At 53.6% G+C, this 138689-nt stretch overlaps 3 protein-coding genes across 5 annotated transcripts in view; 1 reads left to right on the top strand and 2 right to left on the bottom strand.

Moving 5' to 3' along the window:
* Positions 1-17583: 17583 nt before the first annotated feature.
* Positions 17584-27472, bottom strand: LOC128797798 (TBC1 domain family member 24-like). 2 transcript variants are annotated; one of them, XM_053960696.1, is made up of 7 exons: positions 27364-27472; positions 25375-26413; positions 24722-24880; positions 24303-24366; positions 23956-24051; positions 23496-23772; positions 22216-22484 (listed from the first exon to the last, which is right to left on the bottom strand). In XM_053960696.1, the coding sequence occupies exons 1-7, from the start codon at positions 27464-27466 to the stop codon at positions 22339-22341; spliced, it is 1884 nt and encodes a 627-aa protein (XP_053816671.1). In that variant the 5' UTR covers positions 27467-27472; the 3' UTR covers positions 22216-22338. The 2 variants fall into 2 exon arrangements, with proteins under 2 accessions (XP_053816670.1, XP_053816671.1); XM_053960695.1 differs by lacking the exons at positions 22216-22484; positions 27364-27472 and adding an exon at positions 17584-18535 and having other exon boundaries at positions 25375-26633.
* Positions 27473-30842: 3370 nt separating this feature from the next.
* STX8 (syntaxin 8) lies at positions 30843-122641 on the top strand. Of its 2 annotated transcripts, XM_053960509.1 has the most exons (8): positions 30848-30962; positions 32348-32447; positions 37422-37516; positions 40082-40192; positions 46910-47034; positions 48298-48390; positions 89096-89197; positions 121430-122641. In XM_053960509.1, exons 1-8 carry the CDS (start codon positions 30946-30948, stop codon positions 121495-121497), a joined length of 711 nt encoding a protein of 236 aa, XP_053816484.1. In that variant the 5' UTR covers positions 30848-30945; the 3' UTR covers positions 121498-122641. The 2 variants fall into 2 exon arrangements, with proteins under 2 accessions (XP_053816485.1, XP_053816484.1); XM_053960510.1 differs by lacking the exons at positions 89096-89197; positions 121430-122641 and adding an exon at positions 48717-48924 and having other exon boundaries at positions 30843-30962.
* A 7054-nt stretch (positions 122642-129695) lies between these two features.
* Positions 129696-138689, bottom strand: part of NTN1 (netrin 1) — an 82100-nt gene continuing 73106 nt past the window's right edge. Inside the window, exons 5-6 of the mRNA XM_053960500.1 lie at positions 136280-136354; positions 129696-130061 (exon numbers count right to left, since the gene is read on the bottom strand). Coding sequence (XP_053816475.1) covers positions 129733-130061; positions 136280-136354 — 404 coding nt within the window. The 3' untranslated portion in view covers positions 129696-129732. The remainder of the gene's footprint in view (positions 130062-136279; positions 136355-138689) is intronic.

Here is a 138689-nt window from a genome sequence, read left to right as displayed (position 1 = left end):
AGCAACAACCAGAGACAAATCACCATCCCACATGGGTCCCGTCCATTCTGGGCATCCCTGCGTGGGGAACAAAGTGCAAGGAGTCTCCCAGCCCAGCGCTGCTTGAGCAGTGAGTGGCGGGCTCTGCTCCCCCCATCTCCCCCCAGGCAGGGCGTGCAGGTGCCCCACGCTCAGGGGGCTCCTGCCGTGCCACCCTGGCTGTGCCCTCACCCTGAGGCCCTGCAGTGACCCGGGGCAGGGGCTGGCACTGCGGGGTCACACGCCGTCCCCGTGCCCGGGGCTGCGCTCCCAGAGCCTCGAGAAGGAGCTCGGCGTTTCCTAAACCTGCCCCTGCCTCCCTCCCAGGCTGAGCAGGGCTGCCTGACTGGTTTCTATCCAGCTCGGCTGGTTTGGTGTTGCCTCGCTGCTTGCTGGCGAGACAACTGTATTTTCTGGTTCTGCTGGCAGCAGCTTTCATGTGGGACGAGCTGCTCTGCTCCCCTGAGCTGCAGCCTGCGACTGGGGGAGCTCCCTGCACACACAGCTCTGTGCTGGTGCCACCAGGCAGGGCCAGGACCTTCTCACCAGGGGCATGCCCTGGGGATGTCCCAGCCCCGTTGTCCCCTGCGTGGCAGCCCTGGAAGGCCTCGGTGGCTCAGCTCTGCTCTGCTGCCCCTGGCCGCACGTGGGATGCTGACCCAAAGGGCAGCAGAGCTCCTCAGGATGGCCAAAACCTGTCTGTCCTAATGCCAGGAAGGCAGAGAATGGGCTCATCCCTGAGAAGAGAGCTCTGTCAGCCCTGGAGGTGCCCAGGATGTCACACGGTGTCACACACCCAGTGCCTGCTCTGGGTGTGAGGGGGTGATGGGTCAAGGCTGGACTTGGTGATCTCAGAGGTCTCTTCCATCCTAACGATTAAGTGATTCTGTGATCACCCCAAAGCTGGAAAAGCTGCTGGAGGGTTTGGGTTTAAGGAGGCTCCTTTCTTGACCCAGGGCATGTGCAACAAAGCCAGGAGTTGGATGCAGATCTCCTAAACCTCTTTGAAGTCTCCTCCACCAGGCCTGGCTTCTTCTGCCATGTCAAGGGTCAGTGACAGAGGTGAGGGCAAAGAACCAAACCCAAGTGTCCCAGCTCCTCCTCCCCTGTGTTTGTTTCCACCAGGCTGACTCTCCACAAATAAAGGATTAATTGAGGCTGTTACAGTTAACTTGAAAGGGCCCTGCAGCATGAATTCGGGATCCTAAACACAACCAGTTTCAGGTCAGTAATTAGTGCACTTCACTCGTTGCAGGTGCACCCTGGGAGCTCTGAAACAAGTACAGGATCAGCAAGAAAAATATCTGGAAGCAATGGCAGTGATTTCAGAGAGCTCTCTGCCTTGAACACCAATTGGATTGCCTCATTAGGGCTGCTCCGTTACTGGAAAGCCTTTGGGCATTGGGGCAAAATCCTGACATTTCACCTCCAGCCTACAGAGTGAGGGCCCCCCAAATTCCTATATTGCAGGCGTGGCTGGACCCCTTCCAGTGTGAGCATGGACAGGTCACTTCAGCCTCCTGGGGTTCATTTTCTCTGGTCAGCAGAGGAGTTTCTGTGCTGGAGGGTGACGGGTGTCTGCACAGAGCTGGGGGAAGGGTGAAGGGATAAAACCCCTCTGCAGGGCTCTGGCTCTGCCCCTGCCTCAGGGCAGCCACCACAGAGCTGGGAGCTCTTGGGCATTGCTGGGCCAGCACCCAGCACGGGGCAGGAGGAACAGGATAAATCCCAGATCCCGCTGAACCCCCCCACGGGCAAACCCTGCTGCTTTGTCCGAGCTTGTTGAGTTTAATTCACCAAGAAGGAGCCGACTCCTTTCTTCCGGGAGCTGAAACTCTTCCTGAACAGAGTCCTTGTGGGAGGTGATGGGCCTTCCTGGGGTTCCTGGGCAGTGGGTGGCCTTTGTGCAGAGCTGGGGGCTGGAGGCTGTGCCAGGATGAGATTAGCAACCCTTGGGCTGCGAAAGGGAGCTCCTGCAAGCGGTCTTGTGGCTGGGGTTTGCACAGTGCTGTCCTTGTCCCTCTGCTCTCAGCCCCCTCTCACCTCTCCAGCATCCTGCTCAGCTCAGCCCTGAGATGGGCGCTGGGGTTTTGGGAACTTTGCTATCCCAGCCCAGCATCCTGTGCTGCTGCTGTGACAGCGGCTCGGGCTGCAGGGCTGGAAACAAAACCAAAGGCAACCGAGCAAATCACCCATGATGGAAACCATGTGCCTGGGTGGGCAGCTGGTGCAAGAAGGGCAGAAAGGGGAGGGTCTGGCAGCAGCCCCTGTGATGCCAGCAGGGCTGGGTGTCCCAGTGTGGCAGCTCAGTGCCACAGCAGCGAGCTCAGCCTGCCCACGAAGGGCATCTCCTCCCCAGGAGCCACGAGACAAGGTCAGAGCTGCCAAGGAACAGGGGAGGGGGCACCACAGAGGGGCCACAGAGACCTCCTGGGCCAGCCTGTGGCAGCTGGGACCCCCTTTTTATTCTCCAGTGGCAATTTCCCCATGGACACTTCCCTTGTGCTCTCCTGCACAGGGCAGCAAACGCCCCAGGAACCAGTGGTCAGTGAGAGCCAGGACAGTGATAGCCATGGCCTGGCTGAGCAAACCCCCCAGGAGCCAGCGGTCAGTGATAGCCAGGACAGTGATAGCCATGGCCTGGCTGAGCAAACCCCCAGGAACCAGTGGTCAGTGAGAGCCAGGACAGTGATAGCCATGGCCTGGCTGAGCAAACCCCCCAGGAGCCAGTGGTCAGTGAGAGCCAGGACAGTGATAGCCATGGCCTGGCTGAGCAAACCCCCCAGGAGCTGGTGGTCAGTGATAGCCAGGACAGTGATAGCCATGGCCTGGCTGAGCAAATGCCCCAGGAGCCAGTGGTCAGTGAGAGCCAGGACAGTGATAGCCATGGCCTGGCTGAGCAAATGCCTCAGGAGCCAGTGGTCAGTGAGAGCCAGGACAGTGATAGCCATGGCCTGGCTGAGCAAACCCCCCAGGAACCAGTGGCCAGTGAGAGCCAGGACAGTGATAGCCATGGCCTGGCTGAGCAAACCCCCCAGGAACCAGTGGCCAGTGAGAGCCAGGACAGTGCCCAAAGGTCCTCCTTGCCCCCTCGACACAGCCTGTGCTGGAGCATGGAAATCTCCGGGGAAGGAGAAACCAGCGTGAATGTTTCATGTCTTTATTCACAGAGAGCCAACATCAGTGAAACCTGCTTGACAAACTGCCCCCTGAGGACTGCAGAAATACCTTTTCCATCTGCAAATGGGCTGTTAATAGCAGAAGATTTAGAGGCTCCAAAAGCATTTGATAAAAGTGTGTGGGAGCAAAGTCCAGAGCCTGAGCTAATACTGCTCTGCTGGATCAGGAACACTGGTCTGGGCTCTGGCAGGATGCAGAGAGTGCCAGAGCTACTGCTGGGGAGGCTCAGGGAGCTGCTGCCTCTGTAGCTGGGGCTCTTTACACCCACTGGGGGCTTGTCTAAAGCTCGGTGATTCATAACACAAAAATATGGTCGAGAGGATAGACAGCGTTGCTTCAGTGCTGGAAAATCTAAGATAAAGGCCAGAAATATTTTAAACTGAACTCCAGCAAGTCCAGAGATAGGGAAGGACATTAGGGCTTCTTGCATGTGCCAAAAATAGAGCACATCAAGGAAAACAGCCCGGAACAATGGTGCAGGAAAAGCTTATCTCCAGGAGCAGAGTCGTACAGGTTTCTTTATAGTGCCTGAAAAAAAAAAAAAAAATAACAAAACAGAACGATGGCCTTGTTCTAGATCCTGATTCTCAGCTTTCCCAAACGGCCCTCCCAGATCAGGTATTTTGATGGACTTTGAGGATGCAAAGCACTGGGGGTGGAGGTGGCTCACCTGGCCGGGCAGGGCTGGCCCACACGTCAGTGCTGCTGAAGCTCAGTGGGGAACAGAGGGATTGCAGGGTATAATCTTCATTGCCACAGCTCCACAAACGGGAGCAAGCTGAGGATCAGCCCTGGGGCCGGTGCAGGCAGCTCCCAGCTGCTGGGGAGGTGCCAGAGCTGGTGCCAGGGGCAGGGGGAGCTGTGTGAGCATCAGCAAGGGCAAAGCAAGGTGCTGGTCCAATCTCAGGCCTGCCACAGCTTCCTGAGAAATCTCTGGTCACTTCTACCTGCAGACTGAGATGTCCCTGCAGGACAGGGCAGCACCTGTCCCCTTGCTCACTTCTCTGGGAAAATCACCAAAGCCCTTCTGCAAAGCTGAGAGGACGGGAGCAGCAGGTCAGCTTTCATCCAGGAAGGCACGAACAGGACCTGGGGGATGTTTGGGTAGGAGGGGTGGGATGGACAGCAGTGGGACCGGGGCATGGGCTGGGATGCACAGGGAGCTGCTGGCTGCCGTGGGACGGGGTGGCGTGGATGGAGCTGCTGGATGCCAGGAGGGCTGGTGGCCTGGAGGGGACAGGAGGGTCCCTGGGCACTCCCTGGCAGCCCAGGGGCTGTGGCTGCAGTGCACAGGCCCTGAGCAGGGCAGGGGGAGCTCCCTGGCAGCCCCCCTGGGCAGGACGTGGCTGTGCCATCACTTCTGTCTGTCAGAGCAGGCAGAGGAGGGAGGGACAGGCAGGCACTGCCAGGGGACACTGCCAGGGGACACTGCCCAGCTCCACCCCCAGCCAGGCGCCACTGCAGGGTACCCACAGCCCTGGGCAAGCTGGGATGTGCAGGAGCAGATCCAGGGCCCCGTGCTGACCTTGCTGGGCACAGCAGGGCCCAGCAGGCTCTGTCCTGTCCAGTGCTGGCCAGCGCTGCAGGCTGGAACCTGCCTGGCCTTCAACTGCTCCAGCCCAGCCAGGTGAGGGACAGCTCTCCCTTCCAGCCCCAGGTCCATGGGTGTAAAATCTTCCATGGGTGTAAAATCTTCCATGGGTGTACAAAGCTCCATGGATGTACAAATCTTCCATGGGTGTACAAATCTTCCATGGGTGTACAAAGCTACATGGGTATACACATTTTAAATGAGTGTACAAATCTTCCATGAGTGTACAAGGCTTCCAGCTGCTGACAGACACAGCCCCTCACAGGCATGTGAGGACCATGGGGAAGCACCATGGGGACACTGTGAGGTGTCCCTGTGGGCACAGTTGGTGGCACTGGCACTGGAGCTGTGTGTGGCACAGTTGGTGGCACTGGGGCTGTGTGTGGCACAGTTTGTGGCACTGGGGCTGTGTGTGGCACACAGTTGCTGTCACTGGGGCTGTGTGTGGCACACAGTTGGTGTCACTGGGGCTGTGTGTGGCACACAGTTTGTGGCACTGGGGCTGTGTGTGGCACACAATTGGTGTCACTGGGGCTGTGTGTGGCACACAGTTTGTGGCACTGGGGCTGTGTGTGGCACACAGTTGGTGGCACTGGGGCTGTGTGTGGCACAGTTGGTGTCACTGGGGCTGTGTGTGGCACAGTTTGTGGCACTGGGGCTGTGTGTGGCACACAGTTGCTGTCACTGGCACGGGGGCTGTGTGTGGCACACAGTTTGTGGCACTGGGGCTGTGTGTGGCACACAGTTGGTGGCACTGGGGCTGTGTGTGGCACACAGTTGGTGGCACTGGCACTGGGGCTGTGTGTGGCACAGTTTGTGACACTGGGGCTGTGTGTGGCACACAGTTGGTGTCACTGGCACTGGGGCTGTGTGTGGCACACAGTTTGTGGCACTGGGGCTGTGTGTGGCACACAGTTGGTGTCACTGGCACTGGGGCTGTGTGTGGCACACAGTTGGTGGCACTGGGGCTGTGTGTGGCACACAGTTGGTGGCACTGGGGCTGTGTGTGGCACACAGTTGGTGGCACTGGCACTGGGGCTGTGTGTGGCACACAGTTGGTGGCACTGGGGCTGTGTGTGGCACACAGTTGGTGGCACTGGGGCTGTGTGTGGCACAGTTTGTGGCACTGGGGCTGTGTGTGACACACAGTTGGTGGCACTGGGGCTGTGTGTGGCACACAGTTGGTGGCACTGGGGCTGTGTGTGGCACACAGTTGCTGTCACTGGCACTGGGGCTGTGGCCCAGCCTCATCCCCAGTGGTTCCAGCTGTGAAAAGCAGGTGAGCAGCACTGACAGCAATGAGCCATGGAGTGCCCAGGTGTGCTGAGCCACCAGCCCAGGGCACAGAGGGCACACAGGTGCAGTGCATGGACAGCAGGGGTGTGAAAGGCTGGGTAAAGAACAGCAGGGGCAGATGCTTGCAGCCTTCTGGAGAGGTGTGGTGTCACTGTGTGGGGGTGAAGCTTTCTGAATTGCATGGTGCCACTCTGGGTATTGTGGCTGTCTCAGCTGTGCCATGTGCTGTGACACCCCTGGGCACCAGGGCTGGAGGGACCAGCTCAGGATTTGCTCCCTAGGCTGGGGTGATGCCCGGGAGGCACCTGCTGCAATCAGGACACCACAAAAACCCTGGTGAGTGCACTATGGTGAGGGTTGTGTAACTATTTTGATTAACTTCACCTTGAATCTACACGAAGGGGAGATTTTTATCACATTTACTGACAAAACAGCTTTTTTTTTTTTTTTTTTTTCTGGGAGGGAGGAGGAGGATGAGTAAGTGCTAGAGTAGAATTCCTACAGTGATCTCACAGCTGATGAAAGCAGCCAGATAGGAGCTGCTGCTGCCCGGAGCAAGGGGACAGCCACCCCCAGAGCGTGGAGGACTCACAGTTCCTGGTGATGGGACGTGTTTGGTGCTGCTGTCTGGCTGACATAGGAGCACAGTGCAGCTCCAGGGGCAGCTCTGGGAGCGTGCCCGGCCCTGTGGGCAGCTCCAGGCCCTGGCTGGCTCCTCCAGCAGCTCACAGGGTTCATTTGAAGGCTCCGGGGTTGTGTGTTGGCTGGCAGGGTGTCCCTGGCATTGGGACAGCCTGGGAATGACCCTGGCTCCTCTGCCCCCCAGAGCCAGGGCACAGGACGGGCTCTCCCTGCCAGAATTCCCCAGGGAGCTCCAGCAGGTGCCCAAAAGGCTGCAGAAGGCCGTGGCTAGTGAATATGGGGTGGGTGTTTCATGGCAGGGGACTCTGGAGGAGGCTGGGAACAGGGAACAGCTCCGGAGCTGAGGCATCACCAGGCCTGGCTCAGTGCCGGGTGTGCAGCAGGCAGAACTGCAAAGCTCCACAGCTCGTCTGCATCCCCAGGGATGGCCAAACCCTGCCAGGGGGGTTCGGGGTGGCCTCACCCCGCAGCCATCCCAAACCCTGCCAGGGGAGGATGGGCTGGGACGCAGGGGCATGGCAGAACCTGAGGTGCCACCAGCATTTTCTGTACCTTTGCTGCTGCACTGCCATAAATATCCTGTATAAATTGTGTTTGTCAGGGATTTACATTAACGGGTGCTGGGATGTGTGGGGTTTTGTATCTGCCCACCCCAGTGCCCCCTACAAAAGCAGGGCACCTCCTGTGGCCCTGCCCCTGTTACCAAACACCTGACGTTCACCTTGGTTTCCTCTGGCAGAGCCCAGCACGGCCAGGGCCAGCTGTGGGACTTTGTGTCCCAATTTGAGTCTCCTCTGTGCTTTAAACATTGGTGAATGCTGTGCAGGAAAGATCTCAGTGTGCCTTTGGCTCCGAATGGAAGAATGGATTTAATGAAAAGACGGTTCAGGGCGTGGAAAGGTGTTGGGGCAAAAAATAGAAAACATTTGGTAAGTCCCCCAAAAGCAGAAGTTAAACCATTTTTCCCAAAGAGTTTTCTTAAGGGGAAGTTTGCTTGCAGCTCAATCCAACAAAAACAAGGAGGCACCTTCTGGTGCATTTTCTGTGCGTTGTGTCACTGGAGGAGTGTGAGAGAGACACGGGTGCAGTGTGGGGAGCTGCTGGCACTCTCAGGGGCTGGCTGTCCTGAGAGCTGGACTCTGGGGACAATTCTGGCCTTTCCCTCTGCTGGAAGAGAAGGTGCCCTCCACCCTGGGGGTGCAGGGCTTCCAGCCTCGCCAGCACTGGGACATTTCTGGGAAAAGTCCTGCTCCTTTCACCTTTGGGGTGTGAGGCTTTGGGGTGCGTTGGCTGTGCAGCCCCGGGACGTGGTTTGGGGTGAAAGGTGTCCCAGGGCGAGGCCAGCGCGGGGCAGAAGGGCTGGAATGTCCCCGCAGTGCCCCGGGCACAGCCCCACGCTGTCCCCAGTTGTTGCACAAGCCCTGCTCGTCAGCAGATGGCCGAGATAAGGGCAGGGACTGCTGGCAGGGAGCCCTGGGGACCTGTCACGGCCGGGACTGCTTCTCCTGCCTGCCTGGGAGTCCCAAAATCCCACAGGGCTGCGGCGAGGGAACGGGGAGCTGTGCCAAAGCAGTCGGGGATGGGCGCTGCCCCACCTGCAGCCTTGGCACGGGAGGGACAAAATGAGATTTCCAGCCAGCCCTAGCCATGAGGGACCTCTTCAGCTCCCTAAAAAGTGGCAAGGTGGGGGTCGGGCTCCTGGCCCAGGCAGCCAGCAACAGGCCAAGGGGAAATGGTTGCACCAGGGGAGGGCCAGGTTGGGTTTTAGGAAACATTTATTTCCTAAAAGAGTGGTCAAGCACTGGATGAAGCTCCTCACGGCAGTGCTGGAGTCACCATCCCTGGGAATGTTCAAAAACCAGGTGGGTGTGGGTTAGTGGCTTGGTGGGGTCAGTCAAAGGCTGAACCTCACCTTGGAGGTCTTTTCCCACTTTCTCGATTCTGTGATTCCAAACAGACCTGAGGTGTTGGGTCCTCCCTGCCCAACCTGCTGTGCTCCTCAGGCCCTTTTTGTCCTCTGGGGTCCAGCCCTTGACGTGTCCCTGGGCTGGGCTGTGCTAACAGGGTCACTTCATGCAGAGAACTTGGATTTCCATCAACGACAGACCAGAAACAGCTGGCACAGCTCTCTCACCAGTGCCCCAATTTACTGCAGGGTAAATTTTTGCTGCAGGGTCAGCCAGCCCCACTGGGGGATGCCCTGGGAGAGGGGTGGGGGCAGGGAGGGACCCCTCCATCCCCGTCCTGTGCTCAGCACAGCTGTCCCCACAGTCAGAAGCCCCTCGTGCTCACAGAGAGGGAACCTCTCCATCTTCCACCCAGGTTCAGGAGCTCTGAGCAAGGCCTGCAGCTGGATGGGGCTTCCTGGACTGCCCAGAGGCCTCAGGTACCCTGTTCCCACTGTTCCCATTAAAATGAGTAATTCCCAGCTATCCTAGAGGTCAGGACTGGAGTCACAGGGGTGCTTTGGAAAGGCTGGGACCCCTCACCAGTTCTGGCCCAGGTATTTTCTCAGAATTAATGACTTCTAGGGCTGTTTCCTCTCTGCCATGTTGTGTCTGCCTCCAGCCTGCAGCGCCCCAAGAGCGAGGAGCTCCCCATCATTTCGGAGCCAAAGTCAGTGCAGTGCAGGAATTGCTGCATGTTTGACCTTGGCTCCGGGGCCCAAAGCCCTGTTGGCAGGACCCGTGCTGATTGTCACCCGTGGGAGCCCCCCACCCTCACCTCGGGGCTCCCTGCTCCCAGCCTGGGACAGGTGATGTGCTCTGGGGGGTGCAGACCAGCACCCCGGGAGCGTGCAGACAAATCCAGGCTCAGCTGTGCTCCAGCCCTCTGCCTGCACCCCCTCAGAGCCTGCCTGCTCCCCCCAGTTCTGCTGCACAGCAATTCCCAGATTCCAGCCCCGCTCCCCGAGCGTCCCTCGCTCTGTCCCGTGGCTGCCCCTGCACCCCCCAAGGAAAGAATGCAGCTTTGCAAAAGCAAGGCGGGAACAAAGCAGAAAAAGAGCAGTTTGGTATTATTTTCTTTTCTGGGCCATTTTGAATTAATTAAGGAATGTGATCTAAACTATAAATACCCTCCTTCACGTATGATTTATGGCCTGTTTGTTCTGGGTTGGTATGTGCTTAATCTCTAATTGTGAGCCCACCATCTGTTTTTATTGATCCGCTTGCCAGGAGAGTTATTGCTCTCCTTGGCCTTATATGGGAAAATGAGGTATGGGAGAGGGAGCCAGGGCCAGGGCTGCCCTGACGTCAGCCTTGGAGCTCGCTCGGGGCTCTGCTTCCCAACTTCGCTCCAGCCTCGTGCTCCTGCCAGGCTCCCTCCCCGTGTGAAACTGCAGCTCGGGGTCCCCCAGAGCCCCGTTATGTGCACAGCCCCCCATCCCACCCCATCCCACCCCATCCCATCCCATCCCACCCCATCCCATCCCAGCCCCTCACTGCCCAGGGTTTGCTCTTCAGGGCAAAGCGTGGTGAGGAGAAGGGGCTGGCGTGGCTGTGGTGGTTTTGGCTGTGCATCAGCATTCTGCCAGCCCAGCCTGAGTGCTTTCAAAGGTGGGAGCGTCTCCATGAGAAAACAGGATTTATTCATGCGACCCGGAGGGCTCGGGTGTGTTGTTGAGTGGAGAGATAACAGAGCCCAGCCCGTGTGCTCCGCATGGCCAGAGCAGGGAGGGGAGGACAAGAGCTCCCAGGAACATTTGGAGGCTTAAAGGAACGTTTTGAGGCTTAAAGGAAGGCCGTGGATTTGAAGGAAGAAGTGCCATTTATCTGGGAAACAGAGAAAGGCACTGACAGTGCCACGGGGAGCTGCCCCCAAAGGGACGGGGGTCTCTGTCCCCTCCACCCCCCGGTCCCAGCGGGGCCAGGTGATGATGCCTCTGCCTCCCAGACCCGGCTGGGCTGTGGTGGGATGGGTGAGGGGTGGGATGAGGCTCCCTGGGGCACTGCAGGCACCCAGAGCTGCCGTGGCACAGCTGGTGGGGACATGGCAACGCCCAGGACCCCCTGCCCGGGGTCTGCGGGGACATCCAGGAGATTCGGGGGCAGGATGGGCACCATCCCTCCCCATCCCCGGGCTCGTGTGGGTGAGACCCTTCCCCCCACCCCGGGAACCCCCAGGGATGGGGGTCACACCGAGCCCCTGGCTCTGCCTTTGTGTATCCACCACAAAATGCCTCAAACGCATTTGCAGTCAGGAAGGAGCTGCTGTAATTTGCTCAGTCTCCCACATCCTCCCCTGGTTATTATTTTAAGTCATTTCCCTGATTTCAGGGCCTGGTCTGGAGATCCCCATTCCCAGACTGACTGATGCCTGTGATGACAGAATTTCTGCTGTTGGGCAAATTAATTTCCCATGGGATTGTGGCCTAATATATAAATATAAAACTGACACATTTTTACGGGGTTGAAAGGAAAATAGCTCCAGCTCGCATGAGATAAGGCTCGCAGGAGATAAGGCAGCAGCTGGAGTGTGAATTGCAGTGAGGATCCCACTTTTCCCACAGATCCCTGGTGATGTTTGCTGGCCCGGCTGTGCAAGCCCTTGATAAGTGTTCATGCAATCTTTGGTTGTGCTTCATCTCGCCCTCGGCTGCCTTCTCCTGGGCACAGCACACGGCTGGAGGGTGGGAACAGGGCTTTATGAACAAACATTCACCCAGGCTTCCCCAGGAAAAATACCTTTTGTTACCCATACATTGAGAATTATCTGTAAATTAAGATGATAAATACTTTTTGTTTTTTTAATAGCATTGGTTAATATACCATTAAATTACCAGCTTCTGTAGCATGGCTGAAGATCCAACTTGTGGTGACCATGTTTCTCCCCTCAGTTCCTTCTGTCACTGTTGAACTGTTGAGGCCTCTCAAGGAGCATAAGGAAAGAGAAGCTTGTGGATCTTTTCTCCAAGACTCAGTGTTACAATAGGAGAGAAGAAGCAGGAACAGTGGAGTTTATTTTCTGCTGAATTTCTGTACTGTTAATACAACCACTTGCAGGAACTGGATCTGTTATTGAGGATAGTCCAATGTATGGTGTTATAGTGAATATCGAGAGAAAGGGGCTGTTCAAAAGGAATGAGTGGTTCCTTCTGATCTCCAAAATTACACTTATCAGAATAGATGAGTGATGTAAATGAAAAATCCTTATCTAGTTCTGTTGTTTGTGCTTGGATTCACAGAATTCTGTGAATTCACGGAGTTCCGTGTCCTTGGATTTGAGGGATCTGCCTGGAGCCCTGGTGGAGCTGGGAGATGAAGGAGGGGCAGCCCCAGCCCTGCAGCCTCCCTGCCTGGAGGAGGGCAGAGAGCCCCTTCCCCCAGCGAGGGGAAGGACAGACAGCCGAGGTGGTGCTGGACGGAGGGGATGGGGATCTCCTGTGCCCTCCCCAGGAGGGAGCCACGGTGAAGGCAGCTGGGCAGGGGGGTTTCTGTGGCTCTGGGCAGGGCTGTGCTCGGGAGTGGGAGCTGCCCTGAGCCAGCGCTGCGTCCCTTCCTGCAGGAGCAGATCCCGGGCCGGGGGTGGCTCCGTGCCCCGGGGACCAGGCTGGATTTGGAGGTTGATCTCAGAGCCCTGGGGCCGTTTGCTCACGCAGCAGAAATGAGGGTGTTTGGTGCTGACCTCAGCCCTTATAAATAACCCAGCCGGGGCCAAGCAGGCACCCAAGACAATTTGTCCCTCTCCTCTCTTCCCAGCTCCCTCGCTGCCCTGGGAATGTCCCCTCGTCCCCAGGATGATTAAATCCTGAAGAATGTGCTGGGAGCTCTGCAGGACCAAGGCTGGGGCACACACAGAGTGTGGGGGGCTGGAATGAGCAGGAGGATTTACCTGCACTCTGGAACCCAGGCATGGCCGGGGCTCTTGGCCTGTTCCTGTGTCCTGGCAGAGCCATCCCATCCCATCCATCCATGGATGGAATGTGCTGGGGAGTGGTGCCGTGGGCAAGCAGCTCCTGAAAAGCAGCTCTGAGCAGAAAATGCCAGACCTGGAAGGATTTGTGCTTTTCCAGAGCAGCCTGCCTGCCAAGCACGAGCAATCCTTAGAAAGAGCTCTGGGGTGGATTGGAAAATCTACCCCGTTTGGAGTGGGTTTGAGCACTTCAATCCCTCTTTAATGATACTGCCCAGGAAATGACAAAGCTTTGGGAAAACAGCCGGATTGGATTCTGCCTTGGGACATCTCAAATTGTTGCACACATTTTTTTTTCGTGCAGCTCAGCAAAACCCTACAACATCCTGCCACAGCTTTCCTTGTTTCCCTGACAATTCTGGCACAAGAATTGGACACTGCAGCAGATTCCAAGGCTCAGTTCCACCCAGGTTTGCCCTGTGCTGGAGGGGTCTGGTTTGGATCACTCTGCCTTCAAGTTTATGGGTGACAGCTCCGTGGGGATTTTGGAAAGGAGCTCCCCTGACACTTGGTGTTTTCTCCTCTGCTGCCCCTGCAGTGGTTCTCCGTGGGTGGACGCTGCCAGGGATGTTGCAGTGGGAAGAGATTTGCCTAAATCCCACAGGCACGTGCAGTGGCACTGCCCAGGGAATGCCTGGCAGGAATTGCTGGGTGCCCAATTCCTGGGGATGGTTCCACAGGGACCATCCCAGCTGTGAGCTCAGGGCAGGGAACTCTGAGAGCTGAGCAGACTGCATTGGGAAAAGGAAAAAAAGAAAACATTGGTGTTCTTCCAGCGGTTAATGAGTAAATATTAAGCTGTTTAGAGGTTTTGTTACAGATGTTTATGGGGTTATAGCTTTTAAAACAGAACATTGAGAGCCTTTGTGCTGCATCCAGGTCATTCACAAGAGGAGGTTACACTTGAAAAAAATCCACATTAGATTTAATAGTGTTTGCTTGAGGCCACAGCAAGAAGGGAGACCCAGGGAGAGAATCAGAGGCTTCTCTAGAAATCTCTTTGGTCCAACCTACAAACAGTGAAATGCCGGCTTTGGGCTCGTGCAGGGCTTTTGGACAGCAAATCTTGCAGGCACAGGCCAGGGCTGGCACCTGGGCAGTGCCACTGCAGCACAGGGCAGGGCAGGGCAGGGGCTGAGCCCACCCCGGGGGAAAGGATCTGACTCTGAGCAGTGGCAGCTGCCCCCGGGGGATGTCCTGGGGCCGGGGTGGGACAGGAATAAACCATTTTTGACATTTCAATGTCTCAGCTGAGGTTGGTAGGAAATGTTGCAGCCCTGAGCAGGGCGAGATGAGCCAAATATCAGCTCCAGCATGCTCTGAAGCTGCCCTGGAGCCTGCAGGGGGATTTAGGTGAACCACAGAGAGCACCGGGGCTGTGTGGGCTCGGGAATTCCCTGGAAGCACGGAATGTTGTGGCTGGGTGCTCCCAGGAAGGAGGAATGTCACTTGCAGCCTGGCATCCCCTGCAGTCCCAGAGCACTGCAGCTCCCTGGGGGGATCAGGTGCTCCTCATGGCCCTGGCAGAGCCAGCGGGGTGGGGACAGGGGGGATGTGTCTGCAGGGCTCCCTGGGCAGGCAGCAGAGCCCCGTGTCCCCCACAGCTCCAGGGTAAGGCTGCTCTTCCTTCCAGCACCACGGCCCAGCCGGGTGTCACAGGGAGCTGCCAGCAGGGCACAGCCCCAGGACAGCGTGGGGTGTCCAGGGCAGCTGATCCACTGTGGGCACAGGTTGTGGCACTGGCACGGGGCTGTGTGTGGCACACAGTTGGTGGCACTGGGGCTGTGTGTGGCACACAGTTGGTGTCACTGGCACTGGGGCTGTGTGTGGCACACAGTTGGTGGCACTGGCACTGGGGCTGTGTGTGGCACACAGTTGGTGGCACTGGCACTGGGGCTGTGTGTGGCACACAGTTGGTGGCACTGGGGCTGTGTGTGACACAGTTGGTGGCACTGGGGCTGTGTGTGGCACACAGTTGGTGGCACTGGGGCTGTGTGTGGCACACAGTTGGTGGCACTGGGGCTGTGTGTGGCACAGTTGGTGGCACTGGGGCTGTGTGTGGCACACAGTTGGTGGCACTGGGGCTGTGTGTGGCACAGTTGGTGGCACTGGGGCTGTGTGTGGCACACAGTTGGTGGCACTGGGGCTGTGTGTGGCACAGTTGGTGGCACTGGGGCTGTGTGTGGCACACAGTTTGTGGCACTGGGGCTGTGTGTGACACACAGTTGGTGGCACTGGGGCTGTGTGTGGCACACAGTTGGTGGCACTGGCACTGGGGCTGTGTGTGGCACACAGTTGCTGTCACTGGCACTGGGGCTGTGGCCCAGCCTCATCCCCAGTGGTTCCAGCTGTGAAAAGCAGGTGAGCAGCACTGACAGCAATGAGCCATGGAGTGCCCAGGTGTGCTGAGCCACCAGCCCAGGGCACAGAGGGCACACAGGTGCAGTGCACGGACAGCAGGGGTGTGAAAGGCTGGGTAAAGAACAGCAGGGGCAGATGCTTGCAGCCTTCTGGAGAGGTGTGGTGTCACTGTGTGGGGGTGAAGCTTTCTGAATTGCATGGTGCCACTCTGTATTGTGGCTGTCTCAGCTGTGCCATGTGCTGTGACAATCCAGCTCAGCCCCAGAGCAGCTGGGGTGGGCAGGGTCCTGCTCCCAGCCAGCCCAGCCCATCCCAGCCTCACTGCCCCTCCCTGGGGTGTCACAGCACCAGGTCCTGCAGGGCTGGGGCAGGATTTGAGTGCTGCCCCTCTGCAGCAGAGCCAGGGAGCTGCTGCACATCCCCACACCTGGCTGCAGCTCCAGCATGCTTCCCTTGCTCTTTCCCTGTGGGTTTCACCCAGAAATGCTGCCATGCTTTGTCCCACCCGCCCATCACCTGAGAGAAAACCACTGTCATTCCTTGTCCCCGACAATCAGTGGTGCAGCAGCAGAGCTTTGGCCTCGGGAGCCTTCAGTGGGCTTAGAAACCTGTGTGCAGAAAACTGGAGGCACAAATGTGGGAATTCCTCCCTGGGAAGCAGGTGGGAAGGGGCTGCCAGTTCCTATCAGCCATGAGCTGTCAGGGGCATGAGCAGCAGGTACTGATTTCCTCCAGGAGCTCCAGACATCAGCCTGAGTGAAGCAGCTCATTAAGAGCGGCTAATTGCTGCAGTCATTTGTGAAATGAATTTTTCAAGGTTAATTTAGTTTAGCACTGAGAGGCCTCCATTTAGCTCTGGAGAGGGTGAACTGCATGTGCCACACATCCCTCCCTCCCTCCCTCCTCCATGGACAGAGCATCCAGGATGGGGAGCTCAGATCTGGGGCAGCCTCAGGGGTGGCTGAGAGGGGGTGCCCTGAGCTGTGATGGGGAAGCCCGGGGCATGCAAACACTGGTCCCAGCACGGCCAGGTGAGCAGCAGGCCAGCTTGGCCTGTGCTTGATGCAGACATCAGCCTTGCTGTGGCTGGAGCTGAGCAATGCCTTCGAAAGCTCTTTGAACCATTGAGGGATACTGGGAAAGCAGAGCCTGAAATGAGATGAGTTCAGTGACGCTTTGCTGTTCACCTCCCTGATCCCATTCCCCCTTTGCCATGGGGTTTCCACAAGCAAACCTCCCTGTCTGATGGACTCCCACATGGCTTTAAGGACAGAGGGACAGCCTGTGGGGGCAGAAGGGACATTTGCTGCAGCTGGGCTGGTGCCTGGTGTGCAATCATTTTCTGCTCCTTGCAGAATAAAGTCCAAGGAAGAAACAAGTGCAAAGCTTTTTGTGGTGCATCATTTCAGGTCCAGAGGGCTGTTCCAGCCTTTGCTGTCTTGCTGTGGCCTAAAGCAGCCTGGGCAGGGGTTTTAGTGCTGTGGGACAGCAGCCATGGGGTCTCTGCCCACACAGGAGCAGTGGGGACCTCTGTCCATCTCTCTGCTCCCTGTGCATCATCACCCACATCCTCCATGGAAGGAACCAGCAGAGCCCAGACTTGCCCAGAGCTGGTGGAGCAGAGCTGATGGAGCAGAGCTGGTGGGGCAGAGCTGGTGGGGCTGGGGAGGAGCTGGTGGAGCAGAGCTGGTGGGGCTGGAGAGGAGCTGGTGGAGCAGAGCTGGTGGAGCAGAGCTGGTGGAGCAGAGCTGGTGGGGCTGGGGAGGAGCTGGTGGAGCAGAGCTGGTGGAGCAGAGCTGGTGGAGCAGAGCTGGTGGGGCTGGGGAGGAGCTGATGGAGCAGAGCTGGTGGAGCAGAGCTGGTGGAGCAGAGCTGGTGGGGCTGGAGCGGTGCTGGTGGAGCAGAGCTGGTGGAGCAGAGCTGATGGAGCAGAGCTGGTGGAGCAGAGCTGGTGGAGCAGAGCTGGTGGAGCAGAGCTGGTGGGGCTGGGGAGGAGCTGGTGGAGCAGAGCTGGTGGGGATGGAGAGGAGCTGGTGGAGCAGAGCTGGTGGGGCTGGAGAGGAGCTGATGGAGTAGAGCTGGTGGAGTAGAGCTGGTGGAGCAGAGCTGGTGGAGCAGAGCTGGTGGAGCAGAGCTGGTGGAGCAGAGCTGGTGGGGCTGCTCGTGTCCCACCTGAGCACGGCCCGCCTGGGGGAAATGGGCTGTTTAATGGACACATCCTGTGTTTGCAGAGCACCCGCCAGCTGGGACCATGCAGATGTTTCCTGTCTCCCTGGATCTGCTGAGAGCCTTTTCCCAGCTGGAAGCAGTTCCCGCACTCGGCTCCGTCTCGGGGGTGGCACAGAGCCGAGCTCGGGCACGGGACGTGCCTGGGCAGTGCCCAGCCCGGCCAGCCCCGGCTGTGGCCAGCAGGGAGGCAGCTCCAGGGAGGCAAGCCCAGCTCCAAGGGCAGCGCCGGGAGCCTGCCCCGTGAGCGGTGCCAGCTCTCCCGAGAGCCCCGAGCAGGACGTGGGCTCTGCAGGCGGGCAGGAAGACCCCACGTGTGAGCAGGATGGAGGATGTGGCTCTGTTGACCGTCCTCCCTTGTTGAGTCTCTGGCTTTTCCTCCTCTGGACCCCTGGAGCTGAGTCTTGCCACATCCTCTGGCTGGAGACTGCGCTTGGGAAGCAGATAAAGGCAGGTTCACCCCCTTTTCTGCTGGGGCAGAGCGCAGCTGGGGCAGCCCTCACAGGCAGCTTTTGCTTTCCAAAGCTGCTGCACTCCAGAGTGTAATATGTAAAATATGCTATAAAATAATTCGTGCTAAATGAAATTAAAAACCACAGCTTCTTGTGTACTGAAACCAGTGTCGGGAAACAAGCAGGCTAAATGATAGAAATCCAAAACGTCAAAAAGACACTGTCTCCAGAAATGTGTATTTCAAGGCACTTCTCATCTGACAAGACCCCAGCTGGAGACATTTTTTAATAGGCATCATCAGAAGCTTATCCCGGAGATTTTCACCTGACAGGATTCCAGCAATTTTCCACCGGTTCCAGGAGAAGCACAATAATATGTTAAAGAAGACCCCCTTCCAAAGCCTGAGAGACTGCATAAAAATGGACCCCTTACAACTGACCCTCAGAGACCCACGGGGATTTTGGTGCCACAGAGGCCAAGTCCTAAATCTCCCCGACAATGATGGCCTGGCTCAGAGTTGAATCGCTTGTGGCTTTCTTTTTTTTAAATTTATACTTTGATAATTTAATAAATTCCTGTAATTATTACATCAGAGCATTCATTTATAACAAGAGGGACGGCTGGAGCCAACCTCCCTCTCCTCCCTGCACAGCTTTTGGGGCTCCACGGCTGAGCTGAGCTGAGCTGAGGGGCGGTTAGCTCCGAGTTTTCCTGCCGAGCTGCAGTGAGCCCTGTCCTGACCCTCTGGTTTCCCTCCCCAACCTCTGGAGTGCCCAGGGAATGACCACGGCCTCACCTGGGCTCACCTGAGCGCTTCTCCTGCTGCACCGAGCCCGGAGCAAATGTTTCCATGCCCTGGGGAAGGATGCCACCCTCAGTGAGGATTTCTACCTGCGCTGCTCCCCATGAACGTCACTCCCTTCTCCCAGCATGGAGCTGCCTTCCCGACTGGCTCTGCACGGAGCAGGGATGCTCCCTGTCGGAGCAGCCAGGCCAGGCTGCCCGGGCACGGGGACAGCTGCGCTGGCACCGCTGCCACCTCACGCAGCCCCTCCGCTCCTCTTTGCCTGCTCTCTCCAGCCCCCAGGGGGGAGGCACGGGGGGTGCTCGGGGACAGCTTTGAAACATAAACTTTAAGAGATTAAGAGATTTTAGAGGAGCTAAGATTTTAGTTAGAGATAAGCTTTACTAGAGTTAACTAAAATAAAAAGATTCTGTAAGTAGGCCTTGATGAAGTTAACAGTTAGTAGTTAATTAATAATTGATTGCTTGTCAGCACAATGTTTAGTTAGCTGGGTTTATAATGAAGAATATAGAAACTGACAAACAGCTTTTAGGAACATGAGACAATTGTGGGCCTCCTCTGTTCTGAAACCAATTGAAGACAGGGAATGGGAGTTCTACCAAGGTTCATTTGTCATATTTGCATTGAAAAGGTAGAAAGGTCAGAATGAGGAAGACTTCATTTACTTCCTCACTTTGGGACCCCTCCCCATGAAAGGCACCACCGACCCATTTCAAGGAACAAACTACACATGCTTAATAGCTTTTGAAATGATTAGCATAGGAAGCGAGGAATGGGATGTACCAAATTATGAATATGTATTTGTATTTTGGGTATTCAATTCTGGTGTGGATAAAAGGACTCTGTAATCATTGGAAAGGTGCAGTGTGCATTTGGGAGCTGTCCCGCACGCTGCCCGGCGCCGCAATAAACATACACTTTCTAACTTTAAACTGTCAGAGAGTTTTTGTCCGTCACAGCTGGATATCAGTGCTAGATCAATATCCACATTTTTTTAATAAATCAGCTTCAAGCCGTGATTGAGCTCAGGGGAGCTCCTTGTCCTTGCAGGGCACGCAGGACCCTGGACAGGGAAGCAGAAGCACAGACTGCTCTGTCCCGCGGTGACACAACCGCCGGGACCCTTCCTGCTGAGCGGCTCCGCGACAGCTCTGGAGCGTCTGCAGCTGTGGAGCCGCAAACTCCGCTTGGATGCTGCACGGAGGGGGCAGGAATTCTGCCCCAGACCCTTCCTTTTCCTACCAAGCCGTGGGGCAGCCTCGGTGACCTGCAGCCCTCCCTGCCTGCCACCCACCCCCGGAGCAGCACTCCTGGCACTGGGAGCAGAGCCCCTCACGCTGCCCCAGGGCTGGCACAACCACGGCGGGCCTGGAGGATTCCCAAACGCCTCGAAACCACAAGAGGCGGAAAACCCGCGGGAATTGCAGCCAGAACGGGACAATTCCGCCGCTGTTCCTGGAAATGCCACGTCAGAGGCCGAGCACTCGGCACCCACCTGCATTTCCCAGCCTGGGCCTGCAATCCATCCCAGCTTGGAACGGGAGCTGTGCAGAACAGGGCTCTGGGAGAGCACTGCTGACGCACTCCTGACAAAACCGGGCTGCGCTTCCCGGCAAAGGCCACGGGGAGCAAAGAGGAGAGCAGGAACGGAGACAAAAGCACAAGCGGAGCACTTCGGCCTGGCAGCCGGAGTGCCGTGCTGGGACAATCCTCTGATTTACTGCAAGAGTTCTGGCAGATGAGGAAAGAAGGGAGCAGAGTTTCTAAGAAGTGACAGCTCCCCGAGTCTTGTCCTTTCTTCCCTGGCCAGCTTTGCAATGCTGCTTGAGACATTCAGCGGGTTTGGGGGGCTTTGTGCTGGATTGCTGGGCCCTGGTATGTGGCAAGCACATTTCTCTCTCTCTCAAGATTTTTTATTGAGGTGCACAGAGAGAAATGTGCTTGCCACACTGGTGCCCATCCCTGCCCCTCAGCCTGGGAATAGGGCTCTGCCAAGCTCCTTGCAGTGCCTCTCACTCCTCAGGAGAGCCTTCCTCCCACCGAGGGGACCAGTAGGCACAGCTGAGCCACGGTGTGAGCCACGAGCTCTGCTCCTGCCCCGCCAGGGGCCATCCCCATGTTCAGGCTGGACTCTGGTGCCCTGGCCAGCAGGAGCCCTGGGAGCAGCTCTGCTGCACGGGCAGTGGGAGGGAGCAGCGCCCAGCCCAGGGCTCCCGCAGCTGCGGGTGGTGCTCCTGGGTCCGAGCCTGCCCCTCCTGCCAGGTCTGCACAGGCTTTTCCAGCCCAGCTGCTGCTGGGGGTTTCCATGGTTTTCCCGGGAAGCCCACGCTGGGCTGTGTCAGAGCAGCAGCTGTAGGGAAACCCGAGTGGGAATTGGTGGCCGGCAGGGAATTCCCACGAGGGGCCTTGGGAAGGGTCTGAGTGCCCTCGGCCCCAGGGCAGTGCCCGTCCCCTCTCTCTGGGCAAACCTGCCTCTCTTTCTCCCCACGCCTGGGGATGCCATCACCTCCTCACGGCTCGGGATGCCAGGCGAGGAGCTGGAGGCTTTCCCCCTCCCCTGCGCCCTGCAGGGCGTGGGTGAGCCTTGTTTGGGTGGGAAGCAGAGATGCCACATTAAAAGCCGAGCTCTTCACGCAATTCCAGCCTCAAGTGCCCGGAGCTGGCGGGTCGGGGAGCTCCTGTCCCCAGGGCCGTGTCCTGCTGCCACTCGGCTGCCGCTGGGACACGGGCAGGGCTGGCCCGGCCCCTTCTGGGTGTGCAGCGCCAGCTCCCGCCCCGAGCCCAGCGATTCCTGTCGGCATTTCTTTAAGCAGGAACTGGGGCTCCTACAGCTCCCTGCTCATCAGAACTTGGCACTGTTTACACATTTTAACAAACAAGGACATCAGCCTCCACTAAATTGCCGATCACATCGCTTTGTTAACGTTTACTTTTTATTAACTGGCATCCCAGCCCTGTTTGCTGGGTGTATCCTGATCAGTCACCGGAGCAGCTCTCCCCTCCTTTGGAGCCAGGTCGGCTCCATTTGAGTGGGTGGTCAATGAGTCGGTGGTCGCACTTCCCACTGCTGGAATTCCCTTCCCCTGGGCATTTCTCATTCCTGCTGATTCCCCTCCTGGTGGCTCTGGCCCAGATACCCCATTCCTGGTGTGCTTGGATACCTTGTGGAGGTCCTGAGCCATTCCTGGTGTGCCTGGGTACCCTGTGGAGGCCCTGAGCCATTCCTGGTGTGCCCGTGCCCTGCCCCGTGGGAGCTCTGCCATCGCTGCTCCTGCTGTGCCCTCCTGCCAGCGCTGGCACAGCCCCAGGGCAGCCACAGCTCCCGCCCCGAGTGGCTGCAGGGCTGGGATGGGTGGGACGTGACCCCACCTGGGAAAGTGTGTTTGGGGTGGGAGAGGTTATCCTGCTGCAGCCAGAGGGTTCCCTGTGGCCTCCAACCCTCCTGTGTCTGACAGAGCGACACCAAACTTGCCCATTCCACGTTAAAATGGCCCATCCTGGTGGTCCCAGCCCAGGGCCACCAAACCTCCCCATTCCACGTTAAAATGGCCCATCCTGGTGGTCCAATTGAGGAATCTCCTCCGTGTCCAGCCCTGCAGCCCCACGCCAGCCCTGGACTGGGGACAGAGCAAAGGGCTCAGCCCCAAACGTGGGGTCCCCCCGGAGCTGTGGCTGCACCCACAAACTGCAGGCAGGGCTTTGCCATCTGCTCTGCTCTGATCTGGCCACGGAGGGGACCATGGAGAGCAGAGCCGTCACACAGGTGGCCACAGCCCGGCCGGGGGTGGCCAGCGCGGGGAGGGGTCCCCGTGCCCGTGCCCGCGGGGGGCACACGGGGGTGTCCCCGCGGGAACTACGCGTTTTGGAAGCCCCACACTTCCAAGAGCTGCACCTGGAAGTTCTCCTGGCAGAGCGGGGGGTTGTCGAAGGTCTCGCAGTGCTCCGTGCGTCCCCGGAGCAGGCTGGCGTCCAGGGACAGCGCTTGGCCTCCCCCTCCACCTGCGAGAGCGAGCGCAGGCTCGGCCCCGCTCCCCCGGGCCCGGCGGGGCCGCGCCCGCCCCTCGCTCTCGGTCCCCGGCCCCGCTCCCGGCGCTGGAAGGGGCTCGGGCTGTTCCGGGGGGCTCCCGACCCACCGCGGCTCCTGTGCCGAACCCCCGGCCCCGGGGGCACCGAGATCCCGCCCAGGCCGAGCCTGACCCCCGGCCGATGCCACGCTCGGCTCCGGCCGCCCCGCACGGAGCCAGGGAAGGCTGGGAAGGGGCGCTCCAGCCCCGGGGAGCGAAGCCCGCCAGGGTTTGGGCTGCGGGGCTCCCCTTGGGGCTCTCGGGAGGAGCCCCCGGGCTGGGGAAGGGGAGCTGCCCTGGCCTGCCCGGACTTGAACCCCATATCCCCAACCGGAGCTGCGGGGAGCCGACAGGGATCCCCCCTTATCAATACAGACCCCTTTTACTGATATCGATCCCCCTCATCGATAGCGATCCCCCCTTATCAAAATAGACCCCTTTTACTGATATCGATCCCCCTTATCGATAGCGATCCCCCCTTATCAATACAGACCCCTTTTACTTATCGATATCGGTCCCCCTTATCAATATAGACCCCTTTTACTGATATCGATCCTCCTTACTGATAGGGATCTCCCCTTATCAATATAGACCCCTTTTACTGATATCGATCCCCCTCATCGATAGCGATCCCCCCTTATCAGTATAGACCCCTTTTACTGATACTGATCCCCCTTATCGATATCGGTCCCCTTATCAATATAGACCCCTTTTATTGATATCGGTCCCCCTTACTGATAGGGATCTCCCCTTATCAAAATAGACCCCTTTTACTGATATCGATCCCCCCCTATCAAAATAGACCCCTTTTACTGATATCCACCCCTTTTACTGATATCTACCCCTTTTACTGATATCCACCCCTTTTACTGATATCGACCCCTTTTACTGATATCCACCCCTTTTACTGATATCCACCCCCCTTGCCGATGCCGCCCCCCCTTACCGATAACGATCCCGTCCCGGGAGCCGGACATGAACATGGAGGCGCTTTTGGAGGGCAGGAGGAAGTGCCTGATGGCCAGGAACGGGGACAGGCGGCCTCTCCTCTGCGGCGAGGGCACGGCCAGGTGGCTGGGGCTGGAGCTGCGGCTGTCCCGGGAGGAGCCGAGCAGGGATTCGGGAGCGGGGGAAGGCGAGCGCTGCCGGGAGCGCGGCACGGCCTTGGCCAGCTCCGGCTTCTGGATGAGCACCCACTCGTACCTCTCTGCCTCGGGGCGCACCTGGGCAGCGGGACACACCTGGTGAGCCCCGGGGCACCGCGCCACCCTGGGAAGGTGCTGCTGCTGCTGCCCGGGGGCTGGGGCCAGGGGCTGCTCCAGGTCTGGGCCTGGGGCAGGGAAGGGACAGGGTGTCCTGGCAGGACAGCAACGAGGGGACAGACCCAGACACAAACCGGGACTTACAGTGAACACAAAGCACTCTCCCGTCCCAAAAAAGCCCGATGTGGCTCCGCTCTTCTTCCTCTCGGCCCAGTCGGAGGAGAGAAACGCCCCGCACACCTTGGGAGAGAGCACAGGGAGCTCAGGGGATGGATCAGTCTCACTCGTGGCCTCTCTCCCCCTCACTCTCCTCCTGTTTCCCGGCTCAGGTGTGTCCTGGTGGCCAGAGGTGCAGTTTGTTCTGTCCTGGGAGCTGGGACAGACCCGGGGTGGGGCAGGACAGGGACCACACGGCCCGTGGGTGCTCCAAGAAGTGCCCGTGGGGTCACCCAGCCTGTCCCCTTCCCCAGCCCTGCCTGGGAAACGCTCACCTCCCCCTCGGTGGTTTTGATGAGCAGCACCGTGGGTTCGTAGCCTTCACAGCACCTGTAGAACCTGCAGAGATGGACAAGGGGTGGGCTCGGGGGGAGCTGGAGCCCTGGGCAGGGCGTGCTGCCTGTCCCTGGCTCACAGCGTGCCTGGCACGGTGTGGCACACAGGGACATCCCTGCCTGGCACACCCACAGGGCTCCCTGTGCCCCGGGCGGTGCCCAGGGGTTGGTGGCCATCTGGGCCAGCCTCTGCCCTCTCCCCTAAGCCACGCTCAGGAGCCCGAATCGAGCCCAGGAGGGTCCCCAGCAGCCCCAGAGGTGGCCCAGGTCACTCGTGCTGCTCCTTTCTCCAGCAGCAAGCCCTGCCCGGGTTTCCCCTCGCCCGAGCCGCCCGGCCCCGGGGGCAGGTGAGGCCTCACCTCTGCAGGCTGCAGCCGTCCTCGGAGGTGGAGAAGAGCAGCAGCGGGGGGAAGAGCGAGAAGCGCTCGGGGATCCAGGACCAGACGAGGCGCATCTCCTGCGCCGTGACCGTGCTGGAGCTGAACTTCTGCATGTCCACGGCCAGGTGGAAGGACGGCCTGCCAGGGGAGGGACATCAGGCCGGGCTGGGGCCCCTCTGCTTCTCGGGGCACAGCCCCTGCAGCAGGTTCTGTCCTGCCCTTTGCACGTGAGCTCTCTGCCAACATCCCCAGCTCTGCTGTGCCGTGTCCCCTGACAGGGAACCCCAGCTCTGGCTGTGCCCTGTCCCCTGACAGGGAACCCCAGCTCTGGCTGTGCCCTGTCCCCTGACAGAGAACCCCAGCTCTGCTGTGCCCTGTCCCCTGACAGGGACCCCAAGCTCTGGCTGTGCCCTGTCCCCTGACAGGGAACCCCAGCTCTGCTGTGCCGTGTCCCCTGACAGAGAACCCCAGCTCTGCTGTGCCGTGTCCCCTGGCAGGGTCCCCCAGGGGCTGCGAGGGCCCAGCACAGCCACAGCTGCGGGAGGTTCCTGCAGCTCCCGCGGGGGTTCTCCACAGGAACTCACATTTTGGCAGCTCAGCCCCAGAGCTGGGGAGCGCGGAGCTCTCCTCACCTTCTCTGCACCACGGTGATGCCCCTCTCCACCAAGGCCTTCCTGTTGGCCATGTGGAGCAGCCAGATCTCCTTGCGGGAGAAGAGCCGGATGCCGAAGGCTCTCTCCAGGAGTTTGTCCGCAGTGACGTGCTGGGCGATGTTCCTCACGAAAGCCTGCAGCTCCGCCTTGACGTCGGAGCCCTGCAGCCCGGCCGGGGCCGCCGAGAGCCCGAACTGCTTCAGCAGGGCCAGGGCGATGCGGTACAGCACCTTCTGGCCCTCCAGCAGGAACACGTCCAGCACGCGCACGGCGTAGCCGAAGGGCAGCCCGGGGAAGAGCCACGACAGCCACTCCGAGTAGACCTCGAGCACGTTGTCGGCGGCGCCGGCCACGAGCTTGTGAGCCGCCGGGCAGTGCTTGCTGGCCAGGTCCCCGAAGGTCATGCAGGAGGCCTGGTGGGCCAGGAAGGACTGGTCGATGTAGGCGGCGTGGGGCGCGTTGCTGGCGATGAGGCGCGAGAGGCTCTCGAAGCACTGCGCCTCGTCCTCGCTGTAGTGCAGCAGCAGCGCCGCCAGCGCCGGCAGCAGGGGGCTGTGCGTGATGTCGGGGAACAGGGCGCCCACGCAGATGAGGATCTTCTTCAGGGCCGTGACCCCGTGCGGGCTGAGGCAGTAGGTGGGCACGGGGCAGCCCTCCAGGAACTCGGGCAGAGGGTGGGAGCTGACGCTGGGCTTGCCGAAGAGCCGGCCGGCCACGTCCCGGTACACGAGCGCGTCGGGGGTGACGAGGCGGCAGGAGACCCGCTGGATGAGCCGGGGGTAGAGCCGGGCCCGGCCCGCGTGGCTCCGGGCCCAGCAGCCTTCCCTCGCCAGCCTCTTCAGCTCCTTCGGGGGCCTGCCCAGCACGTCCCGCGGGATCTGCGCCGGGCCCTGCGGCTCCGGCATCTTGTCCCAGTCCACGAAGTGCCCGCAGCCCCGGCACGAGGAGGTGTCGATGTCCCAGCTGTCAGCCTCCTCGGACGTGACCACGATGGTGACCGGGGACGAGCCGAGCACCTCTGCGGGACAAAGAGCTTTTATTGAACGCCTTTCACCGCCCCACCCTGGCTCAGGGCGCTCCGGAGTCTCACAGCCACGTCCTGGATTTCTTTGCTCTCCCCTGCGGAGGGAAGCGTTTCGGGCTTTGCCCTCTCCCGCTCCCATCAGCTCCGGGCCCCGAGAAGTGTGAGGCCGGGTCCCAGCTGGGTGTCGGGGCTGCTTCTCACACCGCGAGGGGCTTTTCACCCCTCCCAAAGCTCCCAGCCCCGAGGCAGGGCTCGGGCAGCCCCAGCCCGGCGCTGGGAAGAGCAGAGTCCGAGCTCCGCCTAGAGAGACGGGAGCGGCATTTCCCCGGGGCCGCGAGAGCTCGAGCCCCGCCTGGGTGAGCTCTGCTGGGCAGAGCTAGCGGCCAGGATAACGCCAATTAGCGCGCTCATTAACTCTCGGATGTTGTGTCGTGCCCCTGCTCAGCTGCTGGGCGGTCAGGGATGGATTCGCACTGAGCCGAGGGGACGCGGGGGGCAGCACGTGGTGGCACATCGGCACAGCCGGGCCGGCTCCGGCTCTCGCTCTCCGGCTCAGTTTGGCGCTTGCCCAAGGCCAGCAGGAGCAGCGGGTCGGGCTCAGTCTGCTCCGGGGCAGGAGCTGCTGGAGCCGGAGCCGCTCGGGCCGACTCCTGTCCCGGACACAGCCTGACCCCAGCGCAGTCACGGGGGCTCCTGGCCACAGAAAGCAGGCTGAGACACCGCCGGCGGTGGATCGGGGGCCGTTTGCAGCCCAAATTCTCCTCGTCCTCTCTCAGGGCGCTGCCCTGCCCGGGTACCGAGGAGCATCAGCCCGAGCGCCGCCGGTGCCCGGCCCCGGGTGCTGAACGGAGGCCCCGGCTCTGCCCGCCCCGGGACGAGCCGCGGGGCTCGGGGCAGGCATTGGGCGGTGCCGCAGCCCCTCTGCTCCCGCCCGGCGCACTCACCTCGCCCGGTGCCCGTGTCCTCGCCCGCGGCCGGCTCGGCCATGGGGAAGGCGGCGGCCGCGGCCCCGGGGCAGCGGGGCGGGCTGAGCCCCACCTGCAGCATGTGCCAGCTCGGCCACCCCTGCGGGTCCCCTCTGGCCCCGCACCTGCCCGCGCTTTTAAGGTGCGGGCCGGCCCGCGGCCCCGGCGTTTATTTGGGGTAAACACAGCGAGGGGTGGAGCAGCTCCGCGCCCGCATCGCCCCTTCCTGCCCCAACTCCGCGCCGGGCCCGGCCGGGGGCTGTAAACACCCCGTGCGCCGAGATAGCATCAAACGGCAACAGGAGCAGTGAATGAATCCTTTCTTTTCCCGAGGATCACCTTCGTGCTCCCGCTCAGGCTGCGGCTGCTGCGGGCCCGGCCGCGGGGCTCGGGCGGGCCCGGTGTGCCCCGGGCAGTGGTGGGCACCGATCGATTTCAGCCTCAGCCCGCGCTGCGGAGCCGCAGAACGAGCGCTGTGCTCACGGACGGAAGAGCTGAGCCGGAGGAAAAGCGGCCTCCGGCAGCTGGGAGAGGCTCCCAGGACAGCGCCCCGCTCCCACAGCGCTGCCAGAACTCTCAGCCCGGGCTGCGCTTAGCGGGCGCTTTTATAGGCATCCCAACCTTTTAAAGGATGTTTATTTGCCTTTAAAATCGGATCGTTTCTGGTGTGATGAGAGCAGCTGCAGGTCGTTCCTGACCTGCCTTCCTGCCTGCGAAATATGAAAAATGTAGAGGCCGCGGGGCCCGGGCTGAGCAGCGCAGCCGAAGGCCATGAATGTTTGATGGACGCGGCTGCGGGAGCATCTCCGGGTGTGCGGAGAGCCCGGCCAGGGGACAGAGCCCACCCCGGGGGCTGCCGGGGCCAGCGGGGGGCTCAGAGCCCCCCAGGGCACTGCTGGCCCTGGGCGCTCCTGGGCAGGAGCGGGACGTGCCCCCAGCCCTGCCCGGCCTGCGGGACAGCAGACGGGAACTGAGGGTGCCCGGGGGGCTCATTCCCGGGGGGCATCGCTGGGAGCAGAGCGGGGATCAGCCCCGGAATGTGGGAGCACAGGGGGGATCAGTTTTGGGAATGGGGGAGCAGAGCGGAGATCAGCCCCGGAATGGGGGAGCACAGGGGGGATCAGTTCTGGGAATGGGGGAGCAGAGCGGGGATCAGCCCCGGGAATGGGGGAGCAGAGCAGGGATCAGTTCTGGGAATGGGGGAGCAGAGCGGGGATCAGTTCTGGGAATGGGGGAGCAGAGCAGGGATCAGTTCTGGGAATGGGGGAGCAGAGCAGGGATCAGTTCGGGGAATGGGGGAGCAGAGCAGGGATCAGTTCTGGGAATGGGGGAGCAGAGCAGGGATCAGCCCCGGGAATGGGGGAGCAGAGTGGGGATCAGTTCTGGGAATGGGGGAGCAGAGCAGGGATCAGCCCCAGGAATGGGGGAGCAGAGCGGGGATCAGTTCTGGGAATGGGGGAGCAGAGCAGGGATCAGCCCCGGGAATGGGGGAGCAGAGCAGGGATCAGTTCTGGGAATGGGGGAGCAGAGCAGGGATCAGTTTTGGGAATGGGGGAGCAGAGCAGGGATCAGCCCCAGGAATGGGGGAGCAGAGCGGGGATCAGTTCTGGGAATGGGGGAGCAGAGCAGGGATCAGCCCCGGGAATGGGGGAGCAGAGCAGGGATCAGTTCTGGGAATGGGGGAGCAGAGCAGGGATCAGTTCTGGGAATGGGGGAGCAGAGTGGGGATCAGTTCTGGGAATGGGGGAGCAGAGCAGGGATCAGCCCCGGGAATGGGGGAGCAGAGCAGGGATCAGTTCTGGGAATGGGGGAGCAGAGCAGGGATCAGTTCTGGGAATGGGGGAGCAGAGCGGGGATCAGTTCTGGGAATGGGGGAGCAGAACCGGGATCAGCCCCGGAATGGGAACGTGCTGAGGAGATGCGCTCGTGCTCGCTATCGATATCGTTATCGCTGTTGTTTTGATTGTCCTTATCGCTGCCGTCATCGCTGCCGTTATCAGCGCGGCCCCCGCGTCACGAGGGCGACAGAGCCTGGCTGGCAGCGCCCCGAAGCCGCTCCTCGGGTTTGTGCCCGATTGGCGTCACCGATCGCCTCCAAAAGCAAAGGGAGAGGCGGGAAGGGCTCGGAGCGAGGGGCTGCGGGAGCCCAAAGAGCGGCAGTGCCAGCACCGCCGGTGTCACCGGCACCGGGGCACGGCGACATCACCGCCCACGGGCAGGGACAGCGCTGGGGACTGGGAGAAGGGAGCCGGCTCGGCGCTGGGTTTATGTGGCAGCAGGGAGGCGTGGGGACAGCTCTGGCTCTGTGCTGTGCACATCTGCACACATCTGCACACATCTGCACACCTCTGCACACATCTGCACACATCTGCACACCTCTGCACACATCTGCACCTGAACACCTCTGCACCGTGAGCTGCAAACCTCTGTGCCCCTGTAAACCCCGAACAGCTGTGTGAAAAACGCCAATCGCTTGGGTTTTAAAAAATTTTTAAAGTTTAATAATAATAAAAGGGTTATAAAAATAGTAATACAATTAGAGCAATAAAAATTGTGAGTCAGGACAATTACAAGACAATAAAAAGCAAAGAGTTACGGACGTCCGGATGCTCTCGGGCACTTAAGCCACGACAAGCACGCCTTGTGAACAAAGGAATCACCTTAAAAGCAACAGCCTGTTGCATATACAAAACACGTCATGATTATGCATATATTTTATTTAAAACAAGAAATTCCTCTGGTACTTGTCAAAAAGTTTCTGTTAATCCCCAGGCGCCTTCGAGTCTTAGTTAGGCTTGAAGAAGTTAATTTCTATTGATAAGGAAAGCCATAAATTCCTCTCCTCTGGAAGATTTAGGGGTTTCTGTAATTGTTATCCTTGTGCGAAGAATTCCTTGATTATCCCAAATCTTTCTTGAGCTAGTTAAAAAACATCTTACATTGTATAGTTCCTATTTTAACATTGTGTTATAACCTAAAAATACGTTCAACACACCACTTGAGAGAACTAATACAGCACAACTTTCCAACATTACACGTATAATATTCATTGTAACTATTGCGTAAAGCCAATCATAAAATATGCATTTTTCACACTTACATAGTACACATCTTACATGTATCGTTTCTATTTTAACATTGTGTTATAACCTAAAAATACGTTCAACACACCACTTGAGAGAACTAATACAGCACAACTTTCCAACATTACACGTATAATAGTCATTGTAACTACTGCGTAAAGCCAATCGTAAAATACGCATTTTTCACAACCTGCATCTGTCCCCAGCGCCCGGCCCTGCCCTCCGCCCCTGCCCCGCACGGCAGAGCCGCCGCGCCATCGGCCCCGGGCCCGCACCGCGGTACCTCTCTCCCCATCCCTCCCCTCTCCCCATCCCTCCCCTCTCTCCTCATCTCTCCATCTCTCCCCTCTCTCCATCCCTCTCTCCTCTCTCCCACTTCCCTCTCCCATTTCCCCTTCCCCTCCGTCCCCTCCCGGCGCCTGCGCGCGGCGCGTCCGGGCGGATCCGGCGGAAGCGCCGGGAAGGTTCCGGGGCCGCGATGGCTCCGGACCCCTGGTGAGCGCCGGGCGGGCCGGGCCGGGGGCTGCGGGCCGGGCCGGGGGCTGCGGGCCGGGAGCGGGCCGGGAGCGGGCCGGGAGCGGCCCTGCCGGGGCTGCGGAGCCTCCGGGGCCCGGCACGGGCGGGAGCGGGGCCGGGCGCTGCGGGGCGGGGGGGTGGCGTGCCTTCCCAAAGCCCATCCCGGTTTGTGTGTGTGTTTGGGGTGCTGTGCATCCCTTCCCGGGGCCCTTTCCCAAAATCCATCCCGGTGTGTGTGTGTGTGTTTGGGGTGCTGTGCATCCCTTCCCGGGGCCCTTTCCCAAAATCCATCCCGGTGTGTGTGTGTGTGTTTGGGGTGCTGTGCATCCCTTCCCGGGGCCCTTTCCCAAAATCCATCCCGGTGTGTGTGTGTGTGTTTGGGGTGCTGTGCATCCCTTCCCGGGGCCCTTTCCCAAAATCCATCCCGGTGTGTGTCTGTGTGTGTGTGTTTGGGGTGCTGTGCATCCCTTCCCGGGGCTTTTCCCAAAATCCATCCCGGTGTCTCTGTGTGTGTTTGGGGTGCTGTGCATCCCCTTCCCGGGGCTTTTCCCAAAATCCATCCCGGTGTGTGTGTTTGGGGTGCTGTGCATCCCCTTCCCGGGGCCCTTTCCCAAAATCCATCCCGGTGTGTGTGTGTGTGTGTGTGTTTGGGGTGCTGTGCATCCCTTCCCGGGGCCCTTTCCCAAAATCCATCCCGGTGTGTGTCTGTGTGTGTGTGTTTGGGGTGCTGTGCATCCCTTCCCGGGGCTTTTCCCAAAATCCATCCCGGTGTCTCTGTGTGTGTTTGGGGTGCTGTGCATCCCCTTCCCGGGGCTTTTCCCAAAATCCATCCCGGTGTGTGTGTTTGGGGTGCTGTGCATCCCCTTCCCGGGGCCCTTTCCCAAAATCCATCCCGGTGTGTGTGTGTGTGTGTGTGTTTGGGGTGCTGTGCATCCCTTCCCGGGGCCCTTTCCCAAAATCCATCCCGGTGTGTGTGTGTGTGTGTGTGTGTGTTTGGGGTGCTGTGCATCCCTTCCCGGGGCCCTTTCCCCAAAATCCATCCTGGTGTCTCTGTGTGTGTTTGGGGTGCTGTGCATCCCTTCCCGGGGCCCTTTCCCAAAGCCCATCCCAGGCTTTGGGGGTGTTGTGCCTTCCCCTCTCGAGGCTTCTACCGGCGGGTCCCATCAGATCCCAGTCGATCCCAAGCCGATCCCATCCCATCCCAGTCGATCCCATGAGATCCCAGCGCATCCCATCAGATCCCATCCCGTCCCATCAGATCCCATCCCGTCCCAGCCGATCCCGTGAGGTCCCAGCCGTTCCTGACGGCTCCCAGCCCATCCCGGTCGATCCCAGCCCCGGGCTCAGCCGCTCCGTCCCCGCAGGCTGCCGCTGCTCGCCGCCGCTCGCCAGCTCGCCCAGGACATCGCCGAGAAGCTGCAGGAGCGGAGCCGCTGCCAGCGGAGCGGGGAGAGCTCGGCCAAGGTAACCCGGGACCGGCGGGGCTGGGGCTGCGCTTGGTGTGCGGAGGGCGGAATTCCCGGGGTGTGGGGCCGAATTCCCGGGATATAGGGCGGAATTCCCGGGATATGGAGCGGAGTTCCCGGGATGCGGGGAGGAATTCCTGGGATATGGGGCGGAATTCCCGGGATATGGGGCGGAATTCCCGAGATATGGAGCGGAATTCCCGGGGTGCGGGGAGGAATTCCTGGGATATGGGGCCGAATTCCCGGGGTGCGGGGAGAAATTCCCAGGATATGGGGCGGAGTTCCCTGGATATGGGGCGGAATTCCCGGGATATGGGGCGGAATTCCCGGGATATGGAGCGGAATTCCCAAGATATGGGGCGGAATTCCCGGGGTGTGGGGCGGAATTCCCGGGATATGGGGCGGAGTTTCTGGTATATGGGGCGGAATTCCCAGGATATGGGGCGGAGTTCCCGGGATATGGAGTGGAATTCCTGGGGTGTGGGGCGGAGTTCCCGGGATATCGGGCGGAGTTCCCGGGATATGGGGCAGAATTCCCGGGATATGGGGCAGAATTCCCGGTTTGCGGGGTGGGGGGAGGAGCGGATCGGGGCCGGGGCTGTGTCGCTGCCGCTGCCGGCGCCCGCAGGGGAGGGCTGTGCTCCAGCGCCAGTGCCCGTCCCGTAAGGGGAACGAGAAGGGAATTTGGGAATGCCCAGCGGCTCCGCAGCGGCACAGAGGTTCGGGTTCAGCGGCCGTGAGTCTCTGCTGCTTCAGGGAGGAGCTGTGGCCATGCTGGGCACGCCCCGCTGCCCGCTCCGGGCTGTCCCTGCCGGGATGGGGCTGTCCCAGAGGCTCAGGGATGTTGGGATGTTGGGATGGAGCTGTCCCAGAGGCTCAGGGATGCTGGGATGGAGCTGTCCCAGAGGCTCTGGGATGATGGGATGGAGCTGTCCCAGAGGCTCTGGGATGTTTGGATGGAGCTGTCCCAGAGGCTCAGGGATGTTTGGATGGAGCTGTCCCAGAGGCTCAGGGATGTTGGGATGTTGGGATGGAGCTGTCCCAGAGGCTCAGGGATGATGGGATGCTGGGATGGAGCTGTCCCAGAGGCTCAGGGATGTTTGGATGGAGCTGTCCCAGAGGCTCAGGGATGTTTGGATGGAGCTGTCCCAGAGGCTCAGGGATGTTGGGATGTTGGGATGGAGCTGTCCCAGAGGCTCAGGGATGATGGGATGCTGGGATGGAGCTGTCCCAGAGGCTCAGGGATGTTTGGATGGAGCTGTCCCAGAGGCTCAGGGATGTTGGGATGTTGGGATGGAGCTGTCCCAGAGGCTCAGGGATGATGGGATGCTGGGATGGAGCTGTCCCAGAGGCTCAGGGATGTTTGGATGGAGCTGTCCCAGAGGCTCAGGGATGTTTGGATGGAGCTGTCCCAGAGGCTCAGGGATGTTGGGATGTTGGGATGGAGCTGTCCCAGAGGCTCAGGGATGATGGGATGCTGGGATGGAGCTGTCCCAGAGGCTCAGGGATGTTTGGATGGAGCTGTCCCAGAGGCTCAGGGATGTTGGGATGTTGGGATGGAGCTGTCCCAGAGGCTCAGGGATGATGGGATGCTGGGATGGAGCTGTCCCAGAGGCTCAGGGATGTTTGGATGGAGCTGTCCCAGAGGCTCAGGGATGATGGGATGCTGGGATGGAGCTGTCCCAGAGGCTCAGGGATGCTGGGATGGAGCTGTCCCAGAGGCTCTGGGATGCTGGGATGGAGCTGTCCCAGAGGCTCAGGGATGTTGGGATGGAGCTGTCCCAGAGGCTCAGGGATGCTGGGATGGAGCTGTCCCAGAGGCTCAGGGATGCTGGGATGGAGCTGTCCCAGAGGCTCAGGGATGCTGGGATGGAGCTGTCCCAGAGGCTCAGGGATGCTCAGCAGCTGCTCTGTGCCCTCTCTCTGTGAACAGGGAGCAGATGTTCCTCCCCCAGGGCTGGCTCCTGCCTTTTGCAGTGCCTGCAGATCAGAGGGAATCGGAATCTTGCAGCCTCGTTTTAGCTGCATTTCTAACAGAATACAAGCCCAGAGTTAAGCAGGAATGAGAAGCAGCAGTTGGAGCTTACCCAGGAATGTTGTGTCCTCCATGTTTTCACACTTCCCGTGTAATAAATAAAATAAAGTTAAGGTTTTCAGGAGGCTGCTTTCCCTGGGGATCCCAGCCTCGCCCTTTCCTGCAGGAGCAGCTTTGAGTCCTTACCTGCTCCCTTGGCTGTGTTCAGATGAAAATTGCTCTAAGCCCTTGAGTTGGTCCTTTATAAGAATTGGCATAATTAAAAATGCAGTGCTTTTCCCCCCCTCTCTATATCAGGGCTGTAATGCAGTGCCTGATCACTGGATCTGCTGGGCCACTCGCTTTGCTGAGAGGTGTTCAAATCAAATGTCATTTTTGAAATGTTTCCTTGGAAGAAATTCTGAGGAAGAGTGTGTAGGCTGTGCACAATAATCAGTGCTGCTGAATGGCTGCCTCACTTCAGCAGGAGTTGAGAAGGGGTCTCAGAAACGCCAAATAAGTGGGATTTGGGAGGGAGCAGTATTTTCTCTGGCTTTGGAGTGTTTGGAGGTGCAGGTTACATTCCTGCTTTCAGGATGGTGAAGTATCAGAATTGCACAGATACACCTCAACAGCACAAGACCAGTAAAAAGCTTGCTGCTCAGTCTGTCTGTATTTATAGAGGGCAAAGTTCTCTCCTGCCATCAGTGCCACCTCTGAGGAGCCCAAACCCCGGGGAAACGTGGGGTTGGTGCTGTTTGGAGCCTTTCTGGGGCTGGAACTCTCCGGGGTTGTGTTTATGGAAACATTGCACGGGTGACTGACTTCTCCATAAAGTCATTTGTCCCCTGCCCTGTGTTTTCCAGCTTCCTTTAATCCATTAACAGGTAGAGAGGAATATTTGGCAGGGTTTGATTCTACTCTAAACAAGGTTCCAACAAGGAGAGAGGTGTTTTCATAACAGAAACGCCTGTTGAGAAACCCACGGCTGAGCAGTCGCGTGTCCTGCGCCTCCTGAGTGCTGTAATGCAGGAAAATGTCTTTGTGCAGTACTGGCCTTTTAGGGAGAACGTAAACAGGGTTTTATTTTTGTAGTATTTTGCAATTAGCACAGCTGACAAACTTCTTGCTTGTTGCTGAGCCAAAAATAGAGCACAAAATCTAAAATGGAAAAATAAACTGTGAGGAAAGATTTTAATCCAGCACTTACCATCCGTGAACTCTGCTCTATTAAGCTATTAATAAAATTTCCTTTCCTTTTCCTTTTCTTTTCCCTTTTCCCTTTTCCCTTTTCCCTTTTCCCTTTTCCCTTTTCCCTTTTCCCTTTTCCCTTTTCCCTTTTCCCTTTTCCCTTTTCCCTTTCCCTTTTCCCTTTTCCCTTTTCCCTTTTCCCTTTTCCCTTTTCCCTTTTCCCTTTTCCCTTTTCCCTTTTCCCTTTTCCCTTTCCCTTTCCCTTTTCCTTTTCCTTTTCCTTTCCTTTCCTTTCCTTTCCTTTCCTTTCCTTTCCTTTCCTTTCCTTTCCTTTCCTTTCCTTTCCTTTCCTTTCCTTTCCTTTCCTTTCCTTTCCTTTCCTTTCCTTTCCTTTCCTTTCCTTTCCTTTCCTTTCCTTTCCTTTCCTTTTTTCTTCCTTAGTTTTCTGTACAGGAGGGGAAATCTGTTCTCTCACTGCAGTTTCTGGCCAGGTGGCTGCATTTGGTGACTTTTTTGGCCCTGTCACCTTTGTGCTCTGTTGCTGTTCTGGGTCAGTCAAATGCAGCGTTCTCCACCCGGAGCTGAGAACAAACGAAATTAATTACCTTTAATTACCCGATTGCAGAGCTGGAGGCCAGCAGAGGCTTCAGCACTCCCAGGATCTCTGATCCCCGTGCTGGTTTGGGTCTGCTGCCGTTGGGTGCTTTGGTGCAGAGGTGGATTTTGGCTGCCTCAGCCTGGGTGCACCTGCTCTCTGCTGGGTCTGGGGGTGTTTGAGGGCCAAGCCCTGAGAGGTTCAGTCTCCCGAGGCTCTCCTGCTCCAGCCTGAGCACGCAGGCAGGCTCTGGCAGCACTGCCCCTGCTGCTGCCTCTGGGTCTCCAGGAGAGCAGAGTGAGAGCAGATTTTCCTCTCTGCTCCCAGTTCCCCCGCGGAGCAGCTGGGGTTGCTGCCCCTTGTAAGCCACGGCTTGTAAACAAGAGGCACTGCAAGTCTTAATTAGGACGACTTGCATTGTTAATTGCAGTTAGAGTGGGTTTTTCTGCATAACTGGAAACTAAAAGAAATAACATCTGAGGAGGAAAAGCTCAGAGGGTAATGTGAGTTTGAGTTGGGAAGGGGTGGGGGGGAAGCAGGAGGGTTCCTGCAAGCCTGGGGTTTGCTTGCAGCAGGGAAGAATGACTGAATTACATTTTTACTGGGAACAGACACGTCTGGGGCTTGGGCAGGTCAGTGGTGAGAAAGGACTGGGAGTGCTGGGTGCTGCTGAGAAGGGAAATGGAGCAATCTGGATTTCTTTGGGCTCTGAAGTTTCAAATCTGGAGCAGTTCTGTGCAGGGAATGTGTGAACCTGTAGCAACCTTTGCTCTGATCCTGGTAGCTGGGAAAGAAACCCAGTGGCAAAAGAAGCTGGCGCCTGTATTTTTATTGAAGATCAGAGGAAAGAGCTGGAAATTTATCTGGAAAATATTAAAACGTGCTGAAATGTTTTGCCCATATAAAGAAGTGTTTTTATAAAGACTTGAAAGACAGCTTTCCATATTCATCAGCACTAATGCCTCAGAGCTGTGTTTGTGAAACCATTGCATTGTTTTGTAAGCAGTGCCTCCTGCCTCTGAACAGGCTCTCTGGGGCTGCAGTGGAGCCCTTCACACCTGTGCAAAAGTTGAATATATATATATATATATATATATATATATGCAATGTTTATATGAAATGTCATGCAAATCTGACAGAGCAGGCCAGTGACAACCTCTGTGTTCCCCCAGGTCAACGTGGCCATCAGGTCCTCGCTGCAGAGCCTCAGGGAGAAGATTGAGCAGCTGAGGGAGCAGCTGCTGCGGGCGGTGTCCACACGGCAGATGTATCCAATGAAACCTGCAGGGAAAGTCCAAACCCCACGATTCCAATCAAGATTTGTAGGGACGGTATGTTTGTTACAGCGCTGGGCTCATGTGGGGATCATCCCCTTCAAAGGACACGCGTGCCCCTGAGGACTCCTGATCCTTTTTTATTACCCTTAACTAATTTACATATGCATAGAATTTCGCAATAAGTTCATGCATATTCATTCTGCTGATTTTGCATTACAGTTAGATTACACTTGTAGCCAGTTTTTTGTCAGAAAGTACAGAAAGAACTCCTGAGTCACTCTGCCCTGTCTGTTTCAGGGTCCAAGGAGTCTCTCTCACCTCTTATCTCTTCAGCTGGGAAATTCACATTCTTTCTCCTCAGCTGGAGCAGTTTCACTAGTGCTGCAGTTACCAGACTAAACAGCATATTTTACTTATGCTAGCAAGCTCAAAGCAGCACATTTCACCCAAACCCAAATGGATTTCTACCCTGTGAAATCTTCACTCTGTCTCACTGTGAACAGCAGCCCTGCCCCTCTGGGCTGTGGGGCACGCTGCAAAACGTGCTGTCACCCTGCTCTGGGTGTTCCCCTCAGTCCCTCTGCAGGACACTTGCTCACCAGACCTTTCTCTGTGCTGCTGGCTGTTCTTTTCAGGGGGTGCTGGCTCTGGCCACCTCTGTGTCACCATCCTTGCCAGGAGGGGCTGAGAGGAGCTGAGCGAGGTGTCTGAGGCACCTCGGAGCTGCCCTGTGCTGGCCAGGCAAGGTCACTGAACTGGCCAGGTGGATTTTCTCTTGGCATTTTCTCTTGGCCAGGCCTTGCTAAAAGGAAGGAGGAGGCTTTGTTCAGGCTGGCTTTGACTGACTTAAGAAATAACAGCCCTGCAGCTGCAGATTGGTCAAAATGCTGCAGAATACACCTTGGGAAGAAATCAGAGATTTTCTGCTCGGAGTGTTACCCCATGGCTAGACTGGGAGATGCTGGAAGAGTCAGGTTAAGGAGTCACGGGGATGCCCATCTCCCTGAAGGTCCCCAGGAGCAGTCTGGTTTGAGGTTTGAGTGTTTCCTTTCAGCCTAGCACAGCAGGAACCCCTCCTGAGCCCTGAGCCTGCGTGCTGTGCTGGTGGCCAGCGCTGGAGCTGCCCTGCCCAGTGGGTGCCTGGGCAGGCAGATGCTGCTGCTGTGGCAGAAAACACACACAAACCAGTTCAGCCAGTGCTGAACCCACTCAGCAGTGCCTGGGAGAGAGTTAAAGCCCTTAGGGTGTCACCAAGGTTAATTTGGAACAGCCCCCCCTGTGGAAGCCAGAGCTCTCCAGAGGCACTGGGTGAAGTTTTCCTCTGCTCACCAGTGGCTCTCGGGTGCTCTGCTCAGGAATTGCAAGTGGAGACACAAGCTCAAAGGAGAATTTAGGTTTTTCTGTGATCACTTGGCTGGGAGCTGCTCCCCTGGTCGGTGTGAGGAGCCTCCAGTGAAGTGAGATGAGAAATACCCTGCTGATTTTAAAGGCTCTCTCCTGCTTGGCTGCCCTGCTGGTGACTGTAATTTGGAGCTCTGTGAAGAAACCTCATCCTTCCCTGAGCTTAACCTGTGCACTGCTGTTACACTGTCAGTGTTAGAGAGCAACAAATAAACAAAAATGACTTTGCTTGGCTTTTGGAGGGGAAATTATATTCTTACTGCAAATTTGGCAGTAAATGTCCTTCCAGTTCTCTAATTACTTTAGATGATGACATAAAGATCATTCTGTGGCCACTGAATGAAACCTTTTGTTTCACGTCTGTAAAGATCAGAAACACATCTAGAAAACAGCAGGTTTCATTCAGAAAAATGTGACCAATCCTCTTAGATCTTGGAGCCTTTTCTTTGAGTTAAAATTGTTAATTCTGATGATCAGGAAGTCTGATTTATTTTAAGAATGTATAACAGTATTGTTTTATATTATTTAATATATTTTAAATATATATAAATATTATATATTAATTTTTATTTATTATATAAATATATAAATATATATGAATATATTATATATTAAAATGTTATATATTTTAAATATATATAAATATTATATATTAATTTATATATATTATATAAATATAAATTATTTATATATAATATATAAATATGTATATATTTATATATATACATATACACATTTATATATATACATATACACATTTATATATATACATATACATATATAATATGTATATGTATATAATATATTACATATGACTATATTATATATTAAAATGTTATATATTTTATATTATATAAATATTATATATTTATATATTATACAAATATATAAAATGTATTATCTAGAAATATATTAAAATGTTATGTATTTTATATTATATAAATATTTAAATAGAATATGTTATATTTAAATGGTATATATAAATTTTTATATATTAAATAGATATAAATATAGGTGAATATAAAAAAATATATATGTATTAAATATATATAAATATTAAAATATTAAATATTTTATATATATATTAAGAATGTATTATTTTATACAATGTAATGAAAGCTTTCTGAGCTTGGTCCTTAACCCAGAGCCATCAGCACACAGCTGGAGGGGGACAGGAGGCAGAATTTGGTGGACGAGCTCCTGACACGGCACAGACAGCTGGAGGCATCCTACAGGAATGAAGGCCCCGAGGCAGACGTGAGCAGGTATGGCACTGTCCCCTGAATGCCAAGGGGTCTGGGCTGGGGTACCTCTGAGGGGAGCACCGAGCTCATCCCCCCCTGCACCTACCAAAGGGAGGGGCACGTGCTTGGGACTGATGTGGTTTTGTCAGTGACAGCACGTTCCTGCTGCCTGCACAGGCTGGACAGAGGTAAAGGAATAAAGCAGGGATTTATGAAAAGGCCTCAAAGGACACACCTTGGGCAGCACAAGAGCCCAGCCAGGGCTGCACCCAGGATGGACTCAGAGTCACGAGTTCTCACACTTTTATGAGTTCTGCTCCATTTCCACACTGGGGTTCACTGCCCAATTCCAGCTCCAGGTGATGCAGTCCCACCCTCCCAGGTTGCTCTCCTCCATTCCCTGCTGTTTGCACTTTTTGGGGCTGGAGCTGCAGCCATGTCCTTGGTTGTGGGGCTGGGAAAGGATTGTTGTGTGTGCCTGAGCTGTGAGGAGAGCTGGCTGACACTTCATGTGGAGTTCAGAGTTATTTCCCAGTGCAGTGCAGAGCCTGGGAAATCTGAAAGCTCAAACTGAAGGCATCACCTGTGCATGGTGCCTTTTGGGCACTGGTTTTGGTGACACTCAGGGTTCAGCTGATGGTTTTCTGCATCCCTGTGTGTATTTATGTTTGCTGAGGGTCTCTTCAGTGAGGTGAGAAGGGAAGGGGTTGGATCAGTGCTTGTGTTCTCTGGTGTGTTTGTTACGCCTGTGCTGCCCAGAGCAGCTGGGGCTGCCCCTGGATCCCTGGAATGTCCAAGGCCAGGCTGGACAGGGCTGGGAGCAGCCTGGGGCAGTGGGAGGTGTCCCTGCCATGGCAGGGGTGGCACTGGATGATCTTTAAGGTCCCTTCCAGCCCAGCCCATTCTGTGACATGTGATTGTGGTTTGTTTGTCATCCTTACATATCCAGACATCAGAGCAGCACCTGCTGCAGGTGATAAACCTCCAGAGGGGGCTGGAACCCAAACAGTTGTTCCAGGTTTGGATTCTCCAGAGCTCAGTGCAGCTCCTGTTGTTGGGTTGGCTCTTAAATCTATCCCTGAGTCACCCAAAAGAGTGAGCAGGCAAAATATGTGGGACTGTGGTGTGGGAGAGCTCTTGTGTGAGCAGTCCCTGAGCTGCTGTGGCCTTTGTGGCCATCCCTGCCGTGGCCTTTGTGGCCATCCCTGCTGGCAGGGCAGTGTTGGCAAGATTCTGCTTCAGGGATTCAGCCTTGGGTTGCCCCAGCCAGAAGGTGTCGAGGGAAACAGGAGGAAAATACCAAAATCCCTTGATAATTTGAGACCCCATTAGAAACTATCAGGGAATCCAGTATTTTCCAGCAGAAGATAACATCACAGAGAGTGTTTATTTGCTGGTGTTGCAAGGCTTGATGTTTCACAGTTCTCTTTTAACTTCTTTTATTAAAAATGGATAAAACTATGCCAAATATTCCATCTGGTGAACTCCCACCCCTTGCAATTGTCCCTGTGGGTCTGGTTTTCAGGGGCGCAGGCAGACACAGCTCAGGGCCTGAAGCTTGTGCCTGGAAATCCAACTTTGCTCTCCTGCCTGAGCCTGGGCTGTGTGTGGGTCTGTGGGGAAGGGGCTTGGAAAGAGCTTGGAGGGATCTTGGAAGGAACCTGGGGGGATCTTAGAAGGAATTTGGAAGGACTTTGGAGGGGGCTCGGAAGGATCTCAGAAGATTCCTGGCGGGATCCTGGCAGGAGCTGGCGTCAGGCACGGAGCCCCCAGGCTCTGTAGGGCTCAGCTGCCGTTCCCAGCCCGGGGTCCCTCTGAAATCCTCGCAGACCCTGGCCCAGCTTTGGGATTCCGGGGGTGGCAGAGCCCCCCTGGAATGTGCCTGGAGCTGACACTCAGCTTTCCCCTGCATTAGAACAATCAGCACCTGGGGTTTGATGGGGCTGAGCAGTGACACTTGCCTGGCTTGTGCTGCTTTTCCATATCTAATCCAGGCCTGAAGTGACAGCCCACGGTGCCCAGGCCCTGCTCTTGGCAGCAGCCCTTCCTTTCATTAACCTTCCTGCACCGCTGATCACATATTTATTGTCCAGGGCCTGGGGCTGGGAGGTTTGCCCTGGAATTAAGCTGCTTCACGTCTGGTCACCGCTCAGGGAGTTTCACATCCTGTGAAAGCTGCTCTGAAGCTGTTTCTGGCCTGCAGGGCTGTGCTTTAATGCTCTCAGGGCTGATGCCAAGTGACAACTGCTGCAGGACGCTCCGTGGCTGGGGACAGCCTTCCTGCCCCTTCCAGCCCTAATGAAGGTGCCACTGGAATTCTGCAGGGAAAGGCTGGGCTGTGTGCGAGCCTCCCCTCGAGCAGGGCCAGTTCCATTTCCTTTAATGGGCTTTTTGTGACAATTCCAGTGTCTTCTGCCCCTTTTTCTCCTTGGGAGAATCCGTGCAGGTTGTTAGAGCAGGGGCTGGAATGGGGTGGAATTGCCAGGGTTTCACTCCATCCCAAAGGCAGGGCTGGGGAGAGCAGCCAGGAGCGGTGACTTCCTGGGTGTCACATGTCAAACTTCTGGAGTATTTAAACATTTGTGGAGCCACGGGAATGGGATTATTCCCACTCCTGTCTGACCAGGTCTCAGGCTGGAAAAGTCCATGTCAGTCACCAGAGGATCAATAAATGACCTGCCCTTCCTTGGTGCCTCTTGGGATTCCCCAAAAACAGAGACAACTTCTGGTGCCTGTGGGACACAAAGCACCTTCAGGAAGAGGCACCCCGGGTACATTTTGGAAGAGCCTATATTAATTTTTCTCTTCAGTGTGGGTCACCATCTTTCCTGGTTGAACCCTTTCCTGACAGATGGAAGGGCTTTCAGCCTGGATCCAAACAGGAATTTTGCCTAATGCCAAACAGGCTTCAGCCCATCAGTGCCCAGCTTCAGGTGCCAAACGCCTTTGGGAATCTGGCTGTTGTTTGTGGGGGGCAAATAAGAAAAGAAGGAAATGAGATCAAACAAGAGTTGTTCAGGTGCCTCTGAAAGCCCCTCCTGGTGTCCTTCCTCCCTCCCAGTTCTGCTGGAGCCTCCTGGCTGCAGCTGCAGCATCCTGAGCTGGGATGGGGATGGGAAGAGAGGGAATTGTCCATCCAGGAGAACACCTGAGTCCCAGGATCAGATCTAGGGCTGGGCTGGGGCTCTCCAGGGTTCAAGGGCCTTTGGCTGTGTGGTCAGGGTTGGCCAACACCCTCCTCAGTGCAGCTCCCAGTCCCTGAAGCAGTGGGAGCAGAGACCCCAGCCACAGGGAAATGGTGTCAGGAGCAACATGGGATTTCCTGGAACAGGGGAACAGCAGCTCTTGTGCTGCTGGGGCTGGAAATCCTCTGCCAGCTGCAGGGAGTGCTGGAGGCTTCCCATCAGGAGAGGTTCTTGTGAGGAGATCTCCACCTGGGGTGGTGCCTGGAGGGGACTTGGAAGTGCCTGTACTCGTGTGACCTTTCAGGGGTTTTTGGAGAGATAGAGAGGGTTCCTATTTTGTGTGTTAAAATTATATTTGTTTCATTTATTAGGTTGGAGCTTCCTAAAGATACAGAGTGAGCACTGTAAGTGAGAGAATGCCCCAGTCCTGCAGCTGCCCTGTGGAGAGTGACCTGGGAAGCCAGGCTGGGGTGCCCTGGGTGCTTCAAAGAGCCCCTCTGTAGTTCAGGGAATGTTCAAGTGATCATCCACCCAATTGTCATATGACCCAGGTTTTGTTTAAGACTCAGTCTTGCTGATCACTCTTGTAAAGCCCTAAGCCTTGATGTGTGGCCTTGGCCTAAAGTAAGTGCTGGTTGAGTAATCTAAGTTGCTTGGGAGGTGTTCTAAGAATTATCAGTGAAACAATAAGACAAGCCCTCCCTTGTTAGGCAGTGACAGAGCTCCCTGATTTTAAACCCCATCACCTTTTATGCTCGGGGACATTGCTGAGCCTTGTAATTAGTTAAATCTGCTCCCATCATCAAAAGCCATCCCCACACTCCAGTGCCCTGTGAGGCTCCCAAGGTTTGCCTGATTAACTTGGCGGAGGCCGTGGGTGGCTAATTGGATAAGCTTTAATCTTCACACCAGCCGGGCGAGGCGGGCAGGAGCAGAGGCAGGGGGAAGGCAGTTACCAAACATGTCACAAAGATTAATTAGTCTAACGAGCAGACCACTTGTCACGACCCAGCCTCCAAGAAGGGGGCAGAGCACTGGTGGGAGGGAGAGGGACACAACCGCAAATTATTTCAGATTTGCTTGCCCTGGCTGTTTCTTACCAGGAAGTTGTGCTCGTTTTAGCAAGCAGAGAGCTTTATGTTCCCTTTGCTTTAGTTAAACAGCTCTGGCAGATGCTGTTGCCCTGGGTTTTGTGTCCTCCTAATTGAAGTGAATTGGGTGAGCTGCAGTGCTGTTTCCATCTTTAGCAGTGTAATGCTTCTGTCCTGTTCACAAACCTGGTGCTGGCTGTGGGACTGGGAGATAAAAGAGCATTTTTAATCCCCAGAGCAGGGAGGGAGGCTGGCTGCTGTGGAAAACTGCACTCCAGGTGTGTGTCAGCTCGTCTAATCAAGCCTGATTGCCAGCCATAAATACATGGAAATTTAATGGAGGTGCAGGGCTGGAATGCAGAAGAATCCCAGCTCCTCTCTGGTGCTGCCCTTGGCACCCAGCAGGGCTGGCTCTGCTTTGGAGCTCAGCATCACTGGGGTGCCTGGGGGAGATGGTGAGATTTATAGAAACTGCTTTAGAGCCACTTTCATTAAAAAAAGAGTCTTTCTATTATTTCTTTCTATTATATTTTTCCTATTATTTTTCCTATATTAATTTTTCTATTCTTTTTCTATTCTTTTTCTATTAATTTTCTAATATTTTTCTATTAATTTTTCCTATTATTTTTTCTATTCTATTGTTTTTCCTAAATTTTTCATATTTTTTCTAATTTTTCTATTATTTTTTCTATTAATTATTTTTTTCTATTATTTTTCTATTTCTTGTATTTTTTCCATTTTTTCTATTATTTTTCTATTAATTTTCTATTATTTTTCTTTTTTTCTATTTTTTTTTCTTTTTTTTTCTATTCTTTTTTTCCATTCTTTTTTTCCATTCTTTTTTTCCATTCTTTTTTTCCATTCTTTTTTTCCATTCTTTTTTTCCATTCTTTTTTTCCATTCTTTGTCTATTGTTTTTCTATTATTTTTTCTATTATTTTTTCTATTATTTTTTCTATTATTTTTTCTATTATTTTTTCTATTATTCTTTTTTTTCCATTCTTTTTTTTTCCATTCTTTTTTTTTTTCCATTCTTTTTTTTTTCCATTCTTTTTTTTTTCCATTCTTTTTTTTTTCCATTCTTTTTTTTTTCCATTCTTTTTTTTTCTTTTTTTTTTTTTTCCCTATTCATTTTTTCCTGCTTTTCATTCTGACTTGGCCGTGAGCTGGCGCGCAGTGCCCGCGCTCCCGTGGCCGCGGAGAGGAGCTGCAGGCTCTGCTCGGGGCTGCTTTTCCAGCACTGCTGCTCCATCCCACGGCCAGGAGATGTCCCCAGCTGCCCGCGGCTCCTCAGGAGCTGCGCCCGGGCTCGGGCTCTGCTGGGACACCCCGCGGTGCCCGCAGCGCCCCGAGCCCTCCTGCCCCGCTCTCCTTGTGCACAGTGGCCTCCTGCCCCGGGGCTTTGGCCACCGAGGGATGGCCAGCGATGTGGGCAGCATCAGAGCATCTCCTGGACAGCAGCTCCACTAAAAACTCAATTCAAAACAACTGCGACGTTCTAATTTAGGTCTTGGTGGGACTAAAATCAGTGAGAACTTGAACCCTCTCTGGTTTTGGGTTGTTTGGGGAAGAGCAGGGAGAAGGTAACATGGGAATGAAATCCAGAGTTTAAAGCAGAAAGCAAAAGCTCCAACTTGTGAACATCTGTGGGGGAAGCAGCCTTAGCATGCCTCCCCCCAAAGCTGAGCTGGAGTTTTGGGTTCAGGGGACTCTCAGCCTCTTGTGAGGTTTGTCTTGTAGGAGAAACCAGTGAAGAGCTGGAAGGCAGAAACCAGAAATCTGGTATTGAGGAAATATTTCAGTGGGGCTTCATTTTACTGCTTGGATTTATGTGCTCTGGACATGGAAATCTTGTTTTCTGTGGTCACCAGGGAAGTGTCTGTAATGTGAACAATCTCAAGTCATAACTCTTTGGAAAGAAAACCCATTATTTAATTACTCTTTCATTTGGGAGTGTGTGTTCCTGGCTTCTCGTTCGGGTTGATGCCAGACTAGGAAATGCAGGAAGGGAGCTGTGTCCATCTACAGTTCTTAAAACTCAGGAATGTTCCTGGTCAGGTTTGGTCAGGATTGCAGGGAATTAAATCTCATCTGATTTGCATCTCTGTTAACAAGTGGATCCTTTTACTGTTTGAGGCTGTAGCAGTGTTTTTATGAGCTTGTGCTTTGATCGTGTGGCAAATCCAGGAATAATGTGTATTCCCAGGAATGCTGTGTGTTCCTCATGCAAACAACACTTTATATGGGTATTTTATACAACCTGTTTATCCCTGTAAGGTGAATTCTGTCCTTCCTTGTCCCTTCCAGCCTGTGAGATGATTTGTTCTTGGGCTCTGCTCTTGGCTGGTTCCTCCTGGGGTCGCACAGAGCCCCAGGGAGTGCTCAGCCCTGGCTGCTGCTGTGTGCCAGGGCCAGAGCACACGGCCAGGGCGGTGGCAGTCGCTCACTGGGGCTCTTTTCAGATCCAGCCTCATGGCAGGAGGGGCCAAACGAGGCGTCACCAACCCCTGGCTCTTGGAGGAACCGGAGGAGACCAGAGGACTCGGCTTCGATGAGCTCAGGCAGCAGCAGAGAAGGATCATTGAAGGTACAAGAGCCTTTCTGGTTGTTTTGAGCATCTCTGGGACTCTGAGAGGAGCTTTTCTTTGAACCTCAATACCCCAACCTGTGCTGAAGTGTTATTCTTTACAGATGTCAAGCACAGCAGCTCCAGGCAGCTGCTTTCTGTACCTGCAGGAGCGGCATTGTTCTTACCTGGATGCAACTTCTTAAATGAAATTGTGGATTTTTTTTTTTTTTTTTCCTTGGTTTTGCCCATATTCATGGTTTTGATGTGCAGTGTGCTCACATAACTGCACTGAGTGCAGGGGTCCTGCTGGGTGCATTTAAGGTCTAGCTGAACTGGGACGAGGTAAGAATTAACTCATCCAAAAAGGGTGCTCGGATTTTGGCCCTCTGCACCCGTCAGGAGTCTCTGACTTCGGCAGTGCTGGGAAGGCTCAGCCTGAGGAGGTCAGGTGGTCGATGAGGTCATTTCCAGGCAATTCCAGTACTGGAAGTGATGCAATGAAATCAGTCTCCAGAAAAAGCCTGCTTCACCCTGCCTGGGAACAACTCGTGTGCAGCCCAGGAGAGTGTCCGGACGGTCCAGGAGGGACCTCAGCTGCGCTTTTAATTACACTGTAGGTAATTAAATGAGGCTGTTGAAGTGGAGGGCGTCCTGGCCATCACTGCTGTGCCCTGGGCACTGACCCTCTGCAGCTCCTCCTGTGCCCCCCTGGCAGCTGTGGGCAGGGAGAGCTGCCCATTGTGGCTGCAGGGCCCAGGGGATGTGGTTCTTCACCCAGGAGCTCTGGGAGCACACCACACTGTCACTGCCCCCGTCCCCTCAGCTCTCCCCCACCCTCTGTGTCCTCTCGCAGCTTTGAAAATCTCCCTGAATTCTTTGGTGTTTGCATCACCTGTTTTCTTTTATTCATGTTAAAAGTTGCTTGGAAAATTTAAAAAGGCTAATCTGGAGCTCGCTGTGTGTGCCAGAAAATCCCCTGCATTTATGATTGAGTAACAGCTAAATGTTAAATTCTTGGATTTTTTTTTTTTTTTTTTTTTTGGATCCTCAGCAAAATGACCCAGCCAGAGCTGAGAAATTATTTACCCATCATTCACATTATTTCAAGAGTACTGTTGCCATAAGGATTAATTTTCATGTTGTGTTCATGTGTTTTTCTTAATACATTTTAGCCCTTTAAGCACAGAGTAGATTTTTTTTTTTCCTTCACTTCTACCTATTTTATGTAGCCTGGCATTTCAGCAACTTCTTGAAGTAATTTAATATATTTTCCTGGTGCAGAACAAGATGCTGGACTGGATGCTCTTTCTTCAATCATATCTAGGCAAAAACAAATGGGGCAGGAAATTGGGAATGAGCTGGATGAGCAGAACGGTAAGGACAAGATTTTGCCTGACTTTTCTTTAAGACTGGGATTTGTTTTTTCCTCTCCTCACACAACTGCTCCTTCTGCCCACAGAGCAAGCAGCTGACACTGCAGGTTTGTGTTCAAGCAATGCAGATTCTGCCCATTCATCACCTGGTTTTATTGTGCCTCTCTCCATTCCCTGTGGGCTGCGTCCCTGTAGAGCACTTGGGATGTTTCCCCCAGCCTGACTTTTGAACAAAGGGATTGGTGATTGCTGCTCCAAAGCACAGAATTCACTCTGTTCTCCATCTTCTGCCTTCTTCCCTTTTATGACAGTTTTTATGTGTTGCAGGGCTTCACTTGAGCATTCTCACTCTGTGCCTTTCCTGATGAACTGAATGGAAAAGTCTTGAGCCAGCGATTAAAGGAGAAGCATTGCATTGTGTGCTGCAAGTGATTGGGTTTGGGAGGCTTTGTGGCAGTGAGTGGAGCTCAGATGAAGTGTAATAGTGACCCAGGAGAGCTCCTAGCTCCTTTCAGAGAGGCCAGTGGAATTGCTCTCCTGCAGTAATAAATAAATCTGCTTTGTTACTCACCTCATAGTGCCCGTGGCATGAGCTGGCCCTGGCAGAGCAGATCCTCCAGTGCTCCTGACTTTTCCATCTGGAATAGGCCAGTGAGAGCCCTGGGCTTCTCCCCCTGGCAGAGTCTGCACCCCTGTGCTTCACCCCTGGGCAGGGCAGTGCCCTTTGCCTCGCTGACAACCTCTGCAGGATCAGTCTGTGTCTCACAAACGGGACAGACCCTGCCTGGGTGCAGATTTGGGATTTGTTATCTGTCTGTATCATACAAGCAAAAAGCAAGAGAGAGAGAAACAACAACATCCATGCAAACACAGGTCAGAGGCAGGATGGCAGCCCATGCAAAGCCTTTTCCTACATATTCTCTGAACCAACAGCATAAAAGAAAAGGTGTAAAGTCATTATACTCTAACCAATAAGGAAAGGAGCCACGTGGGTTTAACATTAACAAAAGGACTTCTGTGAACCTCAAACAACACACAATAATTCATTATTTAAGATTGAAACTTTTTCTGTCTTTGCAAAGCATATATCTAGGACTTTTCACATCTTGAACTATCAGTAAGTTCTTGTTCTTTCTTGTTCCTTATGATAAATATAAATGTATTCACTTGGGTCTTAGCTTCCCATGAGAAGGTTTTGACATTTCCCAGCTTTTCTTAGCTTTATGTCTGCTTTCTGGGGCCTTATTGCACTTTCTGAAGTGTTTTACCTTTTTATATTCCTACAACAACTCTGAGACCTGACCCTGAGACCAGCTTCTTCCCGGGGTGGGATCTTCCCTTTGCCTCTCTATGTGGGTTTGCTCGGAGTGAGGGGTTCCCAAATCCCCATCAGTGCCAGGAGGTGCTGCAGGGAGCTCTGTTCTGCAGCCCAGGGAAGCAGGAGGATGGATTCCTCCTGTTTGCCACGGCTAGACCCAGGAGGGATGGGAAATGCCTAGGATATGTCTTTGTTTATTAATCTTAGGGTTGTTAAGGAAGGGTTTGTGCAGCTGGGAGAGACTATGCTTAGTGCTCTTGTCATATTTGGATCCTCTGCCTCATGTGAGGAAAGACATTTTCAATCAGAGGTCTCCTCTCATAGGTTTCTTTATTAATCGTTGCTTTAAAAGTCATATTAATTGCTTTTTTTTTTTTTTTTTTTGCTCTAAATAGGAAACAGGTGGGAAGCATGACTCTCTGTGAAACTTTGGTTTCTCTTCAGGAAAACACACAATCTGTGTCCCATTTCTCTGTTGGGGGTTGGGGATGGTTCCCCAAATTCTTATGTTTTTGGGACCCTGAAAGTTCTGTGTTTCGTGCCACTGCGTTTTTGCCAGACTTCTGGCAACGAGACCTTGCAATATCTGTGAAATGGAGTGTATTTAACCCTTCTTTTTACAAATACTGCAGAGAGTGCTGCTGTTGTTTGCCTTGCAGACAGTTACAAAGCCTTGAGCAGACTGCTGTGTGTTCGTGGGGGCTCTGCCTTGAGCTAGAGGCAGCTGTTCCCCCAGAGAGGGGAGCTGTGCTGGGTGCTGGGAGCAGGGAGTGCTGAGCACTGTGTGCTGCTCAGAGCCCCTGTCCCAGCACAGAGCTGCCAGCCGTGCTGGAAGTGTCCTCGGGAGGAGCCCAAGCTGTCCAGAGGAGCTGGGAAACAGCCTGACTGCCCAGATGTGGGGGCAGATCACTCAGCACTTGGCTCCATCCCTGCCAGGCAAGTGGAACTCCCGTGTTTCCGCTGGCTTGATGCAACCCCCCTTTTTTTTTTTTGGGCTTTTTTGGCAGATATGGGGGGGATAAGGTCAGGCATTTTGTTGCCACTGGCACCCTGGAAAAGCTGAAGCCCTTAGCAATATTTTCCAGGGGCTGTTTTCCCTGTGCACATCTTACTTCATGCCCTGTGCTTAACCATGAGCAGACTTTGCTCAGGCTCTCTGCCAAGCTCGTGTCACTGCTGCTCGCTCAGGTTGATGAGGATAACTGCCCTGTAATTTCCCCTTCCCTGGAATCCCTTTCCTTCCTGGTGCTGAGTGATAATGGCATCGTCTGGATTGTGGGGAGGCAGGGGAAGTTCATCTTCATTAAGTGCTGCTTCAACATTTCTCTTTCCTCCAGTCAGACTTTCCATCAAAGAGCCCCTTTCTGTGGGAAGCTTCACTTCCACTTCCCTGGCTGCTGGGGATGTTCCCACCTTCTGCCGCTCAGGAGGTGCCTGGAGCTTGTCCCGCTGTTAAAATAAAACCTGGCTTAATTCAGAAGTAGCTGATAATGTGCATTAATGGATGAGGCTTTAGGGAGCCGGGGACTGGTTTTCCAGACTCGGTTCCTCAGGTCTGCTCTTTCCATTCCAAGGAGCTCCAGCTCTCCGGAGGTGTTTGCACTTCCCAGCTCTCCGAGGTGGCCAGGGGCCTTTTCCCCCGAGTGCCAGCTGGTGTAGCTGTGCGTTTGCAGATGCACCAGGACCAGGGATTAATTGTGCAGAGCTTGCTCCTCACATGCAAATTCCTTTGTATTTGTTAAATGGCTGCAAAGCGATTAAACCGGCCTTGGGGAGGGAGGTGTCTGCTGGGCTGAGGGGCTGGAGCTGTGTCCCAGGGCATCCCTGGGGTCTGCTGGCAGCTGTGCCCGTGGGAAGGTCCTGTCCATGGACCCAGGTGCCACCAGGTGCCACCAGCCTGGCTGGGTGGCTTTGCACCCATCTCTGTCCTGGAAGAGCCCGTTCCCCCCAGGGCACAGCTGGGATGGCCGTGGCTGAGCCCCATCCTTGGCTCCCACTGTGCAGCAGCCAGGATTTAGTGGGGGCCTCACGTGGTTCTGTACTCAGGTTTTCACTGTAGCCCCGTCCTGCAATTTTATGGCTCTGCTTAAAGCTTTGCAAACCTCCCGAGCCGGGCATTTTGCACCGATGAGCAAAGTAGAAGCAGGGTACCAGGAGACATTGTTTTTTTTCCAGCCTCAGGAGTCTGCTAGCAGTGGGGATTAGCAGAAGAATTTTCCCATCATTAGCTCCAAATTTGGCCCCAGAAAACTTTCTGTAATCCTTTCATCTGTTCCATGAAAAAAAATAAAAAAGAAAGAAAATAGTGTAAATGGCCTCTGGCCCTGGTGATGAGGCAATCTAATCTAGTGCAATAATTGTGGAAGAATGCTTTCAGAAATTGTGAATGCTGTTTGTTTTACCCTTATAGAGATGTTGTTTTCTCATTGTGACATGCTTGCATGAGAATGGAGTACTCTGGGGTGGATGGTAAATATTGGGAGCTTGCAAAACTCGCCCTCTTTGGCATTTTTCCCTGTCAGTGTCATTTCTTTGCTCTGTTGAGGAGGGGTTCTGTTGCTTCCGGCTCCTCTGAACTTTAGAGCAGAGCATAAATAAGTTCACGAACAGATAAGCTGCAAAATCAGCCCCTTTATGTCCTTTTCCTGGTTAGGAGAGTGCTGCACCCAGTCAGGATGTTCTTCACCAGAACGGGTCGTTTCAAGCCAACCATCTCTCGTACTAATCCTTTAATTATGTGGTTATGTAAGGGTTCTGAATTTCCTGTCAAAATCAAGTTTCTGAAAGCCAGCAGAAATGGTGGCAGTATGTTTTTGTTTGCAATGGCTTTGCAAAGCAAGGTTGCAGTGTCACCTCTGGTCACAGTGGGTGGCAGGAGATCCTGCAGGGGGACTGGGCTCAGCCTGGCCCTGGTGTGAGAATTTTGTTACCCTGACGCTGCCACCAAGGTGCTTGAGGCTGGAGCCCTGCTCTGGCTGCTCTGTACACACCTAGAGAAAGGGAAAGGGGAAGGAAGCATTCAGGAAAGGGAGAGGAAACATCCCTGGTGCTGCAAAGACTTATTGGAAATCATTCTTTGCAGGATTCCCCTCTCCCAGGGCAGTGCTCAGCTCCTGCTGCAGCCAGCCCAGCCAGTAAAGGGCTTCTCCTAAAGGTTATTTACGTGGCCACTGCAAAATCCAGAGGTGGCTTCACATTTCTGTTTATTAAGAGCATTTTTGCTGTAGTACAAACTGATTAGCACTGTGTATGGGCTGTGCTTGAGTTATGAGCCTCAGAGCAGTGGGCTGGGGATGCATTGCATCATTGTTAGGATTAGCCTGTAAATCAGAAATGATTAAAGATTGAATTTTTAGAGATGTTCATCATCTTGTCTAAACAATATCTGCTTTCATCCTATGGAGTCCCAGCCCTGCCTGCTGTGACCCCCTTGGAGATGGCTCCAGTCCTGCTTGGTGGGCTCTGGAGGTGTTCAGCATTCCCTGGGAAAGGCTGAGCACCAGCAGGTTCAGCTTGGCTACAAACCTCCATGGAGGAGCATATGTTTTTAATATTCAGATTTAAAATAACCATCCCTAGCCCGAGTGACCTCAGACCATGCAGATAGATTTTAATTTTGCTTCCTGAGCTTATTGTATGGAATAGAATCAACTTCAGTGTTACTGGGGCACGGCTCTGTCTTTATTGCACATTGTTTAAGTGGATTTAACCCTTCCTGGGGGAAAAATTAACTTTGCTTTTTTGTCTTGCGTGGTCTGAGTAGTGCAATACTTAGGCTGGGTGTGAGCACTGAGAAGCTGGGAAGTGGCAAACCTGAGCTGACACGCCACTTCTTGGGTGTATTTTTAGTCCTAAAACACTTGCACTCTGCTTTCTGCAGGTCTTGCCTCATTTTTTTGCACGGGGCTTGAGCTCTTCTGGGGTTCAGCTGTGCATGTGTGGTGACAAGAACTGGTTGCAAGGTCCCTGCCTCGTTCCTTCCAGGTGTGGGGAAACGTTCAGAGAGTGAGGCCAGCCTTGTGAGAGGGCTTGTGGCAGCAGCAGCAGCAGGTAAATGTTGCCTCAGAGCATAAAGCTGTGCGTGCTGCTGCCCAGGAGCTGGGGTGAGGGGGTTTAACCCACCCCAGCTGAGCTCCCCAGGGGTGCTTGGCACCCCAGGCTGGGCTGCAGTGAGCCCCAGAGTGCCTGGGCTGGCAAGGGAGCTCTGGGCATCACCTGGGCCATCCCCAGGAGGGACTGGGGATGTGGAATCATTTCCTTGTGAAAAACCTTTCACACCTCTGAGTCCAGCTGTAAACCTGACACTGCCAAGTCCACCACGCAGCCGTGTCCTGAAATATATCAAAATATATTAAATGCTGCTTGGAAAGGTGGATAAGGTTTGGTTTGCATGTGGTTTTAAAAAAGAGACCTTCAAACTCTCTTTTATTTTATCCAAAACAAACCTTAACTATTAGTTTTCCTATTTTCTGTCTGAGCTGGGATAATAGTGTCTCATCTCCCAAGGAAGCTGTCAAAATCAAAATACACTCAGAGCTGCTGTCAGGAGGGCCATGGTGGGGAGGTCAGTGAGGGAGCTTTAGCTCCAGAGCAGAGCTGGAGTTGTGTGCAGTCCATGAGGAACACAGCCTCGTGCTGGGTGATGAGGATAAAACAAATTATTTGGTATCTGTCAAGGAAGTAACCCTGCCTGTGCTGCCTGCTGGGTGATGGAAACCAAGGTTACACTGAATTTGCATTGCTTTGAGAAAGGTATCTACACAAAAAAAAAAAAAGTATTTACAGTGTTTCCTAACCTTTTAAGTAGGAGACTTTGCTGCTTCAGTCTTTCCAGTGTTTATTTATCTGTGAAATTTCCTGGTATTCTTAAAAGGAATGTGGAAAAAGCAGGGAAGGCACTGCAGAATGGATCTGTCTCCCAGCCTGGCTCAGCAGCCAGATGGGAACCTGCACAGGGGGCTCTGGAGCTCAGGCTCAGGGTAATTCCAGCAGTGTTGGATGATTGGAGCAGCCTGAGGAGGTGTGAGGTGTCCTGCCATGGCTTCACAGAGGGCTGCTGACAGCACGGGGAGGAACAGGGAGCAATCATCCCTGAGCTGCCTGTCAGGCTCTGCTGGGCTGGATTTCCATCCCTGAGCAGCCTGTCAGGCTCTGCTGGGCTGGGTTCTCATCCCTGAGCAGCCTGTCAGGCTCTGCTGGGCTGGGTTCTCATCCCTGAGCAGCCTCTCAGGCTCTGCTGGGCTGGGTTTTATCCCTGTGCAGCCTGTCAGGCTCTGCTGGGCTGGATTTCCATCCCTGTGCAGCCTGTCAGGCTCTGCTGGGCTGAGTTTTATCCTTGTGCAGCCTGTCAGGCTCTGCTGGGCTGGGTTTTATCCCTGTGCAGCCTGTCAGGCTCTGCTGGGCTGGGTTTTATCCTTGTGCAGCCTGTCAGGCTCTGCTGGGCTGGGTTCTAGCCCTGAGCTGCCTGTCAGGCTCTGCTGGGCTGGGTTAGCCATGCAGTCCCATCCTTCTTGTTTTTCTCTCTCCAGCCCACATTGTTTGTGCTCTTGGGCCTGAGATTGGGATCATTTGTCCTTGATCCCCAGCTGGAGAAGGAATTGTTTTATCTCACCATCCCTCATGTGAAGCTCAGACCCACACACTGAAGCAGCTCAGAACCTGAAAAATAGAAAAGCCAGACCTTTGGTCATCGTTTTAAGCAGCTGAAAATAGGGGAGCAGCCAAGGGCTCAGCAGTGGCCGTGCTGCAGAGCCTGTGGGGGCGTTTTGCTGCTGTCATGGCAGAGGGGATGCAGGGGATGCAGAGGTTGCAGGGGATGCAGGGGATGCAAAGAGTGCAGGGGATGCAGAGAATGCAGAGGACACAGAGGAAGCAGGGGATGCAGAGAGTGCAGGGGATGCAGGGGTGCAGGGCACACGGGGTGCAAGGGACACAGAGAATGCAGGGGTGCAGGGGATGCAGAGGACACAGGGGATGCAGAGGATGCAGGGGATGCAGGGGATGCAGGGGGTGCAGAGGACACGGGGTGCAGGGGTGCAGGGGATGCAGGGGACACGGGGTGCAGGGGTTGCAGGGGATGCAGAGGTTGCAGGGGATGCAGAAGATGCAGGGGATGCAGGGGATGCAGAGGACACGGGATGCAGAGAATGCAGGGGTGCAGGGGATGCAGAGAGTGCAGGGGATGCAGGGGTGCAGGGGATGCAGAGGACACAGGGCATGCAGAGGATGCAGGGGATGCAGAGAGTGCAGGGGATGCAGGGGTGCAGGGGATGCAGAGGACACGGGATGCAGAGAATGCAGGGGTGCAGGGGATGCTGCTGCTGCTGCTCCCGGGGCTGCTGCAGCCCTGCAGCCACACCTGGCGGGGATGAAAGCGCCGCTGCTGCCCGGGGCTGCTCACACACAATGAGCCTGGCTGGCCCCTTGGCACGGGCAGCCTTTTTCCTTGAATAGTTCAGGCTGTAAAATAACTGCTCAACATTTGTCTTCTCAATTACGTGGATTTTTCCAGAGTTAGTCAGTCCCTACCTCACCCACCCCGCGCTGGGGAGGGGGAAGCTGTCTCCCTCCATCTGTCTGCACGGGGACCAGAACTGCTGGGGAAATGAGCTCCCAACTTTTTTAAGCCTTTCAGGATTTTTTGATAAGAATTATGATCTTAAACATCTTCTTTGTTAAGCCTTGTCTTTAGTCTCCTGATGGAGAGCTCTGGTAGAAGCCTCTGCTCCTAGCACATGAGAGTTTCCCTTCTGCTTCTTCGGGCATTTGATTTAAACTGTTTAAAAAGAAAACAAAACCTAACTGTAATTGTAGATATTTCAAAACGCTGATGATTTTTTTCCATGTTAATTTAGCTTTTCCTCCGTTCAAGAAAATCTCAAGTTGAGACTGTGGAGAGGGGATTTATTTTCCCAGCCTGCTTTCCTAGGATGTCTGTCACGTGTGTAAAGGAGCAGGAAGGGACAAGCCCAGTCTGTTCTCCTCTACAGCCCCTTTTTGGTAAATCCTTACCTGTCTGGGAGCAGCTGCAGTTCTGGATCCTGACCTTCCAGTCGCTGCTTGTGGCAAAGAAAGGCAGGGATAAATTGCCCTGTGCAGAACAGCCTTTGCTAGAGGATCTAGGAAAACGTTGTGTGAGTTTCAGTGTAATTTTATTTATACACCCAGGTGTTCTACCTGACTCATTCTCCTCTGGTTTGTGGCTGAATTAGGAAGGTTTGGCTGAATCAGGGAAGGTTTTATTTAAGGTTTGAGCCAGGATCCCAAATGCTTTGTCTCTGCCCTGAGCTGGTGCTCACTGAGCAGGACGCGGCTGCTTCAGCGTTTTCTCACTATGACACTTCCCTGTCTCTGGGCAATGTTTTATTCTCGAGTCCTTAAGCACCACTTAGGCTAAAAATAATGTTTTATTTTTAAATGTTTGCTATTTGTGGCAGTGAAATACAGCTTGATGGTTTCTACTTCAGTGTGTACACTAAAGACTCTGACTTTAGTGCTTCCTCTGTGCCTTCCCCTGCTTGGAGGGCTTTTTTGAGGTTTTATGGGGAGAGGTTTTAAGTGGCTGCTCTGTCCCACATCCCTGGATGTGGGACATCCACAGGAGGAGCTGCTTGCCCAGGCAGTGCTGGAGAGGAGGTGATCTCCAGGCTTTGAAGGCAGTCATGCTTGGTGGGAGCCAGATGCTCCCGTGTCACGGTGATTTCGGTCGGGGCTGCTGGGCACTTAATGGGCTTTTAATAGATTCCCCAGAAAACCTGGAGGGCTGGAAGCTGCACGGATACAGCGCAGGAGAGGAGGAGAAAACCACGTTTCTGGGCACGTTGTGCTCGTGAGGTATTGCTGGAATCTGAGGAGTGCTTTGAACTGGGCTTGCTCAGCCCGAGCCGGCTGCTCAGGGGCTCTCCAGCACATTCCCTGCTTTTCCCATTACCTCCAAGAGCATGGCCAGCTCATCCCTCCCCCCAGCTCCTCTGCCATCTCTCCTGTTCTCCTGAGCAGAATACATTGCTCCTCTGGCTCTTGTGTGCAGCCCTCTGGAGAGGCTGCAGTGACTGGCAGTGCCCGAAATGCCCGGGGTGCAGCAGTCCAGGGGGGCTGCTCACAATTCCACTTTGTTCCTCCCAGGGAGCTGGGCTTGGGGTGGGGCAGCAGAACCCGTTCACAGGTGCAGCACTGTGTCATTTTTACGTGTTAACTTTGAGGTGCCAGGTTGTGCCTGCAGTGTTGGTGGGAGCTGACTTTTCACAGAGGGGTTTTGGCCTGTGCTGTGTCAGATTTTTCTGACAGATTTTTCTGTTTCATGCCAGGCAGCTTGGGAGCAGTTGCTTCCTCAGAGCTGTGTTTCAGTCAGAAACTAAATTAATGGGATGTAAAGGTGGCATTCTGTTAAAATGGTGAAGTTGGTACCTTAGAGCATCCCTCTATCACTTAAAAACTGATCAGATCATTATACTATAACTCTTACTATAAGTTAAACTTCCCTGCAAGCTTGAGTGTAACCTTTTAGTCTGAATTGCTGATGTATTAAATGAGTTTCATCCCTGAGCATCCCAAACCAAGCTGGTGTGGGCATTGTCCTGTTTGTGCCAAGTATTGTGGAAAACACTGCCTTGCTGCCTGGCTCCAGGCCCCTCCTGTGATCCCAGGCAGCTCTGGGAGGGAGTGGGATGTGCTTGTTGTTCCCACTGAACTGCTCTTTCCAGACCTCAGTAACTGGAATAATCCTGCAGCACAACAGTAGTACAAGTCTTGGATGTGGAAGCAGACAAAATTCCACTTTACTTTCTCCCAGCAGTTTTACAAGGAACACTTCAGCATGAAGGGAATAAATCACACAAGGTACGTGAGGTCCCATGACATGAAGTGTCTGGCATCAAAGTGCAGGGGCACAATCAAATCTGGCTTTTGGCTGCGTGGATCATTGTGCTGAAACGGCTCCAGGGCTGTTTGATCTCACAATTTTGTTGGAAATTCTCTTACAGGACCAAGTTTGCTGAAAAATGCTGGTTTGGGGCCAGTCTTTAGTCTGAAACATGTGTGCCTGACAGCCTTTTTCCAAGCTCAGGGTAGGAATTCAGGCGATACCTTTGTGATAAAAAGTGATGGATCGGGCTCTGAGAGACCGAGGCTGCAGTTCCCAGTTTGGAGAGGACAGCCTGGACTGGGATCAGGGACCCCAGGGTTCCCAGTTTGGAGAGGACAGCCTGGGGTTCCCAGTTTGGAATGGGACAGCCTGGACTGGGATCAGGGACCCCAGGGTTCCCAGTTTGGAATGAGACACCCTGAACTGGGCTGAGGACCCCAGGGTTCCCAGTTTGGAATGGGACACCCTGAACTGGGCTGAGGACCCCAGGGTTCCCAGTTTGGAATGAGACACCCTGGACTGGGAACAGGGACCCCAGGGTTCCCAGTCTGGAATGGGACACCCTGGACTGGGACCAGGAACCCCAGGGTTCCCAGTTTGGAGAGGACAGCCTGGACTGGGAACAGGGACCCCAGGGTTCCCAGTTTGGAATGGGACACCCTGGACTGGGACCAGGAACCCCAGGGTTCCCAGTTTGGAGAGGACAGCCTGGACTGGGATCAGGGACCCCAGGGTTCCCAGTTTGGAGAGGACAGCCTGGGGTTCCCAGTTTGGAATGAGACACCCTGGACTGGGATCAGGGACCCCAGGGTTCCCAGTTTGGAGAGGACACCCTGGACTGGGATCAGGGACCCCAGGGTTCCCAGTTTGGAGAGGACACCCTGGACTGGGATCAGGGACCCCAGGGTTCCCAGTTTGGAGAGGACAGCCTGGACTGGGATCAGGGACCCCAGGGTTCCCAGTTTGCAGAGGACAGCCTGGGGTTCCCAGTTTGGAATGGGACACCCTGGACTGGGACCAGGGACCCCAGGGTTCCCCACGGCTGCCCAGCTGAGCCTGCTCCTCCAGGTGTGAGCACAAATGCTGAAAGGATTTGGCTCCCAGTCCTGCCAGGGTTTCAGAAGGTTGGGTTTGGTGTGGTTTGGGCAAACCATAGGTAAAAATAAGATAACGTGTGGTATAAAGTGCCCAAATGTTTGTTCTGAATAACCCTGAGCTTTGTGTTTGTCGGATCTAGAGAGCAGCACCACGAGGCAGCCCAGTCCCAGGGAGAAAGCCCCAGATCTGTGTCAGCTCTGGGCATGTGGTGCCCTGCAGCAGCTCTGGGAAGAGGGGTCAGCATCCAGCTTCTCCTTCTTCGTGGAGGAGAGAAGCACTTCTGGGTGTAGAGGGAAGATTTTTGGCTCTTACTGGTTGGTTGTCATGGGCTTTGTCATGTTTGTCATTTTGTGTGGGGGAGTTAGGGTGGGAAACGGTGATTTGGGCAAGAGACATAGAAATTGTTCATTTTACTGTGTTAACACTCTTGTGATGATTGTGGTGATATTGCAGAGCTCTGTTATCAGCTGTAGCATGGACAGGTAGTGGTGGAGGAGACTGATGTGATTCCTTGGCTTGAGGAAAAATCCATCAGGACTTGGCTGGAAATCTCCAGCTCTGCTCCAGCAGAGACGTGTTTGTTTGTCTGCTTCATTTTCTCCAGGTGATGTTTCCCTGCTCAAGCTGTGCAGGGGTGAGTGAGCAGGACCTTTCCTTGTTCCTGGTTTTTAGGCTGGGACAGGAGCAGGAGGGGGAAGGCAGGAGGGACATTCCATGTGGGACAGGGAGGGACCATTCCAGGCAGGCTGGGGACTGGGAGGGCATCTCTTAATTGTGGTGCTCCCTGCCTCTCAGAGCCCTGCATCCCCTGGAATGTGATGTTGATAACTCTGCCACCTGCCCTCATTTTGGGATATGGAGCTTCCCCAGGTGCTGTGCAGAGGGGTGTGGGTGTCACCTTGCTGAGCTGGGTTCCCAGCCTGTGCTCACAGAGAACCTGGGCTCTTGCCAAGGAAAATGAGCACTGGGAATTGAACTCTGCAGTGCCCTTCCAAAACGTGGCATTTGCAATGAATAGAAAATCAGATAAGCTGGGAGGAAAGCTTCCTTCTGCTTCAGCTTAGGGCACAGGCTACCTCATACGTGCACTAGGAAAAAGTGTTTCACTTGGAAATGATTGTTAGGTCCAGGCTGCCTCAGAGCACCAGCCTGGGGCTCTGGGGGTGGGGAAGACTCCAGCATGGCACACATTCATGGGTTAATTACCAGAGGTCTGACTTTTGGGGCTGGCTGATGCCTTTCTGGCACTGGTGCAGCTGGGTGGCAGCTGGGGTCAGTGCTGGGTTTTGCAGCTGTTCCGTGTCACTAATCACATTTTCGGGGTCATTTTCGGGGTGCCCAGGCTTGAATTGGAGCTGCAGTGTGGTTCTTCCCACTGCCTGGGCTGTTGTGACCTCACTGCTGGGGAGAGCTGCATCTGGTGCTGTGGTACAGTGGGAGTGGTGCTGGTGTGGCTGCTCTCCTCAGTGCAAGGAAAATGAATTTCATAGCTGCAGACCCCAGCACTCCTGAGAGGGAAGGGCTGAGGCTTTGAGGGTAAAATCAGTGTGTTCCTCCCCTCTGTTCCAGGGCCTCACCCTCAGTGCCTGCTGCTGCTGCTGCTGAACCTCCCTGAGCACTTGCAAGTGATTTTCTCTCTGGGGAGAGGCCAGCAGGGCTTTAAGCAGCCCTGCCCTGCCCCTGTCAGCCCTGTGAGCTGTCCCCCACGTGCAGGGAGGTGTTGGAGAGGTTTCTGTTTCACCTCCTGCCATAAGGAACTCCCTGAAGTGGAAATAACCCCCAGATCTGCCCTGTGCTTCCTACCCAGCTGGAATTCCTGTGGGAAGGGAATGGCAGGAGGTTTTATTGGGTGAGGGAAGGCTGCATCCCTCAGAAGCAAACACAAATCAAAAATACAACAATCACAGCTGGTTTAAAAGACATCTCAGAGCTTTGTTGTAAGCATGAGGCAGATTTCTCACTCTGCTTCTGCTGAGTACTCACAGTGCAAGTGTGGTGGCAATCCACCCTGAACAGCTGTGGCTCTACATGGTTTTATTCTGAAGGTAAAAATGGTTCCTCAGACCCTGCTGAAAGAGAAACTTCCAGATTTCTGTGAATAATGGGGGAAAAACCCATTAATACAGAGGCTGGGGAGCCTTTTAAAGAGAGCACAGGCCAGGCTTGCTCTGCTTCAGGCTCTCAACTCGTGCAGGATACAAATTACCAAATTCCTATAATTTCTGATCTGTGTGGAGTTTTTCCTGTTTGATACTTATCAAAGCTGGTTATATTTATTTTTTTTTATCCCAATCTGTATGTATTTGATGTGCAGCTGAGTTGAAGGAGGAGTCCCATTCCTGTCTGCAAGCAGGTGTGGGCCTGGCCCTGTCAGACACCTACAGAGGTCATCTCTCCAGGAAGGCAGACCCAGCCCAGGCCCAAAATGCCCAGGAACTTTCTCCTGCTGGCCAGGTCCTGCTGGACACTCGGTACCATCTCGCTCCTGGTGAGGAGGGCCTTAATTAGCAGATCTCAATCAGTGTTTGCTGGAAGGTGCTTGGCCCTTCTGCAGGACCTGGGCACTCCTGCTCTGTCAGAGCTCCTCAAGAGACCTTGTTTGAGTGAGGGCAGAGGGCACTGGAGTGGGATTTTGGGGGTTCTGTGGCCTGGCTTCTCCTCCAGCTCATTAACATCACCCACACTGTGGCATGGTGACAGCTGAACACTTTATCCCCTGAAGTGAGCAGGAAGATTAAGGAAAACTCTCATTTCAGAGTTGCCAGGAGTCTTTATAAGGGATGTGTTTTAAACAAGCCTCCCAGTAGTGTTTAAAGACATTGGAAGGGGAAAACCAGTTTTAACAGGGATTAAATAGAGCAGCTGGGCACTAAAGGCAGCAGATGTTGTCTGCCTAAATCATCCAAATGTACAGACACTGCCAAGCACAAGCACAGCCAAACCCCCATCCTTCAGCTCGGCATAAAAACATCTCATAAACGGACTGGCACTGCTGGCTTCAGTCAGAGGTTTGGTTTTTCACACGGGGGAAGCTCTCCAGAAGTTCTCACCAACAGTTATTGTGTGAAAATCAGCCACAGCCACAGCTCTGGTCCTGCCCAAGTGTCCTCGGGCTGGCCATGGCTCCACTGAAGCTCCCATCACATCCTCTGGTGTTTCTGGATCAAAGCAATGGTGCTAAACACTGAATTCTCCAAATTTAGCTTTGCTCAGGAGATCCTGGGCAGAATGTGTCATTGCTGGCAGCAGCTCTTCCTGCTGTGAACTGAGGAGCTCTGACACAGCCAAAGCTGTCCCCAGTGCTGCAGGGCTGCTGGCTTTGTGTCCCCTCCTGCACAGGATGCTCTTCCTCTTGTTGCCCCACATCAAAACTGGCTCTAACACCAGCTGAGGGGCTGGGAGTCGAGCTGCTGGTGGCTGCTCTGAGCCTGTGGTGACTCCTGTGTGGTGCACAGGGGCTCAGAGGATTTGGTCCCTGGTTTGGTGGTGCTGTTCCCATGCACTCTGCTCTTCTGGTCTGTTCTAGGGGTTGGGAGACTCCCTTCTTCTGGGAAAAAAGCAGGAGGAGTGGGGGGAAGAGAAATCCAGCAATTTAACATGTTTCAGTGTTCCTGCGTGTCCTTCCCCACATCCTAAACATGAAAAATATCAGTGAGTTTCCCTTTGGCCCTGGGGGAAGAAAAAGGAGTCTCCAGCTGGAATTCATGAAGGTCTGCTGGAGGAAGGAGCTTGGGCTTGGGGTGATCCCTCTGGAGCACAAGTGCAGTGCTGAGAGTGAACAGCCGGTTCCTGCACACTTAAACTGTCCTCAGCCACCACCCTCCCCACTATTTCCTCATCCCTTCCACGTGGGAGAGAAGCACAGGGGAAAAAACAAACCACAAAACATGGAAAAAGGAGAGTTAGAAATGCAAAGGTACGTTTTGTCCTTTGCAGAAGGAGGGCACTGCTTCTCTCCTTGCTTTTAACACTGCCCCAGACAAGGGCTGTGTTTTGTTTTCAAGGTGCTTTTTAAGCACGGGGTCAGCAGTAAGGTGGGATGATCCTGCAGTCCTGTGCCTGGCAGGGATGCTGTTTCAGGGGAATGTGTTTTTCCCCCCTCTTAGACTTCTTCAGACAATTGGAAGACAAGGTAGTGCTGCCTGAGGAGGGGAGGAGGAGGAGGAGGAGGAGGAGGAAGTGCTGCTGCCCAACAGTGCACGGCAGGGAAGCCTCAGCAGGTCCAGCACATCCAGCTCCTCAGAGAGGAAGAGCCTGATCCTGTCCTGGGAGAGGGTGCCTGGCTCCTGGCTGTGTCTCCATGCCAGCACTGGGATGCCCGTGGTGCCCTGGGGTGGGTTGGCTTTGGCTGCAGAAGAGTAGTCCTGATGGCATCATAACTTGATGCAAGAATTAGGAAGTGCGTGGCTAAAAAGTAGCAAGTAAGCTTCTACCATCAGTCATATACAGCATTTGCCACAGAACTTCTGTTTTCACTTCCCAAGTTTGCAAAAGACTCCTCTTGATCCTTCGGAATGTATGGAAAATATTTTATTGCAGCATGGATCATCACATCCCTGCCCATGCCTGGAGCAGGGGCTCGGCTCCTCCAGGACTGTGGCTCTGCTCACTTGCTTCTCCTGCTCCTGAAAACAGCCCTGAGTGTTTGGGTTACTCCTCAGGGTGTGACAGTCACTGAGGAGCTCCTCTCCAGTGTGAGCATGCAGCGAGGTAAATAAGGGAAGGACTCAAGTTCTGCTTCCACGTCCTCTCCTCTGAGCTGCCCAGCTCAAGGTGCTTCTGCTGCTGGGGAGGAAGAGCTGTTGACCATGCAATTCCCAGTTATTCCTGCCCCTGCCAGGCAGGACACAGCTCCTGGGGGCTGTGCCTGAGTTTCCTTGGGGAAGCTGTCCTGGAGCTGTTCCTGTGCTGAGGTTTCCAAGGACAGCTTTGACCCGTGTGGGTTGGCTCCTCACTGTGCTTGCTGCCCCATTTCTCTTGCTTTTCTCTGATTTATTTTAGTTGTCTCCCCAGTTGTGCTGACTTTCCTCGGTAAATGAGAGGGAAGTTGGTATTTTAATTTTCCCTGGAAATGAGTTCCTTTCATGGCACTTGTGCACTAATAAAACACGTGTGTACCACCTCCATTTCAACAAGAGAAAAAAATCTGTGGGTTTCTGCACTTAGTAACCAAAACCCCTCTCAGCAAACAGCCCTGGCTCTTGGGTGTGCTGTTTTCAGCTGTTGAATTCTTTGCAGGAACCTGCTGTGGTCAGGGCACTGAACAGCCCCGGTGCCTGCAGGCCAGGCAGCTCCTCTGGGGCTGCTGAGCCCTGGCCAGGCTGGAATTGATGCCCTAAGTCTGAGCTTTCAGATTTCAGATTCTTTCCTGCCTTAGTGTGTGACTCTGAACTCCACACGAAGTGTCAGCCAGCTCTCCTCACAGCTCAGGCACACACAACAATCCTTTCCCAGCCCCACAACCAAGGACAGCGCTGCAGCTCCAGCCCCAAAAAGTGCAAACAGCAGGGAATGGAGGAGAGCAACCTGGGAGGGTGGGACTGCATCACCTGGAGCTGGAATTGGGCAGTGAACCCCAGTGTGGAAATGGAGCAGAACTCATAAAAGTGTGAGAACTCGTGACTCTGAGTCCATCCTGGGTGCAGCCCTGGCTGGGCTCTTGTGCTGCCCAAGGTGTGTCCTTTGAGGCCTTTTCATAAATCCCTGCTTTATTCCTTTACCTCTGTCCAGCCTGTGCTCCAGGCAGCCTCTGCAGGCAGCAGAAGGGCTGAACTCTCCCTCTCTGGGGGCTCTGGTGTGCACAGGAAGGGAGGCTGCCCTGGGCCGGCGATCCCGGCGCTGCATTCCTCCAGCTACTCCCCATGGGCCTGCTGGGATGATGGATGTCTCAGCATCTTTGTTCTTTGTTTTCCTTCTAACACTGGCAGAGCTTAAATCAGGCGAGAGAGGGGCTGGCAGGTCTCCAGTTACACAAACAAGTGGTGCAGAGACAGGAGCGTGTCGGGTGCTGCTCCTCGCAGGGTCTCTCTGGGAGCCAGGGCTGGGACAGGGGCGTGAGGCTCGCAGCTATGGCCAGAATGGGGATGTGACTGCAGGGCCTGGGATGCTGTCCAGTAACAGCCTCACCAGGAGCTTATCACTGTGTGCCCTTTGGGATGGACCCTGACTAAATATACTGGGTCTTGTCAGACGCCTCGCTAAAAGAAAATAGCAGCTGTTGGCTTACCTTTGTGCTTCTGCTGCTGCTTTCTCTTAAAGCAATAATTCTCAGGGCGATATTAATTTGTTCCAGCCTTCCATGGAGCAATCCCCCGTCTCCCCAACCTCAACAAGAATAAATACGAGTGCGTAGGTGCAGCTTCAGCAGAGGAGGAGGTCTCAAGTTGCACATTAATGTCAGGTCCTCAGCAGTAGCATGTGAATTCAGAGGAGTCCAAGCTGTGCTGTGGAAGGTGCTCTCTCCTGCACCTCCAGGAGCAGCTCTGTTGTGGCTGCCAAGGGGCAGCTGTGGTCTGGTGCTCGCATTCCTGGCTTGCCCAAGGCCTCCCTGGGTGGTTTTGGGCAGAGTTCTCCACCTTGCCCCTTGTTTCGAGGCCCCCCAAAAAGGTATTTCCCCTGGGATGGTGCTGGTGAACCTGAGCTGCCCTTCTCTGAGAGCTGATTTGCTGACAGCTGGGGGATCTTGGATGTGCCATGAGATTCCTCCTGCCAGATCCTTCGTGTTTTCTCCAGCGTGGTTCAGGTCGTGGTGTGATGAGGGTGGAGTCCCTGAAATGTTGTGAGGATGGAGCTTTGACTTTGCTCTTGATCCCCTGAGCTGCAGCCGTGTCCTGAGCTCGTCCCAAACCTGACCAGATCTTTGCTGCTTTGATGGGGAGAGAAAAATGAGGTGGAGCAGGTGACAGCTGTGCCCTAGGGCCAAGAACAAGACACTGCACCTGGACACAGCTTTGGGGAAAATGCTCTCTGAACTTTCTGCTTCTTGTTTCAGAAGAATAAACGGGAGGAGAAGAAGAAGTGAGGGCTGTGGGGGTCAGTGGGAAAGCACAGAGAGGGCTCTGATGGCTGGGCTGGGCAGTCTGGCCAGCTGGGGATGGATTGCAGATAATGGTTTGCTTTCTGTTCGTGTTTTGGCAGTGAAATATTGGGGAGGGAAAAAACTGCTGAAGCTGAAGAAGGATATTGGTTCAAGAAAAAATGGGCATGAATTGACCATAAATAGTACAGATGAGAAAATTACTTTTCTTTTTCCTTTTTTTAACTGAGAGATGAAAAATTCCAAAGGAGCTTCCAGAAAAAAAATGGGCAAAAAATGATCAGTTTTTAAAGTGGAGTTCAGATTTGTAAAAAGTTTGTGACTTGATAGGGAGGGAACTGGCCTGGATCTGCAGATCTTTCTGAGGTTTCTATCTGTGAATATGTGCTGCTATTTCAGAGTAATAAAACCAGCTAAACTGTGTTGGAAACCGATTGTTTAATGTATAATACACCAACAATGAAAAAGCAGCTGTATTTTGAATCTAGAGAGTGGCAAACCCAAGTATCAATTATTTTCATTCTTTCATTCTATGGGAAAGATCTTATTTTAAAAAAATCGTCAGAAAATCTTGGTGTATTCTGAGAAAGCCACTGGATTGTGGGAGGCACTAAGATGCATCCAGGGAAGGAACCTGCAGTGCAGAAGAAGGAAGAAATCTGCCCAGTCTGGTCACCAGCACTGGGGAGTGAGGGAGATTACCATATATAATTTCTAACCTTCGTGAGCATACATTATGCTGCTAATTTTTTCCTGCTGCTGAATTCATGTCAATGTTGAAAGTATAAACAATCCCCTGAATAAAATTGTGTTTGGTTTGCCTTGTCCCACGGATTAACAAATCTGATTACTGCATTTAAATTTAATGCCCCAAAAATTCCCTAAATGAATGATTCAGTGTGAGGCCATGAGCAGATGTAATTATCTATGAAAACTAATGAATCATGTCGTTAGGAGAGTTCTCCTTGCAGCTGTCTCCAATTAATCCGTCCCTCAGTGCTGGAGTAAGGACGTTGTAACCCAGGGTAAGGTACTGCCCCTGCTCTGCCCTGGCCCAGCCTCTGCCACAGCCACGCTGGGCAAGGAGGAGTCTTCCCTCGCTTTTAGGGTGTGTTTTTGGGAAATGCAGAGCCCTGAGCATGTGTTCTGCCACTCCTCCTGGGATGGAGGGCTGTTGCATTTGACTGCGTCCCTTTCGCCTTTCCCTAAGCAGCGAAGCGTTTGCACAAGTGAGTTTTGGGGAGGATTCGGAGCTTTTCCCTGCCCATTGTGCCTGTCAGTGTTCTGAGCTGGGATCTGGGTGAGCACCTTTTTCTGGGTAAGGCAAGTCACAGTTTGCTCAGGGAGCCCTGGTACTACAAGGAGCTCCTCCCCTCTCCAGATAAGTGGCAGAGGATGTTGAGTCTTTAACAAACAGCTCAAATGTCCTGGAAACAGCTGAGTGAAACGAGCTGAGTATTAAAGGAGGCTTCCAAAAGCCTGGGGAGGAGGGATTTCCTCTTGCCCAAGTTCCAGTGGTTGGTGCCCACCTGGCCCTGTGGCAGCTGGTCCTTGCCTCTCCACTGGGTCAGTGTGCTCAGTAATAATGTCCATGTTCATTGTTTTGTCAATAGTCAAGTTCTCCCAGGCTGGGCTAACGAAATGAGAGGGTTCTGTGCCAGCTGTAGGTGTGGAGCAGTGCTAAGTCAGTGTCTCAGTTTTCTAGGCTGCTGCAGTTGGGCTGGGCACAGCGAGCCCAGGGATGCCCAAGGCTGCTGGAAATGGGTTTAACTGTGTCCCTGCTGGGCACCTGGGAACTGCTGGAAGTGGTGTGAAAATAAATCCCTTGGTAGTTTTACCCTGCTGCAGAATGAGGGTTTTGGACAGAAGAAAGAGCAAATCCCTCACCTGGAAGGAGGGATGTGGGTCAGTGGGGACAAAGACCATGGCTGCAAGAAGTCTTTTCCTACAGTGTGTGGGACGTGGAGAGCTGGATGAAGGTGTGTGGGGGGAGAGGGGCCACCTCCGTGCCCTCCCTGCAGAGAGGGCAGGGCAGGCTCGGTGGGAGCAGCTCCTGGCTCACCATAGCCAGGGCAGTTTGTTGTGCAGGGAGCCTGGCTCGCTTGAAGTGGCTGCCCTGCTCGGGCAGGGCTGGCAGGTTCCCAGTGCCAGGGGAGCTCCTGCTGGAGTGGAGCCCTTCCACCTCCACCAGCTCTGGCTCTGCCCCACTGTGGCTGCACTGATGGCATCTCCTGCGAGCACAGCCCTGCTTAAAACCGGGCTTAAGAGGGAAAGCGAGCAGATTGCAGGGTGTTAACAACTTGTTGGCATTCCTGGGGCGGTGGGAAGGGACAGAGGAGCGGGGCTGCTGGCTCCTGATGAGCAGAGTTTGCTCTGTGGTGCTGCTGGGCCCCAGCAGAGCGCTGGCATTTCAGACATGGGGAGCTGGCAGGGCTTTGGGACACCTGTAATTGCAATTAGCAGCCAGGAAACAAAAAGTCACCGGGCTGGAGGAAGGGGGGAGAGCTGGAGGGGATGTGCTGGAGTGGGGAGGTGGGTGTGAGCAGCGTGGCCTCTGCTCAGCACGAGCAGCAGCGTTGTACAAACAGCCGAGCTCGCTCTCAGCCTGTCCTGCTGATCAAAGCCAGGCAAAAGGGGATTTTCCTCTGCACTTAGGGGGACTTCCTATAGAAGGGCTGCGTGAGGTTTGTTTGTGAAAGTGCAAACGTGGAGAATTGCAGAGAGCAGGAGGTGACAAAGGAGAAGCAGTTTTTGCTTTTCCCAGTGAGAGTGCGCTCGCAGATCCACGGACGGCGTGACCCCAAAAACAACTGGAGTCGCCGTGCAGGGAGAGGGAGCTGCTTTGTTGTACCACCTGTACTGCACTGTGTTCTCCTCGCTATCTTAATAGCTAATTAATCTTGATTTGCTTGGATTTAAGAGGTTTTTTTTTTTTCTCTTTTGGCACATATGTGCAACCTATTATGTCATAAATCCCACACATTTCAGCAAATGTCATCCTGATTGTTCCCTACAGCACAGCATCCTACTAGGGAAACATTTAAGGTCAGGAACTTGGATTCTTTAACCACTGTATTCGAGGAAGCCGATTTATTGTTCTTTCACAGCAGAACAGGGTGATTTCTTTTGGACCTATATCACATTGGCAGCCAATCTGGAGAGGTCAGAATTGCCTTAACGCTGGAGGGTCTGTGGGCACATTAATCTGTCTTCATAAATTAACTGTTGCACCCCACAGATGCCAGCACGGGGCATTTCTGAGTGTTTAGTGCTTTTATATTCCTCCAGAAGCAGGGATTGTTGTTGTGCACTCAGTGTTTGACCTGCGTCTCATATCCTAAAATCGATCCAAGTATTCCTTGTCCTTTTTCCTTGTGTCTTTTAAAGGGTTTGAAGGAGTTTGTTTGGGGCTGGAGGAAGTGACCTTCATATCAAATAATCCTGACGTGGCAAGTTGGGGCTTTGGGTAGCTTTCTTGTGGCTATTTGTGCTGTGAAAGCTGAATAAAAAATTTGCAACTGAAAGTCTTAAAAAGTGAATTAGGGAAGCGTTGACTCCAAAGGGCCATTAGCGTGTCCTCAGCGTGGGCTGTGCCTTGTTTTTCCTTGCTGCTTAATGTATAGCTGTGTCTGACCTTTTCCCCGGGTTGTTTTGGTGGGCCTGTGAAGGAGATGTCAGAAGGAAAATGTGAATTAAAACATCTTGTGTAAGGAAATTACTTTCCTGCTCTTCTCCAAAAGGGGAAAAAAAAAAAACCTGAAAGTAAAAGAGGGCGAGTCCTGTCTTAGTTTGCCGTCTGTAATGCTTTTAGTTCCTGTTTCCCCGTGCTGTGGTGGTAGGATTTGAGTGTTTTCGGGGTGTGGTGCTGGGGGCAGTGTGTCTGTGTGTCCTGCTCGTGGCCCTGCAGGAGCTCTGGAGGTGCTGTCACTGCCCAGCTGCTCCGAGCAGCATCACACCAGGGCTGCCTTCTTTGGAGAACTCCTTCAGCCCCGCAGCTGAATGTTCCCTTCCCAGGCAGAACACAGCTTATTTCATACTTTTTGGTACGTTTAAGTAGCTACACCAAACTTTGTAGCCATTCCAGTTCTCCACTCTCTCCGTGGCTGGAGCTCAGAAGCTTTTTACTTTCTTTTTCAGGAGCCTTTGGAGTGTTCTTTCTTGCTGCCAGTGTGTATCAGGTTTTTGGAGTGCACAGTGCTGATCAATGGGTTTTTTTTGAGTGCTGATCAATGGGTTTTTTTTGAGTGCTGATCAATGGTTTTTTTTGAGTGCTGATCAATGGTTTTCTGCCCAACAATTTAGGGTTTAGGGCTCCTGACAAGCTCCTGGGCGGTGCCTGGCTGCCGAGGCTCTTGTGCAGCTCAGCCCTTTCACAACCAGAGTGGCCTTGTGGTCATGTTGACAGCTTGACACTGCCGCGGCAGTGATTTGTTAAAGCTTCCTCCAGCAGCCCTGCGAGCAGAGCAGACAAAGGCAGGCATGGGCAGGACCTCCCGGAACGAATTGGGATTTGAGGGGAGGCTGGCCTGGGACATCCCTGCGGATCTGGAGCGGAGGGAGGCGTGCTTGGCACCAGCACCACGGGGCTTGTGGAACAGAGATGCTCGATTCATCCCAATGCTGTGCTGCAAAGCAGGCTTTGGAGGGCTTGGTCTGTCCTGTAGCAGGCTGGAATCCAGGAGAGAGGAATCCTAACGGGACAGGGGAGAGAACGCGGGAGCGTGGGGTGGGAGGAGACTTAAAAAAGGTGGGAGCTTTAGAGGGGGATCCTGAAGTGAGAGCAGAGCTCTGAAGTGTCGAGGGAGGAGCAGTCCTGGGCACTGGGCTCACTGGGAATGGGAGCTGGGAAGAGGGAATGGGATCTGAGCTCCTGTGAGCTGCAAATAAAGCATCAATGGCACGGGCACAGGCAGGGCAGGGGTGGTGCTCTGGCAGCAGGGAACTGCTCTGGGAAGGAAACGTGACGTCAGGGTTTGAGTTTGAAGTGTGATAAGCAGGCACAGTGTTCTGCTCCAGTTTTGAAGGTTTTCTGACACAGATGCATCAGTCCCACAAGTACGTGACCCATTGTCACAGTCCTGTGTCCTCGGCTGCACTGGGACTCGGGGTCACAGGGAACCCAGGCAGGAAAACTGATTTGATACAGTGTGGATCTCTGCTGGGCCCAGAGGATCAAGTGCCATCAGCCCCTTCCCTGGTCTAGAAATTGCTAAATTCTGTTAATATCCTTAATTCATGGGGCCTGACTCCTGCTGGCACTGGGAGATCTCACAGGTGAGGGTGAGTGGAGGGAGAAGTGCACCAAGTAAACAAAAATATGCAAGTTTTCAAAAATAAAAAGCCTTGTGAAGAGAGGGAAAAAAGATGTATTGGGGTGTAGGGTGTAAAAGTGGCTCTTGCACTGCTGTGTGCCCTCACAGGGGCTGAGCTGGGGTTTGGTGTGTCAGGAGGGAGCAGGAGGGACCCAGCTGGGGGAGAAGCCGTGGCTGGGCACAGCCAGCACCCTCGCTGTGTGCCCTCATGGGTTTTGTGTCCCCTCTGGGGCTTTTGAACTCCTCTCCCGTGCTTTCCTCCCTCCAGACAGCACCTGGGAGTGTGAGGTGCTGTGCAGCAGGGCTTGCTTTGGGAGCTGGGTGCCAAGAGGAGAAGCTGCCAAGTGAGCCCTGCCCTTTTCCTCTCCCCTTTCTCCTGGGGAGCTCTAGAGGGTGGCAGCTGCTGCCTTTGGTGCCACCCCAGTGCCCTGGGGGGGTTTGGAACTCCTCACTGTCCCCCACTGCTCAGCCCCCCCCTTACCTGCATCTCCCCCTCCCTGCCCTCTCACACCTGGCTGCCAGCCCTTTGCATTGCAGACCCCACAGCTTTGAGTTCCTCCTGGTGCTGCCTTGCAGGGGGCCCTGGGGGTGCATCTGTGGGGGCAGAGGTCCCTGATCCCAGGGCAGAGCTGCCTTCCCCAGGGATGAGCTGCAGCTGCTGGGGCAGCACCTCGGGCTCGCACCCGGGGGCCACAGGGTGGAGAATGCCCCCAGCTGAAATGCTGAGATGCTGAGATGTGTCAGTGCTGCTCTGAGAGCTCCAGACAGGAGCTGTTCATCATCCTGGGGCTCAGGGCTGTCCCAGGGCCTGCTTTCCTCCAGCAGGGATCCTTGGGAGTCTGCTGAGCTCCAGGGAAACGCCAGCCCTGCAGGAAAGAGCAGTTTGCTGGGCTGTGTTCTGCCTGTGGGAGTCAGTGCTCGTGGGGCTCTTCCCTGATGAATTGCTCCATTGGAGAAGGGAAGCTTTGGGGTGAGCTGATGCAGTTTGCCAGTACCTGAGGGGAACCCCCGGGAAAGATGGGGAGTGGCTGTTGCTGAGAGATGGAGGGACAGGACCCGGGGAATGGCTTCAGTGCCAGAGGGAAGGGCTGGATGGGATTTTGGGAGGGAATTGTCCCCTGGCAGGGTGGGCAGGCCCTGGCACAGGTGCCCAGAGCAGCTGGAGCTGCCCCTGGATCCCTGGCAGTGCCCAAGGCCAGGCTGGACACTGGGGCTGGAGCACCTGGGGCAGTGGGAGGTCCCTTCCAACCCAAACCATTCTGTGATTCTCCTTGCAGTCAAACAGCCCACCCTGTGCTTGCTGCTGGCACCCAAAGTGAGCACACCAGGATTGTTCCCATCCCTGGTTTCAATCAGGAAGCGAGGCAGAGAGCGCCTGAGGAACAAACACTGCCTCAGATGAAACTTAATCTGTTTTTAAAGAACTCCCTCCTGCTGAAATAGAGGGTTTTTTCCCTTGTTTTTTAACAGTCCTCTCCTGAAAAGCCTCTCTTGGGGTGTCTCTCATCCTCACTCAATGATGTTGAGGTTTTTTTTCTTTTTTATTCCAAGTTTCTGGAAGCTCTGTGGTTTTCCCTGTTACACATTTTTAATTCAGAATGCCTCAGTGAGCCTTTCCTGTTCTGAATCTCCAGAGTACTCCATGGGGGAAAATTTAAAAAATAACATGTAAGCTTTACATAATTTACTATGAGAGTAATTGGGTTTATACAGCAGTTCATAAACCTTTAGCTGGTAAAAATCAAAGTACCTTAATCTCAAAAGCAGATGGGGGGATGTCACGGTGAAGGCTTATAGAGTTTTCAAAGACAAATTGTTTAATTCCATCACTGCTAGGAAAATAAATAGTTCTGCTGCTCGATTGAAAACAGAAACATCTCAGAAATGAGACTTTCTTCGCTTTCAAGCATTGTTAGCTTGACAACAAAGAAATCCAAAGGAGCTCGGTGGAAAGATGTGGTGGAGCTGCAGTTTATGAGGAATGAAAGGCGAAAGCCTCTGAAGCACATTTTATCATTCTTGGGGAATTTTCCAGCGCCTTTGCTGCGCTGCCTCGGGGCCCTGCCGCGTGCCCCAGGCAGTGTTTGGTGTGAGCTGGAGGCGTGTGGTGTCTGCAGGTCGTTTCCCTCTGGCAGAGGTGGCAGGGCTGGCTGCTCCCATCCCGCTGCTCAATGCACTTCGCAGGGCTGCATTGAAAGCTGGCAGCCATGCCTTGCCTGTGTAATGAAGGCTGCATTTGTAGCCCCGCAGTCATGCTGCTCACAGGCCAATCAGGGTATCTGGCCAGCACATCCCCTCCCAAGTGATGGTCTTGCTGTAGTCCTAATGGCCTGATGAGATCACCTCTAATTTGTGTATCAAGCTGGTTTGTATCACATCGTTCAGAAAAAAAAAAAACAAAGGGGGTAAAAAACCCCACACAAACCCAACAAAACCCTCTTTTATTTTATTTTTTTCTTGCTGGACTTCAAAAGGTTGTATTATACCCAGTGTGCAGTGCCCTGTGAAAGCTCAGAGCCATTACCTCAGCCCACAGCCAGCAGAAAACAACTCCCGTTTTGGTGGGGGCTCATTTGCTCCAGAATTATGACAGTGCTGTCAGCCCGGGAGGAGATGCTGGAGATGCTCTGGTGGCTCCCTGGGCTGCTGGCTCAGGCTGGGCTCTGCCCTCAGAGGGAATGGAGGAGCCTTGCAGCAAGAAGTGTGGAAAGCTGGTGGGTGAGAGCACAGGAGCAGCAGAGGGAGGTGCTGAGGTGGCTCAGGATGCTGATAGCAGAGTGTGGGGGGACAACAAGGTGCTCCCACACCGTGGTTTGGCTGCCCAGGTACAGATACACGCCGTGGCAGTTTGGAGGGAGGCTTGCTGTGTTCTCTGCTCCTTGAGGAAGCAGCCAGGAGAGGCTGGGTGTGGGTTTAGTGCCTCTGTGTCAGCAGGCTGGGTCCCAGGTGTGCCTCTGCCAGGGTGGGGGGATTTCCTGCAGCAGCAGAGCGTTCTGGCCATGCTGTTGATTCAGCAGGACTGATTGTGAAGAGTGTTTTTGCAGTTCTGGGGAAAAGAGGACTCGGCCGTGGTGCTCGGCAGTGATGGACCCGTTCCTGGTGGGCTTAGCCAGGGCAGACACAGGGAACAGAGCTGAAGGAACCAAATATCCTCAGAGGCCAGCACACAGAGCCCTGCATTGTGTGCCTGGGAGGAAGAGGGGTTTAATAAAGTGTAAGAAAGGATGGAGCTGGGCTGTTGGGTATTTGGGAAGTGAGTGCTGACAGGGCAGTGAACCAAGCACAGCCCTGGTGCTCAGTATCTTCTGTGCATCAGCCAGCCCTTTCTTCCAGGTTGTTCCAGAGCTCAATTAACCTCATGCTGTCTTTTTCCAAAACTGCTCTCCCTCTAAAGGAAGCAAGTTGTTGGCAGAAATTGATTTCTTCTTAGCAGCTAACTTCTAAATCTAAAAACTTAAAAAATATATGCTGCAATGATCAAAAAATGTTACATTAGCACTTTTTTAATGACCTCAGCTGAGACACTTGGTAACATGCTGTTGTCCTGGGCGATTTTGATACTTTTATTTTTGGTTATTTTTACTGTTCTACACCCTTTTGTCGCTGAATCAGTTTTGCATATTGCAGTGCTGCCACTTGGATTTCTCTTGAAATCTGGCTGGAGGAATTCAAATCTTTGGAGCTCAACTTGTTGCTGTCTCTCCCCTTGCTCGTGTCCCCCCACAGCAGAGCGGGAGCCCAGGGCAGCAGGGGCTGGAGCTCACAGCACTGAGCACTCAGCTCTCACCAAGCACGCTTGGAAACTGCACTCTGCTCATGAAATTGGGTGGAAAACGGGGCAAAATTCAACTGTGTAGGTGGCTCTCAGTGGGCTCTAGGTGTCTGTCTGGGATCAAACCCAGGTAAGTGATGCTGCTTCAGTCTGAGGTGTTAGGGGAGGTTGGTTTGCTCTCTCAGACAGCAGGATTCATTTCCAGAGTTATCCTGGGGCTGCCTGCATTGTTTTGGCTTTTTCTGTTGGCTTTCTTGCTGAAGTGGGCCCGCAGTTAATGCTGAGTTTCGATTTCCATGACAAGTTCTCTTCTGGGAGATTTACAGCTCAGCTGCTTTGGTTTGCCAGGCTAATGCTGTGGAATGCAGGTTGACAGTCCAGATGTGAAACCTTTCTCCTCGGAAAGAAAACAAAGGATTAAATGCGTTTTAAGAGGGTTTGAAAAAAATAATTTAAGGCTGAGGCCCCGAACCCAACATCTGAAGTCTTGAAATACTGCTGGGGATGTGAAACTTCAAAATCAGGACACTTGGAAGTGCAGGCAGGCTGTGAGTTCCCTGTGGCTTTTTGGAGCACCTGACACTGCCTGTACTGGGGCTTCCTAAGGTTTTCCAGAATGTCAAGTAATCAAATTCTGCATCTTCGTGCCGTCAGTGCAGGTTAAGGGGTGGTTTGGGTTTTGCTCCTGCTGGAAGCAGTGGAGTGTGGGGACAGCTGCAGGCTCTCACTTGGAGGTGACCGTGTTTCCCTGATCTTCATAGCTAAACACAGCAGCTCCTGGTTTCTGGTTTGACACACTGGCAGTGTTCCTGGCTGTAGAATTATCCCAGTTTCCAGGGGGATGGAGGAAGGCCCAGGTGGTGCAGGTTTGTTCACCAGCATCCCCACTGCAGGGGGAAAGGTCTGACCAGGCTACAAGGTCATGACTGAACTGGAAAAGGGTTTAATAGTGGTGTTTAATGTCCAAAACATCTTTTTAAAGAGAGAAACACAATGGCCTCAGCCAGGCCATTGAATGTGATCCTTTGTGCTCGTGAAGATTTGTACAATGCATCTACCCCTGAATGCCCGCTTGGGTTTCAGAATTATTGGGGTTGGAAACAATGCAGCAAGAGTTCATTGTCCTTTCAGAGAAATGATGAAAACATCCAGAACATTCTCCCTGCCCATATGGGAAGAGCAAACATGAGGAGTCTCTACTACCAGATGTCTTAAAATTGAGATCACAGCCTCAAAGGTAGAAAGGGCAGACCTTGCAGGGCAGGTCATTCTCAAGTTGCCTTGGGAAATATTATGGGGTTTATGGGGATTTATTAAAACTGGGGTTGTAAAAAGCTTGTGGCTCTTTCTTTGGGACTAATAATCCCATTGGTGTTCTGTTCTGATCAGGCTCAGGAAGCCTCTGCAGAGCAGTGACTTTGCTGGAGCAGGGGCACTTTCTGTACACTCAGCTATTTGAAATTTGTTCTGTTCAGAAAGGTCTCTGCCTTTATTCCAGGTTCTGGAACAACAGATGAGTACAAGTATGCTAAAAAAGCCGGTTTAACAAATGACAAAAATGGCTTCTGCTTTTCCTAGGTAAAAATCAGGAAAAAAATAAAAACCCTGGGCTAAAACTGCCTTTTGTAGTATCAGTGTATCTTTTTTTAAAGCAGGATGCCCTAAACTGAGTAGTTAGAAAAAACAACTTTGAGAATACACACACAGAGCTAGGAGTTATTTTTTTGCCATATATATATATGTTCACTTTTTAATGCTAATTTCTCTCTGGAAACAATGCATTTTGTCTGATGAGCTGTTGTTTGGTGTTGAACTGTGGCTGCTGCAGTCAGGTCCTGTGCTCACTTGTTCCCATGCACTGAGAGCCATCAGGGCAGTCCTGCATGCTCGGGCAGGCGAGGCACGAGGAGCCCCAGCAATCTCTGCAGTTTGATAAACCTCTGTTTGTGCAGCTTGATAATAAAGGGGGGGCTCGAGGTTTCCTTCCTGCGCTGGGCTTTGTCACACTGGAGCTGGGGACTCGAGAGTGGGGATCAGAGCAGGGTTCAACCACACAAGTGTCCCCAGCCTGGTGTCCCCAGCCCCTCAGCAGCTCGTGCCTGTGAATCCCTTCGGGCCCTTCCAGCACACGAGCTGTGCGAGGGGAAAGTCACAGAGCAGCTGTGGAAGGGTTCCCTCTGTGCAAGAGCCTCCTCTTGCTCTGCAGAATCCACGGGCACACAGCCACCCCAAACACCGAGTGTTCTGCCACATCTGCAGAAAATCCATGGGAGGGCATGTGGAAAGTTGGCACAGCTCTTGGTGGAAGGAAGTGGGGAGAAAGAAAATCATGAGCTGAGGCTGGCGGGGATGCGAGGACTCGAGGTCGTCTTATCTGTGGAAGTTCTTCTTCCACCCTTTCTGTTGTTTTAGCCACTTCTCCGAGTAATCAGAACTTTTTCCATGCCTGCAGACTGGGAATGGAATCTTTTTGAGCCATATTTTTGAGCTCTGGAGACGAGTCTCTGCTTTTGGCCTGTCGGCCTCCTGGGCAGGTGGCTGGGCAGGCAGGACACTGATGCCAGCGAGATCCAAGGAGTGCCATCGCTGCAGGGCATCCAATTCCTGCTATTTGCCCAGCTCTGAACATGTTGTTAGGTGATGTATTCCTCTTGCTAATTTCCTCGATTTATCACTGATTCCAGTAGAGCTTGATGAGGGATGTCAGCTGGAGATTAGTCCCAGATGCCTGGGCTGACCTTAGCTCTATCAGCTCTTTCAATACTGTAGCCATGAAGCACTTGCAAGTTTTCTGGTTCCTGCCATGATTGATAGCCCAGTTCTGAAGTGGCTTTCCTCCTCCTTTGTGATCCAAGAGGATAATGCCCTGCAGCTGTCCACAGCATGATGCTCTTGTGCTGAACACTCTGATGCTCTGCTGGCTCCTTCCCAAGGCCAGTGTTTATTAAAATGGCACTTGTGTTCTGCAGGCCTGACCTCCCACTGATCCACGGTTCTGCCTTTTCCTCTGCTCCAAATGTCTTGAGCGGAGTGAAGCAAGTCCCTCAGTGCCCAGGTGAGGCTGGGGTATTTTAGGAGAGCTTTAACCATGGATGGGCAGAGCTGCAGAACCTGTGGCAGTCAGCTTTCAGCACTTGGCAGAGGTGTTTGGTCACTTTGAGGGCGGTTTTGGGGAACTTTCCTGGAGCTCCCAGCTCCTGTCGGTGCAGGGGGTGGGCTGCTGAGGAAGATCTCTCCTGCTGGCCTCATGACCTCTAGTGCTGTGTTTGTCACGGATTTGTCACCACGTGGGAATGTGCTGCAGGGTGGCATCTCCCCTGCCTCAGTGCACTGAGTCGTTCAGGAGGCCGTGTGCACTCCCAGTGTTCCAGAAGCTGGGTGAATTCTGGGGCTGAAGGCAGCCTTCCTGAGATTAAGAGCCAGGACTAGAGCAGTGGAATTTTTTTTACCCTAAATTTTGCATCTGCTCCTGCCTGATGCTGGGGTTCTGCAGAGGGTGTTGGTGGGGAGCTCACCGTGGTTGAGTCACAGCGTGTAGGGTCAGGCTGGTCTGGCTGGGGGAAGGTGCTCCTTGGATTTCTAAAGTGCATTTTCATTTAAAAAAAAAAAAGGAAGAAGGAAAAGAAACACCAAGCCCCATCTTCCTGTAAAGGGTGAGGGTGGAAAGGCATGAGCTCTGTCCTGGGCTGGTCACCTCAGGAAACCCTCCTGGATGGGGTGGCTGCTGCTCCTGGCGTCTGTGCCACGGGAAAGGGGCACTGCAAATGAGGGAAGCTGGCAGGGAAGGCAGGCACCCCTTGGCTCTGAGCCCCTGGAGGCAGCAGCCATCCCTGCTTTGCTCCTCATGCTCTCCATGCTTGTTCTCCAGCTGACTGCTGGTCATTTTTTCCAATCTTCTTTAATCTGCGTCGGAACCAAGAGCACTCAATCTGCAGCTGCTGAATAATTCTCCATTGTAGGGGCCGTGGCAGCAATGAGGTTTCACTGGTTTGGAGCTCCTTAATGTGAAAAATGTGGGCCATTCTTGTGGGAATGGCTTGCAGTGAGCCCTTGGGGGTGGCGTGGTCCTGCTTTTTGGGTTGAGTTTTCTTTCCTTTGAGTAGGGGTGGGTTTATACATCCTGCTCAGCCTGCTGCCCATCCCAGGAATTTCAGTGTGCCTTTCTTTGAGCTGCTGGCCACGGAGCCAACAAATGAGAGTTGGTTTTTGTCTGGTGGCAGGAAGGTGGAGAGCTGGCTGGAGGTGACCAGGGTGGGTGAGGTGCTCTGCCTCACTGCTCTCACTGCTGCATGTTCTGTTTTTCTCCGTGGATTAAAGCCTGGTTTGTTGGTACCCACAAGGATTGTGTTACTTTCCTGGGGTTGGTTCACCTTTTATGAAGTGTACGAGCAGGAATTGCCAAGGAGATCTTAAAAGTGTCAGCAGCTGCATGGAATATAACAGAGGTTTTAATTATTTTTTTTTTTATATGTTTTTGTTTTGGTGTTTTTGTGGGGTTTTTTGGTTTTCTTTGCTTTGTGAAATGGACTGGAAACCTCAGCTTAGGGCGTTTAGTAGCCAAAACGACTATGTTTTATAACATAGCTCTTCTGGACTTTTGTTTGGTGTTTTTGTTTTGGTGTTGGTTGTTTTGGTTTGTAGGTATTTTGGTATTTGTGTGGGGTTTTGTTGGTTTCTTTCTCTGTGAAATGGACTGGAAAGCTCAGCTTGAGGTGTTTAGCAACCAAAACAGTGTTTTATGGGGATTTGCTAAACCACCTTAGGAAATTGTGGCAACTGACGTGTATTTGTAATGAAAGCTCTTGATATCTATGGAAAAGGGTTGCAATGGCGTAAAAACTTGGGAAAAATGTGACTTGCTGAAAGAAAGCAGGGGTGAGTGCTACCAGCAGTTCCTGAAGGCAGTATTTTAAAAAATCCTGCTCAGATTTGGGATAAAGGGAAAACAAACAAGTGCGGAGTCTGAAACAGCTTCTGTCCTTTCATTTTCTGCTGTAAGTTTGCAGAGCACGAACACATTGTAGCAGGAGAAGTGTTTTGCTTGGCAGGGATTTGTTCTAGCCATGGAAGTGGCCTTCCAGCCTCCCAGTGCTCCAGGCTTTCCTAGACATGCAGATTTCATGGGTATTTTATCTATTAGCAGGATTTCCTTGCTTTTTCCCAGAGCCACGTCTGTAGGAAAAGAATTTGGTAATAATTTAATTTTCCCTATTACTTGAAGATTTTGCTGGAAGTTTGGGTAGTGTGGCCCCAAAATCTCCGTTTGTGTTGCTGGGGCACTTGGATTTGGGATTTGAATAAAAAGAAATGTTGATTAGGAGTGCAAAGAGCCCAGTGAGTGCTGTGAGCCTGGAGAGCCCAGAACAGTGCCCTGGGTGTGTGGCACCGGGGACTTCGGCCAGTGCCGTGAGCTGGAGGCAACTTTTTATAATTCCCACAAGAACATTTTTGTTCTAAAGCTCTGTTTGATCCCAGGTGACTGCGCTGCTGTGCCTTACACACGGTGAGTGAGAGGAAGGGTCACTTGTTGGGAGCAAAGGGGAGGAACAAATGGCTTCACACTCGGGTGCTTCCAGGGAAGGAGACTTTTATCTCCGTGCAGATAACTGGGAGAGGAAACCCAGAGTGCCCTATCATGTGAATATAGTTCTTGCCTGCCTTGTATCACTGCGAGTTCTCAACACATCTGGGCTGAGAGCAGTTCCAGTAACATTCTAAAGTACTATTTTGGTTGGCACTCGGGGGCTGTGGTAGATGCCAATTAGTAATGGCTCTTGGAAACAGCCTGCCTTAAAACTGTCCCTGAACCGTTCCCCGGAGAAATTATTCAATTAAGTACAGCTAAAATTAATGTCCATGGGTTTTGTTCGAATCAAACAAAATAAGCAGCTGGAGAAGGGAAAACTTCTCAGTGTGTGCTTTTAAAATAACAACTCTTAACTAATAACTGTGTGAGCTGGAATTGATAGCAGTGTTTGTTTTCCCAGTGTTGCTCTGTAGCTGTGGATGAGCCGCTGAGGGCTTCCACAGCTGACATCCTTGCATGGTTCTGTGTCACCTCCACGCGTTCTCCAGGCACCATCTGCTGCTCCTGGACCTGCTTTCGAGAGGATGAAGTGTCCTGTGTTGCCCGGGGGTATCAAAGTTTGACCCAGATTCGGTCAGATATTTTGGGATGGATGAATGCAGTGAGGAGGGTGGCGTGGGGTGGAAGCAGAGGGCCTGGACATGTCCTTGGAGCAGGTGGCGAGGATCTCTGTGGCAGAACAAACAGGTTCCTCTTGTTGAGGCACGTGTTAGCCCTGAGGGTTTGGGTGGGGGAAGGCGTGGGCTGCTCCTGGGCATTCTGAGCTGGGGCTGGGGCTGCTCCTCACTTCCCACAGGCAGGCAGAGGGCACGGGGCTCTGGAGCAGCTCCTTCTTCCCAGTCTGTGCCTTTGTCACTGCTGTCAAGAGCTCCAGGAGGCAGGAGCAGTCCTGGAAATGGAGGAGTTGCTGTTCCTCTGGAAGAATTGCTCAGGCAGAAGCTGGCGTGGGCTGGAGCTCCTGTTGGGAGGAGCAGGACCTGCTGCCAGGCAGCACCGAGTGCCTGGGGATGTGCCCTGGGCACGGAGCAGGGCTGGGGCTGTCCCCAGCTCCTGGCCAGGACACAGCTCCTGCCCTGGAGCCCCCCGAGTCCAGCCGTGCCCCTGTGCCAGCAGGGCAGGGTGGAAATGTCCCTGTGCCACCTGGAGCCCGTGGAGCTGCAGGGGAGCACTGCGGGGTGAGAGCCCCTCTGGCCTCCCTGCAGCTCTGGCACTGCCTTTGGAACAGAAATGGTCCTGCAGGAATTACAAAAAGCTGCCTCCAGTTCACATCCTGACACCTTCCCAGCAGGAGCCTGGACAGAGCTTCTGAGCCCTCCTGTCTCCAGGGGCCATCAAGATCCCTGTTAATTAAAGGAGCTAAAGAGTGAGACAGCTGGAGCACGGAGGAGCACGTTGGTTTGACCCCTTGGAGAAGTTTGTCTTTTTGGGGTTTTTAATGCTTACAGGCAGTTCTGCCAAAGGAGAGATTAAATGTCCTCAGTTAAATTTGGGATGGTGGAGGGAGGAATCTTGGTGTTTGTTTGAAATGCAGAACCCATCAGGGCAGGGAGTGCTGGTGTCCCAGAGCCCTGTGGAGCAGCGAGCAGCACGGGGACTTGGGGTGGAGCTGAAGGAGGAGAAGCCCAGGAGGGCTCTCCTGTGTTTGCTTTGGCACAGGGAGCTGCACACCTCGGAGGGGCTGCAAAAACCTGCAGCCAGGGGGAGAGATTAGGATTCCTGCCTCTGTATTTTTTACTGCATTTTTTCTCTTTTCACTCTGCCTTGACATTACAGCTGGCATATGGTGCTGAGGTTCTTCAGGTTTCTGATGTACTCACATTAGCTGCAATCTTCATTTCATAGCCCTGGCACTTGGAACAATGCTTTGCTTTCTTATTAACGTGTAATTATGGGCTTTGGACATATAGAGGTTGGCATTCCCTACATGATTCATTTCTTTGGTATCCAGCTCTTCTCCTGAGGCACCAGAGACCTGAAGGAGGGAGGGAGGGGAAGCCTGCTTGGCCTCTCCTCTGAATTCCAGCCTCACTGTAAGGGGGATTGTGTCGGGATTTTAGTGCTCTCTGTGTTTCCTTAAGGCTGACTGGAGTCTTCCATGACTCAGTGGGGCAGGCCATGGAGGTGCATTACTCATCGATAAATGCTATTGAGTGATCCATAAACTTCAATCCATGGAAAATCCAAACAGTTCTAAGGGAACCTTTGGTCAGCAGCAGCGCTCTGCTGAACTGATCAACCCCCAGGCTTGTTTCTCTCTCCCAGTGCTGAATTCCACATGGCCACCTCTGCTTGGCTTTGGGGTTTCTCACTCCACAGACAGAGCGGGTGCAGGTCAAAGATGGAGCTGCCAAAACCAAATGTGACTTTTTATGCATTTTAAAGAAAACAAGCGAAAAAAATATCAATTAGTGTAAAGTCATGTATGCAGAGCTCTAAAACCCGTTCCACTTCATGGGAGGAGATGGTCGTCATTCCCAAGGAATTCCATGAGTTAAGGAGAGGGATTAAAAAATAAAAAAAAAAACCAAACAACTCATGTGCCCCAGGGAAAACTGTTCCCTTGGAAGACTTCTGGGCAGCTGTAGAAAGACTCGATGGCTGAGATGGCACAAAGGGTTGTTGGGAATGTCAGCAGAGACACTGGGATGTGGGAATGCTGCTGTGGCTGGGGCTGTGGGCAAGCCCAGGGCCTGAGCTCGTGGCCTTGGAGGGGCAGCAGAGGAGAAAAGCAGAGGAGAAAAGCAGAGGGATCTGTCTGGGCAGCTCAGGTTTGCATTCCCTTCCTGCTGGGATGAGTTACAGCCCGGCCTGGGGGCTCCTGTCCCCTGGGAGCCACTGAAATCATCCATGATGGCTGGAGAGAAGCACAAGCAGCCTTCCACAGGTGATAGCGGTGATTTCAGGAACTAAACCAGAATATTTCTGATTTTCATGGCAGCGGCAAAGTCTCTGAAGAAAAAAGGAAATGAAGGATGAGCTTTTTTTCTTGAGAAATTCCTAGGATCCTGTACAATTTCTTCTGCTCCATTTTTTATCATCTGTCTTTGCTTGGTGTCCTTCACATAAATCTTTATGCTTTTTTAGCTCTTAGCAGATGTGGTTTCAGGGATAAGTCCATCCTTACCTCTGCTGCCAGGTTGTTCCTTTGCACACTTAATGCAAATTATTAAACAAAACCAAAATGTATTTGGTTTTGAAAAAAAAAAAAAAATAGGAGGAGGTTTTCCTCACTTTGCTGAGGCTTTTTCCAGTAAACACCTCTCCCCTTCCTGGGAGGCAGAGTTCTGTTGGAATGGGAGAGAGCTGCACTTCCAGCCTCTCCCACCTCTTCCTCAGGGATGTTTCTTCTGACCTGGAGCCACGCTCAGCCTGCTCTGCACTGCCCAAAACACATTGCCTAAGATCAAAAACTGCTGCTGTGTGGTTTTGAACCAAAAAAAAAAAAAAAAAAGTCAAGTATTTCAGAATATATCACCCTACATTTTTCCTGTCATGGGCTGGCTTTGCTGCTCCTTCCTTGCCTCGTTTCTCTGTAAGCCCCAGGTGTGGAATTGATCCCAGTTTCCTGAGGGGCTGGCTCTGCCCTGTCCGTGGCTGGTCCCGTGGCTGCAGGAGCCAGGACAGCGCTGCAGCCACACTTGTGTCCCCAGAGAAGACCTGCCATGACTTCTGTCCTGGCTTCAGCTGTGTCCGTGTTGACCTCAGATCCCACCATTGCTTTGCTGTCTGACACATACCTGGAGAAATCCTGCCCTTCTTGAGGGCTCCATCCCAGATTTTATAGCTTGGATCACCAGAAAAAGCCCCCAGATTTGTGGGGACAGCTGGTGCTCCCCCCACGGCCGGCAGGAGGGAGGTGAGGAGAGGAACCTGGAAGTGCCTCTGCCTTCCTGTGGGGACCGGCCACTTCCCATGGGAATGTTGGGCTGCCTCAGCTCCTGGTCAGCTCCAGAGCCTCGTGCCTGGCACTGCAGCACAGGGACACGTGTGCAGGGATGGGGACAGCTGTGGCACTGGCTTTTGAGCAGTCCCTGCTGACAGAGCAGCTCCTGGCCAAGCTCACCTCCAGCACTGACCTTCAAACTTCTCCCACTTCGGCTGTGCTTAAGTGACTCCGGGTTTAGTGCTGGGGTTGGGCACTGGGTTTTTATCTCCTGCTTCAAGATCCTGCTTCCCTGAAAGGAGACCTTGGCTAAATGTGTGCTCCTGGCTGGGTTGTGGTTTGCAGGGCCGTGTTACAGGAGTGTCCTTTGGAAGGTCACCAGCAGCCAGCCTGCCTTCCCCGTCTGCTCCCTCCCGCCGTGGGGACCTGGCTCCTTCCCTCTCTCCTGGTCTCTCTCCATCTTTTTTTAGCATAGCCAGCTAAATGGGAGGTGATAGAACATGGGATTGCCAGCTTGAAGGGCAGAGGGGGCTGCAGGTGGGTCAGAAAACCCGTGGAGGGTCAGTGCTCTGAGGACTTCCTTAGCCACGGATTGCTTGGTGCCCACCTTAGAAATCCAGTACTGATTTTCAACTCTGCCTTCTCCAACACTGACTTCTTTTGGCGTGGGGAGAAATATTTCATTTACAGGGAGGTTGAGCACTGCCCTGTGCTTGGGTGTCAGCACAACAGGGGGTTTGTGGGTGCAGAGGATGGATGGATGGATGGATGGATGGATGGATGGATGGATGGATGGATGGATGGATGGATGGATGGATGTTTCTCTTCTGGGGAACCTCTTCTGGTTCAGCTGGGAGTGGGGTCAGAACCTCCTTGTGCTTCCTCCCCGTTCCAGCTGCTCAGACCTCCAGGTCCTGCCCTGAGCACTCCAGGATTCTCCAGGTCCCAGCTGAGACAATAAAGGGCTGGGTGCTCGTTGAGCTGTGGGCTGTGTGTTGGGTGAAGTGCCCTGCTCCCCTGGAGCCTGTGTCACAAAACACATTTATACAGTGATATATAAATGGAGAAATGCTTCTTCCAGGATGTCCAGGGCAGCCCTTTGGTTCAGCAGAGAGTCCTGGCAGGGGGATGGGAAAGGAGAGGCTCTACACAGAATCCCAATTGCAGTGCCTTGGGCTTTGAAATGATGACAGAAAATTTTCCTGCTCACATTTGTTCTCATTTAGCTACAGCTTGTTCACCAGGATGTTTTTCAAGGAGGGTCTGGTCAGTGCTGGCAGAGGAAAGTCTCCAATTTCCCAAGCATGCTTATCACTTTGTCCTTGACAACGATGGGAACTTGCAGCACTTTTTTTTCGTAGAGAGGCAAACATGAGCAGTCCTGCCCTTGCAGGCAGCATTGTCCTGCTCTTCCTGTGTGCTGAATCACGCAGGACAGATAAAGTTTCCCCAAAATGTTGTTGGCTTTGCAGATGTCAGACCTGGGAAAGTTGGGTGGAAGGGGGAGGAGAGTGAATATCTGAACTGCAAACTGAACAAACCTTGTAGCTCAAATAAAATGCCTCCCATCCCTTGGGAAAATGTGTTTTGGTGTAGGAAGGACAATACCGAATTCAATAATTTTGATGAACAATAATTTTATATATTGCAAACAACTCCAGAAATATGGAGGGTTTGTGTCTGGAATAGAGCAGTGTTGGTGGGGTGGATGGGTCAGAGGCAGAGGGTAAAACACAGGGAAGTGGCTGATGTTTGCCCTCTGCCCTCCCTTCGTGGGGATTCAGGGGTGGTTTGGGCTGCAGGACAGGAATCAGGAGCTCACGTTTTAGGAAAGCTGTATATTTTCAAAGCCCAGGATTTTTTTGATGCTGATATCCTTTTACACAGGGATTTGGTGGAGATGACAGAGTGTTTGTAGAGCAGATGGAAACATGCACTGCAAGGATGTCTCAGCTCTCTTGGAGAGCAAAACCTCCGTGCTCTGTGTGCCTTGGACATTTCCTTTGTGCTGCAGAACTTTGATAATTTTATGTGGTTTTTGTTATCTCTGTGTACCATCAGACTGCTTTTATCTGTATTCGATACAGTGCTTGTTCCTTGATAAGACTGAGAACATAAACACCCTCCATAATGAACATCTGGGACCTGAGGGAACAGCTGGAGCTGTGTCAGGAGAGGATTAGGTTGGATTTCAGGGAAAGGTTCATCCCTCAGAGGGTGCTGGCACTGCCCAGGCTCCCCAGGGAATGGGCACGAGGCTGCCAGAGCTCCAGGAGCCTTTGGACAGGGTGGGGTTGTTGGGGGTCTGTGCAGGGACAGGAGCTGCACTGGGTGATCCTGGGGGTCCCTCCCAGCTCAGAGGTTTCTGTAATCTGCTCTGGGAAGGTGAATGGTGCAGAAAACCATTCCCATTCAATTCCTGGTGTCACAGGGATGACAGCAGGGAAGCTGCAAGAACTGATGTCACACGCTGGCACTACTCTTGCAAGGACAAGGGCTCTTTGTGTCACAGGAAAGTTTGGGAAGCACAAGGAATGCCCTCTCTCTTCACTGTCATCCCCTTTTCCCTTGTGGAGACATTTGGGAAATCTTTTGTTTGAAGGAATACAGTCAAGCCAATAGTAAAGGCCATGTCTGTGGATGGAGTTGTGTTCTTTCAATGTTCTTTAACCCTCTGCCATCATCCATCCAGGGTTATGATCCATACATTTGGGCAGGGTATCACTTTGTCTGCTGTGTGCTCTGACTCCTGCTCTTGTTGCTTCAGGCCCATTGAACCCAGGGTTCCCCCAGGGCAGAGCTGCAGTGCCAGTGGGGTCCAGAGCAGCCGAGGGCACGGCCACTGTCCCCAAGCCTGGCTCAAAGGCAGGCAGGGCTTACAGAGACAGGGATCAATAGTGGGAGAGTGCTGGAAGTGGAACCAGAGCGAGAGGCTGTGCAGCAGCACTCAGGGCTTGGCTGCTGTCCTCTCTGATTTATCATGCACAAAGGAAGCCTCTCCTACCTGCGGGGCTGAGGGCAGCCAGACATGGTGTGTGCAGACACCAGAAGCACTGGCTGTGTGTTCCAGGGAAATTGGAGCGGAACAGGCAGCGAGAGGGAAATTTAGTGCCTGAATGTGGCTTTTAATTTTGAGCCATCCCATCAACCACTCGCGGTGTAAGCCTTGTACCAGCTCTGCTTTCCATGACAAAATTAAAGCCATCAGTTACAGGAGGTTGAGGATGGCTTGGCTTCAAGTTTTCCTTTCTCCTCTCTTAAAACTTGATGTAGGGGAAACTTTGCCCACTTTTCTTTTCCCAGAGGACCTTCTGGGCTGCAGGGAGCGCTGCCAGACCCACAGCTCCAGGAGGGAGCCAAGGCAGGACTTGGTGACCGCAGTGGTCGCGTGGTCAGGACTGCACTGAGTGCTCCCAGAAGCCTTTATGAAGATGGTGGATGTGGCTTAGTGAGGATGTCGTGACCAAGTGTTGAGATGCTGTTCCAGGGACTGAAATTCCAGATCTCCTATAGCATAGGCACTAATTCCCTCACTTTGGCTCACTGAGGGAATTCACCTCAGCTCTGTGGCTGCCATCATCCTGTACTCCCTGACCTCCTAGACTGATGCTGCTGTTTCAGGCTGTAGTTCTTCCTCCACTTCAGGCTGGACTTTCCCCTCCACTCTCACTGCACTGAATCTGAAGTCTCTGGTGTGGCATCTCCCAGGATTTGGACCTTTCAGCGATGTGAGCACTGGGGGATGCAGCTGGTTCCATTCTGGAGCTTTCAGCAGAAGGGTGGCTGAGCTGGGGTGCTGTGGGCTCAGATTTAATGTTCCTGCTCCTCTTTCCCCAGAGATCATCGACGACCTCACGAACCTGGTGGAGAACACGGACGACCGGCTGCGCAGCCAGACACGGCACGTGAAGAGGGTGGAGAAGAAATCGACGTCCTGCGGTAGGAAAGGGCTGCAGCACAAATCACTCCATTCCAGGGATGCCTTGGGAAGGCCAGCCAGAGCTAAAGAATAAACAGGGATTTATTAAAGGATCTCCTCCATGGATCCACCTTGGGCAGCACCAGAGCCCAGTCAGGGCTGCACCCAAGATGAACCAAAATGGTCCCAAAATGCACGAGCGCTCCCGGGGGCTCTCACTGGGATCAGCTCTGCTCCATTTGCACCTTGCAGTTCATTGTCCCATTCCAGCTCCAGCCCATGCAGTCCCATCCTGCTTGTTTTTCTCTCTCCAGCCCACGTTGTTTGTGTTCCTGGGCCTGAGGTTTGGATCATTTGTCCTTGGTGCCCAGCTGGAGCAGGAATTGTTTTGTCTCCCTGCTCTGTGCACAGAGCTCACCATCCCCTCATGTGAAGCTCAGAACTACACACATAGGCAGCACAGAATGTGAAAAATATAAAAGCTAAAACTTAAGGCATCACCAGAGCAGTTCTTCACTGAGGATGTGCAGTTATTAACTGTTGCTAATTGCTGTGCAATGCGCTCCCCCCCGAGGACAGCTTCTTTCAAAGGCACAAACCCCAGCACTCCAAACATCTCCAGCAGGTCTGACTGGCTGTGCTGAAGGGCTGCTGCAGTTCATTTCCTTGAGCCATTTGACTCCAGCGTTGCACAATGTCCTGATTGTATGAAATGGTTTGAAATTAGAGCGGTGCATGTTAATTAGCTTTACACAAACTTGCTACCAGCTCTCACAAAGCTGGCACAGCGGGGAGCGAGGCCGCAGGGGCGTTCCTGGGGGTGTCCTGCAGGAATGAGCTCTTAACCCAGCAGCACTCAGAGCCTGCCAGGCATGAAATCCTCCCTGCAGTGATGTGCAGGCTGCTAAAGCTAAAGCTGCCTCCCTCTGCAGAGAGCCAAGCACGGGTGATAGTCACAGGCAGGTTTGGATGAAGGCCTGAGGGTTGGTAGCTCTGAGCAGGAGAGGATGCTGTGGGTGGTGGCAGACGTTGTCTTTGTGTGGGGAGAGTGACTGACTGAGGGATGAAGTCCCTGGAGGTGCTGGCAGTTCTGTTCTGGAAGCAGCATGTCTGGTTCTGGTGTCCGTGGTTTTTATCGTGCTAGAAGACTCACAGTGCTCTAGAGAATTTTGACTTACGGTCAGAAGTTGTTGAAATTTGGTTTTTGTAGTTCAGTAAAGAGAAAGCCGAGGGCTGATGTGGTCACAACCTGGTTGTGGCTGGTGGGAGATTTCATTCTGTGGAGTGAGGCTCTGGCTGCAGAAGCTCCCAGCTTAGACTGGCATGGAAGCATCTTTCCAGCACTGACAATTCCAGGGATTTATTTGGTCCTCCATCAGTGATAACGTTTTGAAAGCTTGGTTGATGGAGGTTGATGAAAACCTGTGGCTTCTTCTGGAGGTTAAAGTTGACTTGTCAGAGTCATTTGTCTCCGAGTTCTCCCGTACCAACTGCGGATGGAATTAAAGGCGTGACTGCAGAGTTCATGACTGACTCTTTTATTTTAGATCTTGAATGTTGATGCAAGATGGATTTAATTTAAAACGAAGTGCACTTGAATGATGCTGAGTACCCCTGTGTGCCTTTGGAGTCTCCCCTTAATTCCTGTGGCTTCGTTTTCCTCACGAGTCCGGGGCAGCTCAGCTTGATGTGGGGGGCGGGCAGGGAATCAGTCCCGTGGGGTCCAGGAGGGATTTCTCCCCATTTTTATGTTCCTCGTGCAAGTGCAGCTCCAGACACGTTGCATGATGATAAGGCTGTCACTTTAACTCGGGAAGCCCATCCTGGCTGCCTGGGGAATTTCAGAGGAGGAGGAGGAGGATGGGAGAAGCGAAGGCTGGGAGGATCCTGGCCTGGATTCCTTGGGGGTGACCTCTCTCACCCTTTGCACATTGAAAAACATTTGGCTTTGGTGAGAAGTGCTGCCTCTGGTGCCTGTTCCCTCTGCTCCCATAGGTCTTCCTGTGTTTGCATAACAATTTGGGCATAAGTAAACACCATATTGCCTCAGATGGCTGCTTCCTCCTGCCCAGGCGTGAGCTTTGCATCAGCAATGCTGAGGCTTTAACGGCATTCCTCCCATCCCCTTCCCACCCTTAGCCTGGCACTGGAATGAACTGGTGCACAGGGATGAGAAATACCCTCCCTGTACATATGATTATCCCTGGCATGAGGCCAAGCAGCAGGAAAACTGGCACCTGCCAGGGGACCTTGTCAGAGTGCCTGTTTATCATTTAAACCGATCAAATCTTCAGTACCTCTTCGGGTGTCTTACTTTGGATTTAAAGCAGGGTGAAGTGCTTGGCCCTTCCCCTTGCTCACCCTGTCCTTACTCAGACCCAGTCTCTGCTCTGTTCCAGCGTGTGGCTGGCAATGTGTTTTTCCCTCCTTTATGAAATCGTGATGTCTTTGTATTTCCCTGATGAGTGCCTGTGCTGGAGCCACGGGCTGTGGACACAAGCGGAGCACACTGGCTGCAATAATGGAATAATCCCTGTTTTACAAGCAGGAATGTAATGCATTAATGGGGTGTGTCTTTGTTAGCAGCCAGTATAATCAAAAAATCAAAGTATTGCTGGTGAAGCCCAACTTCAATCAATATTTCAACATCTCCCTCTCATGCAAACCTCATTTCCAGCTGTGGGGGCTGTTCCCAGTGCCCGCTGGCCTTTGGGCTGTGCCCTTGGCATTACCTGCCTGGCCCAGGAGCTGCCTCTGCCCGTCCTCAGCCTGGCACAGCCCCGCAGGTCGTCCTGGGTGGGTTGTTCCATTCACAGCTTATTTTCAGTGCCATTTTTCTGGCTGTCCCAGAGCTGTTGACAGCGCCAGCCCTCGCCGTGCCCAGGGAAGGCTGTCCTGTCTCCCTGGTGGCCCCGGGCAGCCCCACACTGGTGGCACTGGGAACTCCCAGGGATTGCAGCAGAAGGATAACCACGGGATAGACTCCAGCCTGCTGCATTTATGAAATTATTGTTGAAAATCATCAGTCATCCGCAGGCAAAAGTTTGCACGCTGCCTGGCATTGTTTTCTCCCTTCCCAGTGAGTGCTGGGCATTAAGGAGGGCTGGTGGGACATATAAGTTTCTTAGATTTCAGAAATTTGCATTGAGCTTTCAGCAGAGTGTTCACACAGATCATCAGTCAAGTGTCAGGCTGCCTGTACCAGCTTTGCTCCAGGAATGGCTGCCTGCACAATCCTGACTTTCCAGCCTCACCACTGGCGCTCTTGGCTTGGTTTGTCCTCTCTCTCCCAGGTTGGGCACCTTTAGGGCTTTCTGCAGAGTAACACTCACTAGCCATTTCTCAATAACTTTTTTTTATTAGAAACTTTAACCCTTAGAACATCCTCTTAAGAACTGCATTTAAGAATTTGCAAATAAATTGAAGTATTATTAATGTAGAGATGCTGGGGGAAATGGGTTTGGTGCTTTTGGGTGACTTTCCCCCCATCCTTGAGTTTTGTAGTGGGATTTTTTGTTTGGTTATTTTCCCTAGAGACCACGGTAGGCAGCTCCCTGCAGAGAGGTTGGTTAAGCCAGGCTTTGGCTGTGATAAGAACATCCTCAAGTGTTTGTGTCTGGAGAAGCCAAGGGGATTTTGGTAGCTCAAGCCACAGCTGGGAGCCCTGTTGGCAGATGTGACCTGTGCAGGGGTGGTTGCATCTCAGCTGTGCCATGTGTGGAGTCAGAAATGCTCTTCAGGTCCTGCTGAAGAATGAATTTTGGGGAGGGGAGCTGGGCATTGCTGGTTCTACTCCTGGTCCTACCCCTGGTTCTCCTGCAGCCAGGGAGAAAAGCTGCTTTTGTTTCCTGGGGAAGCAACACACAGAAAATGATGACTTTGTCACAGTAAAAGCAAGCAAAAAAAAAAAAAAAAAAAAGAAAAGAAAAAAAGAGGGAGCTTTCATTTCTGACAGATGAGTCTGTGAGTCTGTGTCCATCCCCTTCCAAGCAGCCTGAGGGCAGCAGACCACGTTCTCCCTGTGTGCATCCCTCTGCCCTCTCAGATAAATGAGGAGAACGAGGAACAGCCACAGCAAATCCCCTTCTGGGGCAGGAGCTGTGTCCTGGAGAGCAGCACCCCACTGCACAGAGCAGTTTTTCCCTGTGCCTGCTTTCCTCCAGTTCCACAAGATGGCAATGCAATCTAACCACCTCCCTCAGCCCCAGGTGAAGGCTCTCAGCTCCCCTTTGCCTTCCTGCTCAGGGAGGGGTGGGGGATGCCAAAGGCAGGGTGTAAACTACATCAGATTAATCTGTACCAGGTGGGTTGCTTTTTTTAATCTTACCAAAACACCTGAATTAAAACCAGAGCTTTGCTAAACCCATTAATTGGAGTTTTTGGAAGGTTTGGTTTGTTTTAAAACAGGGTAGCTTGGCTTATATAAGGTTTCCTCTAGAAAATAATGATTCATGCAGGCTGGGCCTTTTCCTGCCAGGTTCTGTGATCTCTCTGTTCTAAGTTTTGCTTTTTTTTGCCATGGATTTAATTTGTGTTATAAATGACGATGGCAGCTGCTCAGGTTTGTTCCTCTGACGTATCCTGTGTGTTTAGATGAGCAAGTCCCCATCCATTTGTTTTTTGCTCAGTGGAGAGGAGGAGCTGGTTCAGTTGCCATGAAATCAGCCTTTCCTGCAATCTGACTCTTGGAGAAGTTACACTGATATTCCTCCCAGTGCTGTCCTGACAACTGCACTGCTCTGACTCACCTGTCCAGCCTCTGATGGGATGAGATTTCTTGGCCTGGCAATTTAGATCTTTTCCTGAGATGGGGCCCGTGCTGGTGGCAGTGTCCCCAGCCTGGTGCTCACTCCTGCAGTGCCCTCCAGAGCTCCTGGCCTTGCTCTGCCTCCTCTTCCTCCTCACACTCGCTGTATTCACTCCTCAAATATTTGCTCCTGCCGAGGTGTTGGAATTCATTCAACTGATAAAAGAGGATGGACCTAAGCAGTCACAATCAGGGTTTTTTTTTTTTTTTGTAAAAAAAGATGGTTTGGATTTGCTTTATGACTCCCAGGTGGGAAGCACAGCACGTCCTGGTGCTGTCAGCTCTGTGTGTGTGTTGAGCAGGAAAAGATGGGACCTTCTGGGTCAGAGGATCCCTTCAAGATAAATTTCTGAGAACAAGCTTGTTTTTTCCCCCCCATTACTCCTATTGGAAGGCTGAAATGGTCATAAACTTATCTCCAGCCTGGACCTGTCAGGGATACTTCATGATGCCCACGTGCAGCCCTTGTTCTGCTGTCCTGAATAGTTCTTTCCCCTTCTTTATTTTTTTATAAAATGTGTGTGTCCAAGAGATCACTCGGTGTGCCCTCCCAGCTTTTGTTTTGCAGGGCTGAACAAGTGTCTGTACATTTTAATCTCCTAAATTAATCTGTTTTCTGCCAAGTCTTTTTTTTTTTTTTTACATTTCTTCCTACATAAACCTTTTGGATGTTTAACCACAGGAACCAAGTGCAGCATCCCTGGAGCCTTCTCACAGCTCTGGGTTTCTGTAAACCCTACAACCTGGCTTGTCCAGCAGCTCCAGCTCTTCTCTGGCTGTTGGAAATTCTGCAAGTCCAGCGTGTTGATGCCTCAGTCATTTTGGTTTTGAGCTGTTTGCTTGGGCCTTTCTCGTTCTTGAACATTTTCCACTCAAGTTCATTTTGTTTCCAACTCACAGCAAAAACTATTGTTTATCCTCAGAGCGTGGCTTCCTCTCCCATCCCATGGAATTTCAGCCTTCCTCCATTCATCTTCACAGTTACCCATTTTTTCCCTCCTCCAGTCCCAGCTTTCCTGTGTGCTGGTGCTGCTTTCCAGCTTTGTGTCAGCAGCAGATTTCATTAGCACACTTACTTCTTGTGCCAAGGTCATTAATAAAAACATTTAATAAGATCAGCCTGCTGACCATTCCTGGAGGAGCTCTGCCAGTGACCTCCATCCGTTCTGATCCTTCTTTCAACGCCACTTCCCCTTTCACCAGTTTCCTGCCCTTGCAGCTCTGCTAATCCCCAGTTTTTCATTTCAGGATTTCCCATGTGGGGCTGTATCACTTTGCTGAAGTCTGTGTGGGTAGGGTCTGTCTCACTTGCTTTGTCTAGAAAATTCAGTATCTGACCAGCTAACCTGGTTAGCTCTGTGTGATCTGATTTCCCCTCGGTGCACTCCCGGTGTTTTCTACCCTCTTTAATTTTTGGTTTCATGTTCTAATTAGCCTTGGTTTGCTCTGGAGCCTCCATCCTGCCCAGGTTGGTCAGACAGGCCTGGGGTTGCTCACAGCTGATTCTTCCTTCCATTTTGTGGGTGGCAGTTGTGTGGGTGCTGCAGTTCCCCCTCTGGTTCTGGAGGGATCCCTAATTTTGGGATAGATGTCCTGGCTAAGGCTCAGTGTGAAGGGAAGGGCCTGAGTGCATCAGTCCTGCCCTCATTCCTGATTTTAAGGACACCCCGGGAGTGGTGTTTGTGGGCCTGGGCTGTGAGATGTAAATCAGGCAGAGGCTGAAGCCTGGAGCAGTGAAATGCCATCCCTCCCCATCAGGACACAGGGAGAGGGGGAGCAAAAGGCAATAGAGATCTTCTTAATTACATTTGCATATGCAGCTGTTCAAACAGACTGAACTTCATCAGTGCCTGTTCATAGCTATCAGGAGATTTAGAGCAGCTGTTGTCAACCCACGTAGTGGGATCCTACAAATCTGGTGGTAAAATAAGCCCCTGGGCACCCTGCTCACCCAAGCTGTCTGTCACTGCAAAAGGCCAAGCAATTAATTGGATTTCAATATTGAAGAAATGGAATTGTGTGAAACGTCCAAGCGCGACTGCTTACAGCTTGGTTTCCAAGGATACATGTTGCAGAATTAAATCATTAATTTATATTTCTGAAAACAGTGATGAAATGTGTTAATTTGTACATTACCAAAGAGGCTCAAACTTGCCTCCTTCTGCCTTTTCTTTCCTAATATGCTCAATGACAAAATAATTGCTCTTCCTGATCTGGAGCTGAAATACAACGGTGTTCAGGCTCGGGGGATTTCGTGCCACGTTAAAACCTAAATTAGGGGGGAAATCATCCGGGTTAAACGTTTGTAGTAATTCCTGCAGACTGACATTCTGCCTTCATCTTTGGCTCCCAAATGCTGAGCCTTTTGCAGCCTCCCTTGGTGGTGTTACCCTGCATCCCCCGAGCCAGAGCTGGGCTGAGCACGCAGTGCCTGGGCAGAGTGAGGGTCCAGCATCTGGAATTCTGCTTCCCAAGCCCCGGGCACTGCAGGGACACAACAATGCACGGAGGATGTGGTCAATGGGGAAATTAGTCTGCTAGGGACAAGTGGTTATGTTGTCTCTTCAGGGCTTTGTGAGATGCGTGGAGGATGCTGATCCCACCAGAATCCGGGCATATAAATCAACAACAGGGGCTGGGATCTCAAATATTTCTTGTTTTGCAAAAGTGCAGTAGGATTCCTGCCATCGTGCCAGTGGACTGGAGGAAAAGTGTCCTCAGGCACATGGGAAGAGCAGTAAGGAAGCCCTGCCCTTGTGGGGGATTGGTCAGGTCTGGGGCCAGGGGGGCATTTCTGGTGTTGCTTTCGGAAATGTATCGACTTAAGGTGAAAATCAAGATTTTTGTGCAGCCCCGGGGAAGATACCTTCAATGCCACTGGCACTGGGCTACCTGTCTGCTTGCCCGAGGCCCCAGGTGGGCTCTGCACCCTTTGCTCAGGGTCACACAGAGGGGATGGGTGCTGGGTGTCACACAGGGGTGACAGGGGCTCACACTGGAGCTGTTGTGCCATCCCTGGAGCTGCTGTTTGCAGTGACTTCCACACCTTCCTGGGGGAAGCAGAGCAGTGACACTGGAATGTCACAGCTGGTGCCAGCCCAGCTGGATGTTCTCCTGCCCAGGTCTGGGCTGCAATTGAAGCCTGTCTGCTTCAGGGTGGGGAGGCCAGGGGCTTGTTTCTGCTGCAGGAAGATCAGCCTGTGCCTGTGGCTTTGGTGTGACATTCCAGTGGCTCCTGGGCTCTGTAGGTGTGGAGTTGTGGCTGGTGGGGCAGTGGCTGCATTGAGGGTGTGTTGTACCACGGCCCCAGATGGATTGTGACACACAGTAGCTCCTGTGTAATACTTATCTCCTAAACATTCAAAAGACCTGCACCAGAACATTGCTCTTTTGGCAAGGAAAACAGCTCCACTAGCTCCGCTTCAGTGGAAACTGCATTTTGCAAGCCATGCTTTCTGAATCCGTCTGCTTATTCCATTTATCTGCGAGATGCATTGGGAAAACTTGGAAAACTTGGCTCTAGTTTGCAGTAGCCTTTTGAGGGAGGTGCTGCCTGCTTGCACCTCACCCTTGGGTCGTTGTGTGCCTGATAATTAATTATGTTTGTCACTGGGGCTGAGGGAAGCAGGGGATGGTGTGGGGTGTCCCCAGCCTCTCCTTCCCACCCCTCCTCTGCAAACATCTTCCCCTCGATGCTTTCTTTTGTCAGAAGCCTGAAAGAATACACTTATTGTAAACTTCTATCTGCTTTCACTGAGGGACAGTTTTATAGGATACAAACAGTGCCTGCTGGGATTTTTATGGCCTATACTTTTCTCAGCAAATGGTTTTGAGCACAAGTTGGCCGGGCTGGAATGACCTTCTCTTGTTCATTAACTGTCTGTTGAAAAATCTGCGTGTGGTGGTAGTTAGAGAGCCCTGATTGGGGTTATTTTAGGTGGTGCAGGGAGGTCTGGGCCTTTCCTTCCCTCCTCATTATCAAGCAGCAGAGGCTGCTTAGGGCCTGGTTTATTTACCTAATAAACTGCCTCTTTATAGTCTAGGAAATGCTCACATTTTTCAGCCAAGAAATCCTAGTAACAGGCAAACAGAGGTCTAGCAGTCAGGTCTGGGGAAACAACAAAATGAAGGTCAGCTAATATTGCTGTTATTCTCTTTCCTGGTGGCCATGACAGCAGGGGTGGTTTATTTGAAGATCCCAGACTCGGAGTCATTGCTCGCATTGTTGGTCCCCCGAGCATGGGAGGCTGTGCCAACACTTGGGATATTAATGTATTCCACAGATCAGTGAATGAGGAATTCCTCCGCGCTCCTTTCTTTGGAAAAAAAAAAGGGGGGGAAAAAAAAATCCCCTTCTCCCCCCCTTCCCCCTTCTCCCCACACTTTGTTTGCCGAGGCTTTGTCCGCGGGGTGTTGCTGGGCATCCCTAATGAGGCTGGCAGGGATCGGGGATGGGGCCGGCCGCGGCTCCTGCCCGGGGGACACGGCCCCAGGTGTGGCAGCTCCTGCACGGGCAGGGACACCCGGGCAGGGGGAAGGAACAGGCTCACCTTCCTTCCCGCAGAAAATCCTGCCCCCGTGCCTCAGTTGCTCCCTCGGTATTCACCCCAGCGCCCAGCCCAGCCCAGGGGCTGCCAGGGAGGAGTTGGCATCTCCCGGCGAGGAGCACGGGCCAGCTCGGCCCTGACGTGGCAACAGCGCCTGGGACAGCGGCCTCGGTGGGATGGGTGTGCCGAGACTTTGGGGGAGTAAAAGCTGGGCTCCTGAGGAGACAATTCCCCCAGAATAATGCCAGGCATCAGGGAAAGGCATCCGGGCAGGTTTTTTTTATAGATTCCCGCTCCGGAGCAGGAATTGTACTTAGATATTTTTTAATATATTCTTTGATCCCTCATGGAAATGTTAATGAGACGAAAACTCCTAAAGAGCTCTCCAGACACTGCCCTGCTCTGGAGAAGGGTGGAGCGAAACACAGCCCCTCCGAGGGCTCCTGACACACAAGCAGCCCCTTTGTTCCCTCCTTTCTGTCCCACAGACGCGTCTGGGACCACAGGGAAATGAGAGGAGGCTGCAGAGGCCGCGACAAGGCCGGGATTCCCGTTGGGAGCGGGAAAATCCTGGGGCAGCGCTGGAGGCCGGGCTGCTGTGGCGTTGGAAGTGCAGCACTGCTCGCCGTGGCACCGGGCCGTGGCACCGGGCTGTGGCACCGGGCTGTGGCACCGGGCCGTGGCACCGGGCCGTGGCACCGGGCTGTGGGAGCCCGGCCTTCCTCCCGGCCTTCATCAGCACAGGCCCCAGCGCTGCAGCTGGGCCCCTGCACAGGGGCTGGCAGGAGGGGACGCGCACAGGGACACGGCTTCTGTGCCACGGGGCCAGCTGCAGGGCACGGAGTGGGGCTGGCACTGCCACAGGGCATCCCTCGTGTGGGGCTGGCACTGCCACGGGGCATTGCTGGTGTGGGGCTGGCAATGCCATAGGGCATCCCTCGTGTGGGGCTGGCACTGCCACGGGGCATTGCTGGTGTGGGGCTGGCAATGCCATAGGGCACCCCTCGTGTGGGGCTGGCAGTGCCACAGGGCACCCCTCGTGTGGGGCTGGCACTGCCACAGGGCACGGAGTGGGGCTGGCAGTGCCACAGGGCATTGATGGTGTGGGGCTGGCAGTGCCACAGGGCACCCCTCGTGTGGGGCTGGCAGTGCCACAGGGCATGGAGTGGGGCTGGCACTGCCACAAGGAACCCCTCATGTGGGGCTGGCACTGCCACGGGGCACGGAGTGGGGCTGGCACTGCCACAGGGCATTGCTGGCACTGCCAGAGGTCACTGATGATGTGGGGCTGGCAGTGCCACGGGGCACCCCCGCTGTGGGGCTGGCTATCTCAGAGCTGTGGCTGTATTTCGCGTGTTCCATTTGTCCTGGGGAGCAGGAGCTGCTTTCTCCTGCCCTTCCCCGCGTGGGCAGGGCCATGGAGGGCAGAGGAAATGTGCATTTCACTGGCCTTTACCCCCCGGCTGCTTCTTCCTGCTTGCCTGGGGGAGAAGACAAGTGCTTTGCACAGCACAGTGTGTGTCAGGAGGGGTAGATTTTGGACATCACGGGCATATTTGCAAAACTGTCCCAAATCTACCAGATTCAAGGAGTTTGGAAAGTAGAACCTGTCCAGAAGGGAAGGTACTCCTGGCTTTAATGCTTCTCCCTGGGCTTGGAGATTTTATTTAGCTCTGAGGTTCTGCAGGGCTGGACGTGTTGGTTCTACTGCAGTGTTTATAAAGTCTGGGGGATCCCAGCAGACAATGTTTTGTGTTTATCTCCAGAGCACTAGCAAGGTGACAGTGCTGCTAAAAAGCTTTGGAGAAGCACCTTATTGGAGCCAAAGTGACTCATTGCCGCTAGAAAAGCAGCAAATGTTTTTCTGGCATTTAAGTAAAATGCAAAAATATTCATTTCCCACCTTGATATTGAATTAAAGACTCAAAAGTGAGGGGAAAAAGCCCCGTGTTTAGGCCTTCTAGAAAAACAGCAGCATTGCCAAATGATTCATGCTGGGTATTTTACAGCATGGGGCAAGGCAGTGCCATAAACAGGAACATTCCCAGTTTCCTGAGATGAGATGATGGGATTTCTTCCTGTGGATTGTGCATTCTGTTTTCAGACCTAGAAACACTCCATTTGGCACGGCGTGTTTGGACAGGACACTGAGATCCTTTGGGAATTGGGTAGAGGTTTGTAGCTGATCTCCAGTTCTTGTCAGACCTGCAGGTCTGGCTGGGGGATGTGGGGAGCAGTGGCTCTCCAGTCTTCCCACTGCACCTCAGCCCTTTGCTGGAATCAGAATTCCTGCATTTCTGCCCCTTCCCCAGTGTCACTGCTGCTGCCTTACTGGTTACTGTGGTAATCACAGCATTATTAACATTTCCTTGGTGGCTTTGCCAATGTCCTCTGAGCCACTTCCATCGTTAAGTGGTTTCATTGTTTGCCATCTCCTTTGGTATTTGGGAGCTGCTGTTTGCTCTGGTTCTGGATGCAGCTGTGCCCCTGAATGCAGGATTAGTTCAGCCCTCCCCTGAGCTCCTCTGTCCTTTTTGGAGCGTTCACAGCAGATTTGTGTGTGAATTTTAGTGGTTAACAGAGAAACTCTCTTGGACAGGAAGATCTGGGGTTTGGGTCAGCCAGCCCTGCCCAGTGATGAAGAACTGTTCCTGTGCCAGGTGCTCCACTGGGACCTCTCTGCCACTGGATTTGCTCAGCCCAGAGGGTGTCCCAGGAGCTGCTGTGCTGGTGTCCCTGCAGCAGAGCCAGGCTTGGGGGCTTCAGAGTCTGTTTGAAATCAGGAGCTGCTGAATGGAGGCTGGATGTTCTGTGCTGTGCAAGCCCTGAGCAGACAGGGAGAGCCGAGTTCAGCAGCTGCCCAAAATCCTGGCTGGGAGGCCCTGGCACAGCCGGGGCTGCCCCTGGATCCCTGGTGGTGCCCAAGGCCAGGCTGGACAGGGCTGGGAGCAGCCTGGGGCAGTGGGAGGTGTCCCTGTCCATGGCAGGGGTGGGAATGAGCTTTAAGGTTCCAACCCAAACCACTGTGTGATTCCAGGATACCCAGCCTTGCTCCCCTCACAAACCCATGCTGCATTTTGGCTGCCAGAGGAACACTGATCATCTTCCCAGGAAGGAAGAGCAGAACTGACTCTCCTTTGCTGCTGTGTGAACGAAGATCCAAGTGGTGCTGGTGGCTTTTTGGTGGCCATCTTCTGTCCTGCCAATTCTGGCAGCAAGGACACGGTTCAGTCAGCAGAGGGCTTGGAACTGGGGAGTATTTCAGTGTTAAATGGCCTGGAGGTTGAGGTGGCAGCTCCCAGAAGGGAATGGTGTCTGTAGGTGGGCACTCAGGTATTTTTATGGGATGTGACTGAGTGAGATTTACAGCAGACGAGTTCCAGTCGTCTGCTTCCTGCTTGCTTTGGCACAGACACACAGAGCCCAGCGTGAGCTGAGCCTGGCTTTGGCTGGGCTCTGCTCAGTGCCTGCCTGTGCTGTGGGCTGGCTCACCTGAGACCCCCAGATAGTGGGGGGACCCCATCTCCTTTTCACGCCTTCATTCAGCGTCAGTCAAGAAAGAAACGGGGATCAGGGGGGCAGGAAATGTGTTATTTCTGCTCTTGGGTCTTCGGAGAATCACTGAAGGGTTTGGATTGGAAAAGGGACCTTAAAGCCACCCAGTGCCACCCCTGCCATGGCAGGGACACCTCCCACTGTCCCAGGCTGCTCCCAGCCCCAGTGTCCAGCCTGGCCTTGGGCACTGCCAGGGATCCAGGGGCAGCCCCAGCTGCTCTGGGCACCTGTGCCAGGGCCTGCCCACCCTCACAGAGAACAGTTTATTCTTAATTTTCCATCTAACCCTACCCTCCTTCAGCTTCAGGCCATTCTCTGTGCCCTGTCCCTCCATCCCTTGTCCCCAGTCCCTCTCCAGCTCTCCTGGAGCCCCTTTAGGCACTGGAAGGAGCTCCAAGGTCTCCCTGGAGCCTTCTCCAGACTGCAGAACCTCAACTCTCTCAGCAGGAGTACTTAGCCTTGTGCTTTCCTCTTCAGAGCTGTCCCAGCACGCAGCTCCCAGGCAGGTGAGCCCTTCTGCCAGGTTGGTCACTGGCTTTGTGCAGTTTATCCTTTTAGGTACCAGGGCTGAAACCATCCCTGGTGCTGGAGTTTAGATGGAACTAGACTGCACTTCAGGAGCCCTGAGCTAACTTCTTGCATAAGAGACTTTCTTTGAGAAGTATTTTTAAAGACATCTCTGATAAAAATACCGCAGGTAGGAGGGAGAGCTCTTGGCACACTCACCTCTCATGTGCTGGGGTTACACCCTTTACTTTATATAGATCCACAAAAGGGGGGGTTTGTAATTCTTTAGATAATGGAGGGCTGCTGAATAATGCTGTATAGACTCCTGTTAAACTTGGAGTCTTTTGTTACATGAAGTGTCACAAAGCCCTGTCTGGAACAGCCTCTCCCAGAACCTGTCGCTCCTCACGGTGCCATGAGTTGGCAAAAAGTCAGGATTGCTGCCAGCTCTGCCAGTATTGCAGGCAGTTAATCCCCACCCTCAGTCCTGGGCTCTGTCAGGCCACGATGAGTGCAGAGAGGGGCATCCCCCCTCTCCATGGGGCATCACCCCTCTCCATGGGGCATCACCCCTCTCTGTGGAGCATCACCCCTCTCTATGGGGCATCCCCCCTCTCCATGAGCATCCCCCCTCTCCATGGAGCATCACCCCTCTCCATGGAGCATCACCCCTCTCCATGGGGCATCCCCCCTCTCCATGAGCATCACCCCTCTCTGTGGAGCATCCCCCCTCTCCATGGAGCATCACCCCTCTCTATGGGGCATCCCCCCTCTCCATGAGCATCCCCCCTCTCCATGAGCATCACCCCTCTCCATGGGGCATCCCCCCTCTCCATGAGCATCACCCCTCTCTGTGGAGCATCACCCCTCTCTGTGGAGCATCACCCCTCTCTGTGGAGCATCACCCCTCTCCATGGGGCATCACCCCTCTCTGTGGAGCATCACCCCTCTCTGTGGAGCATCACCCCTCTCCATGAGCATCACCCCTCTCCATGGGGCATCTCCCCTCTCTGTGGAGCATCACCCCTCTCTGTGGAGCATCACCTGCCACGATGGATTATTCCCCCCTTTTTTGGGTTGCAGGAGCTGCAGTGCTGGCTTGGATTTGTTCAGTGCTCAGGGCAGGTCATTGCTGCTCTCCCCGGTGCCCACGGGGGCTCTGGTCACCACTCTGGGTGACCCTGCTGGTCCTGGTCTCCCTCCAAAGCCGCTGGGGATTTTCTGAAGAGTTGTTTTAGCATGAGCTGCTGGCTTGCTAAACGCTGCTGCAACTTCTGCCCCCATAAAATTTTTGACATAATCTTCCTTTTTGGTGGAGGGAAGAGCTAAATGGAAGTTCATTGGGAAATGAATATTTAATGCTGCCAGGGAAGGTTCCTGATTGCAGTGGATCCTGGAGCTGGTAATGAACGTGCACTATCTGGGCAGGGGGATTTGGGGTGTGAATTTCCCAGGGTCTAATCATCTCCTAAAGCTGCTGAGTGTGACTCCTTCCCCAGTAATCTACTTAACTCAGTCATTTACCCCTCCTCTTGCCTCGCCAGGAGAATGAAGCTCCCAGGTTGTTTGCATGACAAGTAGCCCGGGATTGTCTGGGCTCCGAGGAAGATGCTGGGAGTTAATTGGAGCAGCTGGAGTTGGTGGTTTCCCATGTTCACTGGCAGGCTGGCTGAGGAGCAGAGCTTTTATGGGCAGCTCTATTCCAGGCTGCACCATGTGTTTTGATAGCTAAAATACTTAAAAAAAAAAAAAGATGGCTTGCCTTCCAAAGGATGTTTTTCTCCACCAAAACTAATCTCGAGGGAAAATGGTGTTTGGTAGCTCTAGAATTATTGGATTTGCAGATAGAAACTGCTGTGTTAATGGCAGCTACTGACTGATGACCAAAGCAGCTAACTGGGAGATGTTCTTGGCAGCTGGTCCTGCTAAAAACCTCCCCTCAAAGCCATGAAAACCACAGTGAACAATATCAAAAAAAAAAAAATCTGCTAGTAAGCAGAAACTAATCACTGCATCCACCTCTTCATTATAAAATTAAGGATGCTCCATTAGAAGTGTTGCCTTTTAAATTTTATTAGGATTCCCTCCCACCAAACCTTGATTGTGCTAAAAATAAAAGGCTAAGCATCCCTTCATCTCTGTTTTTAATTTGCCTCCTCCTGAAGCCAAACACTGTGAGTAAAATTCCTGCTTGGAGATGGGCTCTGCGATACGTGGTCAGCCTGGGCTGGCTTGGATGGGAGCAGAGGCAGAAAGAGAGGCTGAAGCACTGGATAAACTGTCCAGGTTTTATTTAAATTACTGTCATGTTCCGTGGCTTGCTTGAAATCAAACCCTGCCAGGCTTCTCCCTGCAGTCCCCGTGGCTTGCACCTAATATGCATTTCATTAAGCATTTACAGATGACTTTATTCCTGCTGTAATGCTGGTGTGCAGCGTGGAGCTTTTGAAGTGATCGAGGCAGGAGTTGATGAAACCTTTAAAAAAGATTCTTTCAGCATGACTTGAGAGTCATTCAGGCACAGCCCTGGCGGGGTGACACCAGGCAGCAGTCGTGGTGTCACTTGTCCCCTCGGTGGCTCAGGGGTGGGGTCGTTCTGGCAGGGCAGGGAGTCTCATGTGAGTGCCTCACCCCCTGTTCTGGTCTCCAGCTGCCACAAACGTGGGTGCAGATGTTGGGGTTCAGCTCCATCTTCTTAAAGCTGAGCTGGTTTGATTCTCCTGGTTTCCAGCCTGTTTTGGATTTCACAAATCACAGAACCACAGACTGGTTTGGGCTGGAAGGAACCTTGAAGATTTCCTGTTCCACCCCTGCCATGGGCAGGGACAGGGACACCAAGCCCTGGCTTTGGACACCTCCTGGATCCAGGGCTGACCAGCCCCTGTGCTGGACAGGTCAGAGCTGCCAGGGGAGCTCAGAGCTCTGTTGGAACAGCCCCATCCATGCCTGGCCACTGTCCTCAGGCTCCTGGGAAGCAGCCTTGGAGCAGAGGTGGACAGCCCACGCCGAGTGCTCCACCTGGGGGAGTTCTCCACTCCTCTACCCGCAGGGCTTTGCCTCCAGTTCCCGGTGGGAATGGCTGCAGCCAGGTGGAGTCCCTGTGAGCACAGCTGGAGCTGCTCGGGCTGCAGGGTCCTGTGTGCAGGACCAGGGAGAGCTGGGGCAGCCACGGGGCCTCTCCCTGCTGCCCCACGCCTGCGTGAGCCCAGCTTTTGGTAGCACAGCACCCACATGATCCGTGGTTTTTATGAGGAAAGATGAACGTGAAAAATCATTTATGTAAACTCTGTGTGAGCTGGGAGAAAATCAGAATGAAATCCATGTTGCAATTCCAAAAGTGCATGGAAAGGCATATTTGTTTTGTGACTCAGAAAGACGTCGCTGGCTTAGGAGTGTAATTTTAGCAGAATTGTATCACTTGGTTTGAATTAATGCTTTGCACACAGCAGAGTCCTCAAAACAATGTAAAATCTGGGGGATAAATGGGGATCTTCCCAATCAGAGCCCACGTGGGAAGCTTTCCTAGGCAGCATTTTCTCTGCACTGCAGATCCCCTTCCTTTGGAGCCCATCCTCAGGTCTGGGGTAGGAAATGGGGACTGGCAGGAGCAGAACCTTCCTGGAGCTGTAGCATCCTCCAGGTCTGGGGTAGGAAAAGGGGACTGGCAGGAGCAGAACCTTCCCGAAGCTGTGGCTGATCCTCCAGGTCTGGGGTAGGAAAAGGGGACTAGCAGAGCTGGCAGGAGCAGAACCTTCCCGAAGCTGTGGCTGATCCATGGCATCCCCCAGCTCTGGGATAGGAAATGGGGACTGGCAGGAGCAGAACCTTCCTGAAGCTGTGGCTGGTCCGTGGCATCCTCCAGGTCTGGGGTAGGAAAAGGGGACTGGCAGAGCTGGCAGGAGCAGAACCTTCCTGCATCCATGGTTGATCCATGGCATCCACCAGATCTGGGGTAGGAAATGGGGACTGGCAGGAGCAGAACCCTCCCGAAGCTGTGGCTGATCCGTGGCATCCACGGAGCCTCCCGGGAGCAGGGCAGGGGCTGGAGGTCAGCCCAGGTCAGTTCCATGCCCGTGGTGCTCCCAGCCCTGGAGCAGGGACCTGGGGAGGGCCGGGGTTCCAGCAGGCTGCCGGATTCCCCAGGGACCCCCAGGACCTCCCCTGCTCTTCATCCCCCACTGCTGCTGGCCACGCTCCCCGCTCCCGTGCCGGGCATCGTGGGGGGCTGCGTGCTGGGCTAAACATTCCCTTTCTTCTGTCAGCCCAGGGACTGCACTTCCTTAATTGTGGATTCTTTTAGTTAATTGGGAGTGTTTGGAAACGCCTTGCACCTCAGCAGGGTTCAGTCCTGCGGGGTGCCAGGGGCTTTGTTCCCCGGCCAGCAAAGCACTTCAGCCTGGCTCTAAGAACACTTTACAGGCTGGAATAAGCTCATTGATTTCAGGGCACTGAAGGGTTGTGCCAATACCAAATTTCTTCCAATGATCCCGGCTCAAATAGTAACATCCAGGAAAGTGTTCCTTGAATCTTAATGCTACCTTAAATAGCCACGGCTCAGGCTCCACAGTCAGGGAAACAAAGACCAGTGTTTTGGGGGAGGTTCTGCTGGGAATAGAGGAAAAGTCATGGTTAAAGGTGATTTTCCCTCTCTCCCCCCTTATTTTCCCTTCTGTGCTGTAGTAGCAGGGTTTGCTTTAACTGTGGTCATCTTCAGTGAGCTTTTAATAAATGGAGAGGAAACTGGAAGAGTTTGGAAAAGTATGGGATAAGCAAACACTCCAGAGGGACTTGTAGTGGCAACATGATTAATAAGGGACAGTCCTGGTAATTCTATCAAAACAGAGCTATTGCAAAAGCATATGGAGCATCCTGGGTTTGGGCAGGAGCAGGATTCAGACAAATGATCCAGGGAGATTTATGTGCCTCCTTGCTGGGAGGGTTTCTTCTCCCCCTGGAAGTGTGAGGGGAAAAGCTCTGTAGATTTAACCGTAGGATTAGACTCCAGGAAAAAAAAAAAAAATTAGTAAATCAGGCAGCTCATGGCTCTCAAGTATTTTTATGCTGGTTGTTTGTTTGATAACAGGCTCCAAATCTTATAGAGATTTTTCTTCCTTAACTTTATATATTTATCTTTTTTCTCTGTCAAACCTCACACATATCTGGGAATAACCTTAAGGAGCTGAAAAGGGGAAATGTTCTCCAAAAGGAAAATATGATGCAAAATACAGAATCCCAGAGTGGTTTGGGTTGGGAAGGACCTTAAAGCCCATCCAGGGCCACCCCTGCCATGGCAGGGACACCTCCCACTGTCCCACAGCCCTGTCCAGCCTGGCCTTGGGCACTGCCAGCGATGGACTTCAGCAGGCAGCAGAGAAGGTGTTCCAAACCATCCCGCTCCCCACAGGCTCTGCCAGTGCTCTCCTGGGGCTGGGGAACAGAAATCCCCCCTGGGATGGGGGCACAGAGCTGAGACACGGTGACACAGTGACACGGCAGTGACACAGCAGTGACAGAGCAGTGACACAGCAGTGACACAGTGACAGTGACATGGCAGTGACACAGCAGTGACACAGTGACACAGCAGTGACACAGCAGTGACAGAGCAGTGACACAGTGACACAGCAGTGACACAGCAGTGACACAGTGACAGTGACACAGTGACACAGCAGTGACACAGCAGTGACACAGTGACAGTGACATGGCAGTGACACAGTGACAGAGCAGTGACATGGCAGTGACACAGTGACAGTGACACAGTGACACAGCAGTGACACAGTGACAGTGACACAGCAGTGACAGAGCAGTGACACAGTGACAGTGACATGGCAGTGACACAGTGACAGAGCAGTGACACAGTGACAGTGACACAGCAGTGACACAGTGACACAGCAGTGACACAGTGACACAGTGACACAGTGACACAGTGACACAGTGACAGTGACACAGTGACACAGCAGTGACACAGTGACAGTGACACGGTGACACAGCAGTGACACAGCAGTGACAGTGACACAGTGACACGGCAGTGACACAGCAGTGACACAGCAGTGCCACAGTGACACACTGACACAGTGACACAGCAGTGACAGAGCAGTGACACAGCAGTGACACAGTGACAGTGACACAGTGACAGTGACACAGTGACACAGCAGTGACACAGCAGTGACACAGTGACACAGCAGTGACACAGTGACAGTGACACAGTGACACAGCAGTGACACAGCAGTGACACAGTGACAGTGTGACAGTGACACAGTGACACAGCAGTGACACAGTGACAGTGACACACTGACACAGTGACACAGCAGTGACACAGTGACAGTGACACAGTGACACGGCAGTGACACAGCAGTGACACAGCAGTGCCACAGTGACAGTGACACAGTGACAGTGACACACTGACACAGTGACACAGCAGTGACACAGCAGTGACACAGCAGTGACACAGTGACAGTGACACAGCAGTGACACAGCAGTGACACCCTGCTCCTGTCACCCTGCCCAGGGCTCCCGAGCACGTTGTTCCCAGAGCTGTGATTTCCTTCTTTCCTTTGAAGGCTTTTCGTGCGCAGCTGCTGGGGCAGCTTGGAGCTCTCATGTGGGGAGGCAAAGGCAGGGACTGGAGTTAAGAGCTTATGAACTTCTCAGGTTTTAGCAAGGTACACAGATGAAATGATACTGTGGTTTTTCCTCCTCCTTTCTCTTCTTTATTTCTTTTTTTTTTTTTTGACACAAAATGAGAGGAGACCTCTTGCACCGCACGTGCATAAATTGTACAGGTTTGGCTCTGCTCGAGGCTGAAATTAAAAATAAAAGAAAATCAAATAGTCATCCTGACACATGAGACAATGCAGTCGTCCAAAACCAAAATAGTTCTGTATAGTACTCTGCATATAGGAGTCAGAGATCTGTGTGTGGGCTTTAAAGATGCCTTGCCTTCTCTTTTTGGAGAAGAAACTTCTGTTAACATCTAAATGATGTCAAAAATTCAGCAAGGATTGAATTCCCCACTTCACCGGCACGAAATTTTCGCATTGCTACTGAACTCTGTTATTTTATCAGCCTCCTGCTCTTCAGACCCCATTTTCCAAAAACTTTTAAAGTGATTGTGCAAGTCAAACCTAATTTCTTATCACAATTCTTGTGTATATTGGCTCAGTTGTTTGCAAGGGATTGTTTCACCCACCCTGTTTCCCTTGGCATTTTCAGAAGGTTCTTGTAGTTGTTAGCAGCTGTAAATGGTATTAATAAGGAGTATTTGGTTGCTGGTTTCTGCAGTTTTCTCTGCTGATTAGGCTGCATTGCCAAAGGTTGAGCAAGTTTCTAAAAGCAGGATTGTTCTTGGAGTTGTGAAAACACAATTCTCAACAAAATAACAGCTGTATCTGTGTCAAGAATTCTCCAGGCAGGCTGCTGCAGCCCTGCAGAAACAGGGGTGAAACACTCTTAATCCAAAGGGGTGTTGATGTTAAAATCAAGGACATTTCACCTGAAGGTTTAAAGATCCAGCCAGGAAGATGCCAAGGTTTTTTCCCTTTCCTCAGGGTTGTGTTTGAGGTGAAAAGCACTTTCCCACTGCAGCGTTCTGTCCCTGCTGTGCTGGGCTTCCCAAAGCACCTCTGGGTTGGGAAGAGCCTTGCTGAGAGCAGCTCGGGCTGTGGGGACAGTGGGCACATCTTTGGGTTTCATCCAGGGAATCCAGAGCGTGGGATCCCTCAGCAGCTCCCTGTCCTTCAGGGTTTCCAAGGCTCAGGACCTAGAATTGTGGAATCATGGAATATCTCAGGTTGGAAGGGATCCACAAGGATCATCGAGCCCAGCTCCCTAACTTGACCCTGCTTGGAGCACTAAGTTCTACTAGAACCTTCCATGATCCATTTCCTCCAGGTGTTTTTATGAGTGATGACTCCAGGTGTCTTCATCCAGAGCACGTCCTTGCTGTGGTCACCAGCTCCTGCTGTTGGAGTAGGAGACTCACTCCAGATAAAATTCATGGAATGAAAATAAGTGCTTGAAAAAAACCCTTGGTGTCTTCCCATGTAGCTCTTTCAACATTTAGGTGAAACTCCATTGATTTTAACACCAGCACCACTCTGGACAAATGGTTTCAGCCCAGTCTCTGCAGAGGTCTGTCAGCCTGCCTGGAGAGTTCCTGACACAGATACAGCTGGTGTTTTGTAAACCCTGCTGTTCCAGCCTGGTGGGGAAGGGCTCAGTGGGGTGAGATTCACCCAAGGAAGGGAAGCTGATGCCCAGCAAAGCCTGTTCCTGTGGCACAGGGAGTTGCCATCTGTGTGGCAGCAGTGATGGGATTGCCCAAAGTCAGGCTCACTTTCCCCTGGGACTGTGGAGGAGCAGCCACGTCCCGCCGGTGTTGGGCTGTGCTCAGGTGAGGGCTGCAGCTTGTGCTTCATGCAGACGTGGGGATCAGCTGTGGCTGAGGCAGGGAGGGGCTCGGGGAGCGTTGCTGGAGCAGAGTGAGGTGTGAGCAGCAGCTTTGGGGTCAGGGTCCCAGCAGAGCCCCTCCGTGGGAGAGGAGTGACCGCGGTGGGGGCACGGCTCAGAGCCACTCGGGCACCTCATCCAGCAAACCTCCCCTTCCTGGGCACCCCATCCACTGCTGGGGCTCGGAGCTCCATCCCTGCTGGCTCCTGGAGACACCAAGGCTCTGCTGGCAGGGGCTGAGCAGGGCTGGCTGCTGCTGTCACAGCCCTTGGTTGCGGTTGCTCAACTGCTGCTCCCGGAGAAGCTCCTCGGCTCAGCCAGGACATCGATCCTGGCTCAGGCAGGAGCCTCCTTGCTGTGTACCTGGAATTATGTCTGAGCTGTCCTCCAAGGTCTGTAGCAGATGGAGAGAGACATCATGAGCAGAGGGGAGAACAGTTTGGGCTTCCAGTTCGTGTGGACTGGAGAAACAAAAGGAGTTTTGGGTGTGTGGAAGCAGTTCAGGCGTGCAGAGTCATTAATCTTCGTCTGTGGCTTTTAAAATCAGCAGCAGCCAGAGTCTCCCAGACCTGAAAGCTGTGTTTGTTTGGATGGAGTGGATGTGCAGGGAATTTTTCCTGAACTTCACCCCACCAAGGAAGGTTTGTGTCAAGTGGATTGACTGGAGCAGCACTGCACAGTGTGGCTCTGACCATTGCAGCAGCCCTGGTTTACAGGGTCAGCCCAGTGGTTTCATGTTTAAAGTTGTCACACATTTAATTCTTGACTGTTTTGTGCCCATTCTTAATTTCTAAAAAGGAAAAAAAAAAAAAAAAAAGGCCATGCTGGTTTTGAGCTGGAGTTTCTCATACTTAAGTCTGTGTAAAGATGATTTATGGTGCTAGAAGGGCTCCACTGGAAACGCAAGATCTATTATGAAGTGGATTGAGCGGCCCATGCTGAAATGTTTATTGCTGTCTTCAAAATAGAATACATCAGGGTTGATGGGGCCTGTCCAGGAAAGAGAGAGACTGCAGTGCAGTGGGGCTAGTGGGGTATTTTTAGTATTTCAATAAAAGACAAGGTTTTTAAAGGAAATCACTTATTGCCATTTTGCAATCAAGAATGCAGGAGTGTTCCAGGGACTGCAAGAAATATGCTTCAAGAATGTGGGAGCCATAAGGAACTAATCATTAAATACTCTCCCGTTTCCACCCCCGGCCCTGGGCTGAGGAAGCCATTTAGGAGCTTTGCAATTTGTATGGAAATCTCGGCCCTCCTGACCACTCGGTCAAGCATCCCGGGCACTGGGGAGCCAGCAGCCCATTTGCAAAAGTTCCTACAATTCCTGGGTGAGCAGGGCACTTGGAAAATCGGAGACACATGGACCAGCCTTCAGGAACACTTAATCTGACCTTAACTGACTGATATGAACACAATCTGATCTTTTTTTGTGCTGTAGGTTCTTCTTGGTCAGTGCCTTGCTGGGGAAGTTGTCCTTGCAGGTTCAGATGGATCAGCAAAACTGGGAGGCTGTTGCTGTTGCTGTTCTGCTCGTTTGACTGAGCTGTGATTGTTTTTATTTCTTGTTTATTTTCTTCATGTGATGCCTGAAACCGTTTGGAAGCATTTTGGTGCTGTAATAAGTCCATGTAAGGAGGGAGGGAGCGATCCCAGCACTTGCCAGAGTGAAAAACAAAGGTAGAGGCAAAAGATAATCCTTTCCCAAGTGATTTAGGAGCCTGATGGGACAATTTAGTGATGCATCTAAGCAGAGCTGGTGGTTGCCTCCTCCTGCTCCCCGCATTCCCACCTTTTTCCCTGTCTGGCCCTGGTGTCCTGGGGAGGCAGTTCAGGCAGCTACAATGGCAGAAAAGTGACCCCACCAAAAACAAAGCCAGGGTGTGGGGCTGGTGGCAGATGGACGTGGGCAGATGTCCCTTCTGTGCCAGGCCAGCAGAGCTGGCCTTTGATTTGATTGTTTGTCTTTGCCCGTTTGTTTTTACTGGGGAAAGTGGTGCAGGGACACCAGTTCCCTGCTGAGATCATCTGTCACAGCTTCTGCCTGTTCCCAGCCTGCTGCAGGTAGCAGAGCTGGGCTCTGACCCTTCCTTTCAGGAAAGCCCTTTGGAGTTTGCCAGCTGGGCTGGGCTTCTGCATCCCCTGCTGGACTTGGGGCTGGGCAGGGAAGCTGAGCTGGAGAAGGTCCATGGAGACACGGATTTGGGAGGAGCCCCAGCCCTCAGGACTCTGCCCCAGCTCTGGGATTTAACTTGGCTCAGGCTGCTTGCAGCCAGGGCTGGTGAATCTCCCCAGCTGGGAGTGCAGTGAGAACTCTCTTCAGTGATCTGTGATTTGTGCTGCCCGAGGTCCCACCTGGTTGGATTTTCCATTGGAAACCCTTGGATTTCCTGAGGTATTTTGTTGTTGCCAGGAGAGCCTTCCCTGGCTGTCCTGCACTCCCTGAGCCCAGCTGCTCTCCCCACCACAGCTCCTGCAGGTCCATGGCACAGTTCCTGGCAAACCCTGCTGTTCTATGGCATGGGGGGATATCTTCTGGTGGAGATGGGGATATCCCAGTTAAACCTGTGCTTTCTCACCCTTCCTGCTGGACTTTCCAGAGCAAAAGGGTTCAGGTGACACCTTTGGCTTGGTTGGGCTCACTGGAGTGAGCTGAGTGACCCTCATGTGAAATAAGGGATTTTTAGAACCATTGTGCTCTTGTTTGAGCTGGTTTGTTTCCTTTCTCCTGGGAAACCTTCGGTGCACAGTGAGGTCTGTGAAACTTTCACGGGTCATTCCAAGCTGGAGCTCTGTTGCTCAGAAATGCTGAGTATTCCTCAACTGCTCCTGCTCCTTGGTGTCCCTGATGTAAGGGAAAGGATGCCCGAGAGTCTGGAGGAAGGACGGTTGGAAACTGTGTGTGTGTGTGCTTGTTTCATTCAATAAAAGGGGAAGAAAAATAAGCCACATGCAAAGAAATGCAGTAGCCACATCTGCCAGTGACCTTTGGGGCTGGAAAGAGTCTGGTGATGGTGTGGGGCCAAGCAAGGAAAGTTGGGAAGTCACTCCAGAAGAACAAAAGGAAAATCCATGAGGATATTTCCAGTTTGGGGCTGGGGAGATCTGCAGAGCTCTGCCCCAGCCCACCCCTCAGAACAGGCAGAGATGGGTGGAGGTTGCCAGTTCTGGCTTATTTGGGCTTTTTGGGATGGGGAAACTGCTGCCTCTCACGCCTGCTCTTGATGCCATGGCGAGTCCAGGAAATGATTTGATTGCCCGGTGTTTTTGCAGAAGGTGTTCAGGTGTGGATTGCTTTGAAGCTCTCTGGTTCAGTCATTGTGTCTCAGAGGTACATGAACCATTTCTCCACCATTGTCCTCTCCCAGCTCCCTGCTGCTATTTAAAGGAGATACAAATTTAGCTCCAAGTGTTCCCTTTCCCACAGACTCCTCTGAAAGTTCAAACTTGTCACGGTTTAGTTCTTGCTGTGCTCTTGCCTTGTCTTCAGCTCCAAACAAATGTCTTGCCTGTCTCTGAGCTTCACTTCTGGTGGCTCAGAAGGTAAAATAATTTAAATTTCCTCATTTCCATGGGAAACTTTCCTACCTTTGAGCTGCCCTTCCTGACTTTGGGTTCTCAGGGCGGTGCAGGAGGCTCAGGAATTGCTCAATAGATCCCCAGTCAAATGAGGCACCCCAAAGCACTGGGGCAGAGCCTTCCACAGGCAGGAGATGACCTTCCCATGGAGCAGCTGAGCATCAGGGGTGCTGAAACGTGAGCAGCAGCTGGAGGCTGTGACCAAAGCCCCGAGCTTGGCCTGAGGTCGGGTTTGTGCCACTCCTTGAAGGAATTTGGGATTTCGGGGCAGTTGTGCTTGGAAGCAGTTCAGGGCATTACCTGGCATGCATCTGCAACTTGAAAAATAGATGAACAGAGAATCAAATTGAAGTATAACAATAATGGAATCAGAGAAACGCTTCTCTCACTTGCCTGCCCTCAGCCAGGCTGCACATGGGGTTTGGGACCCGAAGTTTGGGATTATTTGATTGCTGAAGCCATAAAGTTTTGGATATAAACTCACTCCACGCTGCTTCTGGGGCTAATCTGACCTTTGTTTTCTGGTGGTGATGGTTCTCATCCTGCTGGCTTTTAGCCACACTTTGTTTGCCCACAGGTCCTTCTGTCAGTGACCTGAGGGATCTGCACGCCCCGATCAAAGCTTGTGTTAGCACCAAACCCATCTGTGCACCCCGGAGGGAATCCTATCTCCAACCTGAGATGACCAAACCCCACAAAAATGCAATTTCTAGCGTGTGAAATAATGTTGAGTTAATGTGCATAAACAGAGTCTGCACCTTTCCCTCAGATAAATCGTTTTTTTCGGGTCAATCTGGCATTGCATGAACAGCTCCAAATGTGCAATAACTCATAGACCAAGAGTTTTTTCACCTTACATAGGAACGACCTGGGCTTTGCTTTCTTCCAAATAAGGAATTAATAATGCAATAGTTGTTGTTTCCAACGAGCTCAGCTTCTTTGAGGAGTGCCTTTTTTCCCCTCCTCTAGACCCAGTGAAGCACATGAACATTTGGAGCCTTTAATAACCGCTGGCGGAGGCTGGTCTTGATTTCTCTGAGAACTGCCAATGATTTTGATGTCAGGGCTGCGAGGTACAATTGTAGTGTTGAATTTCTGCAGGCAGAGCAGTTGAAAAGGAAGGTCAAAAGCAATAAGGGCCAGGTTCCTCTGGGCGGGCGGGGGCGTCGGGTAAGGAGCTTTTCCCCGGCCCTCTCGCCCAAGAAAACGTTTGGCTGTCACAAAACTAATAAAGAAAAACCTCCAGAGAGGGGCTCAGAGCTGCAGGTGTAGGAATCGGGGCTGTATTTACACACAAGCCAGCTTAATAGCGTGGGATTTCTGCTCAAGTGCTTCTTAATGCAACACAAATTGAATACCCGGCCCGGGGAAAATGTTAGAGGGAAAGGATTTTTATGGCTTTTGGGGGAGAAAGTGCTTGGCTCTTTTTTAGGGAACATAAAGGACAGCAAGATGGATTTCTTGGGGTGCTTGCCATGTGGAAGTAGTGCTTTAGGTATGTGCAGAGGGTTCAGAGCCAGCCTCCGAGCTGGTTCTCTGCTGCCTCCAGCAGCAGGGCTTTGGAGGGGTTTGGGCAGGGTTTCTGCCATATATCTGGCAACACGGGCTTAAAATGAACTTACTGAAACAGCAGATCAAATTTGGGTTCTTTAAAGCTGTGATATTAAATAGAAGTCCTCGAGGAAAGCAGCCAGGCCTCTCGCTGAAGGTCCCATCCTTGCCCTGCCTCTCTGCTGCCCTATAAAACAACAATTATGTGTTTAAAGTTACTGCTCCGTGTCCCTTATAAAAGAAGACTTATTCATAAACTTCTGGATAGACAGTTCTATGGGAATGTAACTTCCTTGGCCTAAACCAAGCTGCCTTTTCCAGATAATGTAATGCTATACAGGCTCTTTAAAGTCCGAGCATGCTATTTATTATTATTTTATCATCTATAAAAGACACCAGTGTTGAACCTGGGAATGACACTACACTCAAATCATGGGGAAAAGCTCCAGGGACAGCTGCTCTTCCCAGAAATACCCACTGACAGGGTGCTGGGGGATGCTCAGGGCTTGTTGCAGGGCTGCTTTCCCTGCACCTCCTCTCTGCAGGCACCGAGCCAGGGCATTGCCATGGGCACGGCTCATTTTTGGGGTGGGATTTGCCAGATGCAAGTTGGACATTGTGGAAATGGGGTTGGATGCAACCTTGCAGCTTCTGAAGGCAGGGCAGAGGAGTGGGCCCCACACACACAGGCACATGCCTTAGGATTTTTTTAATAGGCTGAAATCAGCATTTACTTCAGGACCTAAGGACCACATGGCTGTGTTTGCTCTCTGATCTCCCCAGTCCTGAGCCTACAGAAGTGCAGCAATATTAACCTAAATTAGGTGTAATTTCACCTTTTCTTTCCCTCTTGTCTCTGAAGATGGGATCTTTATTTGGAAAAGCTTAGGGGAGGTGTGGAGCATTGAACCCCCTGAGCCAGGGACTGGGGGCATGGGCAGAGGAGCAGCTGAGCTCAGCAGTGCCATCATGTGAGTGCCAGTGTCCCAGGAACGCTGGGGACACCCCCACCCTGCCATGGAACGTGCCCTGGAACTCCGTGGGAGCTGGGAAGAGCTGGGAACGTGCCCCCTGCCTTCCTGCCCTGCCCCTGGGAGCGGGATCGGGAGCGGGATTGGGAGTGGGATCAGCAGCGGGATCGGGAGCGGGATTGGGAGTGGGATCAGCATTGGGATCGGGAGCGGGATTGGGAGTGGGATCAGCATTGGGATCGGGAGCGGGATTGGGAGTGGGATCAGCAGTGGGATTGGGAGCGGGATTGGGAGTGGGATCAGCAGTGGGATTGGGAGCAGGATTGGGAGTGGGATCAGCATTGGGATCGGGAGCGGGATTGAGAGTGGGATCAGCAGTGGGATTGGGAGCAGGATCAGCAGTGGGATCAGCAGTGGGATCAGCATTGGGATCAGCATTGGGATCAGCAGCGGGATCAGCAGCAGGATCAGCAGTGGGATCAGCATTGGGATCAGCACTGGGATCAGCAGTGGGATCAGCACTGGGATCAGCATTGGGGTCAGCAGCAGGATCAGTAGTGGGATCATCATTGGGATCAGCAGTGGGATCAGCAGCAGGATCAGCATTGGGGTCAGCAGTGGGATCAGCATTGGGATCAGCATTGGGATCAGCAGCGGGATCAGCAGCAGGATCAGCAGTGGGATCAGCATTGGGATCAGCACTGGGATCAGCAGTGGGATCAGCACTGGGATCAGCATTGGGATCAGCAGTGGGATCAGCATTGGGATCAGCAGCGGGATCAGCAGTGGGATCAGCAGTGGGATCAGCAGTGGGGTCAGCATTGGGATCAGCAGTGGGGTCAGCATTGGGATCAGCAGTGGGATCAGCAGCGGGATCAGCACTGGGATCAGCAGCGGGGTCAGCATTGGGATCAGCATTGGGATCAGCAGTGGGATCAGCAGTGGGGTCAGCATTGGGATCAGCAGTGGGATCAGCATTGGGATCAGCAGCGGGATCAGCAGTGGGATCAGCAGTGGGATCAGCAGTGGGGTCAGCATTGGGATCAGCAGTGGGATCAGCATTGGGATCAGCAGCGGGATCAGCAGTGGGATCAGCAGTGGGATCAGCAGTGGGGTCAGCATTGGGATCAGCAGCGGGATCAGCAGTGGGGTCAGCATTGGGATCAGCAGTGGGGTCAGCATTGGGATCAGCAGTGGGGTCAGCATTGGGATCAGCAGTGGGATCAGCAGTGGGGTCAGCATTGGGATCAGCAGCGGGATCAGCAGTGGGGTCAGCACTGGGATCAGCAGCGGGGTCAGCATTGGGATCAGCAGCGGGGTCATCAGTGGGATCAGCAGTGGGATCAGCACTGGGATCAGCAGCGGGATCAGCAGCAGGATCAGCAGCGGGGTCAGCAGTGGGATCAGCACTGGGATCAGCATTGGGATCAGCAGTGGGATCAGCAGTGGGATCAGCAGCGGGATCAGCAGTGGGATCAGCATTGGGGTCAGCAGTGGGATCAGCAGTGGGATCAGCAGCGGGATCAGCAGTGGGATCAGCATTGGGATCAGCAGTGGGATCAGCATTGGGATCAGCATTGGGATCAGCATTGGGATCAGCATTGGGGTCAGCAGTGGGATCAGCAGTGGGATCAGCAGTGGGATCAGCAGCGGGATCAGCAGTGGGATCAGCATTGGGATCAGCAGCGGGGTCAGCAGTGGGATCAGCACTGGGATCAGCATTGGGATCAGCAGTGGGATCAGCAGCAGGATCAGCATTGGGGTCAGCAGTGGGATCAGCACTGGGATCAGCATTGGGGTCAGCATTGGGATCAGCATTGGGGTCAGCAGTGGGATCAGCACTGGGATCAGCATTGGGATCAGCAGCGGGGTCAGCAGTGGGATCAGCAGCTGGAGCACTGCCCCAGAGCCTTTAGCACAGGCAGCTTTAGGAGGATGGCATTTGCTGCAGCCTGCCTTAATTATTTGCTCTGTAATTGCACAGAGGTTTCTGCTTCCCACCTTTCCCTGAGATGCAGTTGGGATTTGTATTCCTGGCACTGTTTCCTTTTGCACGAGAATCTTCCCTTTGTTCTCTTCCGACTCCTGTTGACTTTAAGAATGGTTTTGATTCCTGAACGTCTCTTTGAGGGTTTCTTGTCAAAGGGAATATTTATACTTCATAGCATTCGAGCAAAAAAAGGCAAAGCAGGCAGGGACCTCAGAATGCAGAATTCCTGTCAGATCCTATCCACAGCGTTTGTGGGGAAAGCACGAGAAGCAGCCAGGTTTAAAACCCCCAGATCCTTCTAATCTGCTGCTGTGTGGTACAGGGGGAAATGTGTGCAGCATCTGGGCTGTGTGGTGTGAGGTGCTTGGAGCTGTGTGTGCTGGGGGCTCCTGCCCTGCTGCCCCTGGGCTCAGCAGCTCTCTGCTCCCTCCTCAGCTGGGACAAGGACAGCCTTGCTCTCCTTAATGGCTCCAGGATTTTAATGCCACTTTTTCCAGGGATGGGACGAGGTTTATTTCATTTTGCTGTCCCCTCTCTCACTGCCCTGAGCGTGCCCTGCAGTTCCCTCACTCAGCATTGCCCCTTAGCAATCCTTTATTAGCCCCTACCTTCCCCTCTTCCTGCTGGGGAATAATTTGGGGTTTATGTGCAGTTTTTCTTGGGACTTGTCAAAGAATAATTACACCCCATTAACTCCCCTCTGTATCATTACTAATTCACACCTATGGAGTATTTTCCAAGCAGCTGATCTCGGTTGTCTCTTAATTGCTGGAGTCCATAAACTCTGTTACACTGAAACCGTGTGAAGGATTTGCACCCTCTAAAACTTCTCCCTCCAGTGCAAAACATAACAGAGAATGGGAATGTGGCAGCTTTATCAGATTTTACTCCTTCCCTATTTAGGCAAATTATTTGCTTCTGGCTCTGTTGAAAACTCCAAAATGTATATTAAGGTGTAAAAAATTTGAGACTAAAAGGGTGAGGAAGTTGTGGCTGTTCAGCCTGGAGAAGGGAAGGCTCTGGGGAGAGCTCAGAGCCCTTGCAGAGCCTAGAGGGGCTCCAGGAGAGCTGAAAGGGGACTGGGAACAAGGGCTGGAGGGACAGGACACAGGGAATGGCTCCCACTGCCACAGGGCAGGGATGGATGGGATCACAAATGGTTTCAGCTGAGCATAAGAGAAACAAATACTGTTGGTGGCAACTCTTTATTTCCCTGGAAAAAAAAAAAAATCCTGGCCTCCTGGCAGAGGAACAGTTTCTGCACAGAAAACATGACACTATTTACAAAAAACAGTGTCTAATATCCTTTTCCAGCTTGGAAGGAGGAGTTTATTTCAATACATCCTTTTTTAATTGCCATGAGCTGGACTTGTAAATACTGTAAGTGGTTGAGTAATAGTCCTCAGTGAGCAGGGAGAGGAAGGGACAGGTTTTCCACTCTTGGAACCCTCTGCATTCCCTCAGCTCGGGCAGGGAGACTGCACGCAGCAGATACTGAACACAAATAAAAGCCTCTTGATTAAAAGATCATTTAAGCCCAGGGGATGCCCATGGGTGTGATGCCAGTGTCCAGCACAGTGATCCAGCTGGGTGAGGAGTTTGTTTATTGGGGTGGTTTGGGAGGTGGATGCAGGGTGTTCTCACTAAAACATTTCTTCCTTTCCTCTAAAAAATGGGAGAGAAAGGGGAAGGTTCCTGCTGAGAAATGGGGAGTTAAGGAGAAGGGAGGGATCTCATTTTGTAAGATCTCGTTTGTCATTAACCTCTGCAGGCATCCAGTGGCTTTTGGGGCAGGATGGGGCACACGGGCAGAGGTGGGGCAGGGCACTGTGGGATTCTCTCCAGAGCTGGATGATCCCTGTTTCCCCAAGTCAGGCACATGCCTGCCAGCCCAGCCCTGCACAGAGTTCTGTCTGAAAGCAGGAGTACTTTGTGTTGGAAACAATTTCCTGCTGCAGTTTGGATTTCCTCCTGAATAATCCTTTGCCCCAGTGGGATGGTACAGAGGGATTCTAGCAAAGCTCAACTGGCCTGGCTGTGAGTTAAACACATCCCTTGATGTTTCCGTGGCAGATGTTCGGGGAGGAAGATACCCCACAGGCACTGCTGGAAAATCCTGATCTGAAGGGTCAGGAAGAGAAGGAAGCGCTCTGCCAGCGCGGGGTTTGGGTCCAGGTCTCTGCTCAGGTCACCAGTGCGGGCCTGTCAGGGCTGAGCAGGGGGAGGAGGAGGAATTTAATCCCAGAAATCCATTTGTAAATGATGAAGGCAGCAGCCTGAGCCTTGTTCTGTTCCTGCAGGGATGCTGGTGGTGATCGTGCTGCTGCTCATCGCCATCGCCGTGGTCGCGCTCTGGCCCACGGGTTAACCCCGTCCCTGCCGGAGCAGCTGCTCCAGGGGAGCTCCGGGGCTCGGGGAGGGACCTGCTGAGGGCAGGGAATGAACTCCATCCATCGCTGGGAATAAACTCCACAGCTGGGAATAAACTCCACAGCTGGGAATAAACTCCACCGCAGCAGACTGAAGCGGCATCCACCAGACCTCCGCTCTCCTTGGAGCGCGGCTGAGGAGCTCTGTGGGATCTGGGGGATTTCAGTGGGAAAAAGGATTTCATCCCACGCCTCCCACCTTCCTCTGGCACTCCAGCAGCTGCAGCTGTGGGATGGAGCCACCTCTCCTGCGTCTGGGGACACGCTGGTGCTGCTGCCCTGCCCATCTCGCTGAGCTCAGACATCCCAGGGGCTCCAGACACCGAAATCCAGGAGTGGTTTGGGGAACAGCAACTGGAGAGCAGCAAGTGGAGAGCAGAAACTGGAGAGCAGCAAGTGGAGAACAGCAAGTGGAGAACAGCAACTGCAGAACACAACATTCCCCTGCTTTGGGCTCCCACCTTCACAGAGAAAATGCTCCGTGGTTTTCAAGGAATCCTCGTGGGGAATGACTGCATGGGATTCTCCCAGGATGGGAAGCCACAGCCCTGCAGGACCCTGTGGGCTGCACGGAACGCTGAGCTCTGCTGAGCCCCTGCGGGAGGCTGGTGGGTTATTGATCCCCAGGGGTACTTATTGGTGGGTTACTGATCTCCAGGGCTAGTTATTGGTGGGTTACTGATCCCCAGGGGTAGTTATTGGTGGGTTATTGATCTCCAGGGCTAGTTTTTGGTGGGGTACTGATCTCCAGGGATGGGAACTGAACAGCAGCAGGACTCAGCCCAGCCTGTGAGAGTGGAGAGCTTTGCCCTCGTGTGCTCCCCAGGGGCTCTGCCAGCCTGGCCTCGGGAGATGCACCAGAATTAACGTCCTCACTGAGCTCTGGCTCTTCCTTTGACAGCTCCTCACACCCTTCTACAGCTGAGAGGAAGGATTGCCTATTTCAAAACTAATGAAAAAGAAGTATTAAATGTTTGCTTCTGGCCAAGAGAATAATTATTTTGTTACACATGTCAGTTTGATTTCAGGATTAATAGAGCAAGCAATAAATACTGATTAAAGCGGATCCATTTCTATACAGTTTCTCTGCCTGGGGTTTTATTGTTTCCTGCTATCTTGTGTTGTCTGTGAATGATTTATCCAACACTGCCATATCCTAAGAGCCGGTCTGGAGAAAGAAATAAGCAATTTCTGTCAGACTTTGTGTGTATTATGACAGATCTGTGAGACTTGCAAGGGCTGGCCCTCACCTGCCCTGGTGGTGTCTCCCTTCACAGCTCTGACCTGGCTTTGGCACTCATTTCCCTCTGCCCACACATCCAGCACTGCCCTGGGAGGAGGGAACCAGGGTCTCCTGGTGCTGTGTCCTCTCTTGACTGGCACAAATCCATTCTTCTCTTCTGGGCTCAGTTTCCCCAGACTGGGAGCCTTTATTCAGGGTTTGGTGGTTGCAGATCCCCTTCAGTTGTCTCCTTGCAGGGTGCAGGTGTTGGCTGAGGCTTGGACCCTGACGCTCCAGGCTCTGAGGATGAGAGCCATGGAAGGAGATGAAGATGGAGTTCTGCAGGAAACAGAGGCAGGGAGCTCCTGAGTACCCTGTGGGACACACGGAGTTCACAGAATCCCAGAGTGGTTTGGATGGGAAGGACTTTAAATCCCATCCAGTGCCACCCTGCCATGGGCAGGACACCTTCCACTGGCTCAGCTTGCTCCAAGCCCCATCCAGTCTAACCTTGACCATTCCCAGGGATCCACAGTTCTCTTCTTCACCTGCCATGGGTGGTGCTGTGTCCTGCAGCTGTGGGAGCTGTCCCCTGCATCCAGAGAGCATTTCCCTGTCTTTGTGCTCCCAGGGAGGGCACAGGAGAGAGGAACCTGGTGGAGAGAAAGGCCCAGAGATCCAGCTGTGCCCCCTCCAGCTTCAGCCAGGGCTCTGTGTCCAGCCCATCCTCAACACTCAGAGCTGGAGGAGAGGCTGCAGGTTGGAGCTCCTCCGGAATCTTCCGTGTGCTCTGCTGGAGAAAATCCTTGAAGCCTTTCCAAGTGCAGCCCAGGCTGTGCCTGGTCACTTTTCTTGGAGAGATGCTTCACCTTGGGGCTGTCAGAGAGGGGAGGGCAAGCAGGGGTGGTTTCATGTCCTCTGGTTTTCAAGAGGACACGGCAGGGGGTTCATGAGTTATTGTTGATGTCAGATTAGCAAGGGAGCTTCAGGCTGGGCTGCTCCAGCTGGAAACAAGGAAAGGTTTTGGAGAAGAGTTCCAAATCTCTGCATTCCTGCAGCTCTGCAGAGGGAGCGACACTGGGAATGCTGCTGGAGCTGTTCCTCAGCAGCAGCCTCCAAACCTGGAGCAGGATTTCACTGCCAGCTCTGGAGCAGCCCCGTGGATCTTCAGTGACAGCCAGAGAGCAACACGGGGTTTGTTCAGATGAGACCTCGGGCCTGGGCTCCTAATTAAAGCTGTCAGTTCTGGAGGGAATTACGGCTTTGAATTCCCAGGACACGCAGGATGGACGTGTAACTCATCCTGGTCAGTGCTCCACAGGACTGTGTTCTGACCCGGGCTTTCAAAGGCACTTTCTGACCCGCTGGGTCCTCCAGCACATTCTTCCTGTGGGCACCTGGGAAGGATGGAAACACAGGATTTGCTCGCTGTGCTGGCCCACAAAGGGCTTCTCAGCCTTGCCCTTTAGGTAACATTTAACGTGTCGAGTGGGTGAGGAATTTTATTAAACAGCAGTGGATTTGGCAGCGCTCTGCTGTGTGCAGGGAAGCTTTTCTGTCTCCCTGCCCCATTAAAGAAGAAGGAAGATTAAAATATGAGAGACACCAGGGTTTGGCTCCGAGCAGCGGCGGTGGAGGAGCCAACCTGGAGTGGCTTCTCCAAGCAAAGATCTTCCTGGAATGTGCCCAGAGACATCCCAGGCTTCGCCTTCCCTGCCACCTCCTCCGTCAGGAGTTCAGCTGCTTCCAGCTGCAGTTTCATCAAAATCCCAGTGCTGGGGGCAGGTCTGGTGTGTGCTGCAGGCCCTTGGATGCCCCAGTGCCCTGGGGAAAATCCCCACCTCCTGCACGAGAACAGGGATCCTCTTGGAATGCTGCTGGGCATTTTCAGATTCCCTGGTTCCTGGGGTGAGCTCGGTGTGTGGATGGCTCCTCTCCCACACTGCCGGGTGGGAGCAGGCTGGGAAAACCACTCCAGGTCCAGCCCTCCGTGGGAAAAGCCTCATCCCCCTCTTTCCAGAGCCCCCGTGTCACCTTTGGACAAGTGGCCACCTGCAATCTGGGAAGCCCATTTGCCCCTCGGAGCAGAGGGCTGGCACTTGTGACCCATTTGTCTCCGCAATAAAGATCTGACATTTCCGCCCCCGGGATGTTTTTGGATTCATAAATTCCCAGCACTGCTGAAGGCTCGGGTCAGCTGGGCTGACCCCCAGCACTTGGCAGCACCTTTTGCCTGGACTTTTGTCCCTGGAAGTGTTTTGCTGCCTCAGTTCCCCCCACTCTGGCTCCCCGTGCTGTCGGTGCCAGCAGCCCTTGCCCTGGCACCAGCGCTGACCCCGCTGATCCTGGGTGGGCAGGAGGGGCCAGCACTGCCCAGCAGCCCCTGGATGGGACAGAAACGGCTCCAGAGCGGGGCTGGCAGCTCTCCTGGCTCCAAACCTGTCCCCACACCTGTCCCCCAGCTCCGGGCAGGGTCCCAGAGGTTTTGGCTCTGTCCCACTGCAGGGCACAGCTGAGCCCACAGGGGCCGGTGGGGACCCCCCCGTGCCACCCACCCATGGTGACCCCGCTGTCCCCACTGCCTGGGGGTGCTGGGCCGGGCCAGGGCTGGCACTGCCAGTCAAAAACAGCTGTGCCACCTCAGCCCTGCCAAGGGGACACCGACAGACCCAGGGGGTGGGGGGGACACCATCATTTCCTTGCCCAGGTCCTTGTCCCACAGGCTCACTGAGCAATGGGGTGGGAAGAAGCAGAAATTCCTGGAGATTTTTACAGTTTACAAGAGTTTATTCAACTGGTTTCTGACTTTAGTTCTACCGAGGGGGTGCTGAACAGTTACAAGCTCCTTTGGGTCAATTACAGCCAATCTAACAAACAAACAAACGAAAGGGAAAAAAAAAAAGGAAAAAAAAAGAAACAACTCGGAAAAACAATAAGAAAATCCACAACTTTTTCACGTGTCATTAAATATATTCATATATAATAACCATAATATATTAGTATGCATTGTAAAGAAACATCGCCCAAAGCAGTCTGCCATGGTCATAACTAAACAACATTTACAGTTCAAGATATTAACAGAAATAATAAAAAAAAAAAAAAAAAAAAAAAATAAAAAAAATAAAACAACCCCAAAACGAACACAGGTTTGTGAGGGGGGAGGCGGGGCGGGGAGGGGGCACGGACACGACGAACGAACAGAAACGAGACCAAGCGACTTCTGTCGGGTGCTACGGTCAGTGATGATTGTTTTGGCATTTCAGCTGCTCTCCGAAGCCTCTCTGAAGGCACCACAGCCCCTTTCCCGGGCACCCCGCTGTCCTCGGGGTCCCCACTCCTGTCCCCGGGGCGATGGGTGGCCCTGGCTGGTTCCTTGCTGCTCAGAACGGGCTCGGTGGCCCAGAGCTGCCGTGCAGGTGGTGAGGGGGGCATCCTGTCCCTCTGGGGGGACCAGCAGAGGTGTCCTCCCGGAGATGTCCTAGAGCAGGGGTGGCTGCAGGGAAGAGCTGCCCCTCTGAAGCCCGATTTGGGGCTGCTGTGCCCTCCCAGCAGAGGCTGCTCCAGTCGCAGCAGTTCCAGCAGCAGCTGCTGCAGGTCAGGGCTGCTGGGAGCACTCGAAGGGCACTGGGAGCACTCGAAGGGCACTGGGAGCGGGGATGGAGCGAGGGCTTCGCCTGGGCTGGCTGGAAAGCACCAAACTCCAGCAGGTCAGGGGGACAGGCCTGGGGACTTCCCTCCTGTGCCAGCCTCCAGGCTGCCGTGCCAGTCAATTCCTTCTGAGTCCCCCGGCTGTGTCAGTGCCTGGAGGGGGCTGGCCGTGGGCTCAGGGGGTGGGGGTCTCCTGCAGCCTCCAGGAGCACTGGGAGCAGGGAAGGGGCTGGAGGGTGTCCCTGGGGGGGTTGGGGTGTCCAGGCTGTGCTGGGAGGGCGGCTGTGCTTGACAAGGGTGGAAAGTGGGAGTGAGCCTTGGGTGTCCAGGTGTGCTGCGGGCAGTTCCCGAGTCCCCAGGTCCCCTGGCCTTTCCTTCCTGCTCTCCACGTGGAGAACTGGCTTTGGGTTGGATTCTGTTACTTTTAGGCACCATTTGAAGGTTGGGGACATCCTGGCTACCTGGGGATGTGCTGTCCCCAGCTGTGAGGTTCCCTGGCAGCAGCTGATAGTGGCTGCAGCATCCAAGCCCCGTTTTGGGGCTCTAAGCCTCCATTTAGACACTTGAGGTGAGATTTTGTCCCTCAGAACCAAGGTTCACTTCCCTTGGCTGCAAAACCCTCAGCTCTCCTTGGGCTCTGAGATAAGGAAAACCAAGTCCAGTCTGGGAAAGGGGAGAACACACAGACTTGGTGGGGGGATTTGCTTGATGTCCAGGGTGGGATTTTTCTCCTAATACCCAGATTAATTCTGGGGGCCTTGTGGTGGCAGGGGAGGCTCGGCAGAGCTGGGTCCCTCCGGGTGGTGTCTCCAGCAGCCTCCTCTTTGCACCTATTTACACGGCTGCCCTGCTTTATGGTGGTTTATGTCATTATATAAATATTGTCAATTGCTATAAAACAAGGCAAAACCACTGGAAAATGTCATAAAAGGGATGTTTCCAAGTTTCCTAAAAGGAAAAATAGCAGGGAGGTTTTGCTTTTCATAGCGACTAATGTTTGCTTCTCCTCCAGGTACCGTCCTGCCCTCCTGCCTTCCTGCCCAGCCGTTCCCGGTCTCCCTGGATGAGGTGGGATTGGATATTCCCATTCCCCGTGGGCTGCTGTGGCAGGGGAGCAGCCTGGCAGGGGGGTCACAGCTCCCAAGCCAGTCCTGCCCGCAGGGTGCCCTGGGGGAGGATGCTCCGGTCTGAGGTGAGGCAGCACCCACTGTGCTCAGTGAATTAACGACTGGAAATTGGGAATTTCAAATTGCCTGTTTGCCCCCACCCAGCAGAAGGAGCAGAGCTCCAGGTGGGTCACACCTTGCTCCTGGCTGAGACCCCTTCCCTGTGTGGGCTCTCCCCTGGCCAAGCCTCAGAGCTCTGCACTGGCCCCTCTGCCCTTGGGGACAGTCCCTGGCACCCTCTGCTCCCCACTTTGTCTCCAAGACTTTCACAGGGATGTCAGGGGGCTGCAGCTCCAGAGGGAGCGAGAGCAGAGCTGCTGTGGGTTTGGGAGAGCTGCCCGGGTCTGGGAGTGAAACCAGGGAGGACCCTGGTGTGATCTGCAGGGATTTTCCACATCTGAGGGTTCCTGGTGTGCTGACAGCAGCAGAGGGGACTGAGCCCATGGAGGAGGTTCAGGGGTGGCCACAGTGGAGATTCAGGGACTGAGACTGGCAGGATCTTCCAGGGCACTTGATGGGAACTGGATGCCAGCTCATTTTTTGTCAGGTCTGGGCGTTTCCTTGGGGATGCTGGTTACTGACTCCTTGCCTGTAAATGGGTGGCTGGAGGGGGACAGGGCACCCTGTGGGCTCGCACTCCTTCGGTGTGGTGGGGGCAGCACCCTCAGGGTCAGCGGCCGAGCACGGAGCCATTCCCAGAGTTATGCACAGCAGGAAGTCACCCCCCAACATTGTCCCCTCTTGGCTGTGCCTAAAGTGGACCCAGAGCATCATCGCAGCTGGAGACCTCGGCCGCCCCAGGCACCACCAGCTGGTGGCCACAGCTGTTGGACACCAAAGCCCTCCAAGGCCCCGTCCGCCGATCCTCGGCTCTGTCCTCAGCAAAAGTCTCGGTTTAGTTTCCTCTACAAGAACTGTCTCGGTCAGCCTAAGTTGCAAATACGTGTTTTGGGGATGGGGGGTTAATTTCCAGCGGTGCTGTTGATTAGTTTTTTACAGGGTGGATGTGCCCGTGCCGTGCTTTGGAGGCAGCAGATGTTGGCAGCTGGAAGGCAGTTTGGTGTCTCTGAGTTCTTCAGCAACGGGGCAGGAGGGAGCTGGGGGTCCCCAGGTGCTGCACGCCCGCACCCCACTCGTGGGTTCTGTCCGTGTGTGCAGTTGGGTTTTGTTGGGTCCTGTTGGGTTTTGTTGGGTTATGTTGGGTTTTATTGGGTCCTGATGGGTTTTATTGGGTTCTGATGGGTTTTATTGGGTCCTGATGGGTTTTATTGGGTTCTGATGGGTTTTATTGGGTCCTGATGGGTTTTATTGGGTTCTGTTGGGTTTTGTTGGGTTCTCTTGGATTTTGTTGGGTTCTCTTGGGTCCTGTTGGGTTCTGTTGGGTCCTGTTGGGTTCTGTTGGGTCCTGTTGGGTTTTATTGGGTCCTGATGGGTTTTATTGGGTTCTGTTGGATTTTGTTGCATCCTGTTGGGTTTTGTTGGGTTTTGTTGGGTCCTGTTGGGTTTTATTGGGTTCTGTTCGGTTTTGTTAGGTCCTGTTGGGTTTTGTTGGGTTCTCTTGGGTCCTGTTGGGTCCTGTTGGGTGTTGTTGGGTTCTCTTGAGTTCTGTTGGGTCCCGTTGGGTTTTGTTGAGTTATGTTGGGTCCTGTTGGATTTTATTGGGTTCTGTTGGGTTTTGTTAGGTCCTGTTGGGTTTTATTGGGTCCTGATGGGTTTTATTGGGTTCTGTTGGATTTTGTTGCATCCTGTTGGGTTTTGTTGGGTTTTGTTGGGTCCTGTTGGGTTTTGTTGGGTTCTCTTGGGTTTTGTTGGGTTCTCTTGGGTCCTGTTGGGTCCTGTTGGATTTTGTTGGGTTCTCTTGAGTTCTGTTGGGTCCCGTTGGGTTTTGTTGAGTTATGTTGGGTCCTGTTGGGTTTTATTGGGTTCTGTTCGGTTTTGTTAGGTCCTGTTGGGTTTTGTTGGGTTCTCTTGGGTCCTGTTGGGTTTTGTCTTCCCTGGAATATGAGGTGCAAGCCCAGCACCCCCCAGCCGTGGTCGCTGCCCCCCTGTCTCCCCAGCCCGCCCTGGCAGCCGGTCCCTGCCCGCCCCAGCTCTACACAAAGCAGCATGCACAGTCAGTCTCTCCCTCTCCTCCTCCTTTAGGCTTTCTTACACTTGCCCTTCTTCTCCCGCTGCTGGAACTTCCGGAGCCGCCGGGCCCACGTGTCCCGCCACTGGATCACCAGGCTGGTTTTGTCCGCAATGATGCCGCTCTGGTCGGGAGAGTCCTCGTTGTTGCCCAGCAGCAAATACTTCTTCATGGGCTTGATTTTGGGGCACTTGCAGGCGATGTCCTTGGAGTGGATCCACAGGATCTGGTCTCCGCGCCGGATCCGGTTGCTGCCTTGTTTGTAGACGGAGATGATGTTCACCGTGAACTTCCACCAGTCCGCGTTCTTTTCTGCTTTCAGGATGTGGATCTGGACAGCTGGGAAAAAACGACACACGGGCAAGAGAGGAGAAGGCGTTACTGTTGGGGTGGTGAGGAGAAAATGAGCCTCAAACCTGATGGGCTGTGTGAGGAAGAGGCATTTTGCAGCAGCCAAGGGTTGTGGATGGCCCAAAATGCTGCCCCCAGGGCACCCCCCAGGAACAGGAGCAGCCAGTGCTGCATCTGAGGGTCTCAGCAGAGCTTCCCAGAGCACCACAGGCTGGGGAGAGGCTCTCCAGCTCTGGCAGGGTCACTGAAACACCTCTGCAAGGGCTGCATGGCAGCACTGGGCTCCAAGGAGATCTCCTGGTGTCCTGGCAGCTCCCACAGCCAGAGCGAGGTGGGAGGACAGCCCTGATCCCTGCACAAGGTGGTGATGATGATGATGATGATGATGATGATGATGATGATGATGATGATGTTTGCCAAGCCCATGGCTGATGCTGTGTAACCTCCTCTGTAGCCATGGACTGAGGAAACCTCTGCCCTTGCTCTTTCCTGGAACAGGGCTAAAATTCAGCTTCCAGGAAATCACCTTCCCCAGACCCAGCCCTCCTGGGTTGGTTTGCCAGCTGTGGGTGTGGAATCCCCAGCAGCAGGGACCCAGGGAATTCCCAGGTGAGGATGGCCTGGCTGGGAGAGCAGCCAGGGGCCAGGCTCTGCACAGGCTGAGCCACAAAGAGCTTTTTTTTAGCCAAATCACTGAGCTTTTCCCTTTCCCCCACTGTTCCCTCCATGCCCTGGCAGCTATAAACCCCTGCCCATTCACCTGCCTGCCCCAGCTGCTTGGCTGAGCCCCGGTGGGGCCAATCCTGTTTGTGTAAATTAACAGAGGGAGAAGAAAACCCCAGAAACCTCAGGGAAAACTCTGCCACTTGCCGTGTAACAGTCCAGTTTTCCCCCCCTGGGCTGGTGGTGGAGGAGCATCCCCCTGTCTCTAAACCCAAGTGGTTCCAGGCTCTGGGAGGAAGCAGAGCTCTGCAGCCCAGCACAGCTTTTTAACACGTTGCAAAATATATGGGGTATTTTTTTTTTTCAGAGCGTGTCATGGAGGCCAGATGCTTTCATTAAAAAAAAAAAAAAAGAAAAAGGAAAAAAAGGAAAAAAAACAACCCAAAGCTCTGACCATGTATTTCCCTGTCTGGTGTGAAGGTAACAAAATGTGAAGAGTAGCCAATTTTTTATTTTTTGGAAACAAATCTTTCCAAAAAAGCTTAAACCTTTGACCTGCCTGGGTCCACACTGACAAAATGGAGAAAATGAATGAAAAGGAACTGGAGAGAGGTGGTTACAGGAAACTCTGCTCTAAAACACACAGTCTGTATTTTTTTTTTTATGTCAAGGCCCCCGTCTCTTATTTTTTCCCTTTTTATTAATGAAGTGGAAGGAGTGAAAGCTTTGAGGAAGGCTTGGCTGGCGCAGCCACAGCTGCCTGCCCTGACAGCCGGATTTCTGCCCACAGCTTCCCATCCAGGACGCTCAGTTCCTCCTGAGCCGGGTTTTGGAGCCCAGCTCTAGTGCTGCTTGCCTGGCTGTTTCAGTGGTGAGGTGGGACCAGCATCTCCCAGGGGACACTGGATGCACAGAGAGCTGAAATGGGCCAGGATGAATTTTTGAAGCACCTAAGCTGGATTTAAAGACTCCCTCCCCACGAAGGAGGTTTCAGTCCCTTCCTGATCTGGGGTTCTGCCCCACCCCAGTCCAAAGCTGGCTTTGGGGCTTGGAGCTGTCCTTCACCTGGCCTCTCCTGGGACACAGCCTGGCTTTGTGCTCAGCTGCTCTCACTGCTGATGTCCCCACTGGACCCCTGCAGGACTGGCCCCTCTCTGCATCCCTGGAAAAACATCCCCGGCAAAACCCCTGGGGCAGCCGATGGGAGGAGGTGGCAGGGGATGATGGATCCTCATGGGGATGGGGCTCCCCTTGCTGTGGGGCAGGAGAACAAAATCCAAGGAGCTGCAGCTTCCACTGCTCCAGCTGGGGCTGGTGACACTGGTTTCAGAGAGGATGGGCTCTGGTCCAGACTGGTGACACTGGTTTCAGAGAGGATGGGCTCTGGTCCAGACTGGTGACACTGGTTTCAGAGAGGATGGGCTCTGGTCCAGACTGGTGACACTGGTTTCAGAGAGGATGGGCTCTGGTCCAGACTGGTGACACTGGTTTCAGAGAAGAGGGGATCCAGTCCAGCTCCTGACCCTGCCTGTGCCTTGTGCCTGCTCCTCCCTAACCTGTACAAACTCTGGGCAGCCGAGCCCTGGGGGGAGTCTGGGGCTCCTGCACCCCAGGCACCCCCAGAGATGCAGAGATTTTCCTCCAGGTTCACTTCCCTGCAGCCTGCTCTGCTCCCCAGGGAGCTCACAGGCAGCAAACGGGCCTGGGGAGCTGGGGACAGCGGGGGGACAGCAGGGGGACAGCTGGGTCCTGCTGAGGGCAGGGGCTGCCCCATGAACCACATCCCACCTGACACTGATACTCCTGAACCACAAATCCCACCTGGATGGTGCCTTCCAGCCCTCGCCACATTTTGGTTCTTTGCCAGGAGAAGGTGACCGAGTGGTCCCCGGGCTGGGGGAGGGGGAGGGAGGGTCCCTGGGCCCCTCCTGCATCCCCAGAGCTCAGGGATGCTCCCGGCTCCTCCAGGCCTGGCTGGGAGCCTCCAGCCACAAGAAAGGCCCAAAGGCTGGAAGCTGGAGATGAAAGCCCAGGGCTGGATGGTTTGATGTTAATAAAAACAAAACCCAGCCCAAAGCCTCAAAACAACGTTTGAGGGCAGCTGCTGAAGGCTGAAAGCAAAGCAGTGCCTTGCAGCATTCAGAGATCATGAGTCAGGGCCCCAAACTCCTGGGGCTGCCATGAAAGCAGGGAGGCTGGGGAAAACCTAATTATTTAATTCTTTTTTCAATTTACATTTGGGGTTTGTGATAAATCTCCCGAGTTCAAGGCTTGCCCTGCTAAGGCTGACTCAGGGCTGGGCTGCAGGGCCAAACCTGTGCATCCTGTGGTGGAATCCTGGAACATCCCACATATCCCATGCACGGAGCTGTCTGTGGGAGCTGGAATTTGGGGACCATCGCTGTGCTGGCCCCTGGAAAGATCCCAAGGAGTGGCAGTGGGAACAGGGCAGTTCCAGGTGGAAGGGCGTGCCGGGGACAGCGGTGGCAGGCACAGATGTCCCAGTCCAAGGCAGGGCTCTCCAAAGGCTTGGCTCCTCTCTCACTGCACAAGTGGAGTGGAGTCCATGTGGATTTTATTCCAACCAGCAGCAAAAGGTGACCCCGACACCATCTGGGTTTGGGAATGTAAAGGGCTGGCTCCTCGCTGGAGCAAAGTGTTAAAATGTGATTTTTCCTCCTCCCCCCCGCTTTTTTTTTCAGTTTTTAATTTATTTGGCGGCGGCTTTGCCTCGCTCCGGTTGCCAATTTCCTACTGGTTTAATATTGGAGATTTATGATCCCTAATCCCTGGGTGTGCCCTGGTGCTGGGGGACCCCTCGCTGCCCCGGCTCTCTCCCTCAGTGCGTGGCTCCAGCAGGGACTGCTCAGCTCCAGGAGTGGCATTTCTCCACCTTCCAAGCACTGGAAGGGGCCCTGAGTGCCGCGTTGGTGCCTTCCCCCTGCCTTGGGTTTTTTTGGGGATTCGGGTTTTTCTCCCCCCTCCCGCCCTCTTTTCAAGCTGCCTTTTGAAAACACATTTTGCTTTTTTCCAGCAGCCCCTGCCAAGCTCCTCTCGACAAAGGGGGTGACTAAGAGAAGGCTCTGCTAAAGGAAGGATTTTTTTACTTTTTTTTTCCAAGAAAGGGCGAAGTGAGCAGATGATCTCACCTTTCGGATGAGGATTCTGTTCCTCAGCCCCATTCCCTGCCCAGCGCTGGGATGGGGATGCAGGGCCGGCGTGGGGCCATGCCTGGGACCACAGTGCTGGTACAAAAACATTCCAGCATCATCCGTGCAGGATCGGCCCCGCTGCAGCACAGGCAGCTCGGCGTCAGGGCCAAAACGGAGATTTACAAGCTCCAGGTTCCCTTTACCACAGTCACACCCCACAGAGAGCGGGAACATCCCCAAAATCGGGCAGAAAATGTGGCACCTGAGGGAGTACAGGCTGTTCACATCTCACCTGGGTCAGCATCACCTGCTCTCATCAACCCTCTCTCCTTCTGGGAATCTCCACCCTCGGTGGCTTCAGCCGGAATCCCTTCTGCTTCCCCGGGATTTAAGTGCCCCCACCCCAGCAAATCCCTCCTCTCTCCCTGCTTTTCTGGGAGCTGAGCGGCCCTGCGCTCCCCCACGCAGCCAAAAAAAAAAACCAACAAAAAACCCAGAAAAAGCTTTTCTGCCTCTGCTGCTGCCTCCCCCCTCCCCGAATCTCCCGGTCTGCCCTCCCCCCGTCCTGTTGCACTCCAAATATTTGCACCCAAACCCATCTCGCGGGGGGGAAAAAGCCCAAATTAAAATAAAAAGGGAAAAAAAAAAAAAAAAAAACCCACAAAACACAAACCCGACAAAAACAAACAGATACGAAAAATAAATAAGGGAAAATACCCGCTTTGAAAGGCTGAATGAAGCGGGGAGCTAAAAAGCCCCATTGAGGAGCGGGCGGATGATAGCTCCCGATTGAGCCCGCGGGAGAAGGAACTCTGTTCAAGCTAATTAGGGCCTTTTAGGACATTCAGCGCAGCGATGCCAGCAGAACGGTGAGGAAAAGAGCCTCCTAATTGGCTTCCTGCTGGGGTGTCAGTCCCAAAGTCTTTATTATCCCTCCCTGCACCTTTTCAACCCTTTCTTCCCTCCCTGGCCCTGGTGAAAGCCTGGGCTGCCCCGGCATCGCTCACCCCGCTGCCTCACCGCCGTGGTTTGTCCTCAAATAAGCGAATTGCCGCGGCTGTGGGGCTGGCCGGGGCCCTGGGGCTTTGGGGGACCCTCCCACGGCCAGGAGGGTCGGGTGGGACCCCCCCAGTGCCAGCGCTGGGACAGCGTCCCCCGCACCTGAACCCGCCCCGGCGCACGGCTCTGACTCGTGAAGCTGCACGAGTGATGCTGAGCGAGAAAAGAGAAGGGAAAAGCTCTTTGCAGCTCCCCTAATCCCTGCTCCAGCGACACCTCTCCCTGTTCATCGGGATCTCCTGCCTGAGACGCCTCTTGAGCCACCCACACCTCCCCAGGGTCTGCTGGAGCCGCAGAGCAGCCCTAAAGAGAACCGAGAGTGAGGGTCACCCAAAATTCCACCAGAGCCGAGAGTGAGTGTCACCCAAAATTCCACCAGAGCCGAGAGTGAGTGTCACCCAAAACTGCAACAGAGCCGAGAGTGAGGGTCACCCAAAATTCCACCAGAGCCGAGAGTGAGGGTCACCCAAAATTCCACCAGAGCCGAGAGTGAGGGTCACCCAAAATTGCAACAGAGCCGAGAGTGTCACCCAAAATTGCAACAGAGCACAGTGTGAGTGTCACCCAAAATTGCAACAGAGCCGAGAGTGTCACCCAAACCTCCAACAAAACTGGGTGTGAGTGTCACCCAAAATTCCACCAGAGCCGAGAGTGTCACCCAAAATTGCAACAGAGCCGAGAGTGAGTGTCACCCAAACCTCCAACAAAACTGGGTGTGAGTGTCACCCAAAATTCCACCAGAGCCGAGAGAGTGTCACCCAAAACTGCAACAAAATCGGATGTGTCACCCAAACCTCCAACAAAACCAGGTGTGTGTGTGTCACCCAAAATTCCACCAGAGCCCAGTGTGAGTGTCACCCAAAACTGCAACAAAACTGGGTGGGAGTGTCACCCAAAATTCCACCAGAACCGGGTGTGTCACCCAAACCTCCAAGCGATCCGAGTGTGAGCTGTCCCAGGGCTGCACCACCCTCTGAAGTCTCCTGGGAATGATGGGGGGATTGGATCCAGGTGACAGGGAACTGCTTGCTGCTCATCCCCACAGCAAAATATATTTGACATGTTTTAAAAACGCTGGGAAACACTTGGAAGATAGGAGTCTCCTGCAGACGCTGGGCCAAGCCCCACATCAGGGTCCGTGGTGTGCTCATCCCAAGTGACACACGGCATCGCTGCCCGTTCTGAGAGGGCTGCCTCTCCAAACGCGGCAAGAACCATTCCCAAAAGCGCAGCGAGCCCAGCGCGGGCCGGGGCCCTGCGGACACCGCCGAGGGGACGCTCCTGCCCCGCATCCCCGCGGCACCGCTCGTCCCTCGGGCAGGGGACACTCACCATAGTCTTTCTTACAGTACTTCTTCATGTTGATCTTCAGCTTCCCCTTGGAGGCTTTGCAGTACGAGTCACAATCTGCGCGGAGAGAGGGGGAGGGCAAGAAAACATTAACAAAACAAATTAGCCTCAAAATGAAGAAAGCGCTGGGGGAAGGGGGGCCGGCTCAAAGCTGCAGGCTGCCGTGAATAAGCAGCGTGCCTGTGATATCCATCTGCCGGGCCCCGACTGGGGCGGCGGCGGGGGCATTGAGAAAAACCTTCCTTTCTAAAGAAAGCTGCTCACAAAGGAGCCCGTCCTCCCTCCGCCTCCCCCGGCCCGGCTTCCCCGGCCGCCTCTGTCTTCCTGGGAGACCCCGGGGGCCTCCCTTATTGTGCCACCCAGAGCTTTTGAGAGCCACACAAATTCCCCCTGTTCTCCAGCTCCCAACTGGAGCCTGCCCGGAGCCCACAGAGGCCCCATTGTCACCCCTAACCCGGGCCGGTGTCAGCCTTTGGCATTCATTGCCGAGAGATTCGGGCTGGGGTCAGCCCGCCACAATGCGGGTCAGAGAGGAAATTAGCAGCCCATGAAGCATTAGCAAAGCCTTTTGGTGTCCACTCTACTGAAGTGTGCAAATAAAATACCCCAGTAGGAACATTTCATTTCTAATGGGCCCCCACTGCTGGGACACGCCGGCCTGGCCCGGGCGGCCGGCGGGAGCCTGGCACGGCCCCCTGGCACTGCCACCGCCGCTGGCCACGGGCCACGGGCACGGCCCTGGAGCCTGCAGGGACACCGAGCCCTGCGCTGGGAGCTGCTGGCCCTGCATGGCGTGGGCAGTGCCCTCCGGCCACCCCGTGGCAGCGGGGCCGTGCCGCTGTGGCTGCTGCCAGGACCGGGGTGGGCTCGTGGGGCTCGTGGGCTCGCTGCCCCTGCACATCCACGGCTCCTCAGCACCCACAGCGTGCCCTGACCGAGGGAGAAAGGGCACGGCTGTCTGCAGCAGGAGGCCTTGGCACAGTACAGCCCTTGGAGGCCTCGGTCTCTCCCAGCATCGTCCTTCCCCAGCCGCTGCGGGGGCACAGCTGGGGAACCTGCTGAAGTGCCCCAGCAGGGCCCCAGGGGCTGTGGGGAAGGGGGCAATGCTGCTGGCATCCCCTGGCCAGCTCACACTGGGTGCCAAGACCATGAGGAGCCCCCTCAGTACCTGTGACCCCTGTGTGCCCCAGCCCCTCTCAACGTGGCCATGCAGAGTCCCCAGCTCAGCCCCATGGCTCCCCTCCTGCTCCTGCTCCTCAGGAGAGACCCTCAGGCAAGCCAGGCTTCCTTCTCTTCCAGCATGACCCAGCCAGGGCCAAACCCAAACCCAAACCCTGTGATCCTCCTCCTGCAAGAGCCCCAGCTGAGATCTGTGCCCAGCTGCAGCCCAGCCAAGGCCCCTCCAAACCCTGATGGCTGAGGCCTTCCAGCCACTCGTGCCTCCCATTTGTTTTTCTCACCTAACATTTCTGATCATCAAATAAAACTTGAAATGCACTGAGAAAGGAGTGGATATGCCATCAAAACTCTAGTTGAGTGGATGGAGGTGCGCTAGCAGAGCCCCAGCCATGCCCACGTGGCAGGATGCCACCACGCAGTGGAACGTGGCTGCCTGGTGTCACCGAGCTCAGGGAACAGAGACATTCCTGACCCAATGCTCTGCTCAGGTGTTCCTGGCCATAAACATTGAAGGAAAAGGCTCTAAGGGAACTGAATGTCTGTGCAGTGACCTAAGAACCCGGGGAGGCTTCCCCCGAGCCTTTTGGGGGAGCAGGGACAGACAGGCCACCGGCTGCTCTGCCAGGCTGCTGGCACCACTGTGCCCAGCCCGGGCTGCTGATGTCCTCAGGACACCATGGGGCTGTGGTAAAGCTGCTGATGGCTCTCCCTGGCTCAGCAATCCTGGAGCTCTGTGGGTGTTCGCTGCTGCTGTCACACCTCAGCGCTGGGCAGAGCAAGAGGTGACACAAGGACAGCTGGGCAGGGACAAGCCTGGAAGCTCTGGCTTGTCACATCCCTCCTGCCCTGGCCAGATCCAGGACACGCTGGCCAGCAGCTGGCCCCGAGCACCGGGGGTGGGCAGCAGCTCCCACCCGCACACTCATGGCTCAGCCCTCGAGGGGTCTCCAGCAGCCAGGAGGGGCTGGCAGAGCACACCTGCAGCAGATCCTCCTGCAGCCCCACTGCCGCTGGGATCCAGCCCAAGAAACAGCAAGCAGAGACACCATTGCTCCACACTGCAGTCCAGAACCCTCACAGGAGCAACCCCGAGTGACCTCAGCAGCCTGTCCCCACAGGAACACCCCTGACCACAGCTGAGCTCCCCATCCCCGCACCACATTCCACAATGGAAAGGTAATTCCATTCCACCGAGCTTACAGACCCGCTGGGA

Source organism: Vidua chalybeata, chromosome 19, assembly GCF_026979565.1.
Source record: "Vidua chalybeata isolate OUT-0048 chromosome 19, bVidCha1 merged haplotype, whole genome shotgun sequence".
NCBI lineage: Eukaryota > Metazoa > Chordata > Aves > Passeriformes > Viduidae > Vidua > Vidua chalybeata.
The sequence above is the reverse complement of the archived record's forward strand: the minus strand, read 5'-3'. Positions and strand labels throughout refer to the sequence as shown.

Bases quoted from the DNA above. Each gene is read 5' to 3' on its own strand.
- LOC128797798 (XM_053960696.1), bottom strand. From the start codon at position 27,466: ATGCTGCAGGTGGGGCTCAGCCCGCCCCGCTGCCCCGGGGCCGCGGCC. The intron at 24,367-24,721 runs GTGAGGCCTCAC...CCATCTCTGCAG, and splicing joins GACGGCTGCAGCCTGCAGAG to GTTCTACAGGTGCTGTGAAG. The intron at 23,773-23,955 runs GTAAGTCCCGGT...CCCGCTGCCCAG, and splicing joins GAGAGTGCTTTGTGTTCACT to GTGCGCCCCGAGGCAGAGAG.
- STX8 (XM_053960509.1), top strand. The intron at 32,448-37,421 runs GTAACCCGGGAC...GTGTTCCCCCAG, and splicing joins GCGGGGAGAGCTCGGCCAAG to GTCAACGTGGCCATCAGGTC. The intron at 89,198-121,429 runs GTAGGAAAGGGC...CTGTTCCTGCAG, and splicing joins GAAGAAATCGACGTCCTGCG to GGATGCTGGTGGTGATCGTG.